Source organism: Fringilla coelebs (genome assembly GCF_963513975.1).
Source record: "Fringilla coelebs genome assembly, chromosome: Z".
Taxonomy (NCBI): domain Eukaryota; kingdom Metazoa; phylum Chordata; class Aves; order Passeriformes; family Fringillidae; genus Fringilla; species Fringilla coelebs.
Genome location: NC_140031.1, coordinates 66,941,364 through 67,067,043, shown reverse-complemented (window position 1 = coordinate 67,067,043; position 125,680 = coordinate 66,941,364). Strand labels below are relative to the sequence as shown.

Here is a 125,680-nt window from a genome sequence, read left to right as displayed (position 1 = left end):
CCCTGAACCCCTAAATAACATGTAGCACCAACTTTAGCCACTTTGGTAGTTGCCTAATCTCCTCTCTGAAAAAATTCTTCAATTCTAATTAAAAAGAGTAGAAAATATAGGTTTCTCATTTGTCTCAGAAGAATAACTATAGTCTGTAATTAATAATTTCCTTAGTTTGCTGAACTGTTACCACTGTTTTCTAGGAAAAAAATTACTGCATCTTTAAACCAGTACTTGGGCACAGTTCCCTACAAGAATACTGCCCATACATCATCTGTATATTTTCTAAAAGCTATACAGTGAAATCAGACAGAGCTTCATTCCCAGGATGTCATGCATCATATGCAACCCATTAATAAGAAATATGAGTGTGATGGAGATGAAGAAACAGTAAAATAAAGTGCCTTCATGACCTGTAGCATTTAGGAAAAATATAGTGCAGCTTCCAGATTGACTACCACACAGTATCTCTCCAAAAGATATGTCTAACAATGCCAGCTGAATATTCTTTTAGGTTTTTTAGCCACCATGTCCAGAAACAGCAAGAAGTTTGCAGGTTTTGCTTGGATAAGTAGTTATCACTATATATCTTAAACTCTCCTCTACACTGTCAGCTCCCCTCTTTTCTTCTGCCAGTGATGCTTAGCTATACAGACAAATCTAATTTTTTCCCCATTACTGGAGAAGAGCCTAAAGAGCAGTTACAGTGTAAATTTTACTAACAAGTTTTGATAATTCACATAAAAAGTAAAAATATTTTCACATTTAAGAATTAAAAAACCCCAAGAGGTAAAGGCAAATCAGGGTGCTAAAACTGTGGTTTACTAGCAACTGTTTTACATAGAAAATACAGTGGCTTAATTTCAGCTCTTATTTTTAATTTACTTGAATATTTGGTTCTGTTTTTGCATTATTTTACTGGACAATACAGGAATCCATACAAACTGTAAACTATATAATGACATAGTCTTTAAAATTTTAAAGGATGTCCTAATGTGCAATTAAGTAATTAAATAATAAAGTTGCTCTTGAATTGCTCAGCAGTGATGGTCCCCACAGCTTTTACTGCTAATACATACAAAGGCTTTCAAACAAGTTTTCACATGTGTATTTGAATGGCAACCTAAAAATCACCAAGCCCCTTCTCTGTAGCATGACACATGCTTAATCCTAATCCATTGCTGCGTGACAGCCATCACTGACTGAAAGACTCTGATAAAATTTAAATAAATCTAGTTTTGGCAAGGAAGAAGATTTTGCAATTCACCACAATGAGCTATAAATCCTCATTAACTCTACAGTGCACTGCTTGATTAGAAATCTACTTAATCAAGATGCTTCCCAAGGAATCAATTTATACCTAATGATACTTGGTGGCAAGGACAGCTGCTTAATTGGGATTGTCATTTCTGTTCATTGGGACACCTTGAGGTGACCTGGGTGGCAACCTGTGTGTTACAGGTCAGTGCATCCTCCTCCTGGCACCTTGCAGTTGCCCCAGTCTGCCCTCACTTACTGCAGGTTCACAAAAAGGTACCAAAAATTACCCGATGCCACTTGCCAGTGGACCACAACCACCCTCCCGTAACTCAGTAAGACTTCCCATGGGTCAGACTATTTAAAACAGGAAGGTGCTTAATACAGTACAGAAAGGTGCTTAGCTACTTGGTCAACCTAATTTTAATGAAAATATTCAGCCCCTACCATAGCCAAGATTCTTCTTTCTTAAAAAGGCTTAAGAAAAGATTAATCAACAACACATAGAAGGTAGTACCACATCTTTTAAATCTTAAAATGTGCAATTACATGCTGGTCATTAAACCATAGTCTTGTCTGGAGCAACTACTGAAAACTAATTTAAATGTACTCTCTAAAGTTTAGACTGAATAACATTTAACTTAGTTTAGAATTCAACATTTAATACAATAAATAATATTAGCCCACAGAACCTGTTAGGATGGAGGATGGTCTGCTGGCTTATTAAAATGAGAACTGATTCAGAAAGCTTGTCGCTTCCTATTTATGTTAATTTTTCTATTGCAGTACAGAATCTCTGGTACATTGTTTTCATAAGATGCAGCTTTAATAAGAGACTAAGAACATTCAGTGCCTTCAAGCAGGTTCAGACGTTCCAATTCTGCCATTGCACCTGTACAAAATTAGGAGCATGAAACCTGAGGTGCTGAAATTTGATTGGTGCTGGAAAGTTGTTGGTGGCCTGTCTGTACAGTTATTAAAAATGACAGAATGGCTTGGGTTGAAAGTGACCTTCAAGATCACCTAATCCAACCCCTCTGCCATGGGCATGGACACTTCCTGCTGGACCAGGTTGCTCAGAGCCCCATCCACTTGAACACTTCCAGGGATGAGGCATCTACAGCTTTTCTGGGCAAACTGTGCCAGCGCCTCACCATGCTCAGAATAAAGAATTTCTCTCCAATACCTAATCTAAATCTCCCTCTTTCAGTTTAAAACCATTGCCCCCTTGTCCTATCACTATAGTCCTTGGTAAAATGGTTCTGTCTTTCTTAAAAACCCACTTGAAACACTCAAAGGCCAAAACGAAATCTTTGGGGAGCCTTCTCTTGTCCAGACTGAAAAACTCCAAGAGAGGTACTCCAGCCCTCTGACTATGCTCGTGGCCCTCCCTGGACCCACTCCAAGAGGCCAACATTCTTCTGATTTTGGGGACCCCAGAGCTGGATGCAGCACTGCAGGTGGGGCCTCACCAGATCAGAGTAGAATCTCCTCCCTCATCCTGCATCTCTTTAGGCAGCCCAAGATTATTGTAGAGACCAATGTCTGAATTCCAGAGAGCTGAGATTATGACTAAAGCTCAATTAATCTATTTTAGCCTGTACTTGCAATTAAACTCTTTGGCGATTCCCTCTCAACAAAGCATTATCTAGAATTGGAGATACAGCTCAAACAAAGGAAAGGACAAAGAAGGAAGCTGCATATTACTTCCACTGAGCTCTGCTAATGGAAGCAGAGAACACCCAACATCACTTGGACATAAGGTAACCAAATGTTAGAAAAATATACCCTTAGTGACTGCTTTTGAGAAAATCCTGCGATCTTTTAGAACTGATAGCACATGTGCCACCTATGACAGCAGTGTCACCACAGCTTTCTTAACAGCTGTCACTGGAAACCTCCTGTAAACTAGTGACTGAGCATTTCTGTAGACAGCTTCAGAGGATTCTTCCCAGCTGATTTATTTTTATTCACAAGTACGAGGCCACTGCCAAAAATAACATTGCCTTGTTTTCAAAGGTGAGTAAGAAATACACTATTTTCCTTGTAACATTAGGAAAACAAAAATTTGCAGGAGAGGAAGCAACTTAAGAGTATGCACTAAATACATTTCATATGAAACTCTGCCTGTACTCCAGCATTTCAGATGGCTATCCTGGAGATTTTGCTGTATGTGAGAAAAGAAGCCAGCTTGTAATGCATTTTAAGTTGGGGTTTTGGTTTTTTGGTTCTTTTTCCAGAAGAAGGGGATTTATAAAATCTTGCTGGGAGAAGAAACCTTACATTTTTCTCCACTATCATTACCCTTAGTCCCCCATAGACCTTGCAAAACCACCACAAGGAGCTTAAAGCCTATTTTCCAATCTCAGTGCCAGCAGTAGCCTATTACAACACCTGCAATGATGATAATGAAAACTGTTTCATAAAATCCTGTGGCAATTACAGCTGTGTACACTCTGCTCATAATAGCGGTTTTAAAAGAACATTAATTATGCTCTGATCCTTAAACTGGACTGATTAGTCATAATGATGTTACACAATGATTCACACTCTAGATGACTCATACAGAGAGGGTAATTATCCAGCAGGACTTCCGTAAGTCTGCTGTTAAATGAGGGAGCTCATTACAGGACTGAGGGCTCCTGTTGAATGAATGAAAAAGAGTGTGGAGGAAAAAAGAAAATAAGTGCTTCTCATCAGGTAGTATTAGATGCCTACCCTGACTAATTTGCATATTTAATTTGAGACACAGGTTTCCTCTTAGCTGTGACCATGTGTTTTGTTAAGGAAATACCTTGCAGCTTTATTATGTAAGTAAAATCCCTCTTTAGATGTTTGACTTTGTATGTGAGATGAAGATTATTAGTCTTTAAAAACAAAAACAAACAACCCCATGACATAGCAAAATATTTTTCCAGCTTCCATATAAAATAGCATTTTCTTATCAGCTGGTAGAACACATTAAAATTTTTACTGCGTTAAGTGCCCCCTGTAACTCCAACAAAAGTCATATACAAAAAAAGTGCAAGCAAAAATTCCAAAGTACACTCTGACAGCCAATGCTCTGCGAATACTTTATTACACAAATTACATTCAGCTTCTGAAAATAGTGTTCTAACAGTGATACCATCTGAAAATAAAACATTCCAGAAACACATCAAGTTAGGAAGAAGAAAAAAATTAAATAGAGACTTTTTTCTTTCCTTCAATGCAATATCATGTTAGTGATTAAAAAAATAGAAGAAGACTTAGCAGCTTCATTTTCTTGTGGCACTGTATATTCTCTGTAATGCAACAGGTTAAGGACATTGAAGAGGAAAGGCACAAAACAGAAATTGGCAACTCAATAATTATGGAAAAAATATTTTGATGAAGCAGATAGTAAGACTTATTTACAAGATCCCCATATTTGATGATAAAATACTACTGCTTTAAATCAGTCCTGCAATTAGAAGACTTTGCTTTATTAAGATGTTCACATAAAAACCAACGGCACTGATATGGAATTTCCATACACTCCTTCACTTAAAAAACATAACCAAAACCAAACAAAAATTAAAGAAACCAGTGTACAGCCCCACACAGACTAGAACAGTTTACAATTAAATATATAAGATCTTAAACGTGCTTAAGGGAAAAGAAATCTGACATTCTGGGTTGAACCATATGATGGAGAACTCAAAGGTTAGTTTCAGGATGATGAAGGTGCTGGTGGCAGTGGAGATGCTGGACACTCTTCCTCGGAATCAGTGCCATCATCTTCATCTTTTTCTTGGTCGCTTCCTTCAGTGCTCAGCCGGTCAAACCCTTTTCGGCTGTAGCCTTTGTGACTTGCAAAGAAGTTCCCAAGGTTGATTCCACCACCACCCTTCCCTGTGGAAAGGAAAGGATTTTCATACAGATTGCTTTAACTGTATGGGGGGAATAAAAATCTATCTACTAATTAAACAGTATAGTGGTGATTCTTTTAAGCGTCCTTCCAGAAACTGTTTTTAAACATTCAGCATATGAGCCACAAAATCTAGGTGTATATTATAGGAAAGAAGAAGGAAATTAATCTTTGAAGTAGAAGTTTCAGACTATGCTTTTTTAGCATCCATTATTTCATTACTTCTACAAAGGTTATTGACATTCCTACCTATTTGTCCTTAGTTTCAAAGTGCTTCATTTCATTTACCACTTCTACAATAACTCATCATAGCTCCTGCTCTCACTGGTAGTGACTCATCCTCTTTAGTGGGCAGATAATGACAAATAAAAGTTGTTGTAAAATAAATTTTCAAAAACCCCTGATCTTTGCCCCCAATTCTTCCTTTGAGAAAGTTCCATCAAATCTCTTAGTCAACATGAATACAGAAAAAAAGCCTCCAGTTACTGCATTTGAAAATGTCTTCAGTGACTACTTACCTCTAAGTCTGCCTAAAATTCTGCCTGAACTAGAATCAAGCTTGCGTTCCCCGTCAGCTGAAAAATAAAGAAAATTTCAAAAATAAGCTAAACCCCAAGTGTTCTGTGATCAAATAAGTATCTGTATTTTCTGATTAAAATCACAGACATTCAACAAACTAATCAGCAGCTCTAAGAAGCCATTTATGGCAGTACTGCAATAGACTAGAGTGTTAGCATATTTGATATGCTATAGAGCACATTTGGTATGCTAACACGTTTGAATAAAAGAGTCAGGAAGCTGTATGCTGCAATCTTCAAATCTTCAAATACATCCAATTCAGCTGTGTAGCCATATCAGACTGCTGGATGGCCTACTCTGTCACAGTAGGTCCTGACCTGTGGCAGAACTGTGTTGTGTACTCCAAGTAGGAGTGGAGTATTTTGTGATACAAAATAACAATTTGGTGATACAAAATAACATTAGGCATTTCATCTAGTGATCAAATGTCTATCGCAGTCCGCCAATTTATGAAAAACACCCTCACCTCCCAGTGTTCAGTGATATTTGGAACTGGAATAATAAAAGCCTATTCTCTAGAACAGTTACTCACAGTTACCTCCATAGACAGTTGTCTTCCTCCACCGAATAAATACTAAAATTACCAGCAGGACAACAACAGGGATAATAAGAAGAGTTGTAATAAGAACAAAGGAAACTCCAGTGCTGCTGGCCTGTTGGAGCAAGTGTTGCTTATCCATATTCTTTAGAGGGTCTCTTGATTCTGGCTTGTTTTTCAATCTGGCTTCAACAATTGTTTCTGATTCTTTAAAAAGAAAACAATTTCCATATGTAATCCATATGCATCAAGCTGTTGCTTGGACAGCTGTTGCAGAACATGGTGTTACAGGAAACAACAAGCTAGGACACTGATGTTATCCCAAATAAAAAGAAGAGCAAGTCTAAACGATACCACTCACTAGCAAAGATTTCCTCCCCTTTTCTCAAATAAGGAAAGGAGATGTGTCGAACAGTTTTGTCCTAAAAAGTATCTACTATTTAAAATATAGGAAACTACCTCAATGAACCATTTTTGCCATGACCACATGGTGTAACATCAATCAAACATCTCATTTTGACAAAAACATTTCCACAAGAAATACAGAAAGCCAGTATACATCACATTATCATAAACACAAAGAAAAAGTTTAAGCATCTTTCTAATAAAACTGTGGCAAAGGGTTACATTTACAGAACTGTTACATTCCATGAAGGAATTTTGGTTCTACAAATCTGGAGAGCTTTTGAAAACTGCATTCAGTCTTGCTGACTAATTTGTTAACTCTATACCCACAAGGAGAAAAACTATTTCAGAAAAACCTTTATGATGCTGAAATGCTTTGTGATAATTTTTAGCAGGTAAAACTGTCTAGCTATGTATTTTGAATTCAGACTGAACAGCATGTCTTTACAATTAGCTGCATCAGAAACACATTCAATGAACACTGTTTTGATTCTGTATAAAAATTAAAATGATGCTCTACTCTGAAGGAGTAGCAAATGGTTCAGTTGATAAATGATAAATAATATGACATAACAATGATAAATAATATAATTGTTATCACAAGTACAAGGATAACAATGACACAATGAAAACATGTTGTCTCTTCAAGAAGTAGTTACCACTAAGGAAGATTCTCCTCCACTATCTTTCCCACCTCTGGGCAGTTGCAGTTCTCCATATATTTTCCCCCATGTCACAGTAGTACAAGCACTAGGAACAGTCACCAGGATGCTGTGAGAGGGGAGGCTACTCCTCTCCATTTATTAAGCATTATGACACAAAGTCCATTGGCTCTTTTCTCCCAATGGAGCTGAAAGATGTTCATTTCAGCCTACCTACTCTGAACAGTTTTAGACATTGCTACTTAAAACCTTTTTCTTACCCTGGTGTTACTTTTGCATTTTTTCCTCTATGATGTTAAAAGTGTCAGCTAAACAAAGCCAAAAGGCATTTACATATCCCTAGATATACAGGATACTGTTATATCAACACTTCCCTTTTGAGTGCTTCAGGCAGGCTGGTGTACCAATGGAGATAAAATAAAAGGATAACAGTGATGGCAGTAAGCATTTTATTGTTTCATTAGCATACCTACTTATTCTACTCTATTCTATATGCTTTCACTTGGGAGTTGGGATTTTTTTTTACTTTTCTCTGTCTGTGTGTATATGGCTGAAGCAAACTACATAAGCTCTGAATTTAAGCAAAGAAAACCAGTTAAGAACATTTGAACATTTTAAATGCCTTTATAAATGGTACCATAATGTGGTACTGTTTTTCTGAAAGGGAAATGAGCTACATAATAGAATACAAATGGTTAAAATTACTTTTTATGTACCTAATTGGTATTTTACTCCTTTGCATCTCCTCTGTATACTGTCTCCTTGTATTGTTCCTATATGCTTTCATTTTCTTTTTCCTTTTTTTTTCATTTTCATGCAGATTAAATAAACAAAAAGTCTAGTAAATCTACAGGAAGAAATGAAAATAGAAAAAAATAGTATTTCTTGCCATGCAGTGTGACTGACAAGGCTGTGTACTAAAGACTACACAGGAATATAAACTAATTGTTTGAAATAATCCTTTTTTTTGGTGGTGGAGGGTTGTAGAGTGGGGGGACAGTGCTGGGGATTTGTTACTGTTGCTGTTTAGAGCTATTTTTGCATCTGAGGGAGCTGCCACAGACACCAATCTGGAACATACCAGATGGTAGAATGCAATTAACCTACTAGTAAAATTTTTATTCTGTGACAGTGAAGCCCTTGTCATCGTTGGAAATGAAATGTTTAGGTTGGCTGTGAAATAGGTACAGCATTAAAAGCTTCCTTCTAGTGCGCCCTATAGGAACTCACAAAAACCAGATCAAGCTAGTCAGCATTCTGTTCCTTCAGCTGGTCTAGGTGAACATACTGTTCCCTTCATTTTCATGATGAATCAGACTAACCTTTTGTCTCCTGTACCTCAATACCAGCCTTTTTAACTGACCGATGCTCCATTTCTGTAAAACAAAATAATTCTTCAGGACAACTGATATTTCAGAAAGGCACTCAGTGACATCTTCCTACATCTTTCTCAAATGTACAGTACGATCCTACAGTAAACATTCCTATCAACACCTGGATTTCACCACGGAGAGTCAATATAAACTATTCAGTAGCTCACAAGGCCAGAGGGAAAAAAAAAAGGAAGAGCCCAGTTTTTGAAAGTTGCTTGCAATAATCACCTTTTATGAAACAGAAAGATTTTATGTCTATGCCTAAAGGTTCATAGATTCCCGCAAAAATAAAAGTCTTTATCATAATCAAAATCATAATGAATTAAAGGCTGGTTGAATCAGGGTTTCTTAGCTACTGCTCTTTTATACTTCAGCAAAAACTAAAAAGAAAATTTTATACAAGGACTTTCCTCATCTAACCTGTAAAAATTCCATTACTTTTTTATTCTCATATTTCTCTGAATAACAGCTGAGAATTGTTCATGTTCAGTTTACCAGATGCAGATAAAAACATATCCAATCAGAATCACAATTCATCTGGTCCAGTCTCCCGTTATTAAGAGCAGCTGATACCAAATGCCCCAAAGGAAAATCCATGAATTATAAGCAAGGCAAATAAGGAATAACTAGCTTAGTCATTTATAGCAGCGGACTCTTAATGGATGACTAACATCCTGCAGCCTAAGACTTTATGTCTGTCATATATTTTTTTATCCCATATAATGGAGCAGTGAATTATATTTTTATTCCTGTAAAACATGTAACCTCTCTCTGAATCCTACTAAATTGAAGTCTGACTAATCAGGTTCCTCTCCCTGAACTGAGAGTGCTTGCCTTGGGAGTTACTAGATTAAAACTGGCAAGTGTTTCCTCTGTATGAAAATAGGACTTCAAATTATACTAGATTATTTTCCAGTGATGAATGCTCCCAATGAAATAATATAAATTTTAAGTTGACCTTTGTTTCTGTTTTATACCTTGGGAGTTTTCTGCATGATAACCTCACAGGAAGCAGTTGAGTACTCAGCAAATGATACACTGAAATTACTAAAATACAAGAGTAACACTTATGTTTAAGCAAGAACTGACAATGGATGTGTAAGGCAAATGCATGTTGATTCCTTCTGTGACAAACAAACTCATGTGCCCAGGACCCACACAACAATGCTACAGAACAGTCTTTTAATGAAAACTGAGCAGTAACACACAACTGCTGCAGGTGAAGTTTGTAGTGCACTTAAATCACTCATAATGCCACTAGGCTCTTGGCCAGGAGTACCAGACAAGTGATACTGACCTGAAGGCACAAAATATGAAGTTAGGACATTAAGAACAAAAAGAACATACTTTCCACAGATGCAAACTTCCACACTGCTTTGGCATGAACATCTCCAACAAATACTGTTCTGTCTTCTGAAGCAACAATATCATGTGGCATCTCAAAGCTCTGTGAGGATAAGCAGTCACAGATTACCCCTAAGTGTCTCTGCTTTCACAAGGCCTCCTTAACACCTAACTTGAGACTGGTCATATTCAGTCCTGCTTTAGAATGGAAAATGCAGCAGGTGCTGATGTGAAAACCAAATGTGTGAAAGGAAAGGAATTCCATTTCCATTAAATGTTTCCCTTCTCCAGGGATAACGACATAGAAATTATTCCATATATTAATGATAAAAAATTATATTAATATTATTTCTATTCATATTATTACATTCAACTTTATCCACTGAAACATGTATTGTCAAAAATAATCTTGCTTTGAAGCCCACGCATTTAATTTTTGTTAAAGTTCATATGCAAAACAGCTATTTGCTATACTCAGAAAAAGATAACTCAATATAATTTAAAGTTGGACTGCAAATAAAGAGTGTATATGGTACCAAGAAGTGGGAATATTAACATTCACTCTTTAATCTAAGACAATATATAGAAACTGCTAGAAAAACCCTACAATTTTAATGTACAATTCTGCATGAAATACATTTAGCCTTAACTTACTCACTAGTATTCTGTAAAGAGGGATATAACCATACAGTTATTATACAGTATATTATTTCTGCATAGGAATAAGCTCTATTTTTTGCATAAATTACTAGCATCTAAATATATGAATCTTTCAATTCCTTCATTATTGTCTAAAATGAACTTATAAGAACTGTAATGGCAATAATAAAGTAGGCTTATCCTGCCTGAAGATATTATCTGTAGGAATCATCTAGAAGTTAGTATAATTTTTAAATGTATACCCAAAATTCTAGTGTTTTTATTTAGTAATATAAATGATTCCTTTTGAATGCCTTATAAACACCTTTGAATACCTATATAAATACCTTTGAATACCTTATAAAATGTCGTATTTTCAGCAATAAACAATTTTCCAACTTCTTATGGAAGTTGGAAAAGTAGAATGTTACCAATGTTCTCATATATATAATTACATGTAACAGGCAGTCTGTGTAGTACTCTACCTTTCTAAGTGGAATGAAAGTATCAATTATTTCTCCAGTAGAGAAGTTCATCACAAATCCTTGCACTGATTCTGCCTCTCCAGGATAGGGCTTTCCATTAACTGCAAAGAGGAGACCACCTGCAACAACATTAAATTTGCCTTAAGAACGCACACTTAGCAAACTGCAGTGAAGATGGAACTGTAATAGTTTAGATGAAAAAAGGCTGTCTGAGAGACAGAGAGGCAGCAAGATAACTAAACAAGAAGCTAAACTACAAGAGGAAAGGTGAGGTATAACTCACTCAAGTAATTTAAGAGATGTACACTTAGTTCAAATAAGAACCAGCAAGACAATATTTTACATATAGTTTAAATGTAAAAGGAATGTGAAGGTGTTAAAAAAATAACCTCAAGAATGCTGTGCTGTGGATGGTTGACCTGATGGCAGGAAGTTCTTTCAATGCATCAAAAGCAGAAAGTCAGCTGGGGAGTAAGTGGGACCACAAAAGGAAAAGATGTGAAGGGGGACTCAGGGATTAGAGGCCTATGGCAAAGAGATGGGTTTTGTCAGTTTTTTCTGTTTAATATGCTGTAAAGTTCCTAATACTCAATTTATTTTTCTTAGCAAAGAGTCTCAGAAGAGGCAGCTCAACGGGAAGCACAAGGTATAAGACAAGTCAGAGGTTATTAATTTATGAGGTTTAGATCGCATTCACTCAAATTCAGAAGGAAACCAAATGTGCAATCAGACTTCAGGCCAAATTAAGTAACCCAGCACTGCAGACAGCCACTTGTCCAGCAGGATGCCAAAGTAGTGCCCACCTACAAAAGGTGCCTGTGAACACTCTTTACCAATTCTGGCATCCATCTCCAGTAAGATGGTAGAAACCATAATGAAGTCTGAGACATGGGTAAGTGTGAACTGTCAGAACAAGTTGGTGTGGCTTCTCTAAGGTTTGTGCCTCAGCTCTGAACAGGGAGAAAAAGCCCACAGGTAAGCAGATTCTATAGACATATTTGTGCTTTCAGAAAACCCTTGACAAGGTAGCACATCAGAGGTTATTGAACGTGAGTTATCAAAGGGCTGAACAAAAGATCCATTAATGAACAGGAAGCAAAGAGCTAAGCTTATGGGCAGAGCTAAAAATTCTTCAGGAAAGAGAAGTTTAAATAGCGTGATGTTGAAGTGATCAGAGTCAGAAATTTTATTCAATAGTTTTCATGAATGACTGAAAAATGGGGCAAACAACACCTAGGAGTCTGAGGAAGGTAACTGAGTTGTGTGGAAAAGTCAAAAGCTTCATGATACTAAGGAAGTCCAGAAAGACTTTTTATACAAATAAGTTGTTAAACAGATGACAGATCAGTTTCTGCAAAGACAAAGGTAAAGTGAAGTTTCTTCAAAAAAATAATCTAGATCATGCTTATGTGATGTTTGAACTTGGATCTCAGGGGAGAGATCTCTAAGCCATCCCTAAAAGATTCTTGAAATCTCCATGTCTGACAAAATTTCAGTAGAATGTCTGGCATCATGAGGAGGAGAATTAGGAATGGAGAGGACAGTTCTACACTATGGAAAAACTTAGCATGCACACATATTGAGTACTGAGTGCTCTTTTACTTTCTGCATATCAAAAATATTCTAATGAAGCTAAAGATGTTGGAAGAGAAAGGCACATACAATACTCAAGGGGCTGATGCAATTAAATACTTATGAGGAGAGGCTAAGGTAGCTGGGGTTCTTTGGCTTGAAGAGGATAAGGCAAGGTGAAGGGGCACCAGATTGGGGGAGCGTGGAACTGTTATTCAGCCTCCAAAATTCTGAGATTACGTAGCACTCAATGAAACTTGGTCACTTTTTATATTAAAAAAAATAAATAAAGTGGATAATGAACTTCTGGAGCCTGCAATGGTAGAAGGCCAATGAACCAGACAATATGACTCCGTCTGAAATAGGATTAGAACTTACGGGCAATATGTCTGTAGAAAGATACTCTGAAGAACAGATCAGAGGTTACCTCCTAAAACTGCTAAATAAAGGGTTTGTGGATGCATAGTGAATAGGAATGACTACAAAATGCATCCAAGCTTACACACACTCTCAGAAAGCCTCTTTCCACTGTCAGAGACACATAGATATCAAGCCTCTCATCCAGTACAGCATTTTTTTACATTCTTGCAGATGCAAAAGAGAGAAACATGATATTAAATTTAGTATTAAGGAGTCAGGAGCCCAACATGCCAAAATTCCTCATCCAGTTCTTAACATTTACCTTACCTTCAGTATCAGTATTTAAAATCTAATTCCAAAACCTAATATAGTAATTGCTAACCAGACTGTGATATTAAAAGCCACAATGCTTTCTGTTTGTTTTCAATTCTCTAGTTTCGTGAAACCAAAAACCCTTCTTGTTCATTTGGTCTTAATTTTGCTCTCTTCAATGGAGTTCAAAATAAATACTTAGAAATGTTATTATTAATAATAATTCGTCATTTACTGGTTAACTGTGCAGTTACCAGGAAGCAGCAAGATCGCCTACTTGTTGATATCACATTTAGGGAGTTCATTTTTTAGAAACAAGAGATTAGATGCAAACTTTCCTCATCCACAAGCAGGAAAACAAGTTCTCAAATTTTCCATTGCAACAGGACTACTCTAGCAGATAATCAATATTCATCTCAAGATAACACAATAACACTTCCGACATCCTGGCACAAAGCAATTACTTGAAATATGAAGAACAAGAAAAAAGATTACCTGGAACGTATGAAACTGCAAATAGCTCTCTTCCAAATGCTTTGTGTTTGATCTCTCTTGTGAACTCCCCAGTCTCCAGCCTAAAGCACTGAATTCGACCATTTTCTCTGTCTGCAACGCACAGCTGACTTAAGTCAGGGATCAGGGCTAAGCTGTGAGGGATACTAAACTGCCCAGGCCTGGATCTGCCTAGAGAAGTCTCTGCAATTAAAAAAAACAACCCAAGTTTGTGTTAAAGTACACACTGAAACGATCAGTTTTACTTAGAAACAGCAGTATACCACATAATGCAATGTAACCCTAGGAAAAGACTAAGGTCAGCTTGCTTTCTTCTTAGCATTTAGGTAGATAACTCACAGTAACCTATTTTGTTTTCTTTATAAATCCCAAATTCAGAATTTGCAATTTCCTGAGGATATTCAGCACAGTTACAGCGATATATAAATCTGAGTCAGGCAGAAACAGAATTATCCATAAAACTTAAAATAGATTAAATCATAGCATAAATCTGGCAAAAATTATTCCTTTCTTACAAGTTTAAGAAAAAAAATTTGCTTTATGAAAGTCAGAATATTTTCTTGATAAAATAGGGCATGACAATATTTATTCTGAAAGCAAGGTGACAAACCCCCACTTTTTATTTTTAGTAAATATATAACCACTACAAGTAGCTGTAGAAAAAGCCAAAAGACAATTTGGATGCAAGGACAAGGCTGAAATTCATGTAGGTCCTGGAAGGCATTTTAGTCATAGCAATTAATTAAAACAATAAATTAATAGCAACATCAGCAATTTTGTGGTTCATGATGAGCTGATGGTAAGGGCAGTATGGGTGAAGTGCCAAGAGCCCTGACTGTACCTTCTCCCCACTGCATCACATACAGTCCATTCGGAGAAAACTGAATAATCCGACTGTTGCAGTAGCCATCCGAGACGTAAATGCTGCCAGTGATTGGGTCCACGGCCACATCAGTTGGTTGACAGAAATGATTTTTGTCACTGCCTGGTTGCAAAGGTACTCCCAAGGTCAGTAGTGGCTCTTTGTCATTGGCTCCTAATTTGAAAACCTTTTTTTCAGTCAAAAGGAAAAGAAAAGAGGTATTAGTTATGGAAGGTGAAACCAAAGACCGAGGTGGCCTAGGGAAAAACTCTTATCACCGTGTATAAAATAAATTTACATACCAAATATTGATTAATATATTGACCATAATATTTATTAGTAGTTTTTCAACAGTCCTGATTCTAGAAACTTCTGCTTAAAATACAAATTTCCTGTCATTACAAAGTAAACAATTTAGTTTCACTTTCTAGACTTAACTGCATGGATAAGCAAAAGACACAGCAGAATATTACAGAAGGATCTTGAAAGGCTGGAGAGAGGGTTCCATGAGAACCTTGTGAAATTCAACAAGGCCAAATGCAAGGTCTTGCACCTGGGTTGGGGCAATCCCGAGCACAAATACAGGCTGGGAGGAGAAGGGATTGAGAGCAGCCATGGAGAGGAGGGGTTGGTTAATGAGAAGCTCAACATGAGTTGGTAATGTGTGCTCACAGCCAGAGGTTAACCATGTCCTGGGCTGCACCCAAAGCTGTGAGCAGCATGGGAGGAAGGGGATTCTGCCCCTCTGCCCCGCTCTGCTGACACCCCACTTGCAGAGCTGCCCCCAGCCCTGGGCTCCCAGCACAGGAAAGACATGGAGCTGCTGGAGAGAGTCCAGAGGAGGGACACAAAGGTTATCAGAGGGATGGAGCGCCTCTGCTTTGAGGAAAGACTGAGAGAATTGGAACTGTTCAGCCTGGAGAAAAAAAGGCTTCTGGGTAACCTAACTGTGGCCTCCCAGTTCCTGAAGGGAGCCCACAAGGAAGTCAGAAATGAACTTTTTACAAATGCATGTAGTGATAAAATTCCCCATTCAAGTGGGAATGACTTCAAACAGGGAGTAGGTTTAGATTAGATATCAGGAGGAAGTTCTTTACCACAAGGTTGGTGATGCCACTGGCGAGGCTGCACAGAGAAGCTGTGGCTGTCACACCTCTGAAAGTGTTCCAGGCCATGTTGGATGGAGCTCTGAGCAACCTGGCCTAGTGGAAGGCATCCCAGCCCATGGCAGGGCGGCTGGAATGAGATAATCTTTAAGGTCCCTTACAACTCAGACAATGATTCTATGGTCTGAGTGTATGATTCTATTATTTCTACATGCTATGTCCTTGTAGCAAATTCTTCAACACAACTATATTCCATGAAGTGCACAGGGGTGAATTTCTGTAGGCACATTCTAAATGTTATTCTAAACAGGCCTAGATAAGCAATGTATATCAAATCTCTAGGAAAATAAAAATATTTTTAGCAAAATATGGTCCTGATACTAAAGCTTCAGAAACATACCTGATGAAGAGCTACATCAGTGACCCAGTAGTTACCATTTTTATCTACACTTAAACCATGTGGTAAATAAAATCTGCAAGCACAAATGTAGAAGAATTAAGTTAAAATCATTTTTTTGGGAAGAATTATATAGATGCAAAGATTTCATTTTTTATCTACAGATCAAAAACAAATGCTGTACGTACTAACTACGTGGAGCATTCAATGAAAAATACAGCTTTACAGCTTAGCATTTTCTTGACAATAGTGTCTCAGGTATGAAATTCAGTTGATCTCAGATATCTCATTTAGGCTACCTTAGCATTTATAAGGACAATATACAATATTCATTCAGTTACTCTGGCTGGTAAATGCAATTATACAAAATGTTAGAAAATAGATGATAGAGATGGCAAATTAATTTTATTATTTGTTGATTTTGTTTATTTATTTACTTGAAGATACTCAGGCTACAATTAAACAATTGTATATAAATGCACAAACTTAATACAAAACACGACTCTTTGGCATAAAATATATGGAAATATTAGTTCAATTAGTAAGAGAAAAAAACTTCAACTTACAGACTTTTGCCTGTGGAATGAAGCAGTTTTGCATTACTTGGATTCAAGACAATAATTGTGTTCTGTTCAATTGGTCCAAGTCCTCTTTGCTGATAGACAAATTTGTTGTCAAAAGAACTGTACAAAAAGAGTGGAATAGAAAGCCAGGATTAGAAAGTTCTACTGATGAACAATATACACACAACTTAAAGCCAAGTTTTGTAGTTCAGTTCCATTGTATTGTTAATAGCTTTTCTTTTTCTTTAAATATAAACCTTATTACATTACTGTATAGTTGTAAGAGTTAATAGTGTTGTATGTCTGCATTTTCTACTGAGGTTATGACTTCTAAACTAAAGGAGCACCAAATAAACACAACAACAATTAAAGATAGTTCTAAAGCAAGTAAGTAATAACCCCTTTTGAAATTATTTTGTTTAGTAACTTCATTGTCATGGCAACCCATAAATGAGAAATTCAACAATACCTAAGAAAAAAAATATAGGGAATCACCAGGGCATACCTGCCAGTAAGACCAGGTATACAATGTACCATCTAAGGCAGTCTTTGCATGTTTGTGTGTCTTCTGCTTTTTCTTTTCACATATGCAGTTCAGCATTTTGCCAGAGCTTACTACGACATGATTCAGTTCTTATGGCTTTTATTCTTTTCACAGTGTGCTTACACAAGACTACAGGATATCATGTGCATTCCTCCTCATCCCACAAAACTGCACTCAATTTTCAAGGTACATGGAATATATTAATAAAAAACATTTGTACATGTCACTATTTCATACATTAAGAATCAGGATAAACTTTCCAGAGGACCAGGCATGAAATTATCATATGCTTTCAAAAAATAAAAATATAGTAGTCTGTATCCTTACAGAGATGTTGGCTCTTACTCTGACCTGTTAAAATGTATCTTCAGCTTTCAGTGAAGGTAAACAGAGTGTAAAATATTTTGAACAACATTTCAGGCTAAATGTTAGAGCATGATGTTTGGTGTGAATGAAAAATGCATGAATACAAGGCCCATTCTCTGCTCCCACTTTGTATTTTTAAATCCATTTGTTAATCCCAAGAGAAATCCAGCCATGATTGATGCTACTTGGTAAACAAGAATATACTTTGTAGTCACAGAGAAGGCTTTGAATAAAGCCATTAAAACTGTAGAGCTGTATTGTACAGCTCTAACAGTCTCACATCTCCATAACATTAAATATTTATATGTCTAGAATTTTTAATGTGGAAAAGCAATATTGACTTTATACATAACCAGAAAAATCAATACAGAATGTGTTTAAGTTTCTGCATAGGCTATGATTAAAAAGTAGTATTTAAATACTGCTATTGCATACAGTAACTATCTGTAACTATTGAATTTCTGGTAGAAATAATGTCTTATGCCAAAATAATCCTTTTGACTATGAATGGTCAAACCAAACGTGAAAGCTACTAAAACTCTCCCTAGAGTTCTGCCATCATGTAGAGGAAGACAATGGATAAATGGTAATGACACACAAAGGCCTATGCTGGTGTTGTACCTTCTTGTTTGAACATGATTCTCCAGGTGCTATTATATTCTTTACCCTTCATGACAGTAATCTGCCATGACAAGTACTCTTTATTTTGAAGTTTTATTTTAGAAGGAGTCTAACACTCACAAAGGCTTGCTCTAGCTATGGATTACCAATCTGTAGCATCAACAATGGACAGATTGAACTAATATAATTGTTAATCTACATCGATAACTGCAAAAAATCTACAGAAATAATCAAAGAAAAGAATCTTAGTGATGGTAGATATTGAACAAAACAAGCCCCATTGAAAACATGATTGTATCTGCAGAACTGACTATCTAGAAAACTTAAAATAATTATTGGCTTTCCTTGTTATGATTTTGGTTCTTAGTAATGGTACTGTCTAAATGCCTAAGTATTTCCTGCTATTCCCAGCTCTTCTGGGAACTAAGTGATTTCAGTGTAAACAAGAGATTGTATGGTATGCAGAGAAATTCTAGTGAACTTGAGTTTATGGAGTGATCTTCCATTCATCTTCTCCCTGTCAAACTTCTTTTCTGGGAGAATGACTAGAATGCTACAAAATCACAGTCCCTCTTTTCTTCCCAGTGCTTGAGATTAATTTCCAAGCAATGTTCCTTTGTTTTAACTGATAAATAAAAACACAAACGATGCTGACTACTTCCAGCTTAAAAGCAGCAAGACCAAAGCCACAGAAAGAGAACAACTAAACACAGTAGTCATATTGCTTTAAAACATGGTTTCCTGATAGGTTCTGCACTTTGATACTGAAGGACCAGTAAAATCCCCTGCATATTTACTACTTTTAATTTCAAAATCCAATGTAATTCCACAGTTTTGTTTCTGCTTGTCATCTGGCCACTTCACACTAATGCAAAGGATTTCTTGCTAAATCTAGTATCGTTCTTGTGGGCTACATAGTAAATTTAGACAGACCACCTGATCTCATAACTTCTGAAAGCACAACCCTGAGGTCTATTTTTGATCAATATCCATCACCGTTGTGGTACTGTGCTCAGCCTGCCTACCTTTATAAGAATGCAGTAATAAGAATGTAACTGATATTCTCTAATAAGTTCTTTATAAATTGGATAAATAGCACACATTTTTCATCACAAAATGCAAAACAACTTCCAGCTGATTCACTGCTTAGCCAGCTAAATAGTTTTAATTTCTTTAATTCTACACAATACATGCTGCTTATAGCAAAGACTGCTCTGAAACTGAAGAGACCATGCTGTAGAACAACCTTAATTATTTAAGAGGATTATTTTTTTTAAATGATATGCTGAAGGAAGGCTACAGCCGCTGCAAAACTGCTACTGTATTACAGTGTTTGTCACTGCACAACCTTTGTGCTCTAAAGTAGATTGAAATTACCTTTTGCAACAGCATAGATAATTCAACCAGCTATATTAAGCTAATGAGAATCCAGATTTTGTGTCATATGTTAATAATGCATTGGAAATATTTGTGCATAGCCTAACAGCACAGATTGGTTCTGTTTTATCTGCTTCTATACTAAGCTGGTGAAGCATTGAAACAGAAAATAAATTCTGGGCTTTCAGGCCATTGATTTATCATGTTTACAATTTGGTAAGGAATATTCAATTAACCGTGTATTTGCAGCTAATGATGAAACTTAACTTAAAAGTCTGCTAACTTGTTATGCCTCCCCCATACAACTGTCATGATAAACCCTTTCCAAATACAATTTTTTTTCCTTGTAAAGTGAGAACACCCATTACTTCTTCCTTTTTCATCACAACACATGAAAGGAACCTCAAACTTAATGCCCATGTAAGTACCCAAATGTAAAAAGGGAAGGCTGACTGGGTGAGCACACTTCTGTCTGCCTCTTCTCCATGTGACAAGATGTGGAACAAGAGCTTAACAACAGGCATGTTTTCAAAATACATTTTAAAATCATCATACTCTATATAATATAAAAGGCCTACAGAGTTCTAGTTCAGCTGACTTAAGGGTCCTTGTCAACACTAGACTTCCTATACATTGATTAACTATGCTCCACAAAAAGAAGAAAAAAAAGTAAGACTTAGGAACAAAACCCCTCAAGAACTAGGATTTAATGATTAGTTATCCTTATGGAAGGCCCTGTATATTGTTACTGAGCACTGGTGGTAAATACATGGATTTCCAGACTACATATCACAACTCCAATCTTCTTCTGCAGCCACAGCATAATGAAGCTGAAGTTCTGTGAGTCTCTCAATGTGGTTGATTCATCATGCACACCTGTTGTTTAAGGGAATTTGTTGTTTTGTTTAAAACCTGTAGGCTTTCCCAATACTGCTGGATATCAAACTCAAGTTTTGTGCTCTGGACTGCTGGCATACTTCAATTGCCAGACACTCAAAAATATGTATTTTATAAGGACCAGCCTATTTTCAAATATTTTTACAATTTGTTATTCAACAACACAAAGAACAGCACTTATGTTTCTGAGTAGGAGGATAAAAACCAGCTCTTACACAACACTTGAAGTCTGAGTAATACATGTTGTACAATGCATCATTTAGTCTGTATTTATATACACTTGAGCTGGAGATATCTCTGACGCATGAGAATACTGGATGAGAAACAAATGATTGCCTTATCTGCTGCATTACGTTATTTACCTTAAAACCTAAATTACTTATTTTCGTTCATGAAACACTATTCTAAGCATCATTTGTTATCATAAGGTTCAGAATACTGTCCTATTTTTCAGACACAATGTTATCTTTAGATGAATTTGTCAGGATTTGAAAACAGACCTACCCCTTTGGTCTTATAGCTATATATATAGAGAGAACAGATGCTTAAAAAGAAGACAAAATAATAAGAAGAAACTGTTTTAAAAGGGTATATTTGAAAAGGATACCATATAACATGTTACAGGCTTGTAATACTTTCTCCCAGTATTTCTTGCAATTTCAAAAGTATCCACATAAACACATACACAATTTTAAAAATCAAATACATAAGAACACTGTAAAAAAAAATAGTACTCTTTATTGGAATGTTCTGTTCTTAAAATAATATGCCTCTGATTATATAATTCTACAAACACTAGAAGGACAACCATTCTAGAGTTCAGTTATTTTTTTGTTTGAGTGATGCTAAACGTAGCAAATTTCATCAAATGAGTAGAACAAAGTTTGTTTTGAGGGAGTACCTTGTAACAATCCCTTTTTTTTCCGTGTACATAAACACAACGAAGAATGGACATAGCTTTGCATGTCTTAAACCCAAGTACTAATTATAGTATACCATACTAAAACCTTATTTGCCCACGCTAATTATCCCTGCTAAGAGACATGGAGAGGTAGGGATAATTAATCTCAGTGAATATCATACTAACGTGGTCATACAGTTTAAGGAACTAATGTACTATGTTCTTTTCCCTTGGAGACACATTCTTACTGTCTAAAGACCTAATAACTGATGATCCTGAATTGTCAGTCACCATTTCTATTCTGAGTCTCTGAAAGGCACTGTCAGCCAAAGAACTGAATTTTTAAATGGAAAAAGAACTTCAAGCTGTCTTTTCTTGAGAAGGTATATAAACAGCACACAGGAATTCAGCCTTCTAACCCACCTTTCAGCAAGGGTCTCTACTTACTTTTCATCCCAAACACGATCACCTCTGTGGAAGACAACTAGGTTATTTTCAGGGTCGAGAGCCAACCCAGAAACTTGGCCTAGTTTGAGGTCTAACCCAGTCCACTCCACAGCCTCTTCTATGTGGAAATCTGACAAAATAAATAAATAAATAAAAATAAATATGAAAAAACAAAAATAGAATCATGCAGCATATTTATTAAAATATTCCAAATATGGTTAACTGGCATTTGGTACAGACTATTGGGAATTATATGGACATTTTCTTACATGCACTATTTCCATTCAATGCATTGCAATTCAATTCCAAGCATAGTTTTAACATACTAAAGCATGCACAAGCACTGGCAACCTGCTATATACAGATGACAGAAATGTCAAAACTGCTTTTGACTCTATCCTTTTCTCCAACTTATAAGGATACATTGATACATAAACTAGAAGTTTTAGAAGCTCTGTAAATACTTTCTACACTGAAAGATTACAAAAATAGACAATTGAAATCAGCAGGAAAATTTAAATATTAACTATCAGTGTTCGATTTAAAAATAGATAATAAATGCCATGAATGACTAAATGAAACATGTGGAAGGTGAATCATGGTTTGGTTTTTTTTTTTCTATTAAAGCTTTTAACACTAACAAAAGAAGACTTCTTGTACTTGTCTTAAAATGTAAAACTCAACTAAGGGAGAGAAATTTAGTTTTAGAGATTAACATTAAGAAGATAAAAGTATGGTCTCTTCAATATCTCTTATGTAAAAGCAGACTGACAAGGATAAGAGATGCAAACTGTTCAATATTTGAAAAGTGGCAGAGAGTTGACTGCAAGGATTAATTTCTCACAGATCACCTACTTAAATACTATTTGGAAGAGATTGCTCTTGTGTGGCTCTGGCAGTGTATTAAGAGACAAATGAACTAGATTATAAAAAATAAAAAATGTAATGGCAAAAGAGATCTCAATAATTCGATAAAATAGAAAGAAATGGAAAACAAAAAAATTCTAAAATTTGTTCTACATGTTAGGAAATCCACCACTGCTTCTTTTCAGAAATTGATTTGTTGAGAATAACTCAGGTATTTCTACAACACAAAATTAGTATGTAGGTGCATACAGCCAAACTGATGGCAAATAAGAAGCAATTTCTTTGAAGTTATGTGAAACTGGAGCCACTTCACTAATAGTCAGTGTGTTTGAAAGCAACCATGCTTTACTTTGCAACTTCCAGTTCACACAAAGTTTGTGAGTTCTGCTCTGATCCTAAACATCAGCCACGAGGGTACCATCTAGGCAGGTGAAAAAGATTTCAAAATTCACCAAGTGCAAGGGCATCCTGCTTTGAAAGAAGGCAGATAACAGACCTCAGAACACAGCACCCAAGGAGCCTGAGAGGGTTCACCTTCACCTGGAAGCGCTTTTCCAATGAAAGGCAAAATTAATGAGAAACCATGTTTAAAATCTTTAAGCCACCTATGCAACCCATCTGTCCTGACAATATCCTCCCCTTGCATTTCACTTGGAAGAGCTGTAGTCTGAGGAGCAACAATAGGAATGAAGTGGAGGGAAAATCATTCTCTACAACCCATCCAAGAGAAATATGAAACCAGTGCTGAAAACCTGCTGCAGACTGGATGTTTTACCTGTTTGGACTGCAATATCATAAGCTAGAGTAGGTGACCTAAAAGAAACCTACAAGCTATCAGCAACTGCAGTGTATCCAGGACAGCAATCAGAAACTTCTAAAACAAGAAATCCTGCCCTGTAGAAATTTTAGCTGAACAAAAGCTCCAAGCTAAAGGAAAAGCTGTTACAAAAAATTATACATATTCATACTTCTGTAGAGTTGAGTTGATCACAGCAGGTGCAGTGCCAGGTAAATTCACAGAAATTTGGATTTTGGAAGGAGTAAGAGAATGGAAATTGAGTGTCTGCTTCCTCAATTGCTTATCCAACATCACTTTATGGTAAACTCCAGAAAGCTTGTCTATGTTTCCTGTTACAGAGGCCTCTGAGCCTTTATTAAAAAAGCTAGAAAAAATAAAAGGCTAAACATAGGACCTCTATTTTGGCCTTTATTTAGTCTCTCAGAAGACATATACTGTAAAATAGAAAATGTTCATACTTAAAGCAATAAAAGATTTCTGATAGATCAAAACAATAAAATTAATGTAGAGTGAAATACCATCTAATCACAAGACCTCTAGCCTCAATACAATCTTTAGATTTTATCACATTTTTCCAAGATTTGTTAATTAGCATTGTATTTTCCTTTTCCTTTCAGTCCACTCTGAAAGTCCTTTATACAGGTTTATCTCAAGGCAACTGGCTTTTTACAAAAACTCACTAAATTTAGATTTCCTTCATCTAAGACTTATTACTTATTTCCCTACAAGAATTAGTGGCATATGGAACAGTTTCATATGAGGCTAATAAAAATTACTTTCCCCATTGAAACAATTTATAATTACTTAGATAAAACAAGATCATCAGTTTTCTTGTGAATGAGATCTCTAAACTAGGTACCAGACCTTCAAGTTTTTAATTTGGAGAAGTAACTTTGATTTTAAAAATAAAAAACAAGGAGGAATTACCTAAATTTAAAACATGCAGTTAAGTCTCTAAAGAAGTGAAAGATGAAAGTCTTATTTACTGACAGAATTGTAATTTAACATCCAGAATTTCCTGGAAGATCATTCTAGCTTTTAACTTGGCAAACTTTAAGTCATGTTGCACTCCCTGCCATCAGAGCACTTATTTAAGTCTTGACAAATTTAATTAAGCAATGCACAAAGGAGTTTTGAAAATTGGAGAATTACACTATCTGACATATTTAGAGGGTATAATTGTACTAGTTGCAGTGATAGGAAATAGCCTGACAGATTATTGACCAGTCTAGGTTAACAAGATAGCCATAGTACAGGAAGAGCAGTAGTATCAAGTTTGAACATTTATAACAACTTTACTTACTGTATTAGCCACTTGGTATTTCAGTACCAAATACTTTAGGCCAATTACATGCTAAAAATTTTAATACTTGCAAGACTAAAAATATTAAACTATTTTAATCCTGGTGATTTTTAAACAGTTAAATGAAATTAATTTAATACCAGAGTCTTGCCCTAAGAAAATTGAGAAATTTTTCAGTTCAATACAGTAAATGTTTTACAAAGGGGATAAATTTTTCATTAAATCAAGACAACTTTACGTCTTCCCCTGAGGAGGAAAATTCTCTTACAGAAGATTTTGTTTTAAATATGTAAATACTTCTCTAAAAAGAAATGAAATATATGCTTAAATATTTTATTGCTACAAAAGTTCTTTTATCAAAAGATGGTATTGACAGCTTCTGCAGGTCAAGAATTCTGTAATTAAAGGTACTACAAACATAAAAAAAAATCCCAAAAATGCTTATTAGGAAAATTTCAGTTTCCTTTTTTCTTATAGCTAAAAATTGCATAATTTGAAAGTTCATTTCAACACCAATAAATTACCCGCAAATATGGGGGCTACTGACGTATGCAAGAAAATACTTTCTGTAGTTAGAATTCATGCTATAAGGTATGTCAAACTGAGCCATATATTCAGCTCACTGACATTCCCTCTTCTGGATCAGTGAAAATAGAAAGGAATTTTCTTCTTTCTTTGTATGGATTAGTCTAAACTGAACAAGCTATCCACATTAAAGAAATGCAATCCACATTACTTTCCTGAACATTTAATTCCAGTCAGGTTTATGGAATTATTTGTGATTTACACATATGTTAGGCATACAGTAATATTCCACCTGTTTTTTTTTTGTCCCTCTGCCAGTAATTTGATAGGCTCTTATTTAACTGGATTGTACAATGTAACATTGGCAAGTCCTCATCTTTGGTTTTCTTTTAAATACAAACCCAGGAAGAGACAATACATGTTAACATTATGAACTGAAATAAAAATCAAATGTTTGATGGATGATACATATATGTCTACAAAAGTACTTGGAAACATCAATCTGGGTGGTTACAACACAAAAGCTGGCAAGTGTGGCTACAGCTTATGGATACAGATGGCTTTCATGCACACATATCAGCTTATTTTATGAGATACTCATCACATGCTGCATTATCTGGCTTTCCACATTAGCAAGTAAGGCTAAGGACAGTCAATATCACAGAGACCAAAACGCAAGTAAAACAAACACAGTAATTCCATGGTTTCTGCTGTCATAGAAACCTGAAGGGAATAAATTATATTTCTAGCACAATAAAACTGCCAGTACAAGAATATTTGGAGAGTCAAGCCCAATTTGAAATCAATATGCAGAAAATGTTACTTCTGAAGAATTTTTTAGGATAACCTACCACTCTTTCTGAATGAGAGAAAAATATCTGATAGAATTACAGCAATAAATTTTATAAAATTGTGTATCTGACAGATCAAGGTAGTCAGCAAACTCATAAAATGTATTGATTATTCCAGTGCCCATTTTATCGTAGTTACTTGTATTAAATTCTTCACTTCCTATGACTACTATATCCTATGTGTACCTTGTTTTAGCACACCCAATATAAAATCATTAAGTAAAAGTTATAAGAGTAGAAACTAATACTGTACTGAAGTACTACTGTTGTGCCATCAGCACACATTCTTTCTTCATACACGGAGGGGGAAAGGACCCCAGTGAAATACCTCTAAATTAGAGGAAGAACATTTCAATAATTAGGAAGAATATTATGTAAAATACTTCCAAGCCTCCACTGAAATTCCCTTCAGATTTTGCTAATGTGGATCACAGCTCTTGCACTGCATTTCAATGTATAAAATTAACCCCAACCCACCTCCTTTATGTTCTGTTTCCCAGCCTCCCTCGCCATGTTTAGACTGTTGTAAAAACAAAGATGGCCTCAAGGTAGACTCTAGTCTGTGGAATTTCTGAGTTCTGTCTCTCCCAAGAATAGTATTGTCCCTTTCATCATGATTTGTGATCTCTCTGGCAAGATCCTTCTTTTGGACTACATTAGCAATCTCTGCTACAAGATCTGATTCTGCTTTTTCTGTAGGGTTATGCTTATGCACATGTACAACATCTTTCCTTCCTCCTAGCAGCTTAGAAAGGAGTGAATAGAAATCACCTGTACAGAAGAGAGAAAAGATAAGAGTGAAAGAGAAAATAAACCAATTATAACAGATCGAGTAGTTTTAGAATGCTTCAGCAAGGTATAATATAACAAAGTTATTCAAACAGTTATTGACAAAAGTAGCAAAGAGGAACCGTTTCAGCCTCATGAATGAGCCAGGTTTCTAGTAAGAAAAGATACAGTCAAATCCTTACTGACTTTAAATTACATATAGATGCTCATTTTTACCTGACACCAGCATCAAAAAATCATTACCTCTACAGATATGTTCTTGGGAACAAGGAACAAGAGAAAAAGACGAAGGGGAAATTAAAGCAAAAGGGAAAGGAAAAAGTGTGCATATCTCAGTAAAAGAGGATTTATGATGGAATTATCTGGATTTGCCAGGCTACTGCAGAGTTATAAATCAACAAGGGAAAAATTCTATAGTTTTATCAAATTTTTCACTTACAAAGACAGTAATAGACAATCATGATACTTTTTAAAACATATTTTTTGAAGTCTGTCATTGTATAAGAAGCTTAAGCTGTAAGAATACTGAATTTCCCATTTACAAGCAGATTCCATAGCATCCACTGTAAAAAAAAAAGACATGAACCAATAAATTTGCTTTTATTTATTCAGTCTGGGTTATACTCCTTCTTTTTCTCCAAACAGTTGTGATATCATCTGGCAGTGGAGGTAAAACTATCTTCTCAATGCGCTTGCTAGCAGTAAAGTCATGACTGTAACTTTCTTAGGCATTCAACAAACATTTCAGCACATTCCAGAACAATAGCTCACACTAAAAAACCATGAAAACAGAACTTATTAACCAAGTATCTTGGCTGCCTGAAAATATTATAGGTTCTATTAAATACCACTACATCATTTGAATGGAAAGAGACATTGAATGTACTTTAAGAGTTATTGCAATTAGGTATCATTTTATTTCAAACACAAACCACTTGTAAGTGACAGGCTATATAGGACATTTTTAAGAAAAGTGAAACTATAAATAATGAAGCTTTCATACAAACCAAAGAAATAAACAAGGAAACAAACACCACCCCACCCCCGCAACAAACAGAAAATCAAAACCCAAAAAAACCCATTCAGAACCAGAAATCCTCATTTGCAGCCAGGGACAGAGGAAATTAAGTCTTTTGAAAATGATCCTCAGAGGATCTGTCATATTGTTAAACAGTCCCTGTTCAATGATTTGAGTAGAATTGCGTTCCTTGCCCTTGGAAATGAAATATCCCAGATGACACAGTCTGTCAGAAAATAATTACTGAAGTAACAGGGCCAATTTCAATTATATTAACAAAGCAAGTTAGAGAAGAGACAAAATCATTAAGCTATACAACTAATAGGAATTATTTTTTTCCAATGCAATTCTTAAAGCTAGAGCACTCCATTATCTTAACACTGCCATTTAACAAGTCCAAGTATTGATTCAAAACAAATCCAAACATTTCAAAAGTATATCACAGGAGTTTTGGATACAAACCATATCTATACTGAGAAAGATTTTTAATAACCAAAACAACCATCAACTGGTGCTGAAGCAGAAACACTGAAATTTCCTTTACTAAGGAAACATTTAGTATTAAAATACTCTACACTGGCCTTTTTCTTCCCCAACATTCTAAAATTAAATGAATGTCATACAAAACAAATGTTTTGGTTTTCTCTGTGGCTGGAGACCTATAGATGACCTAGAAGAAATAATTTCTGATGAGAGGTCTGAGTGGTAAAAGCAGTGCTCCTTCCTAATGTAACTATTGTCTCCTTAAACAAACAAGCCTGATGCTATTTTGAACTGCTGACCTTTTTAAAGCAAGTTTAATGATCCTTGCACAGCTTACCCTCTCCTAGTTCTGTATCAAGTGCCTTGTAATTATTGGCTGCAAAAGGACATCAACATACTACAGTTGTTACAAAGGTTTCAGAACTATAACAGTTTATATGCTCATTCTACTTGAGTGAAGAAGTTTGACAGCTTCATGCTCCAGCCAAAAGTGCTGCGTTTTATCTCTGGCGTTGTCAAGTGTTGTCACAGATTAATTAACCTGGTCTCTAAAATAGATACTGCTTGTTGATTGAAAAAATAAAAAGAAGACAAAAAAGTTCTTTTGTTTACATGTCTGATATTAGCAGCTTCAAAAGAAACTGTTAAAATATAGGGCTCAATAGGGGACAAGAAGAAAAGAGAGCAGGAGAATTCAACTTAAAAAACATGAAATGCCCAGGGAATTATTTTTAGGACAGAATGCTTTCATGAAAAGTGGTCTTTATGGAAGCTATGAATCATTTTCTCCTAGAGCTGAGCTAATGAGCATAAGATATATGACAAACTTTTGAACACTGGTGTATAGAGTAGGGCAGTTTGAGTACTATAGCCACTATCCATGAGCATACATGAAATATTTTTCAAGATGAGCTTGTCCTGTAAGAGCTTTCATTAAGCAGGGGTTTTGTAAGCACAGCAGTTAAAATATTTAGGAACTATCTGAATGTATGGAAAAGGGTGTGCATCAGAGAACAGAAGTGGTCAGAAGTGCAGGTGCCCTGAAACTGTGATCCTTTCCTTAAATGAATGCATTTGAGAAAATGAATATGGAATCTGAACACACACAAAGATCAAAAAACATCCAGGAAGTCTACATGTGTGACCAGTACCTCCAAACTAATGGCAGAAACACTAGGCTGAAGTGTCCTATCAATATCCTGGCTATTTGACAGAGCTCAGAGTATTTAGAAGGCACAAAAGACATTAAAGCCAAAAATTTAATTTTGCTGATTACCCAGTGTCTGCAACCCTACCCTAAATTCCACACTCTGAATGTGCATCTAACTTTTTTTCACCTTTGCTTGTGATGTCCAGGCAGACTCCAGTAATTTGTAAGCAGTGTAATTTTAAGAAATAGTTCAAAACTTACTAGACATAGCTAGCAAAGAGCAGACTCATGTTGATTCTGAGTAAAAGCAGCTCTGTGTAAAACCATATCCAGCAAACATCAAAGCACAATCTTGTGTTACTACTTGGCAGTGGTCTTGTACCAGCTGGAACAGTTGGAGGTGGTGTTTGCCTGAAGATACTCAGTAGGAAAGGAACACTGGTCAATGCTTGGTCTTGTCTGTGATGAGATAGCCTGGCCTTTAGAATGCCTGAGTATAACTAGACAAAGACATGGGTGAATCAACAACTTGATCTTACTGAAGAAACTGAAATCTAGCAGTGCAGTCTCTGGGAAGCTGCTTGATTAGGTCACTTTCAGAGAAGATACTTGTATTTCTTGCGTGCAAGCTATCAGCAGTTTCTTTGATAAAAAAGATAATTGGCTACAAACACCTGTAGCTTATTCTTTCTGGAAGAAGTGATGGCTGTCAAGACCAACATCTCAAGAGTGAAACAATCCACAAGCATATTCCAGTAAATTTAAACCTTCTCTGGTGGCTCTACACTATCAAAACTCTTTTATAGAATGATGTTTTGGTTTACAGTCATACAAACAAAATCATAACATTGGCAGAGAACATAAATCAAGAGTCAGACAGTGAAGACAAAACATTCCATTTAAAATGGCTTCTTTCCATGCTTCTTGTACACTTTTCCTGCTTATATATGCAATTTATACCAACTGCCTTTTTTTTTTTCTTTTTGCTTAGATCTGATGGTCCTTTTTTACTATTGTATTGTGCTGAAGATGCTTTTGTAAAGATTATGAATAACCTTATCCTAACCAAAATCTAAGCCTCATCCTTTATTTACAACTTAGAGCAGGATTGTTCAGTGTTGAGAGAGCAAGCAAATCCTCTGCTATTCTGAATCTCCTTAATTATAATTTCCTAGCAGCATATATCACTCCTAGTATCTTTTTGTAGTATTTTCTTCCAAGGTTTAATTCAGTCACTTTTATCTCACTTTTGTACTCTCTTTAAGAGATCTCATACAATCTGAGCCCTCAACATGTTGTCAAAGACTGAAAACATCTGAAGATTTTCTTGTTTGTCTGGCCTTAATCTAAAAATGTCTCAAGCACTTCATCCTACACATCCCACATCTGAAACACAAATTTGCCTTTTGTTTCAAGCTTCTCCTAAAGATTTTTAATCACCTACCAAATCAAACGCCTCCCTTTTCTCACAGTCATATACAAACTAGCAAAAGTAGATTATACAAAACATTTTAGAAAGAAATGTAGCCTATGCTGGCATAAAAACTGGAAGCTGGTTGAAGTTGCTTCCATGGCTTTGCCATGTAACATTATCACAAAAACACACTATTGAAAAATTGAAGACCTGCCTGCACACTGTTTCTCCTTTCCTCTTCCTTTCAACACCTGCCCCACAAGATATTGCAAGCCTCCCTTCACATCTCCCCCTCTTTTTTTTTTTTTTTTCCCCTTAAGGAAACAAAAGAGAGATGCACAGAGAGCTGTATCTCCTTCTTTCACTTAAACCAATCAGAGATTTCTAACCCAGATGCAAAAAGGTCTCATTCAATGTATTTTTACTGTAACCAGCATTTCTAAGAAATGCAGAACTTTACAGAAAATATGCTACTCAACACAGACATTTCAGTTTCCCAACTCACAGATTCAGCTACAACCTAGCAAAATATTCCCAGCTGTCCAACAATACCTTGTGCAAAATACTTCTCTCTGTGTGTGTACATATGTGTGCAGCCATATGCAAGTATACCATACTACTGAAAATAATTAAAAGATGGGATAGCCATCCATAAATAGGAAATTTATGTGTAACCTTTATTCAGACCCCATTTTGTACAGATTATGATGTTAAACTTTGACCTTTCTCCTTCAGTTTATGATTATACCTAACACACACACAAAATGATATATCAAATCATGAGCCAGCCAAAACTGGATTAAATACTGGACATTTGATTAACCATTGCCTGTGTTACATTTTCCTTTTTTTAAAGAAGCTATTCTCCTATTGTTTATATGCACAAGTTTCTAAAGCTTTCAGGTATACCACCAGCAAACTTTCTCAGTAGTAAGGGCTGCTTCACTGCTTGCATACCAAAACAAACCTGAACTACACTACTATGCCACAGGAAAGTGATCAACAAGCTGAACAAAACACATTTAGATATTTTTTCAACAGGTAAAGACATATGACAGAGATAATGAATGCTAACAAATAAATTATTTTGCTCGTCTGTATCTATTGAGTACAATTTAATCAACCTTCTATTGAATAAAAAATTAACATACATATTATTTGTTTTACTAGGGACTTGACGTATCAACAGGAACAGGAAACTTTCCAATACACCAAACATCTAAATCAACTGCATTACCTACAATCATTCACTTCCTATGAAAAGTTAATCTTCACTGCTGTTTCAGAAAGTATATAATGAGATCAGTTTCATTAAGATAAGTTTAGTTAAATTTTAACACATCAGAGATTTGGCTTTGCCTTCATGCAGAGTGCTAGCTCACTTTGTGATGGTTACTTCTTATTTCCATATATTTGCATTATTTATTAATGTGCCTCTGATGAGTGAAGATGATCCAACTGAAAATTTAATGTAAAAGCAATGATAACACCTGGATGCACCAATATATAAATATCCTGTGTGTGACTAGGAGGTACCTCTATGCCCAGACAAATATGATATACACATTATTTGCAGGCAGATACTTTCATATGGCAGAATTCTGTGTTTTCCCCTTTTGAGGCAAATCCTTAGATTTAATAGTTCTGACAATAAATGTTGTCTCTTTGGCCATATCTCTTACCTTCAGGTTAGTGAGTACCTCAGACATCTTTTCTCTGGTTCTAGGATTATGAGCCAAACACAGTTAAGGGATAAAAGGGTTATCTTGGTATTTAATAAGGATGCTTAGGTGCAAAAATTTGTTAAGGTGGAATATGTCGAAATGCACACAACACATGGTATATTGCTCATATAATTTTACAGACTTTGTAGATCAGTATATTTGACAAAGGTTCCTTAAGGAGAAGTTTAAATGAATGGCATGACATTTCTTTATTTTAAAGCATTCTTCCCTACATGGGGCTTGAATCCAGTTTACAAAGTAGGTTCTAGAGAAGGCTTTGGTTTCTCAAGATAATGTGAGGCTTTTTGGCCCCCAGCTGTGAGGCCTTTAGGATGTTTGGGTTTTTTGCCTTGCAGAATATCAGGACTCTGCCAAGATATCAGGCTTAAAGAATTACAAGTATGTATGCTAAGAATACTGTGAATTTATAAAAGGTATATAAAAAGAAAGGGCAAAAATCACCATGGCATCACCTCCATGGGAGCGCAATAATTTAATAACTATTTCAGAGTTTATTGAAGTAACAGTGAAGTAAGAGTGTTCATTTCAGTTGCCTGAAACTAAGAAGGGCAAAATAAGCTGCTAAAACATAATAAATCACAGAGAAAGAAACCCATGCAAGATCAAACACAGAATTATTGGAAAATTGTTGATGTGCTTTCTTTTGAGCAAATCAAAAGCTGAATTTACTGAGCAACAGCTCAGCAGCAACAGAACCAATCAAAGACTCAGTTCTGGTGTCTCTGTGCTTCATAGATAAGGTTATCATACAGAATATGTCATGCCAGACCATTAAGGGAAAGCCTTATGTCCTTTACCTCTGTGAAAAGATGGACTTGTATAATGACCTCAGCCCCAGTGGATATATGCATGTGCTTCCATGAAGGATCCACTGCCTCCTCCCTCCAAACTGTAGAATTTTCCTGTCATTAAGGTTTTCTTCAAATTTGGTTCCTACTGGCTAACTCACTGAAGTTACTTGAGGAGATGGATGAATTGGCAACACCATTGCTTAAAACTGATTTGCTCCACAAAACTGGACTCCAATTTCTGTGTAATTTTTACAGGCACATTTTGCAGACCATTTTCAGCTCCTGGTTTCCCCAGTCTATCTGGGGAGCACTTGCAGAACCAAAACCTACTTTCTAAACCAGCCACTCAACTTTCCCTGTTTGGAGACATAAATAAAACCAAACCTGAACTGGTTTTTATCTTATTTATCTTAATCTAACAATTAAGAACAGGAAATTAAATTCACAGCAACTACTGTGTTTTGGTATTTCACATCATGAACCCAAGTAATTTCAAATGAACAAAAAATTGTGTGTTTCCATGGAAACAGCTTAGATGAGGACATATATTAACTAGTGCTCTCAGCAAACCAGACTGCATTGTGGAAATGTCTTCAAAATACATTTCAAAGACAAATCAAAAAGATTTTAGCAGCAGGACCTTCTTCAACACTTTTTTTTTTCCAACACTAGTGAATTCAATAAAACATATATATAACAAGAACCTTGATCAAATGCTAATGCATTTATTGGTAATGTAAGGGTAAACCAGATTGTCAGCATAAATTTTGACGTGAATTTGTAAGCAGATAACTCATTCTGCTCTGAAACTGGATTAAAAAAATTAAATTGCTTTTCTTTCTTAAAAAATACATCTTGAATTGGCTAAGATAAATATCAGATATGACACTGCAAATACTGTTTCTAGTAGTTCAAAGTTTTTTCATTCAAGACAGTTTCACACTCCAGAAGCTGGTTTTATGTAACCAAAACTTAATTATTTGAGTTAACTCTAAGAAACAGCAGAGTACATGAAAAATTCAATCCCTTTTGGAGACGTCAAAAATCCCAAGCACTGTCCAATCTTTGTTCTTCTGAAAGGCAAAAGTAAGTGTGCTCTAATTTAGTCCTTGAACCTCAACATTGTTCAATGGAAATTGTATGAATCTGTGGCTGATGAGGTCTTCCCCTTAATCTAAAGAAAAGTCCTGATATTGAGGCGATTTTTATCTAACAGTATATGACTCACAAGAACTTAAAAGTAGAGTCTAAAATATTTCTGAAACATAAATAATATTCTGAGTATTTCTAAATCCTTATAGAAGTCATAGATCTTTTTTCTCCAGCTAAGTACTATACATATTTTTGTGTGAATTATAATGCATACATATACACAGATATAGCAAAAATAGAGTATTGAACAGCTGCACTCAACTTCAACTCACTATTTGCAAATACTAAAGCATAAGAACATTATTCCCTAATACACACATGGTAATACAAACTGAGAAATCAATGAAGACTTAATAGCAAATAGTTACATACAGAATACATAATACATGCACATACGAGTAAATCACAACCTTTGTCAGCAAATTAAACAAAGAACAGGAAAACTATGAGATTAAAATGCACTAATAAATTTTACCTACAAGGCTAGAGATCAGTGGTAAACTAATTCTTTTTATTATTTCTTATATAGCATACAACCCTATTAGCTTTACAGAACATTTCAAATTGCATCAATTAAAGATAAACAGATTAAAAACTTCATAAATAATTAAATTATTTATATTTTTTACATTAATGAGTCTTTTACTTGACATAGAAATAAACAAGTACTTACCCTGATCCAAAATCTCTGCCTCTTCTTTTTTGGCCTGCTGCAGCAAATAACTTGTATCACTATCCTTGGTTTCTAAAAAATGGATTTAGGATACGATGTTAGCCTTTGCATGTGAATGAAATTCAGTATCCCCCTTCTATGGAAAAACGCCCTTCGGAAATGAACATTTGGCATTTTTATATATAAACAGTAGCTATATTGAACAACACAGCACTAAAACAATCAGAAAAAAAAATTAAGATTTATATTAGAAAATAGAAGTAGAAATAAATATAGAAATAAGCAAGTGCATACCTTGATCCAAAATGTCTTCTTTTTTGTCCTGCTGCAGCAAAGAACTTGTATCACTATCCTTGGTTTCTGAAAAATGGGTTTAGAGTATGATGTTAAGTTCTGCATATGAAGGGAATTACCATCCTACTGAGGAAAAAATACCCTTCTGAAACAAATACATGGTATTTTTATCATAGTAGTCATACCACACAATACAACAGTAAAAAAGTGAAATAAAAAACCTACAACTTGTACTTGCTACATAGACACATCAGTCAGATTACCTCTAGATAATACTGTTGCTGCAATTTATATTCCTACAACTGTTCAATGTAAAAATTTGATTCCTCCCATAACACAGCAGTGGGATCTAGAAAACTAGGGCAGTGCTATGATTCAATTTTGTAGGAAACAGACAAAAGATAAGACAAACATTAAGAAACTGTTAATATAAAGTTTGGCATAGAAAAAGAAGCCAGTCTTTAGGGCACACAGGTCACATAACAGGAAAAATATGTTAGAAATTGGAAGAACATGAGCAAGAAACAGACAAAAGACTATAGTAGACATTTCCACTAAAACCAACAGCAGAATCTCATGATACTTTATTAATTAGCATTTTGAATTTTATTTGAATTTTATCCAGAACTGCATTACCTCTTTATGAAAATTTTGCATGCCAACACAACACAGAGAAATACATCAGCGAGCATAAGATGAATGTATGAATAAAAAGGATTACAAGGGTTTTTCACCTTCATGATGTCCATGCATCATCTTCATCACATCAGACTTGACTGGAATAGGAATATTTGCCTCCTGCGGAATATTTCTGAACATTTCAGGGTTTGTGTTCTGTGTGCAGGTCATATATGAGACAGCATGCTTGGCTTCCATGTAGTACATAATGTAAAAGTTGCACATTTCATCATTGGCAGTACCCCTAGACAGTACAGAAAAGATGTGGCACTTAGAAAATAATGAGCTGAATAGCTATTATTTAATTCATCCAACTTCTTTAACAGGATACTAAAATATTGCAATCAAATGTTTAGATGTCCCAAGCTAAAGCATGCAATACCTGCATTGTAGTGAATATTGGAAATTTCTTTTGGTTTATACTGGGGAAAAGCAGTGTGAGCAAGTGCAGCAGGATAAGCGCAACCACATCTGCTTCAGACAAAATCCCCACATATCTCAGAACTTCCTAGAAATTTCCTTTTGATTTCACAGAAAATTGCATTGCCTATTAAACTGTTCTTCCTTTCAATTTGTCCAGCATACTCCACACAGTTCCCATTGTGTTACCAACTGGGCACGTGTTCTGATTAAATATGACAGAGCTGTATCATTCATTATACTACCAATGACTTACTTTTCTATAAATCTTGGATGAATATAATTTGAAATTGTTGCAAATAACATACATGTTTCATTGCAGCAGCTATTTGACAAATCTTCCCCCTTTCCTCATCAAGTGAATTCATTACTGTCCAATCACACTGGTTCTAACACGGCAAAATTTATTTTTGTAACATATTAAGCTACTGTAAGTATTTCTTAAAGAGAACAGAGCACTGTCACCTTGAGAATAACTTGTTTGTAAGCTTCTGTAACAAAAACATGAGTGCAAGGGGAAAGATAAAACACTAGCAAAATTCAGCCCTTTGATAAATGTTGTGCATGTACTTGAAATAGAAGTGGCCCTTCTCTACTGCTACATAATCCTGTCTTCAATAGAAAAAACAGCTGGCACAAGTAAGATTTTTTTTCTGAAAAATATTACTTTGTGAAGCAGAGTATATATGGCCTCTTTATAACTGTGGTCTGATTCTTCCTCTGCCATGTACGTTCATATGTTTTGTTTAGAGCTACAATCCTGAAAATTAGTAAGCTAGGACCTCTTAATGTAAGTTCATATAATAAAGGGGTTTACATCAAGATTTTTAATTAGATTTCACAATTAAACAGTGAGCCTACACTCATTAAAAAAATACAGAGGTGTTCTATTAGCTGTTTGCAATAGACATCAGTGCTGACTTTTCCAGGAGCATTCTGCAGCATTCATTTATTCACCATAGCAACAATAATAACACAAGCCAGAGGGGAGAAAGGGAAACATGGGAGAAGAGACTGTTTCAAAAGGGGAATTGGTTATTTTTCCATGCACTGGAAGTTTGGCATCCCTTGGAGACTATAAAACTGGGCAAGCTCTGCTTAAGCTTTTAGACAGCATTAACTTCACTGTTGGACCTCCAATATCCATCACTGTGATTGCTGCCTCTTTAAAACTCCAGTAGAAAATTGGATGTGGAAACTACACAAACTGTGGTTCACCTGACATGCTGTGCCTAAGCATTTGTAGTGGTTTAATTTCAGGTGGCAGTTAAGTACTGCTGCTCACTGCCTGCACTCCTGCCCCCCCCAGAGATGGGACAAAGCAAAACTTGTGGTAAAATATAATATGACTAAATATTAATTATTATTAAACAAATAATTGCAATAATAAAAATAATAATGATAATACGAATAAACAATACTCATACCATATATATTATAGTGCAAACAAATAATGATAAATATAGTAAAATAATAATTATAATAATAACAATTACTGTAATGAAAAGGACAGAGAGAGTGTTTCTCCACTGAAAGCATATTAGTACATTGAAAGAAAATACCATAATTTTCCTAAGACTGTTTCTTAAACTGTAAGGATTATTCAACAAATAAGAACTACTCTGAGGAAAGTTACAGAAACATAATAGAAACATTTTGAACTTATGAAAAAAGGTCGGCAGTTAAATTAAGGTTTTATGGTTTTTTGTGTCTTAATATCTGTAAAAACCTCTTCTCAACTTTTTTTCCAACTGCTACACATCACTATCTTAACTGCCCACCGAAAGGTGATAAATCCATGTTTAATCCTTAACCCTCCATTGAGATGCAATCTTAGGGTGCTCAAGGCATAAATGTCTCTTTCCTTGGAATGCTGCAGCACACACTCCCAGAATGGAGAGATTTCCACAGGTTATTTTTGTTTCTCTACATATGCATTAAATTACAGTTAAAAGAACCACAGCCAGCTAAGAGAGTATTAATACTATATGTATTTTTACAGCTGTATTTGTCCACTTGATCTTACAGGGCTTTGTCTGTCACCTGCAGCTGAGTCACATCAGTGACTAACACAGTACAGATTTTCCTATTTTTTTTTATTAGTAATTTCTGGTTTGAGTGTTTTTCATAAAGGCCTGTACATTTTTATACTGAAAAAAAGTAATTTCAGTATTGGTCCAGATTTTTTAAGGCTAGATTTTGAAATAGGGCAAGATATCAGAATTTTATAAGCTTCTATACACTTTCATTTTGAAATAGTGTAGAGAATTGTGAAGTTTTATTATTATTTCACCATAAACAGTTAATACGGTCACCTGATTAAAAAATATATTTTCTAGAATTGATATTCTGAATCCCTCTCTAAGAACAGATCAGCCCAACATCTGACTAAGTTGTCTGGCAGTACAGCTTCACTTCAGAAGTGTTCTGAACACTTCAGCAAAGGAAATATTCACATAAGTAAAGTCAATGAATATTATGTGGAATTAAATCTTAAGTAGATCAGACAGCATAACAAAACATTCTGGCAGAAACTATTTCATAGAATTACCTTGGAAGAAGACATGAAAGAATAACATTTCTACATATAACCAACCCCCTGGTAAAACAGGTTCTGAAATGGAGCAAACAGATAAAATTTACCCTATATGTGTCTCTGTAGTTCTGCCTTCCCCACTGAACACACATCTGGCTGCTAGGATATCATCATAGCTAATGTCTACCGGATATTTCACAGGGTAGAATGCCTGAAAAAGAGGATGATTCATCACAATCAGTAAAAGTGCTTCATATTCTCTCTGTTAATAGACACTGATGAGAAGGACGGTGCTACATATCTGAAATTACTTTTGCATCATAATCCAATTGTGATAATACTTGGCAAAATTCACTTCCAGGAGCACAACAGCCATAACCACTGGAAACACCATGATGCAAATCCGTGGACATGAGATTTCCAATTCAGTTTCTCAGTTTGAAACAAAGATAATTAAAATTTACATTCAGAACTAAAAAGAACCCAACCAACCTGCGGTAGTTGTGGACTCTGCCTCCCAATCAACGTCCATTGACCATTTCTCACTCTGTATCCACTCACTACTTTACCTATAAGATATCAATATCCATGAGAAGTGAGATATACTTAAAAAAATATGTAGCAGGGTCAACATTTTTCTGTTAGGCATTTGATACCCCTATGTTACTCTTACCTAGTCTGTGTGTGTGAACTCTGTAAGCAAAAAGGTGCATCGGAGACCTTTTGTAATGGCAGGCAATGTCTGCATCAACCACTGTGAAAATATGACAGCAATAAACAATGACAATAAACAGATCATTTATCAAAGAGAGAAAAGTTGAATTACTGTACTTCATTCAGCTTGGCTTACAAAAAGCATACGGACAATGGACAGCAGATAATTTCAAAAGATAATAGATAGTATCTTATATTTCTGCAGCATCCATCTCAAGATATCTGCAAAGAAAAACTAATAAAATATAGTCCAGGTTACTTGAAAATAACTTAATCTGCTGGCATATATATAAAATCTTTCTGGCTGAAAGCCAAAAGAACTTTTTGGTGTACACTACTACTATTTAATAAAATAAAGTTATACATTTACTTACAGACTATGTTGAGGGTTGCTTAAAATAAACATAGCTATGCTTATTTATTATTTATAGTAAATAATCTAATCAAGGGAAAATTAAAACAAACTGATATAATTCAAAACTGATACAATTTACAATGAAATCTTGATTTAAAAGGCCCAGACCTAATTTAGACTTAGACAAGAGTCTTTGTCACAGAAGTGGTGTACAATATTTACAGGGTAGTACTTGTTTTAGGTGCAGTAACAGTAACTAAGGAAGAGCCTACAGAAAATTCCTGGTGCCTTTGTGAGAGATATCACCACACTTCTCTCACACCTCAGTTGAAAAATTAAATTCCTACACTGACCAAATATTCTTGGGGATAGTGGAGGATTAATTTGGTGGTTTTTCATATTGGAGAGCAAAATATTTTTAATTTCAGTTCAAATTTAAAAATGTTTCAAGTTGTTGAATTCACTGAACAGTTGGAGTCAGCTGAGCATTTGACCACTTCATCGTATTTAGGCAGCTGTTAATGGAACAAATGGTACTCTTGTTTATCTTCTTAAAAATTTGGTATAGCAGAGTGCAGTCAGTGTCCAACTTCCTTAAAACAGTACATCCCATGCTAGGCAAAGAAAGGATTTGGGGGGCTTCCAAGCTGAGGTTTGATAAAATTCAGGATTCTCAAGAGAAACAGTTTGAAAACTTTTTATTACAGTTTGGGTTTTTCAGCATTTTAACCAACTAGGACCTTTACTCCCAATATGGGAACAAAATTCTTAAATAGCAGCTTCTTAGTGTTAGAAATTAATTTTTTAAAACTGAAATCCCAGTAGAATCACAAAAGTCATTAATAACATATGAAGAAGAGGCCTAAATAGTTTATGGCTTTTTAGAGGGGAGAGGAGGAATTGGAAAAGAGGTAGGGTATTTTTTATAAAATATAAGATGAAAATAAATTAAAGAAATACTCCTTATTATTTATGCACATTTTGTTCATACAGCATTGATTGCCTTTACTGATGTAGTCACAGGGAAACAGAACACAATCTTAAACATAACTATTTTTTTCCGCATTTGTTCAATCAGTCAAATAAATAATTTGTCCATCTACATACCAGCAAGTCTCTGTCGAATTTTCTTCCACAATAAGCAACAATAATAGATCAGATGCTGAAACCATATAATCACTTTGCAAAATGGTAACTCACCTTTCTTGCCTGGTGGTATGACCGTGTTCACAGACATCATAAGATACATTCCTGCAATCAAGGGCTGCCTGCAATGGAAAATCCAAGCTCTGGTAAACAAATCCTCTGTAAAACATAACTGCAAGTGACTTGATATCCAATACCATTTGATACCACCAATTTCTAAACATTGGATTACATCTGAAACAGGTCGCCTAAAAACGAAGCTGTTTCAAAGCAGTTTCCCTCTCCCTCTCTTTTTTGCTACCATTTCTAAAGCATTTTCTGCAAAGTAAGTGAAATAGGACAAAGCTATCATCTGCATAATTGCTCTTCTCATCCCAGATTTCTAAATATGAAGCTCTTAAACTGTATTAACCCAGTACTCATAGCACAGCTGTGTCAAGTTTCTCAGCAGAAATGAAATTTTTTGCCAACAGATGACACGACTTCGTAATTCTTAATATTGTGAAGGATGTTTTATTTTTATTTCAAATGTTTTCAATGGAATCCACAATTTCTATTCCAATAAAAAGTAGGTAAGAATTTTTAAAAATACTCACTTTTGGTGTGTCAGATGTAAAGTTACACCAGAGCAATCCTTGTGTTTATCTGTACAAATTGTGAAAGTTTCATCATTAGCAACTGAATCCCTGCAAATTACTACATATTAACAAGATTTTTCTGCTGTGTAAAAAATAACAGAAAACAATACAAGTTTTAATCTTACTGTGTGCAGGAAAATTGCTATACTGTGGAAATACTACTGAAATTTGCACAAACCTGATCATCTCAGTACTGCACTTGTAGAAATCCTAATACAAAGAAAAACTTTGGTGGATGAAAACTACTGTGCTAGAAAATTTAGATCTTTATGAACTAGCATCTGGGAAATGAAACAGTATCATGTTTACACTAGTAGAAAAAAAAGTTTTGTTTCAAATAAATTTATATTTTGATCAAAGTTAGAAAAATTAAAGGTATGTGAAAAGCAATACTTTAAGAAATTAATAATGTAGCTGCCAGAATTCGTTGTAATGAAAGTCAGCAGGTGAACCTGATACACCAACAGGAATATATACAGACAGGAATTCTACTTAAAAATTGGATATCCTAGAAGGTGAGTAAAATAGCTAATTCATTTGTTAGTGCACTATATAATCATTAGCTAATACATTTGACGTTTTAATTTAAAGACCCAGTCATCTTGACAGTTACTAAATTATAGTTGGCCATCTGGGAGTTCAATCTTTGCTCCTTTTTAAGCAAGTTTCTTTTTCTATTGTTTATACAATAATAGCTGTAGTTTGAAGATGGATCTAACTTTAAAGTAAATAAATAGAACATTCTGAAAATATATTATCCAACAGTATATGTTTCAGATAAGAAAGAGATCAGAGTATCTACAGTAGCAAGCAGTAATTTCTGAGAGTTTTTCCTCTCATAAATAGCCAGATTCCAAACTGAAAAAGTAGTACGTTTGAACAGAAAAAAGGATAATGGACAAAATAGGACAACACATGGAAACTTGACAGAAAACTTGACTCAAAAATTGTCAGTTCAGTGTTAGCTATTTCAGTCACCCCACGTCAATAATAAAGGCTAATACTCAGTTTGCTTTTCACCATCACTGATAGTAGAATTTTCAAGAATTTGTTTTCACTATGTTCACAAAGTAGATCTGTAAATTAACCTATGTATTATTCAATTGAAATAGCTCCTAACACAATTTCACTGCGCTCACATAATGCTCATTATCATGGCTTCTACAAATTCTTACTTACTCCAGGTCTGTGCATCCCAATAAACACTTCTGGATTTAAAAATCTGAATCACTATACCACAGTTGCACCTTTACAAATAGCAACAAAAATCTAAGTCTTCATTGTACGCAGAAAAGAAAAGTAAGAACAGTAGCTCTTTCATCAAGATTACTTACAAGAATCAAGACTACCAAATCAAGAATCCAAAAGTGTCAAAAAGACAAAGTTTTTAGGACAAAAGAAGGGGAATGGTAAGAAAACATTCTAGAGAAAGAGAAATGAAACTCCTTCTCAATGATTTTAGGAAAAGTTCAATATATGTATATACTGTTCATCCTCTTCCCTGCAGGCAATCCCAGTACCTTAGTGTTTGCTACAAAGGTCTTTGTAAAGTCTCTTTTGCCCCACTCTCCTCATTTTAAACTATTTTTTTCTCATTTATGTAGCACAGGTGACACTCCAGAACTCAGTTTTTACAAGTTCAATATCGTTACAACTCTGCACTGCATGAATATTAATGGAAATTGGAAAATCCTTGCTTCCTCTCCAAATATTATTACTTCAAGTAATAAAATTTAAAATTTTAAAATGCAATCAGTCATTTTGTGTCTCTCAGTTTTGGAATTTCAGTTGAAAACAGCACCATTCTATCCTTTGAAAACAGCTGCAAAATTATTCCCAAGCCATCAAACTAATTTAATATTTGAAAAATTTAGCCCTTACTAGGTCATAGTCATAAAAATAGCACATAGGAGGAGGGGGAAAAAAACATCGAATATTATTTCTGTTAGGCAATACTAAAGTATTTTGACACAATTTGAATTTTCAGAACATGGAAAAAATGCTGACTGCATTTTCATCTAAAGAGAGCAATTTCAAAATGAACTGAAGATAGTTGGAAAGTTGCTACTGATTATTAGAATTGTTATATATAAGGCAATCATCTAAATCAGTATCAGGAGAAGCACAAAGGAACTTCAAGTTCATTTGTGAAGTATCTGATCTGCAGTGCTGCGTTAAGAATAAAATAATGGAGGGATACATTAGTTTAAACCTTTCAGGAATTCCTACAGTGCTTTATAATTCTGTTTGTAGTTATATTTAGCCATAACTGAATGAAATGTTTTTCTAACAACTACAGAGGGATGCTGAAACTGATGTTTCCCTGCTTCTTCTTCCTTCAGTTCACCTCTTTGAAACACTCAAAGCTTTGAACACTTCACCAAATAATGCTGACAAGTTGTGTTCTGCCTTTTGTGTTCTGTGCAAGTATAACACAGTCATATTAAATATTTCCTGCCTTTATTTACCCATATCAAACAAAGCCAATGGTGCGTGTTACACTGGCTTCAGATCTTAAGGACATAATTTTTAAAAATTGTGCATGACAACATTGCAACAATAATTTGAAGTTTAACTGCTAATAAATGTTTAAATCTTTTCTAGGAGAAATATCTCAAATACTAGAAATACTCAACAGTTTTTCAAATTGAATACTCACACTTGATGTGAAGGCAAATTATGCTAAAGAAAAACATTCTTCTTCTGTAAGCTGATATTGCTAAGACTTTTGAAGCAAGCCTGACAGGCTTTCTGCTAATCTGTCTACCCAGATCTACAGTCCTGAACTCTCCAATTACATGCATGATAATCTGCCACAGACATTAAGACTTTTAGGACTTCTAGATACTTAAAATTTTATGGGTTTTTTACTCATAAAAACAAACACTCTTCAAAACCCGCCTTCTTTGCATTCTGAGTATGAGGTTTATAAATTACTGAGCACTCTGATCAAACTATTTATTCAGCTTCTTCACTGCTCTGTTTCTAGTATTTCATAGGAACAGTATAGCACTCATTCATGGTGACTAGAATACTTACAAGCTCTCCCTGCAATGGAGTGGCACTTTTTATGAAGCTCCAAACCCCTTGTTATTTCAAAGTCAGCCCTTGATTTGTACCAGAATCTCCACATACTGTCTCAGAATTGGCTTGGCTTCATTAAAGGTAAGCAGTAGCCTCAGAGGTGAGCTCAGTCCCTGAGCAAGGCAATTCAAAAGCTAATGCCCGTGGGGAAGTAACTCTGTACAAGTTATATTTATTAAGTAAAGACATGCAGCACAAGAAATGAACTTGAGGTACTAATAAAGAATGAGACAAAGAATACTGCATTTAATATTGGTATCTAATACTGGATACATAAAAGTACCTTAATTTGTTTTTTTAATGTAAGTCAAGGTGCTTGTACTTGCTGATCTGTTCATTCATCCAGTATCAATTCAGTAAAATTTATTTTTAAAAGTCTAGTATGAAATCTGGAATGAAACTGTACCTTTATTCAATTTGTGAAAAACAAAATGCAAACACAGACTCCCCAGTGACATTTTCACAACTTGCTTTCCAGACAGAAAGGAGACAATTGTTGATCCTGGTTCAATATAAATTTTTTAACAGATGAAGACCACATAAAGGTCACAGATGACTAATTTGCTAAAAGGATATAAAAATATGTCATAGCCATGAATTGCTGTGAGTATGAAAAGCTAATTTTATTCAAGACACTGGCATATTCAAGAGAATGTCAAAGAGAAGCGCACCAAATCTAATGCTCAGAGTAATGTTTAAATGACAATATACAACTCACATTCTTATGAGGAAACAGATCTTTTTAAGACATCTACTAGCTTGGTGGCCAAAACTAATTACTTTCTCCAAACCAAAAAAACCAAACCCTAAGACAACACTAAGAACCCTATGCCCCACTGAGAAATAATGTTATTATATGCAATGTGGGTAACATAATTCTTGCAGAGCGTGATAGCAGGGAGAAATAAATCTACTCTCAGTGAAAAGCTGGGGGTTAAAAGAAGCTGAGAATGCAAGAATTGTTCATTGTGCAAAAAAAGAGAGAGAACAAGAAAGGGAATGAAAAAAAAGCCAAAGCTGAACAAAGATGAAAGACTCCCTCATAAATTTACTCCAAACATATTGACAAAAAATTATAAATTGCTTTAAACAATGCAACAGATACACACATGCAAAATGACAGAATGTGAAAACCTTCTATTTCAGAATAGCTAAAAGACCTTATAATTGATAACTTCCAAACACTTAGATTCTTGGTGATAACAATTATATTCTTACATGTGCTGGAAAGGACTAAGATAATAATACTGCAGCTTAGAAACAACATAAGTCATTGTTATACAAAGGGAAGGGATAAAAACCCCAACATTCTAGGCATTAGAAAAATATAACATTTTTTAAAATTCAGATTCAAAGGTGCTTACATAGAAATATAAGAAAAATAAGACCAGGATTACAACTGCACTGCATATCCCTACAGCCCAAGTTCAAAGCTGACTGGGTCCCTTTACAGACCTAAAGATGGCTAGATTTACTCCAATTTGAATCAGAACTTGAAACACTTATGACTATATAACAAGGCAGACAAATTTATGACAATTTTTTACTTGTTTACTTTTTTCCACTATCAGGCATAACTCCACAATATTTTTTGCTTTTACAATATAAAAAGCAAAGAAAATGAAATAGAGAAATCAATATATTTCTAAGATGGCTCTTCACACATTTTTTTTGTAGAATGTATTTATGGGTCTCCAGACTAAATTTTAATCTGTTTACTTTAGACAAGGTACAATAAGTTTTATTTTGTTATCTAAGAGTAAAGTGCATATCTAAATATGAATTCTTAGCTCAGGATTATAGGCAAGAAGGGATGGAAAGCAGAATTATTCTAATCTAATAAAATGTCCTAAACCTTCATAGTAGTATTCAAAGATATTCAATGCATAATTTTCAACTAGTTTCACAAGTGTTTTTAAATTTCAGGAATAACCTAAAGGGTTTTCCTTATAATTAGATGTCTGTTGATAACAACAGGCAGAAGAATAGAGTCAAAGCATAAGAATACAGTCACTGAAGATTGTATGTAAGCCCATGCTGTTGCAATTCAGAACAGAGGATAAATGATGAAACATAGTCAGTTAACTTGTTACGTTTTCAGGAGTACATCAAGGATTCGAAAGCACTGTTCAGAGTTTACTATTCTGACTTGCAAGCAATTATGAATATATAATATTTGACTTTGTGTAGTAGTTATTTATGTCTTAGCACCCAATTTTACCTCCTATCAGTTTTGGAAGGAAAAGTTGCGGTAGATAAAATCATCAAGTCTCATGTTCAACTCTTCTAAAAAAAATATACTTCATTTCATTAACCAGGCATTAAATTAATTCTGTCCAGCAAAGGGCCACAAAAATTAAGAAGGAATTGGAGCATCTCTCCTGTGAGGAAAGGCTGAGAGAGCCTGTTCAGAGAGAGATGGATCTGAAGGGAGGATGCCAGACTCTGCAGCGCTTGGTGACAAGACTAGAGGTGATGGGCACACACTGAAACACAGGGGGCATTGGCTGAACATAAGGAAACTTTTTCCCTGTATGCATGACTAAGCACTGGCTTGCCCTGAGGTGTTTCTACCCCTGAATGAACCTGACACAGGCCTGGACAGCAGGCTGCAGGTGGCCTGCTTGAGCAGGGAGGGCGTGGGTCAGATGACTGCCAAAGGTTCGTTTCAATCTCAACCATTATGTGATTCTGTGAAACACTCAATAACAAGGATAACCATATTGCTGTGCTTGAAATGAGCATTTCATCTTAAAAAAATGAGAATTAAAAAACCCAAGCCAAAACAAGTTACATTTTTTCCAAACAGAAATACTGTGACTGATTGGCTAGTGAATATTATCTACTAGCAATCTACTCAAGTAAGATGACAGGTTAAGTGTGTTCACACCCGTTTCTTTCAACTTCATTAAACAAAACACTGAATTATACATGGAAACCCCAAGTTTCTCCCTAAACGAAAAATTATTAATCTGCTTCTAGATTACTTTAAGTCATTTGCTCCACAGTTTTTGAAGAAAAAAGTGGTGTTCACCTTTCAAATATTTATAGAGATAAATTAAGTTTATGAAGTCAAGTTAATACAGAAACTGTACTCCAAATACGTCCACTGATCTTTGCAAATGGCACTAAAAGAAAAATTATTTTCTACAGGTAAATATTTTTGATGATGTAGATGATACAACTTACAGAGCAAATTTCCAAAATGCATACCTCTAAATGCACTAACATCTCCATAGTGTACCTGGAGAACAAAGTATCTGCTACCCGTTTCTCCTCCAACTCTGAATCCAACACCTAAGAGAAGGAAAATGTAAAGTTTTCAGAAAAAATAAAATGTAAGATGATTCACCATCACTGACACTATAAAAAAAAATACAAATCACTTTACTCACTAAGAGTGAAGAGGTAGAAAATTTCAAACATCACTGAAGAAAACCTTGTCCTGAAACCCAGGAAAACCACCAGCACATGATCCCAAACAGACTAAGAAGCTAAGACCATAATTTAATTAAGAATAAGTATCTGCTTTATGCATAGAACTCTCTCAATCAAAGAGCATTAATACAGATTTTTTAAAAATCCAAAATAAAAATGAAGTCTTACTCTTCATGTAGGATTTGGTGAACCTGTTATTTCTCATACAATCTTTGCATGATATAAACTAATTAAAACTTACTTACTAAGAAGACATTGAGAATGGGAAGAAAAAAAGCTCTGCAGTAAAATATTTTTAGATTTAAATTAATATTATATGCAGAAAAAAATCTTGAGGAAATTATGCATGTATGTTACTTGATGAGAGAAGCAAGTACAGGCACAAAACACAATAGAGGAGCTTGAAATAATCTGAAATAAGGAAATTGCAAATTATCACCATCACAAAAAGGGATTTCTCTAAACCAATTCTACAATGAACATTTTTCAAAAGAAGCAGAAAAAAAATTTCTTTGTATTTGGTCACAGTAAAATGCAAAGCCACCTTACAAATGGGACTGCAGCCTCTTTGTGCATGAATGAGGTATCTTTATGAATACTCCCTACAAACCTTGTATTTTTGCACATCTTTCCAACAAGAAAAGTATCAATAGCTGGGGTTTAACAGCAAAATTTTACATCAACTTTAAAGTATAAAACATCTACAGAATCCTTCATGCAACAACTTTTTTTAAACTTGACATTCTCATAATCAAATCAAATAACATTCATGTTGGTAAGTGTGTAAATGGATTATTTAAAAAAGCATTTTCATGGTACTGCCCCTGGCTATGAAAACGGGCAGTAAATGATGAAAGAAAAAATACTTAGAATTCAAGATAATTTCAGATCAAGGCTATACAGATGGTAGATATTTCTAAGACTCTTAGTGGTTATTACAAAGAAGCACTTCACCCTATTTTCCAGACATACCACTCTCCAAGTAGCTTAAATTGTTTTGATTTAATTCAGTAGGGTTGTCTATTATACAAGAAAATGGGTACACAAGCATGCTGCTCAACTGCATCAAAGCACTAAAAATGAAAAACACATTAAATTGTCAACATATACTTTAAACAGTAAAAATCCAATGTTTCAACTGAATTTGTTTGTGCTTTCCCAAACAAACAAAAATATTTTAATGTAGTTTGTGTGCTACTGAAAGATACGTAAATGGTAACCTTCTAGTAATATATAGTAGGAAATGCAAGACTAATACTATATAAAAATAATCAGTATATTATGATAATTATCTCCGTCTTTTTTGCCCCTATAAATCCCCTATAGAAACCCATAATGGTGTAGCAAACAGAACAAACAAAAACCCACAAGTATATTAGCTAGCATAATACATTTCATAGTTAATTAGGTTGATATTTATACAGTTTCTATCAATTTGACATAACAAAAATATTACAGGATGTTCTCAGATATGCCAGGTTCTTACTTCCATGTCCTCCTTTTTCCCCTGCCCCTGTACACAAGGACTCCACATTAAAGGGCCAATACCTTTGGGCAGCCTGGTGGGTGGAGCATTTCTTGCCCAAGCATACAAAATGTTAGATTTATCTTTGCATGTTCCTTCATCGCAGTCCCTAAAAATAAGAGGAAAGAAAAGGGAATAGAATTTTTAAAATTCTGAAGTCAGAAAACAGCAGGTGAGTTATATGCACAATCACTAATTTTAAGATCTATGAAGATTTTTTTTTTAATGAATGCTAATTAAACACAGTTATTTTAATGCAGATTGCTTTCACAGATATTGGTATATGTTCCACTTTCTTTCATTTCCCTCCCTGTGCATTAAGGCAGTGTTAGACAGTTCTGATGGGCCCTGTCAGCCTATTAATCAGTGATGGAAAAAATGAAGGAACATTTAATGGTAATGAACTGTATAAAAATTTCTATCATTATTAATTCAAGTGATACAAAATGACAGTGGCTTCCACATTTACACAGAGGAATAGGACTCATGCACAAAGCAGAAAAAAACCCCCACAAAACATAAAATTGGTTATTTAAAATTAATTTTAAAATCACTGTCAGAAAAAGTGACAGAAAAATGTATATGAATCCAAAGATTGAAGGTACTCATGTCCTGTCCTCAATGCAAGCTCATTGCTTTAAGTTAATTCTTATTCCACTGCACAATTTCTTGGTTTTCAAAATAGAAAAATCACACATATACGCACACACACACACACACAGAGAAGAAACAATCACCAAAAAACTCCCAAACAAACAAGCACCAAAAAAATGCCAACCAAAAACCCAAGGGAAAATAAAAAGAAAAAATAAGGGTTTGCCACGTTAACAGGCCAGAAACAGGTCACAAATATTTACAGTAACAGAGAGCTTGAGTTGTCCCTAGCCTCTGCAGCTAGCACCTTGCAGGTGACACTAAGGGTCAAGAATGAAAGACTCTCAAAGACTGGTAAATTCTAGATATCTTAAATCTGCAAGAACTGGTAAGCCTGAGGCAGAGACACCACCAAGTCTCAACAGCCAGACAGAGCCGTACAGACAGCGCAGTATACCTGGACCACACCCAAGAAGGCATTAACTGCTGTATGTGGGTGTAAGCTACATGATGATATACATGGATAATCAAACAAGGGACCTTAAGGAGCTTTCTGAACACCCACCCAGAATACACTTCTCCCTCTTTATCCTGAATTAGGGAAGAGGTTTATTTACAGGCTGCATTTGTACCTTCTTCCAACGGCAAAGCCTCCATGGCCCTGAGCGCAGAATGTAGGAGGTGTGCAGCATACACAGGTATGACTTTCAGAAAGCTTCACCCTGAAACTATTCAGACTACACCAACAGACTCAAGCCAGATGCAATGAAGGTTGGTGTCTATGCCACTGTTTCATTCTAAACCAAAATGGTACAGGCTCTGCTCTGTTTATCACTATCTGTAAAATACCTGGGAAAACATTTGCATATGTAAGACATGGTTTCAGTCACCTGAAATTGTGGGGAAAATAAGAGTGCCACACAGTGTGAGGAAGAGTATAAACACAAAAAAGACCAGGACATCTAGCAGATGCAGCTCAATCATGTTTCTGCTGAGAACAGCTAAGCCATATGTGCAAATGATGATGATGCTTTCCAGGTATCTCTAAGAGATAACCAGCTCTTCTGGCATGCGTATCAAACCACATCAGCAGGATTTCATCCATTTCTTTCATCCCAGTGAGCTTTATTGCAGCCTAGCTACTGTATGTAATTCTGACTGAAAGCTCCGACATAATCACGCGAGTCTCAAGAGAAAGGGGAACACACCACTTCTTTTTTAGCAGTTATATTCACAACACATATTTCTAGACCTTCATAACTAACAGTTTGGTCACCTTCCATTTCAAACATGCCCACATCCTAAAGAACAATCAAAACTTAATTCAAGATAGGTGAAATGTTTTGATGGATTCAGCTGCAACTGAAAATTATGCAGCTTCCCACTGCTACTATACAAAAAACCCAAAAGACTTCATGGATCTAACCTAATATTGAGCTGCACAACTTGGGAATGTGTTGAAGAGATTGTTTAGGAGGAATGCCAGAAGGAACTACAAGCACAGTCACAGCTTTACCACCACACTTTGGGCACAACTGTCTTTAATTTATACCACAATATTTCTAAGAACACATTAATTAGGAAAAAGCCCTGTGCAGGCTGCCTCAAACTTTCTTCCAAAAGGCTACCAGAATGGAAGGGGAAGACTGCAGGGGACAAAGATAAACTACAGATGGTGGTCTTTCATTTCATTTAAAAAATAGTTAACCATCTCATTTTGCCATCAATGATAATCTTGAAACATTAAGTTTTCAGAAAAAACAAACCTAGAGGAGATTGCAAAGAAGAGGTAATAAGACAAACAGTTTGAAAAGCAGGGAGCTAGTAAAAAGTATAAATTTATCTAACAAAAAAATTGCTGAAATTCATAGCAGCTTTGCATACAAAAAATGAGACTCAAAACCAAATGAGTGACATAGAATACTTTAAAAATGGTCTAGAGCTGCATAATATACAGTACTGTCCTAAAAACTGATTTTGACTTAAAATTTGGAATTGAGTGGGGTAGGAGAGAGCTTACTGACTGCTTCTTGGATCTTCGTGTTTTTTTGCAAACTCTCCTGGGCTTCCCAAAGGCATTATCCCCAGTCTTGGGTAAGCTCAAGCGCTGTTTTTTTTTAATAGCACTGGGGTTTTGACTGATTACTTAGACTGAAAGTAAAATATTTCACTATGTCAACAAGACCAGTATTTGGCTATCCCTTTAGCACATTTGCATTGGTTTTGGTAACAAATAACTTCTTTTATTTCTTTCTCTATTACACTGCACTTCTGAATACCCTTTAAAAAAGGGTAATTGAGGTGATTGAGTAAGACAAATAATAATTTTTAGCTCTTGAATGCTGCAGAACATTCTGAGGCAGTGGCAATGGTAAGAAACTAGACCTAAAACCACAATTCCTTCTACTGTCCCCACTCTCCCTCATACAGTGAAATAAAAGTCCTCCACTGAACTAGTCATGACATCTTTTGCAACCTGCAGTGAACTAGTCATGACATCTTTTGCAACCTGCAGTTCTACTGAACTACTGATGTCAAAGACATTTCAATCCATTCTTTCTTGCCAACAGAAACAACTGTCTGATAGAGGAATCGCCAGGTGGCCATCTATGACCTGCACTTATACATTTGTTTACATAAGTATTTAAAGTTGCCCTGCCTGATCTCAAAATAATGGCTTTATCTATGAATCAGCTCATTCACAAGAGATTATTTCAGTGTTAGGTTTGATGCAGCGCAAGACTTGTCTTGCCAGGAGACTCACAAGTTCTGAATAATTCAACATTTTCTTTTAAAGCACTCAAGTGCATTCCTGATTATCTACAGAGAATCTGAACTTTTATCAATCAGTTCAGGCATGTTACATCAATTTCAACACAGTTTGTCAGCTCAGGCAAAACTTGTCACTGTGGCTGAACTGTTTTTAGATCAATTATGATCAAGAAATAGGAGCAGCTATGCCATTTTTTTTAATGTACTGAGCAACACCTGAGGCAATGAGCCCTGGGAAAAGATTTTTTTTTTCCTGTGGAAAGGCCTGTGTATTTCAAGAAGGGAGAGCAACCTTTTGCATTTGTTTGGATAAAGATTCTACCACACTGCAGTGAATGTTGAAACCAGCACAGGTTCCATAAAGCTTGAAAGCTTTTTGGAAGGCCAGGGACATTTGCAAGAATAGTGTCAAATCACCAGCAGCAGATTTTGACTTAGTACTGCTATGGTCAAAGGTAGCTAATCCCAACAGAGTCATCTGGATGCTTCTCATTCCTCCCCACTCAAAACTGGCCTGAAACTTCACTTCTCAGGAAAACTAATTTTGACCTTCCATTCTGAGTGTTCCTAACAGCCTATTTTTCCATAATACAACTAATCCACATCCTTATGGCGAAGAAAAATTTGACTTGAAAAAGAAACTAGAGGAAAAGAATCTTTGTGGCATGCCTAATTGAATCAAAGCTGGCTCAGTAAAAATGTTGAGCGTGTAAAAGTAGGGAGAGGAATCCTGCTAAGCAAGTCCTACTGCGGTCTGCTCAAACAACTGTTCCTTCCCTACCAGAGGGAAGAGCAAGAGAAGTCACCATTTGCTAGCCCTCAGGTAACTAAAGGAACAGCAAATGACCACACAAAATAAACAATAATGAAGACTACTAACACACAGTCACCAGAATTACTTGAACAAAATTAGGTTAGAAGTTTCTAGCACTCTTTGGTCTATTTTATGTAGAAAACACATGATCATCTTTCTAGCCTTGCAATAACTGCAGGCAGAGCAAGATAAAAAGCTGCAAAAACAGGGGCGTGAAATGATGAGAGTGAATGAAGAGCTTTCATTTTGAAAATGCAAAGCAAACACAAAACCTCAGAAAATACACCTAAAAAAATAGAAAGACCTAATCAATACCTGCATATGAAAAATTGAAAACAGCAGATTTAAACACAACACTGAAATATTTGGTCTGGCTAAGATGGAGTTAATTTTCCCCACAGCAACCCTCATGGTGCTGGGATTCGAATGAGTAGCTAGAAAAGTGCTGATAACGCATCAGTGTTTGGGAAAGATCTTAGGAGACGTCACAGCCAGGCTGGGTGACCCAAACTGACCAAAGAAATGTTCCATACCATATTATATCCACTCAACAATCAAAGGTAATAGAAGGGAACAAAAGAAGGGTGGGGACACACACACACACACACACACACACACAGACATGTTTGTTATTTATGATATTTGCCTTTCAGAGGAACTATTACTCGTGCTTGGAGGTGGCTTGGTGATGAAAAGAAAAGAATAAAATATTTTGTTTTCCTCCGCTTCTGCACAACATTTGCTTTTGCTTTATTAAGCTACCTTTGCTTTGACTCATGACTTTTTTTCCATCCTGAGGATTGGAGGGATAGAGCAGCTTGGTGGGAATCTGATGTCCAGCAAAGCTCAGTCCATCCTAACTAAATAAGTATCTTGTCATTTGACAGGTAAGTCAATCAAGAACAAAAACAACATTAGCTGCCACACTGCAAAGGCTGTCGTAGGTGAGTCTTCTGCAAGGAGAGTGAAAGTACAACCAGGGACCTCAAACTACCTGAACTCTAAACTTAAAACAGGGATTTCAGTCTGATTCAGTTTTGAAAAACTTTGGTTTTTGGCTTTGGATCCACCACTTCCACAACCTCGGAACATCAGTTAGTTGTGAATTAGGCATTGTCTCATAACTTCATCTCAACACAAGCTCCTGATCAATCTGTAACAATTCTATAATGCACAAATTATTCCAAGGCTCTATTAAAACTACTTCCAGAAATATGAAAACAGCACTAGGTCCAAGTACAATCTACACAGTTTTAAATAGGACACTTACCTGTTTTTAAAAGGTCAGAATGGAAAAGTTTTATGTTAGCATATTGTTCACATTAAAGTATTCAAGTATATTCTATAATTTGAGATACAATAAAAAAGAGCACAGAAAAGCTATGGGGAAAAGAAATTTCAAGAATTTTCTGCAAGGAAAAGAAATTCATAGAAATTCTATGCTTTCAGTTTTACTTTGGTCTGAACTTCTTAAGCATCTGGTTTTCTTGCACAACTGTGTAAGACTCTATTTTCAATATTAGAACTATTGGTTCCTAAGTAAATGGAGATAAGACTTTTGAGGAAAATTGTGTTGTGTATGTTTAAAATACTAATCAAATCATCTCCCCAAAACAGGCATTTAGAATGTTTTGGGGTATTTTTCCTGAAATTATAATATACTATACTGTTAGTTCTAAATTCCAGGTCTAGTTACCTTTTTGGTAACTACTTAGAAGATATATTATGATTACACAACTCTAGGAGAACACCCATATTAAAATTGTTCTACAGTTCAGAATAATTCATATAACCTTTGCAGCATCAAAAATCAGCAAAAATCCTCATCTGCTCTCTCATGAAAACCTACAAAACTTTGCAAAATTACTGGACAGATGATTAGTTTCCACCCACCTTCATGTTCTCTTCACATTGCCTCCACACACCTATTTACTGGCATTGGGTGTTTCTCTCTGCTCTCACTGCTTAGGCATTTTGAAGTGCAAATCAACTACCCAAACACCTGATAATCTTCTTCGTTTATCCTTCGCTCAGTTTCATTCTGAACAATCTGCTACATGACTTCACACAGAGAAAAGCAGCCAACTATAGTTTGAAGATTAGATTTCTTGGTATTCAATGACACTCTCTTTACTATAGCCTCTGCCTCCTCCTTGAAGACAGTCAATTAGTCATGAAGACTAGGAAGGAGTTAGTTAAAAAAAACATCACTTTAATTGTGGAAAGACTGGATTGTTATTCATTTCTTATACATTTCAAATTTTCCTGCTTTTCCAAGAGAATCTGACCCTGGAAGAGGTTTAAGCAATTAACGCTGAAAAACAATTGGTTAACAACAAAAGCAAGATGCAGCTCTTACCAGTAATTTTCAGTAGAGGAAGGTTCATTACATCCAAAGAGTAACATGTGATGGACAGTGTCCATGCTGGCATGAGGCTTAAAGTCAACTGAAAAAAAAATGGAAAAACAAGTAAGCTGTCTAATCTCACCATAAGTTACATAACCAAGATGATCTTGTGCCATTTCCCCCTGTAATACTACAAATAAGGCAAGTACATCCCCACCCATTTACTTGCCTTCTGCATTCCACTTACACACGTTCCTTAAATTTTCATTCAACAGCCTTCCTTCTAAGCTAAAACACTGTATGTACCTCATTTATTTAAGAAAAAGAAACTAAGTTCCTAATGAAAACCACTGTATTTCCCAAAGAAGTTAAATATGATTCTAAGTTAAAATATCACTGTATCCCAAACCATAAAGTTTTACTGTCACCAGTCTAATTGCAATCTACCTTTGAAATCTGCACTTGTGACTTAGTAATACTCTTCCAATCCTTTCGTATTTCATAAAAATACAAACAAGCAGTAAATTACAGTACGAACAACTAAATCTTATACATTAGTAATATCTTTTTTCAGTATTCTACCTGGCTTACATTTTTCCTGCATCTTTCTTGGGACAACAGTTTCAAGAAGGGATTGAGTCTCACTAATCCATCATATCCTTTGGAATGAAAACCAAGATTTGTTTAAAGTCAGCATAATCTCACTGCCCAAATATTTCTCATTATTAGAAACTTAGATGAGAAAGTTCACCTCTTAAATGTCTGTTCTTTAAACTATGCCACAGATAAAACACTGGTTTCGTTTCTCAAGTACTTGTGATCCTGTTTAGCAAAGTAAAAATTTTATCCCCATCATGGGAGTCATACTGACCATGAATGTATAGTGATGGCATTTCTAAAAGCATTCTACATTCTTTTATTACTACAGAAAAAATATGCTGTTGCAGGGAATGCAATGGTTTTTAACCTTGGAGTACAGCAGAAATTCTGAAGACAAGTTACTCCAGCCCCTACATGTACACAGACAGTGAGAAGTCTCCAATTAACTGTCTTTTAGCTATTAACAGGGAAGGTGGTGCAGCTACAAACCAGTGAAATGATATTCTGTTCCTGAGGTTTATGGCACTACCTGCACTAAGAAATCAGTATTTTAACACAGAGCTGTGGCAGAGTTCCTGAAATGAATGATGATGTGGGTTATCATCCCAATCTCACAGGGGGAAAAAATATCAATAGCTTCTAACCCAATTTCTGAAGGTGAGCTCTGTCCGGGAAAGTAAGGAAAACCAGTCAACAGTTAAAGCATGTAAGTTTTAGCTTTAAGATAGGTGGTCACACTGCAAAGAAATGAGCATGGCACAGCTGTATATATATAATATATATACATAAATTAAGAACTACTAAAGTTGCCAGCATAAAGAAAGTCTAGAGACAACCCAACATCTTTATTTTTCTAAAAGCAAATTCTACTTGTTTCATAGATAAAAACCTAATCTCTGATATGGAGACAATTCTTGTTTTGATGTTTTTATCAGTAACGATTAGCAGTGAAATTTTGGTTTATGCTTGCACGGCAGAGGCAATGCGTCATTCTGTGGAATTCCTACCTTACTTTTCAGATGTTTTGGGTGGTTTAAGCTGCTGTTATCAGTCGAGATATTAAATTTCTGAAGGGGTTTATAAGCAGTTCACACATGTAAAATTTTGTTAATTTTATTGTCAAAATTAATACCTGTAAAAAATGTGCTGTAAGTACCACTTATAAAGGCAGCCTTCAATAAAGGTAAAATTGAAGGTTAGGCCTTCTAGCTGCTAAAGCCACCACCTCTCCTGCTGCTTAATATTGTCTCTGTTTCTTTTTATTTTTCTGCCACTCTCCTATTGCAAGTATTTATTCTAATGAGTGTTTCAGGAAGTCTTTTATTCGCTCCACATAGTGCCTATTACAACGATGTCTTAGAGCATGGACAGGACCTTCAAGCACTTTTAGAAAACTTACTACAAATATCTGACTAAATGCTATTCTTACTAAGAGGAAACAATGCACCAGATCTAACAAAGCAAAATCATATTTCTGGCTTACACTATTTTAGCTGATATACCTCATCATTGCTTAAAGGAAGCATTGAAAAACCTCACAGTAATTCTATGAGCTTAAGACAGCTTTGTATAGGTGGTTATAGTATGGTTCCTGTACAGCTATTTTCTTAGCAGCACACCCAGGAATATAATTTTCCAAAGAGAAGGTTAAAAGAAACAAACAAAAAAATCCAACTAAAAAATCCTGTGTTGCAAAAGACATACAGATTAATGCGGGATTCAAGCCAAATGCAGTACCTGTCACAGAATGAGGAAGTGGCCAGGACTTGAAGGGACCTTAAAGATCATCTTGTTTCAACCACCCTGCCAGGTGACAGGCACACCTCCCACTGTGCCAGGTTTCCAAGACCTCCAGCCAACACGGCCTCCATCCCATCCCCCAGTGATGGGGCAACCAAAGCTTCCTTGGGCAACCTGTGCCTGGGTCTCACCACCCTCACAGAAAACAATTTTCTTCTAGCAGCTAATTGGAACCTACTGTCTTTCCTTTCCTCTTTGTCTTGTCACTCCATGCTCTTTTAAAAAGTCTCTCCCCATCTTTCTTGTGGGCTGAAGGCCATAATTAGGTCACCCAGAAATCTCTTCCCTTGAACAACCTCAGTTGTCTCAGCCTTTCCCCGTGGCAGAGGTGCTCCATCTTTCTGAGCATCTTTGTGTCCCTGCTCTGGACTCGCTGCAACATTCCAGCACTCCCTGTGCTGGGAACTGTCACTACCAAAGGCTTAAGAAATATCAAACAGCAGGCCTATTTTCCTAGTTGACAGCCTCCACATTGTACAGTAATGAACAGAATATTACCCAATAATAATTCTTTTTAATGCATGGAGAAGTGATACAAATGATTACTAAAATAACAGCCGCAGCTATTGTATACATAATAAATTGAAGTCTGACCTAATTTCTTGATCAAGTACTACTTGGAACTACAAACTCAAAGAGAAGCAGGTATGAACAGAACATGATATCAGTTTAATCTTAACAGTGTGCACTTAAGCTACGTATTTAAAAAACTAACTTCTAATAAGTTAATTTTTACAAACAACAATTCCATTAAATAAAGTTGACAGATTTTTTTTTTAATATTAATGTCTTCTCTATCACAGAATTAACTTTAAAAAAATTTATCAAGAATTCAGTGTCCAGAGTTTGGCAAATGAGAGAGACATCAGAGGCCTCCAATACAGTGACGACATCATTGCTTGGCAATAGAAAAGTTTATACATCCCATAACAGAGTAATAAACCTACAGCTTCTCAGAGTCCTTTATGGATGAAAAGTAATAAACCATCTAATTACTTCAGTGTGTGTTGCTGAATGTAGAAGGCTCAATTTAATTTCTACAGCACAATCTGACAGGGACCAATCATAAGTCAGTAAGAAAAAGACATTTATTTACTGGTCACCTATGTAAATGAACATAAGCAGGTGAAGGTGACAGTCAAGTATTTTGGCTGAGAGGTCAGACTAAATTTTTGTGAGTGTCTGTAGAGTGTCTGTAGAGCATTTAGCTCTCTCTGCAGTTTAGTTATGAAAAACTGATTTTTACCAATGCCTGAGCCATTAAAGATTCACCTGAGTTTCTGGTTTAGCTATTCATTAATAAACATTAATCAAACAGGATGCAGAAGAAGAAAACCACAATGATATGTTTTAGAAACATACTCCAGTAATACTTTCTTGGAAAATCACATATTAATCTCACTCACTAATAACAGCATATTTATCTCACAGCCATTTCACTTCCCAGGAGCAAAGGGTATGTTCCTAACATAAACCTAAATGTACACCAACCCACCTCACAAAAATATTCTCCTTAATCAAGTTTGTCAGTATTTACAGTCATTTGGGACAGAGATACAACTGGTTCAAACAGAAATATCAGCCTTGACAGTCTGATCCTCCACTAAAGAACCTAATACAGAAAACAGCATCAGCAAAATTATACAGATGCATGCCTGAAAAAGATCCATAGGGCAAAACCTGCTCTAATTCTCCTTCCAGCTGGCAACACTTCATTAAGTAAGTGTGATCGATTCCTTCCTCTGATAATGTCTGAGAACTGACTGGGAACAAGTTCGTGAATTCTGGAGCATCCCTCCACTTCTAAAGTACCAAGTTATACCCACTGTCCCTGTGCAAGCATGAATGTTTACTGGTTTCCTTTATGGAAATAGCAAAGTTGAAATCTGAATTCAAAGTCCTTATACACAAATTTAATAAAAATACTGAAAAAAATGTTACAAAAAATTTTTCTACTTAATAACAAATGTAGTACTGCCCACATACAATACTAAAAAATCTCTCTCTGCCAAGGCTCTTATATGTCACCAATATGCAACAAAAATATCTTGCTGCAGGTTGCATTATTGATTCCAAAATATCTTGGAGGAAGGGAGAAACAAGAGTAAAAATAGGAAAGCAAAGTTAAAAAAAGAAATTAATTAGTAAGTCTTGATGAAACTGTAAAGACAATTGGTCATAAAAATGTCTCTTTAAACCATAAAAGGAAACAAAGCACAAGGTATTTTCTTAGCAAATAAATTGAACTGAAGGCAGAATATGGAGCTTTACCATCAAAATGTCTCAGGAATCCAGTTTATTGTTTCAGTTATGTGTATTCATACATCCTTATGCTGAAGCCCTACAGAACACACAGTCTTCTCAACATCACTGAACAGCAACCCAGTGAGTGACAGGTCATATGCTAGTTTTCCATTGTTTTTGTCACAAAGCAAAACAGTATGTTTTAAGGAAAGTTAATTACTCCATTTATTGGCAATGCAATTAAGGTAGATCCAACTCAAACCATAAAAAATATAGACTATATCCTTTCAAAAAGATTAAAAATTCTCTGTGTGCCAATCTTCTCTGCTTATGTAAGTAACACAAAACATATATATGCAAGTTAATAGTTTTCTACTTAGATATTTTATAAGGTAGGTCATTCTATATTCTTTCTACTCTCTACAGCTTGATATGATTGAGTCTAGTCTTTCTAATCATCATGCAACTTCCACGGATTATGAAGATGCCAATCTAAGCCTCTTCCATGAGGAACAACTTCCAGTGAAGCAAAATGGAATGATCACATATTTCAGACTAACCATATGTCTATTGATTTCCACCATACAAGTGACAAAAGAGGGAAAAACCAAAAATTTTCTTCTAATTTTAAAGCATATAAAAAAAATATATATATATATATATGTGTGTGTGTGTGTGTGTGTGTGTGTGTATATATATATATTCCAATATATATTTGTTTGTAAGGAATGCTATCATGGGAATACTTTAAGTTCACACAACAAGCTGGGTTTTTTACAGATTGCTCATCAAGTTCCTCTTGCTCTTCAAAGCTCTACAAGACAACCAGAATGGTTTCCCTGTCCAGAGACCTTATTCTGCTTTGTAATGAAGGGTACTCAGGAACAGTGATCACTGGAAAGATGACCAAATCCTGTAAAAATCAGGTGAAGAATATATAAAATTTTAGGTCTGCAGAAAAAAATAAAATGGGTTGCACTGCGTAATTTGCACTGAAACTTTGCATAACTTTTAAGCAAATTCTTTCAGTAGGTCCTTTTAAGTATCAAAAGAAGTTTATGTTTCTTTAACACAAGCAACAGAATTAGATGTGCAGCAACCTAACAATTAATTAAACTATGGATTTTTTCAACTCAGTGACACACTAAGTAAGAGCAGCTTAAGGAGGAAGTTAGTAGTATTGCCTTTCTATGAACCAACAAAAGCAGAAGAGTCTATTGCACTCAGCAAGCATTATTTATTCAAGAGTGAACACTCACTCCCTTCTATGCTCATTTTTCCTTCTGGGGTCATACTCACAACCAAAATCTCACCTCTTTAGAAAACAGATATATAGAGAAAGCACTGAAAAAAATTTAATCATTTTTCTTAGTTACTGTAATACAACATGAAAATCAAACCACAATATTCTATCTTCTGAGGGATTTCCACATGAAAATCCACATGGAACAACAATCTCATAATACTCTACATCAAAAACTACCACCATGCTTTTATTAAGCACAGGTATCCTAAAATGCAACAAAAGTGTAAAGAAAGAAAAATATTGTATCCTTTTGAACAGTTTATAGCATTCTGAAAGCAAAACTAACTTCAGCCAAACAATAAACCTTCTCTCTGTCTGAACGACTGCATGTTCATGGCAAAGCACAATAAAATTTTAACTACTGCAAAGATTTTCTGAACAGATGGTGTTCTTCTGCTGATTTATATGATGACAGCATTTGTAACACCATACAATATTTCCTTCTACTTGTTAGCCATCTTATTCATGCCATGTCATTAAAAAAAAAAAAAAGAAGGAGAGGGTTTGGTTTCTCCTCCAAGTAAAATCTTTCCACAGCGAACACTGACTGTAAGTACATAGGATTTACAGCCTGTACCAGGAGGTAAATAAACAGTCTGCTCAGCAGTGCAGAATTAAGTATCTGCCAGAGACAGAAAGCCAATACTTTGCAAATGGACTGTTTGGTCCTGACTGCCAGAGGCATCTGCATGCAGCTCCTTAACTGCTATTACTCATGAATCCCCTCAGATACAGTTTTATCTTGACTCTAAGTAACTCCCTCTAGTTTGTTTCCACATTGGACATGACAAATGCATTTTGGAAACTCTGACATTCAAAGATTAGGTTAATATGAGTCAAGGAAAAAAGGAAATGTTGAAGTTCTTCAAAATGGCTTACTTAAGTTCTTTCAGTTAACCCATACTCACCTACATAGGCTTCATCATCCACTGGCAGGGGTACTGACATGCAGAGGTAGGTATCAGACTGTTAAAAGAAAAGAGAACAGAAATTACCTTTAAATTGGGAAAATTTAGAATTTAAAGAATAGAAACAAAGCATCAAAATTCCCTACACTTTCTGAAAATGAATGTGGGAATAATGAACAAATGAATATTACCAACAGGACCATCTAGAAAAAAAATATCATGTACTTTACTGAGATACTTGGGCAAATATGAGTATGTTATCTGGCTTACTGTTCTGAAAAATAAATTCACTGCCACAATTTACATGAACAGAGATCAGTCTATAATGTTATCAAAGTAACTATTAGGTTGGTAGGTACACTAGTAACTATTTTAAACCTCTTTTTTCTTAAATGCTTTTTTTTCCAACTTCTAAGGCTGTTTAGGAAAGGAAATGTATCATCTGCTAGAATTTCACTACACCCATGAACTCAAAATCTGACAGGCCTTCACTTTCATAAGGACATCTAAAGAGAAAAAATGCCTGCTATGAATAACTTCAAACTAAATTTAAAAGAAGACTCTGTGGGTAGGTGTAAACAATTAAATGCAACAGAGAAGGAAGGTACAATGATGATAACAATATGTGATTACACAGAGCAGTTGTTTGCACAGATAAGAAACCATTTTTGGCGTTTTTGCTAGAAAATGGGAAGGATGAACAGAGGTTAACCAATAAGACTGATGTGAATGCCTTTGTGTACTGTGATTACATGCATTTACACAGTTAAAATACTAAAGCCTTCTAGAAACAGAAAAGAAAATATTCTGTGCTTTTTATTTAACCTGGGTTCAGAAGATATTTTTTTTTTAAAAAAACACCTAATTTAGGACCTTATATTCAAACCTTGAAAGCAAACGACAGCAATGCCTGACAGTGCACTAGAAATTAAGCAGTTTTCAACTAATGTCCATGTGCAGTACCTGTGCCAAAAGAATGCACAACTCAGGTATACATAGAACACTCCTAAGTCATGTAAGGGCTTGGTTGACATTCATGCACCCACAGAATAACTGCAGTTAAGAACTCTAAGACAAATCCTGACCCTCCCACCACTTCAACATGCCCAGTAACTCATTTAAAAAATGTAGGGTTTTAGGCAACATTTACCCAGCCTTGACATTATAACACACAAAAAGAAGGGTTTTTTTAATTAGGAATCTGAACTGACTGATCTCTTTGTATGTGTTTCCTAGCCGTTCAACTGATGGCCCCTTAGGCAAAATCAATAACTCATAATTATAAATGCACACCTGGATGAACTGAGAGTACTTTTCACTCTTTCTGATGGAGAAGTTTAATATTTTGCTGCAAAGAAGATCTAGTAGAAACCATATTTCTGTTTTGTACTTGCTGAAGTAACACCTCATGCTTTAAATTACATGTTCCAGAGGGGTTTTCCCCAATAACTTGAAAACCTCATTTTCTCTTCGCTCCTTTAAAAACAGCTATCTGCAACAATGAGTCATCAACTACTGCACCACAACATACTGCTCTTTTCAAGCATCTGCAAGCCTTTAAAAGAGATGCAGACCTCTTAATTATATATATATATATATATATATATAAAAAATATATATATATATATATATAATTCTCTGCAACGGCTTACTGCAAAAAGAAAAACATTCTTTAATGATTCTTGCTTAATGAAATTAGATGTTAACATGACAGTGGAATCTCAATATGTTATGTGAATCTTAATATTAAGTTTAAAAATCTTAACTGTCTTCACTTTACTCACTTGGTTCAGTAGACTATAATACACTTCATACGTTAAAGAGTATAAAATCATAACTTGTTTGCAATAGCTTTCATGGAGTATTTGAGCATTAAAATACTGGGTCAGAAGTATTACCCCTTTTAAAATGCTTTTTGGTTGTTTTCTCTCAGCTTGCTGAAACTGCACCAATGTACAGTTTAATGTAGTTAGAGTCCCTGATGCATATTCTGAGATTTGGTGTAAACTGCAACTTCATGTCTTACTAGCACAGCTAGAAATATTTCACATTATAAAACTTCAACAATTCAGTTTTATGAAATGAACACTTCACAATTAAAATTAATTCTATGAAGAGATTTTTCTCTCATTTGAGGCTACTTTTTTGTTGCCTACTTTTCTCTGAGAAGTACATATAGATATGCATTTATACGTTACCCTGATATGTATTTATAAAAGTTATGTATTTATAAAAGTTACCCTAATTTTTTTGTTCATTTTAATAAGTGATGTTATAGGGAAGGCATTGTTTTCCTAGCTTATTCAAAGAATAGAAAGAGGCAAAACCTGCAAGTCTCTCACCTGCTTAGGTGTCACTGCAGGCATCCGAATGTCCAGTGCAAAATCTGACAGACCTAAGGAAATCACCAGCTGGTCACTTCCAAGGCATTCATTGGGAAGAGATGTGCTAGTATCTTTATATCTGAAAAAGAAGGAAGAAAGATTTTTTTTTCAAAATTGATTTTTGTTATGTCTTTCTTAAAAGAAGGGTCTTTACAGAACTAGTAAAGATGTTAGACAATGCTGAATAGTTCCAGGAGTGAGGAAAGCATCTTAGCTATGCAGTACTTACTGAAGTAGTTCCTGATCTGAGCAATAAGATAATTAGTTTGGAAAATGTTAGCTGAAACTGTAATCTATTACCTCATCCTAAAATTGTCGGAGGCACATGGATGTAGAGACAGAGAATTAGTTCACTACACTATGCTGAGTACCATTAATAATTCAGAACAGTTTTGGGGGGTGTTTTTGAGACTATGATTTATAATTCTATACAGATTAAACTTAAATTACATGCAAAGGGGCAATTTTTAATTCGAACACTATGGCATTTATAGCAATTTCTATGCTACTCCAAGTAGCAAAGTAAAACAGTAAACTTGGCAACATCAAGCAAACATCAAATTCTGTATTGAATGCAACGTATAAATTAATTGTAAAAATAATGTAGATCACTGTAAAGAACTGAATGGTAAGACATGAGAAACATTGATGCAACACTGATACAAGTTTTGGCTATGTACATACATGTATACAGAAGTGACATGGTACCCAACCCCAATAACAGTAAAATCCTTTTTTCAGGAGCTGAGAGGCTACTTCTCTTGTCTGCACTACATTTAAGTTTACATATGCAACTTTGAATTCAAACAGCCCCTAAATTTCTCAGGACTGTTCAGCTTAGTTGATCTTTTCTTGTTAAAACACAATCTTACCCTGCAAGCTAACTCCAGCATCTGTGTAGCCTCAAATAGCTGTAGTGTTACTAAAAAAGGTTGTATTAATTGCCACTTTATCCATCTATCTAATGATGGATATAAACCCTATGGATAAAACATGAATTTCTGTTTTCAGTATGACAACAGTGCCATTTCAAATTGCAGAGAGAAAATTCTGTGCAATGATCAACACTGAACAAATACCATGACACATTTTTATCTAAGACATGCTTTTTCACACTTTCGTAATATTTTGACTGCATGCATTTAATACATAGTATTCCCTTGCATAACCCACCTCTTGAAGACTGAAAGTGGGCTTCTGAAACCCAAACAGATGTTTTGAAACAGAAGATGCAGTATTAGCAGGTTGCTGACGAAGCCAGCCATGTCCACCCTGCTATTTCTGGCCTGATTAGGCAAGCAGGAAAAGGGCAGTGCAGTTCTATCAGCTGTGATCTCGACAATCAGGTAGCAGCAGCAGTATCATTTCACTACTTCATTATTATGTGCTCTGCAGGCATCCTCCAGCTTCTGACAGACCATCTGTCTTGGAAGGCAATGCACTGTAAATCAGGAAGGTGGATGCTACTGTGTTGTCTGTTTTATTAGCTATAAAATGCTGTTGAAGAATCTTCCCTTGCAGAGAGATGACACTGTACTTCTATCCACTTAAGGAGCTGAAAAGGACTAGCACTCCCGTTGCTTTCTGCCCAGGTTGTGCAGTTAAATCTGCATGTTACTTATCAATCCACAGCACTGGAGACTTCAAGTGGCATCACAGAAACCAGCATCAGTCATCCTTTAGAACCTGTAAAAAATAGAAGGAGCTTAAGGGTGACTAACACATTAGAGCATTAGCTCTCAGCAAATCACTGCTGAGGTATTTTAATACATTAACAGGTTTTTTCATGAGCTTTAGCCCAACCCAGTAAGGATTGCATTCGTTCTGTTGAGTCCTTCTTTTCCTACCCTTCCCTGCATAAAGGATCAGAAAGAGACACATTTCATTTTGATATACAAAATGTACTCTCAAACATATTTTACATGATGGGAAGAAATATAAAACCTCTTCAATATATAAAATGCAAAGTACGGAGTATTTCACATATGCAAACACTAGTATTATGTGTTCTACCAGCAGGGAAAAAAAAGCACCAACTTGACATAGCAAGAATCAAGGTTCGTAAATCTTATTAACTATCACCAAATGTTTCTGCACATATTGCAGACTGGGAGAATATTTTACTTTTAATTCAAGCTGTAAGAAATCATTATGTCATTAATAAGTATCTGTTTCTTATGTACTTTAGCTGCTTTTATACCCACTTCAGGAAAAAGATACTTAAAAATTATTTTTGGAAATACAGTAACCAGAACTGTTGACATCAGACTGCTTTATATTAGTTGAGTAGTTTTCTATCCTTTCACACACTGAGGGTATGTCAGCATAAACCATTAGTCTCCTCACTGTTTAATTTCAACTGTTCTTACTTCCTCTTTTTAATACACATGGTATTTAATTTCAAAATTTTAGTACTCTTTAATAATTATGCTAGAAAATTTACACCATGTTTTACTGAAGACATATATATTAGTATTCTTCTATTTTTTGAGAATTCCAGTTTTGGCAGAAGGAAAATTTCCAGTCATAGTCATACACAACTGTACTGTGCAATAATTCTTATAAATTAGTATAAATAGAATATACTAAATAGTGTATTCTAGATTAGTATAAATACTAATAAGAAAAAAACCACCCCAATTAAAATATCTTCCATCCCCTAGAAGGCAGTCAAAATACTTTCATAAGGATGAAATAGAAAATAAGGATTCTGACATGAAACCAATGAAAATCCATGTATTTAAAAAAAATAAAAAATCACTCCCATTTCAGGGCACATGTACCAAAAAGGCTTCTTATAAATAAGTGTTTAAGCATAAATTTAAGAAGCTATACTGGCTTAACAGTCACTGCCTGTTGGTAAACAGCTACACTAGATTTGCATTGGGCTATTAGCAAGATTTAAAAATCTGCTTATGGTAATCAACATTAAACTTGCAACTCTGAAGGATGGCAAAAAAGATTTAGTCACAAACAACTGAAAAAAACCACATATTAAGTTTTCAGCTGGCTGAAAATATACCAAGACTGTCCAAAACCACTCATGCAAGTAATGATACAATCTTAATTCCTTTTTTCATGTAAATTTTCATGTCTCCGCTTCTTTATTTGAAGAAGGAATCTAAATAGTTTTCATTGGTGAACTATACAAATCTGCAACACATACAAAGGACTGTGCTGTGATGAAGACCAAAAACCATTTGAAAACAAACAAAAAAGACAAGTGTGACATGCTGATATGCTTCACATAAGTCAACTACAATAAAATAAGGCTTCACTACTTTCACTCTTAAAGGAATAACTACATAACAGTAACTATTCAGTGCCTTTGTAAACTACCTGACCAGAAGTTTTACTACCTTTCTTTAGCTGTATTACCCAAGAAATTCTAGTGGGTTTTTTTTTTTCCTATACCATTATGGAAATGCACCTGACAAGCAAGAAATCTGAAGAACAGGGACAGGAAGAATACAATGAGTTGTAGCATACACAAAATTACACTTATTTTTTTTTTAAATATAAAAATATATTTTCCAATAACTAGAAATAAGAAAAAATGTTTAGCTTATACTGGCTTCACTAAGTCTGAGATCTATTAGATCAAGTCTGTTACAAACATCTATCTACATGGTATACAATTTAATAAATGACATTTATTTAATTTAAAAGATATAAAATAAAGGAACTAAGAAACCAGGCCAATAGTCCCTCCCCATCTGGAATACAAGGGCTTCTCTATAGCAGCTTTCAATTCTCACTACAAGTTAACCATAGCAAAATATGGTAATAGCAAAAATCACCAGAACACATGTTAATGCTAACAGAATATGTGACAATTTGTGGCTGACCACAGGAGGTGGGGGTAAACCAATAATTTGGAATAGTCTCAAAAAAACAAAGAAATTAGGCTGTACTGAGTTAAATACACATCTGTATATTCTCCTTAAAAACAGTCCAATTTCATCTCCAAGTGCTTTTTAAGGTTTATCAGCTGGATAAATATGAAATATGAGGTTTAATGTATGCATATGAAATATGAGGTTTAATGTAGCTAATACTTCAGATTATATCCCTGCCCAATGAAATTTTACATTTGGAAGGAAAGGAGAGGAAAAAATTTAAGAAGGCTATCCTGAAGCTATTCCAATGTAATTTTAGGTATGATGCAATACATAAAAATATTAGATGAGGGAAAAGAGCAAGGATGAGAGATTCAGTAATAAGATTAAACAATTAAGGTTCATTATGTGGACATCTAGATACCACTGTTATGCTTTCAATTTGGGGTAAGAGATCCCAAGGGAACAGAAGTAATAAAGTAAAAGGCATAATTAATGACAAAGACTACAGTGAAAGCAGAAAAAGGGAGATGAAAATTAGATTGGGCAATGTAAACATGCTATTCTATCCCACATGCTTCACCCAAACAAAGAAAAAAACAAGGGAGTAAAATAGAAAAAAACCAGCCTAAAGCAACTACCATAAAGACTGGATGGGGGCGGGGGGAGGAGAGGCAGGGGAGGAGAGGCAGGCAAGAAGCTGGAATTCAAAATAGTATGCAAATCAGAGTAACAATATATCAATGTGACATTATACAAATTAGAGTCTTCCTTTTAAAAGAATAGCAATTCATTTCCAAAAATCATCTGCATAAAAAAGTTCTATATTAACCACAAGTTTATAAAGCATATTATAGTATTGTCTTATTTTCTGTTTAGTCACTGGAACATTTTATATACAGTAGCAAGAGAACAAGCCAGAAGCAGAAACCACATCCTCCACCACCACCACCTTCAAAGAAAAGAGAAATTAGACGATTATCATAATTCATGGGGATTAATATCCAAGTCTTTCGCAGATGGTAATTTCTCATACATGAATCTCTGGTTTTGTTTCTTATGCACTGAAGCAAGGGAAATGAGCAAGGATTCCTTGTGTTCTGCCTTCAGCTAGACTCAAGTTCACATTTTGTCTTAGGCAAAATTTTAAGCGCAGACCACAGCTGGATATACAAAAAATAGCCAGTTCAACAAATGAACTGCAGCTAGGCCTCCAGGTTGGAACACTTTGCTTCTAATTACACAGGATAATCAATATGTTGTGGAATCATCTTAGGAATTAAGTAATGTACTAAATGCAGCCACCTAGGACACAGATTCATAGGAAAACACATTTCAAAAGAAGCCATCAAATCAGACAACCTTTGATACCCAACATTAATAAAAAATATCTCACAAAACATATCTAGGGGTTAGGAGATGTATAATGCAGATAACACTGGACTGGGACAAGTGACTGGTACATCAGAGCTTTGGGCTGCTATGCAGAAGGACCTTGACAGGCAGAAGAAATGTCTTTATCTTGACCCATGAGCCTCTTATTATATCTTCTCTCCCCTCTCCAGCTCAGCAGTTTGGGATGGGCACCTGATGCTTAGCCAAGGCTAACCCACCAGAAGGACTATTGATGCCTTTGACTGCATGAGCCGAAGCATGGCCAGGACATCACAGAGGGCATCCTTCCCCTTAGTGCTGGTGAAGCCATACATGCAGTGCTGTGTCCTGTGCTGGGCTCCCTGGTGTGAGAAAGACATGGACATACTGGGGAGAGTCCAAGCAAGTACCATGAAGATGCTGAATACACTGGAGTATCAATCCTACCAGGACAGGCTGAGAGAGCGGGGACTGTTCAACCCCAAAAAAGAAGACTCAAGGAGATCTTGTCAAGGTATAGAAATATATGAAGGAAAGGTAGAAAGAGGATGAAGCCAGGTGCAAACTCACTCAACAACTTTAACGGTTATCTGGGCCAGGGGATCAAGTGCCACCTAAGACAGTTCACAGATGACACTAAACTGGGTGGGAGTGTTAATCTAGAGAGCAGGAAGGTTCTGGACAGGCTTAATCAATGGGCTGAAGCCAGATGGATGAGGTTCAACAAGGCCAAGTGTTGGGTCCTGCCCTTGGGTCACAACAACCCTCTGTAGTACAAGACTGCCCCATGGAAAAGCACCTCCAATCACCCCTTGTAATTGTTGGCTGTCTTGTATTTTTCTCTTCTTGCTCTGTGTTTATTCAGGAAGATGATGCCATCCCCCCTGCCCACTCCAGCAGTGTATTAACTTTCTATCAGATCAATTGGTCAGTGTGCCAGCAGGCAACTGCTGGCCTTCTGTCTCAACAAAAAGGTGTGAGCATACAGCTGGGACTGCCCCCTGCTTGGGGAGCAACCCTTACTGGATTTGGTGCAGTATTAAACATATTTTAAAAAAATAAATATGGTAGCTTTTCAAATATGGCTTGCCTTTAGTGTTAATTTATATTGCGCAAATGCGATTCTTCTGCTACCAACAAAAACTTCAGATATTAATACCAAAGGGATAATAAAAAAAGAGAAACACGATTGCTCTTAATGCTGCTTAAATTAACCTTCTCCAAAATTTGTTCTGCTGAGAATAAGTATGATGCCTATTTTTAAAAGAAATATTATACAGAAACCTATTACCTCATCCATCATAGGAAGAACAATATTAATACATTAAATAAAGGACTGGGATTTTAATTTTCTTGTATGCATTACAGCAGTGAAACTGGATTCATTCTAACAGGATTTGCTCTTTGAATGCTTTCCAAATAGGTTGAAATTAAGACAATATGTATGTTTCCTGTTTAACTGGAAGAACATAATGGTAATTCCTATTAGGCTCTCCTTAAAAAGATTGTTTATAAGGGCAACACAACATATGAAAAAAGTTCAATATGTGTATCTAAGCTTATTTTGAGATATTCTGATGATCCATTAAGCATTTTTATGGGTTTCCTACTGGGAAAGTAAGGTCTACTTACTATCTTAAGATAGACTACCTGTACCAAGAAAAACAAAGAATTAAGTAAAATCCTTCAAATGCCCAGTCAATTCATTAAGTATGGTAAGTTTTATCCACTAGACTGATTTTTTGTTGTTGTTTTTAAAATTAATTGAAGTTTTATAGAGCAAAGAAATGGAAGATGAAGAACTCTTGACACTCTTTCCTTCTGGAGACCAACATGTTCACAAAAGAACTTGCAGCTTCCTAACTGCTGTAATGAGAGAAAATCATAAACCCTATGGCCCCAAACCATAAGCGAACCCTATTAATAAAGAAACCATTCAGTTGTATTTAGTAGGCAACTCATACAGCAATAGTAGTTATGGAAATCACAAACAGAAGGATGCAAAGGAACAGATTATTTTATATGTATATATTTATGCAAAGAAAAAGCAAGGATATTATTCCAAGGGTCGGCAAAAATTTATAGAATACATAGAAACTAAAATGAGCCTCAAATTTTTTTGCTGAGCATCAGGATATGCATGAGAAAACACAGAAAAACCAAGGGAGGCAAACAAACCACAACTGAAGGTGTCAGAATTGCTGTCACCAACCCCTGCACCCAGCTGTCATTCTCAGCATCTCCCAGATTTGGGACAGAAGAGACAAACTTAAAAGATTAAGCAGATTTGATTATGTCAGATAAACATCTAGAATTGTTAATTTTTTAATACTGTGTGATGACTCTGTGGAAACAGAAAAAAATGTGAAAGAAAAAAAAGATGCAGAAAAGATTTAACTACTACTTTATAATGTGATCCTATTGAACAGCCTCTTCTTAGGACTTGGTTATTTCCCAACAAGTAAAGCTGTCCTAGGACTACCTTCCTAGTCACATTTTCCTCCCATTCCTAAGGTAAATACAACAGATGCTACTCCTCAACACAATGAACAATCAGGTGTGAGACAAAGAAATACCTGAAAAAGAATTTTAATATTGTACAATCTAGAGACACTTACCAGTGTGTTTCAAACCAAAATAAAATTATTGTTCCTGGAAATTCTGGAAACTTATATCAATTTCTGAATCCTAAGCTAAGATTTTTCAAAACATGCTAGAGAGTTCAAAGTAAGATTTTTTACTCATTCTCTCCATCACCATACTGTAAACTATTTGGAATAAACTTGTTTAACAACAAGGAATTGTACTTTGGTTGACAGAACAGAAATATATAAGCAAACCAGCAAAAGAAATTCCTTCCTGTTTATATAATACAGTTGTGCTCTCATTAGTAAAACAGGAGACTTCACTTTTACAGCCTGAAACCGCTTCAAACACTCCCAATCTTTTCTTGGGAGTCACAGATATGCTTCAGAAGTTTTAAGACAAGATAGCATGTGTTGGTTCTCCCACTATGCATTTTAATAACATTTGAAAAGCATTTTATTCACAATAAAACATCTTCTAATGCTTCCGCTTTGACCAGGTATCAAAACAGGCAAAATTCTCTTGTCAAGAAAGATCAACACTTTTTAAAGAAAGACAACATTTTAGCAAACTGCTAATTTCAGATAATGAAGAAGCGAACAAGCTGGATGATACTAATTACTTGCTTAAAAGGGAAAATACATAAGATGCCTCTGCTTTCATTTAATATCCAGATCACTATCAGTAGCACAGTGTAAGATTAAAAGTTCACTGAAATGCCCTTTGTTTTCCCTTTGTTATGCAAAAATAGAAAATATTAAAGGAAGAATGTTTTATAGAGCTAGGATTAGCCTCCAAGGATAAAGCAGATGAGAGATCATTTCAAGCACTTAAGTTCAATTATGCATTACATATGAACTATGAATTAAATTCACTGCCCGTTCCTTCACTAAGAAGGACATTGAATTAGGTTGGGTTTAGTTGCAGGGGTCTTTGAGACACACCAGAAGCTGCCCCCATGTCAGAGCCAGTCCCAGTCAGCTCCAAGATGGACCTGCTGCTGCCCAAAGCTGAGCCTCTTGGCCATGCTGAGATGCCTCTGCTATAAGGCATTTAGGAAAGGGTAAAGAGCACTGCACAACAGCTGAGAGGGGTGACAATAACTGAGAGAAACGACTCAGCTGTTTCTGGGCAGACCCTAAAGTCATTGAGGAAGGAGGAGAAGGAGGTGCTCCAGGCCCCTGCAGCCCATAGAGCCCATGCCAGAAAAGGTGGATATACCCTGACGGAAGCTGCAGTTCCTAAAAAGTCCATGCTGGAGAAGGCTTCTGGCAGGAGCTGCAGCCCATGGGGGATCTACACTAGAGCAGTCTGTTCTCAAAGAACTGAACCTATGAAGAGAACCCATGCTGGAAAAGTTCAAGGAGGACTGTCTTGCACAGGAGAGACCCCACTCTGGAGCAGGAAGAAAGCATTATAAACTGACTGCAACTCCCATTCCCTACTCCCCTGCACAGCCCAGAAAATGAGAGGAATCAAGAGTGAAGTTGAGGCTGAGCGAAACTGGTTGTAAAAGTGTTTTTATTTCACAGTATCCCACTCCATTTAACTGATAATAAATCAAAATATAGAATATCCTGAGCTGGAAAGGGGCCCACAAGGATCACCAAGTCCAACTCCTAGCCCTGCACAGGACAAGAGGCTAGAGTCACACAATGGGCCTGAGAACATTGTCCCAAGGTTTCTTGAACTTCCCACTGTAGGGACAGGGTAGGTTCCTTTGTTAGATAACTGAGTTGGAGCAGTTGTCGAAGGTACTAGATGAAACTAAGAACTGGAAAAGAAAAAAAGAAACAGCACTGTGTAGCTAGGAGTCAGGACAGCAGCAGTGACAGGAATACTGCTAATGCTAGCAAGCTTTAGCTCTCCTTGGACATGCCATTGAACTGCACCTTTATGCCTGTTGTTCTGCAAATGGTGATTCCTAGCTCAGTACAACATTCTTAGAAGAATGTTGGAGTGATTGCTTCCACAGTTTCTATTTGCTCAGAAGGATGCTGGAATGACCTGTCAATCCAAATACTATTCATGACAACACCCTGCAACTCCAGACACAGTCCCTGCAAAAACATGCCTCAATAAACCTTCTTTAGATAACAAATATATGGCCACTAGAAATAAATTTAAATAAAAAAAAGGAAGAAAAACTAAGAACTTTTTCCTAACCCCTCTAATTGTATGCCTCTTTTAAGTAATTCTAGGTAAAAATACGGAACATATTCCTATATACCCAGTCTAGGTCAGGTAGTTAAACTGAAGTATTGTAGCTTCATAGAAGTTACAAGCAAGTTCAATTAATGAAAATAAGTCAACAGAAGTTTCTTAGAGTTCATTACAAAAGTAATGTTGTTGTCTTTCCTTGCTTCACATGGCACAGATAACAACACCTCTCAATTAAGGAAAAAGATAATGAGGAGAATGGAAGATGAAAATCAAGTCAATTAATCCAATTAATATTCACTAACATTGAGCAACATAAGATCCTTGCTAAAAGCAGATAAATGAATCCTCAACTATTACAGGCCTTTTTATGACACAGTTTTTACTAGTTAAATGCACTGCTTTCAAAACTAGTATCCATAAGAGTAAAAGAAAGAATTCTGTAAACATCAAAATAATGCTAGAAATCTAGCACCTCTAGAGATACAGATTTTGCACAAGGTTTTTCTATGCAGTGCCTAAATAAAGGTACAGTAATAGCATATACTAGGACATAAATGGATAATCAAGGGGTCCAAGTTCCTTTGCTAGAAGGCACCATTTCACATGGGAAGACAAGAGTTCACGAGAAACTGGAAGAAAAACGAAGCACATCAGAAAGGAATAATACAGGAAAGCAACCAGAAATGAAAATCAGTGCAAGAAAGAAATGCTGAGAACATACTATGCTCCATTGCTATGTACAAAACGTCCAACACCATGGCAGAAATCAGGAAAAGGGACTCCACACTGGAGCAGGTGAATGTGCTTTAAAGTAAGCTTCGCCCTAGGGAAACTCCACACCCGAGCCAGCTCCTGGCAGGTGCTGTGGGCTGTAGACAGGTACCCATTGTGACAGATGCATGTGTCCCCTTAGCCAAACAGTATGGGTTTGAAGGAAGATAAAGATCCGAGCCATTAATGGGCCGAGAACTCCAGTTTTATCTGTTCTCTGAAAACCCACAAAGGAGCAGAGTGACCCAGTGAGCATCCATGCTCAGGAACTTGGAACACTGATCATGTGATTAAAAAATGAATAGCAAGTGGCTTTCCCAAGGATGATTTGTCACAGAACAAAGGAAGTTATGGGCACAAGGAGTCTCATGCATGCTTGTCCCATTGTACACAATTTGACTACGAGCAAACTGCATTGTTCCATAAATATGACAGCCTAAGTGAGCCTTCTTTGAGTTCTGCTTGCCAGACAGCATGGGAGTGATCTCCCCTGAAGCTGGGTGGCCTCTCAAGGTTGCTTCTTGAAGTAAAGAGGCCGTTTTCCCAAAGGTAGGCCTTTTTAAAGTGATTGATATTGCATATAGCCTTGGTAGAATGGCAACTTTGATTTGTGCCTGGTAATTTTGAATCACTGTTCAAATGATTGGGCCACACAGTAATAGAGTGAACTCTGGCACCAAACTGTACTTCACAGTTTTACAACATCCTATTAATAATGCTTTTGCTAAAACCCTTTGACAGTGGTTCATTAAACGATCTAAATCACCAATTCATGACACCCATTAGGGAGCAGTGACCCCGCAGGGGGCTCACACTAGAGAAGTCTCATCTGGAAATACTGTAGCTAAGGAGAGGACTCACATTTTACCAATTCCTGAAGAATTATATCCCATACCCCACAGGCAGGACTTCACACGGGAGCAGGGGCAAGGGGAGGATGTTAGATCCTACGACCTGGCCCAAAGGGACAAGGGTTGGAGACTTAAGGGTTGGAAACACCTTTAAATTGTTGCAATGCATGATTTTCATTTTATGCTACAGGAATTCCTATAAAAGGACCTACCTCAACCAGCAGCGGACGAGACTCACACAAGGCAGCACAAGTGCAGCTGTGACCTGACCTGATTTTTGTGCCCAGTAACTCCCCACAAGACAGCACCTCTCTGTCCTGAGCAATCACCAGAACAGATGAAGCTCCAAGTCATGGACTGAATGAACTCAGTGAACATTTGTGGGCATTTTACAAGGGTGTCCATACATAAAGGATCTGTGTATACATCAAAAGACAGGAAGTGGTGTGTAGGTGGTGAGGATAATAAGGACGTAATGGATAACATGGGACCTCGAGCATGATATGAACAGTATGGAATTGGGGATGGAGTGTGGGTTTGTGGGCATAATTTGTACTGCTTTTGGCTTGGAAATTTTCTTTCAAGTAGCTTATACGGACTTATGCTTTGGATTTGTAAGCAAAGCAGCACTGAAAACAGAGGGATGTTTTAGCTGTTGCTGAGCAGTGCTCACACAGAGGCAAAGCCCTTCCTGCTTGTAATACCACCTTATCATTGAGAAGGTCGGGAGGGGACACAGTCAAGACAGCTGCTGCTAAATGGCCAGAGAGATACTCCAAACCACATAAAGTAGGACTGCGGGAACATTTGGAGTGATGGCATTTGTCATCCTAAGAAACCACTACAGGTGAAGGAGCCCTACTTCTTGCAGGTGATGAAAACCTGTTAATGGCAAGGAGGATATAAATTCCTTACTATCCTTTGCTTGTGCATGCAGCTTTTGCTGTCTTCATCTCAACCTTATGAGCTTTCTCATTTTCTTGTGACTGTTTTGTCCAGCTCACGGGGGGCCAGGCAGAGAGGGTCTATGTGGTGCTGACATGCCCACCAGCCTTAAATCATAACTAGTTTTGTTTATTTGCTATCTCCATAACACAAAACAAGCCAAAAGAGAAATAACCATGAAGGAGAAAAAAAATAACCAGCAGGAGTATCTAAACTACTGTGAATATGTTCCCCGCTCTCTACAACCTACACCCCAACCTCTTGATAAAATTTCCTTGCAGAAATGTATTTTATTCTGGTTCTTGGAGCATGAAGGAGGATTCTCAAGCTTGTTCATTTCCAGAGTAAAGTCAATCAAGTGTTCTTCCCTGGAAAATGCTATTCAGCTATACACCACTAGGACTGAAAAGATGATACATAAAAAATAGTAGGATACCCATCCCAACATCTAAATTTTAGACTCAATCCCCGAATAAATTGTTTTCATGCAACAAATACAATACTTGTAGAAGAAAGGTATTTGAAATTGAAACTAGGCAAAGTTGGGCAAGACAGCTTATTCCTTCTGGACACCTGAATTAAAAAAAAAATTAAATTGTATTTTTACAGAAATACTTGTTTTCAAAACACAGGTGATTCAAATTATGTTTAATCCCCTATTCAATAAATGACAGGGGCAGAAAAATCTTTAAATCTAAGTAATTCTACTGGCTATTTTGTCTGATGCAACATCAGGGTTTGACTTATGAGGAAGAACATCTTCGCATTTATTTTACTTCCTTTAATTATTCAAAAGTATGTATGAGAGACAGGAAAATGTATGTAAAATCTACAGTACCTTCTCCCTCAGCATAACAAAAACTATTAAAACAATAAAACTATTTATGCAATTAGTTTTCACATGTGAGAGCAATGGCAAGTGCAAAGCTTACTGACATTCTGGTTACTCCCATTTCTCAGTAACACTGGACTTATCTCATTCTGAAAATCTTGCCTGATATTTAAAAAAAAAATTGTCAACAGCCATGAGTCATACATATTTTCTCTCTCCCAGGGTGTGTTCAGTAATTTCAGAAATTTCAAGTTATTTTAATTTCAAATTGCCTTAGCTAAAGGAAATACATTACTGCCAGCGTTACTCACAGCACAGTTTAAAAGCAGACCTATCCTTGAATGAAAAGAAGAAAAATCAGATACCTTTGAACACAAAAGGAAGAAAGGACACTACTGAAGGAAGTCTTTCATGCTACAAGAGGAGGTCCCCAGAAGTGCCAAAAAATTAGACATACTTTTCCTTTTAAAGATTTGACACCTATTAGACAGAAAAACTGTAGATGATTTCTGCAAGAAAGTACTCCAAACATTAAAATAGTACTAGTTTCCTTATTGCAAAAATAAAGAAAAAACTTTTATGACAAATCAGTTGATAGACACCCACTCATTCACTTGAATTATGAACCACAAAAATTATTAATTATTTCAAAGCAATGCAAAAATGTTAAGAAACAAGATCTTTTTCTGTGACAGACAGCTGCAAACAGACAGCTGCACACCTTTGAGAATGAAGAACTGCAGCAAATGGGAAGAACAAAACCACATCACACATGCAGAGGAATGCAATTCTCATTCAACAATGTTAAAAACTAACTAGATTCCACATACTTACAATTCAGTTTATATATATATATATATATATACACACACACAAATTCAGTCCACCAATAACAGCAATGAAACAGGAAGTTTCAAGTTTTGAAAAGTCTTGCTGTAGACAAAAGTTCCTCAGAACTGGGTAGAGCCAGAGAGCCAGATTTCATGTCTGCATGGTTTGGTTTTGATGTTTATAGTATAATTTAAAGCTACATAAAAATCATGCATCTTGTATGAGGCTGCCAGCTTAGATCAGAAAGATTTGCAAGATCATCTGATCATTCTTAATAGACCAGTACTCTTCACCCATTTTTTCCAACTATTTGTGTCCAGTAAGGCTCCTTTTAGTTTATTAATAGAATCTTACACAGAATGGGTTAAAATCATAATACAGGAAGCAATGTCTTTGCTTGATACTGATTTATTACTGTTTTCCACAAAGCTCTGATAGATGTGGGTATAAGATTAATCATCATACTGCCCTTCCTATACCATTCTACAAAATCCTCACGCTTTATGTTTTCTGATTCCTGCATAATGACAATGATTTCAGGTTAAAGAAGAATCTTAAGAGTTGGCTTGTACTTAGCTAATTTGTTGAAATGAATTCAGATGAAAAGCGTTTCTGCAATAAACAGTTTGAACAGAACCTAAGAAGTCTGGTTTAATGATTTCTCACCCTGTACATCAGAAAGCAAAAAATTTAAGCTCTGCATTTTACTACAGAGATTGTCTTGCTGATATTGGCAGATACCTGTCAAGAGAAACTGGAACATGCTAGAACCCAATGTGGATTTTTTAGCTTTCACTGTATAACTACTGCTCACTGAAAATTAAAATTAAATTAAAGATGCATCAGAAACCTCCAATAGCAAACAGAAAAAAAAAGTTTATTTTTCCTAACCTGAGCACCTGTGAATCCTACTCATGGCTGGACTCTTGAATTCCACTGTAGGGAAAGAAATGGAAGATAATTCAAGAGCTACAATGAAATCTCTTCATACTGTTGTGGTTTAATCCCAGCTGGCAAAGGACTCAGTTCTTTGACTCAGTATTTGTCTTATTGCTTATGACCACTATTACAAACTCTGTATTGGTGTTGCAAGTGAGTTACCCCCTGCACACAACAATGGTAAATATGTAGGTAGATACATTAAGTTTATTTCTTTGTGGGTTTTTTTTGGTTTTTTTTTTTAATATTTGGAAAATAAAAGAAATTAAGGTAATTCTTTTATGTATTTTGCCTTTTGGTTCAGAATGCAATCTCTTTCCTCTGTTATTCCATCTGTCAAGTGATTATTCTGATTAGCTGAAAAGGCACCAACTAAAAACGCTGCTTTCCTTGGTGATTTGTCTGTCATTGAGCACCTCGTGCATGCCAGCATGGCAGTATTCTTCTCTAGGAAGTGTTTGTTAAGTAACACCTCCTATAAAAGAGCGAGCCAGGAAGTATTCGGAAATACAGAATTCATTTGGCATCGATCCACTATTGGAGGAGGGGATGGGGCAGTTTCACAGACAACAGCAAAAAACTGAAGATCACAGGAAGAAACCTTTCAAAGGTAATTTTAACCCCAGGCCAGCTCAAAACCCCTACCACTTTACTCCTATTACTATTTATTCTATTTAGAGATTACATGTTATGGAACAGAGCTAAAACCAACCTAAACAAAGCAGCTTAGAAGATGCAGTGAATTTTTGTGATGGACCCTCATTTGTCTATTCCACCTTCCTCCAGAACAGTCCACTATTCTAACTGGACATAAATGACTGTCCTTTATCACTAAGGGAATACAGAATACAAGTAGCAAAAAGAGAAACCTACACTTACAGGACCTTCTACCAATTTTTCTGCTAGCTTCCTTAACAATATTCAACTAGTTATTTAACACTAACAATACAAACCAAAAACCAACATCCCACAGAGAAAGAGAAAAAGGTGTTTCTTCAAAGATTGGCCTTTGCTGGAATGGGACAAAGGGAAGCCCTCAGAAGGCTTGGCACAATACTCACCCAGCTGGGTGGGGCAGGCAGGGGGCCTGGGGAAGTGCAGGACTGTCTGCAGGGGATTAAAGCAGTCCTGGAAAGCAACCACAAGGACCCGGGCTGGCAAACAGGGACCCGGCTTGTTCAGCCTTGAGAAAAAAATGCTTCCAGGAATTCTCAACACTGGGGCCTATAAAGAAGAAGACTCCCACTTCACAAGGAAAAGACAAGCAGCAGTGGGTATAAACTACTCCTGGGAAGATTCCGTTGGACAGCAAAGGAACACTTGTCACAATGAGAACATTCAGCCCTTGAAACAATCACCCCTCAGATGTGGTGGATTTCCCAATGTTGGGCTCTTTTAAGATCCCTCTGGAGAAGGTGCTGGTGATCTTGACTGGACCATGGTTTTGCCAGGAAGGCTGGATCAGATGATCCTTAAGGTCCCCTTCCAACCTGATATTCCGTGACTCTTGCAAGAACAGCAACGATGAAAACTAAAACACAAAATACCCACCTAGAGTCCCAGATTTTAAAAATCATTTATTGTGCCCCGTGTCACAGTATTTTGCTACTCCAACAAATTCTGTAAGTAGTAACAAAAAGCTTGTTAGTACTCAGCCAGTACATGAATTCCTAGCCAAAAGAGGGAACAAAACAAACACTTCTTCTACAGAAGAAGGAATGAGATCCACCGTGTTTCTGTGTTTGTCAAAAGACAACAGGAACAAATCTTAGTAAGATTAAGGACAATGGCATGATTCATGGTTTTAAAACAACAAAAGTAAAATCATTATCACAAACTATGAAAAGATATCATAGTTACTGCATGCCCATGGACAAATCCCTTTGACATACCAAAAAAAAAATACATACCAAAAATGCATGACACAAATATTTCTTATTTGTAGAGAAAATGAAGTTTTGGAGCAAGATTTTCATCTATCTGAGAAAGGAAGTGTGTAAAATCAACAGTCAGCTACTCAAACTAAATAGTATGTGGAAGGAAATCCAAGCCCCCTGCAAAATATCAGCAGGCCATGCTTCAGAAACAGTTACAATTCTTTTTTGTCAGATTCACCAAAGCAACCATCACCCTGAATAATGAATAATCTTAAAAATAGAGCCTATCAGAAGAGATGTGATTTGTTCACATGAGTGCAAGTTTAATCTTGTGAACTCAGCTGCAACATTCATGAAAAGACTCATCCATGAATACATGAATTGGAAACCTGGTTATGAGCCAAATTACATAACCACCAACTCATAAGCAGACAGGTATGTTTGCAAGAAAATGTGGCAATAACTTCTATTTGTAGCATAACATACACTTTTTTTGCTTGTTTTTATTTTAACAAGCAAGTTCCCATACAGAACAACTATTTTGACATTAGTTCAATTACAAGCTAAGAAAACTACTTTACTATCAAAAATTTGTACAAAATTGTCATTCTTAATTATTATTAAGAATACATTTTAATATTGTTCCTTAATGCAGCAGCATGAAACTTCTACAACTAGAGATGAGACTGTCCTTCCAAAATCAGATTTGTGAAGAAGGTCATTATACACGTTCATATTTTGTCTAGTTCAATTACAAACGTGTCACATTAGGGAACTTTATAAACCAGCAGAAAAATTAAGCTTTATACTAGTAAAAGGAACATTTTTAAATTAACATACTAATGCTTATTAAGGGTATACCAACAATTTTTTTGATAATGTAAGAACAGTTGATTTAAAGATTTCTTATGCATTACAGTGCTTACTAGAATTTTTTCCAAATACAACACCCACTCACCTACTTGCATGCAATAACTTGTCAAAGTAGCGTTTTAGCTCCTCCGAGATCACATCATTGGTTTCTTTAGCAAGAAGGCCCAAATCCCCCATTCCTAGTTCCCCACTCAACAGGACTGATTTTTCTGACATAAGGTGAAAGCTATCAAGGAGGTGAGGGGTATGGGTTGAGGAGTGAAAATACAAAAGTCACACTATATAGAAATAGCAGACAATATTTTGAATAGGACTTTTGGATGCAATAATTTGGACACAATTTTTTAATATGTCCATTACTCTGTAAATTATAAATACACTATTTTGTTTTCCTAAATTTTCTTCTTTCTGGATCAAAATGATGCATTTTTGCAAGAAAAGAAAAAAGATCAGTATAAAATTTTCCAAAATGCTCAATTTGAAGTGCTATATAAAACATTACATAGACTTAGCTTACATTACTTTTTGTTTCAGACACATTTTTACTTATAAGTAAATTACTCAACCTGAGGCCCAAACACTGAATCTTAACGAATTCCAGAGATGCAGTAGTTAAAGTATTCAGGAAGACATCTGAGACTAAAGTAAAAAAAACTCCAAAGATAAATATTTTTTCAGGTCAGCACTAAAAATTGTTCACAAAAATGTTTCATTGTCACATTTTAAGTTCTCCTTAGCCATTGATAAAATACAGAAAGAAAGCAGACTTTTAAATGCGTTTTGGTGTAAAATACAACAAGAAATTTGTACAACAAAATTTACCCAGTTTATGATAATGAAGAAGCTGGTCAACTATCAGCAGACTAAACACACTATTACAAAGTCAGTATCTACTTCTGTTGTTGAGAACAGTTGGAAGTTTTTAACTCTATTATGAACTCAAGTGGGGAAACACTTGCTTTTCCAATGGATTACATTGACAGTTTAGCATAAGACAGGTTATTTCACTAGCTAACAATACAAATCAATGTAAAATAAAAATAAGGTAGTACTACAATAAAGGGGATCTAAAAAATCCAACCATGATGGAAAGGGGAGAAAGACTTTAGTGTTACACATCAGTTCCAATTCTGATACTCTTAAGTGTGTACGAAAGCACAGGGTATGATATGATCCCTTGGCAGGAAACATAATACATACTCCAAACTCACCTTGGAGCTTACCCGCCTTAACTCTCAAATTAAGTGTGTAAGTTCCACAAACACACCATAAATCCTTCGTTTTCAACCAAGCTGCCTTTCAGAAATTCAGGCATGAAATCAAGCTACTAAAGAACATGGCATAGGGAGGTGATGATCAAGGCTATAGTCAAAGATGGAAGCCAGGTGACCAGATGATAAAGAATGACAGTAGTTCTGCATGAAATGGTATAATCATCACAGCACTTTTCAGCTACAATCAAGACATTTTAAGTGTTAGGGTAAGTAGTTGGTATTACTTACATAACAGAACCTCCACACCAGCAAGAAGAGATTTGTCTTTTTCGTGGGTCCAAATCACATCCCATGCTTGCCTTCCCTTTTTCTATTCAAGGGGTACCCTCAAACCCTTCCACAAGATAGGACCACAGGTCTAGTGATATTCAACTCTTATCCAAACATGCCTGTTTGCTCTTACCAAAAGTGGCAGCCTCATTGACTCAAACTTGGATTTCTGTCTACTTTTATACTCCAGAAGTAGGCATCCAACTTTTGAATCAGACTTTAGCAGCAGGAGGGGATAATATCAATATGTCTGTTACTCAAGGACACTTTTGGTGGGGTTTGGGTAGCCTCTGTAAAGCTCTTACATTTTATAACTTGCATCAAAGCAGAATAATTTCTGCTAGTTTTTAAGTAAAACCCATAAAAACTTACTGTCACAAAAATCCAGATGAGAAACCTGGCTTTTACATTTCCTTTCAAATTATCTGAATTATCTGCTCAGCAGAATTTTTTGTACTGACATCTATCTTTGTATCAAAACACAATCTGGTATGGCAATCCATACACATGCCAGTGCTTGCTGGCAACGTGCCTGCAGGAGAGAGTGGCAGGCACAGTAATACAGAGATTGAGGGTCAGCATTCTTGTCTTCTGAATAAAGGGCTCACTAATGCCACAGCAAACTTAAATTTGGACATTTTAAGGTAAGAAAAAGAAAGCCGGAATTGCTGTGTGATGATGAAATACAAATGTGTGCCACAGATACTCAAGGGGTTACTAGAGAGGAAGTTGGAAACTGGGATATGGCGGGGAAAACTTCACCACTGAAACTCCATGGTATAAACTCTGCTTGTATCCAATGATTAGGACATTGCAAAGTGTTAGCCAACAGTTCGCTAACATGCTCTAAAATAAGAGTATAGATTTTAGGTATATCTGTTCTTCTGAAAATAAGCCTTGAAAACTCAATTTTCTCTCCTCAAAGCTGGATTACTCTAACAGCTACTCATATCAGCCTCGCAAGCACTTCTTTTGATAACACATTTTTACAATCACCTTTGTATGACTGTGTAATGATTTACTTTAAGTCACAGTGTTTGTGAGGAAAACAAAGACCAGGAATACAGTTAATAAATGCCATTTCTAGCTAAAGCCTTCAAGGAAGAAATGGTGTTGTGTATCATGGGTAAAGATTCCACATCTACTGTGTGATATAGAAATTACCACACTCTTCATTAGATTATTTCCTCTTGTCCTATCACTTGTTACTTGGGAGAAAAGTCTGACGGGCACTTGACCATAACCTGCTTTCAGGCAGTCACGGAGAGCCATCAGAGCACACCTACAAGTTTAACTCCCAGCTTAGGGCTCTATGCACTGCTTGCCTCCGCTACATAAGCAACCTGAAGCAACAGGATTGAATTTTTTTTTGTGTCACTGCACAGCAGCAGGCACACAAATTCCCCAAGCACCACAAGACAAGCTGTGCCAGGTTGCCAGGAGCCTGAGCTGCACGCTTGCACTGTAGTTGCATGGGATTTCAATCATAAAGGCTCTGTCTATTAGCACTGTAACTGTACAAAATACATCAACAAAATCTCACTATGTGTCACATAGCTTTTGTTTCCTACAGGGAACCTGGTGAAGGATAGCAAACTATATGGAACAAGTAGAAAGAAGCAATTTTGAAGCAGCAGGCATCAGTGTCACTACTACGAGATGGCTCAGAAACACCACAGACTCCTTTACTCCTCATTCTGACTCTATGATCCTTTTAAAGGCACTCAGATAAGGAGACAGCTCCATACACAGGTCAAGTTTACAGAAGTGAAAGAGAATGCCTGTGCAAGGAAACACAAAAGTAGTACAGAAAAAACCCCTAACCCTGTTTAATTGCATGAACGCTCCACGTGCTTTTAAATTATAGATGGAAAATGATCTTCATTTCCTTGTCACATGCTCACCACACAAGAACTTTACCCAAAACCTCATGGCTAGTTACTGAGCCATCTCAAATTTGTTGTCAAACAATTTTAACAGATTTTAATACTTAATATGAAATTACCATTAAGGTTTCTAAAGGGCAAGACAGGAACAGAGGATGCAACAAGCATTTTCTAGTAAATTTAGAATTTATTCTACAATCTGTTGCTTTCCCCATATGTGCAAATTCCTATCCATCCCTTTCTCAAAACAGGCAATTCTATACAATCTCTCATTACTTACCCTGTACTTTCACAAGTGTTTTGTATCAGACGACAAAACTCTTCTATCATTTATCAGTCTTGGCACTGTACTTTAGCTAACGAGAATTAAGTCTGATTTGGCATTAAACTGCAAAGAAAAACACTTTCACTTTCTTTAAGTTATTTAGAAATCAGAGAGGGCTGATTGAATTTGATGATAATTGTGCTGCTTTTGGAGAATGACAAAAATTGACGAACACCACCAAAAAAATAGAGCTGTGTTAGAATAAGCTATATTTAGCACTACATGAACAAAAATCAGTACTTCTCTCCATCATGACACTGACAAGTACGAACCAGAATGCCTGACAGCTTTCCAGGGGGCTTTAGCAGCTACTGCTGATGCACTGCAGAAAACAGATTGACACCAAAGCCTATTTGCACTATGTGCTTTCCTACCATCCAGTTAAAGACATTTAAGCAAAAAGACATCAGTTACAACTACTCTTTCAAGATGATGCTTGAAAATAGATGCAGCATGTATCTGAAGTTTGCTTTCCTGCTAAGCACTCATTGGTTTTAAACAACAAAGTCATCCTAAAGATCCATTAGCAAATACAGTGGGAAACCAGGTATTCAGTGGCAGCCCTAGCTTCAATTTTGTCAGTCATAACGTTGTACAAAGTAATAATTAGAACATAAATACTAGTGCTCATAAAAGAAATCAGCAAATTAAAATCGGACAACTTGCTTTTGAAAAAAAATAGTTTTATAATGCAAATCTGCCAGCAAAACACAAGCGTTTATCTATTTATATACGAGATGCAAAACCAACTTTTAAATACAATCAAAAAAGGTTAAATTGTTTTCTTGTTCAAAACAATCTTACTAGAATATTCCCAAAAATACATTTCATTGATAGCTATAACTAATCGTATTAAAAGTGAGAAATCACATTTTTTTTCCCACCCCCTCTTGTACATCCCATACAACAAATGCAATGCTTGTCTGTGTATGGTACCTCCAAGACAACAGACATATCTTCATCTTTCTAGCAGCTAGCTGACTTCACTGAAGAGTTTTTTTAGTTGGCTGCTTGGTTGTTAGCTCATGCTCAGCACTGAGTAATACTGACTAGCACTCACACATACTTCACCATACAAGCTCCACTTCTGTTTTAATAACTATAGCAAAAACATCCACTACAGTTCCAGTGGCTCCACAATTATGCAACAAGATAAAAACTCCTTTAACTAAAGGAGGTTTTCCATGGTAGTCATAGGGTACTGCTTACAGAGGAAATGGTTAAAATATTGAAATATTGATAAAGTTTAACAGCTTCCTGAAAATAATAGTTTTCTCTAAAAGTGGATGTTGAAAATGCCTTCTTAAACTCTCATTCACTCATAAAATAAAAATGCAAGCTTATAGTTTACACTCAAGTACAAAAAAAAAAATATTATACTTGGGTATTTACCTTCCTTTTTGAAGCACTCTTCTCTAAACTTCACCAATAGAGTTTTTAAGGCTACATTAAAAATGAAGAACATTAACATTTAAGACTACATTAACAATGAACTCTTTATATACTTCTCTATGAATGTGGGTGTCATGTGTACCCTATATATAATTTAGGTATATCTTAAGAGGCTAATTCACCAGTGCTTCCATGGAATTCTATTCCTTGTGCTTCCATGATACAAGGCAGTAGCTAATTCACTAGCTACTGAAGATTGGGAACTACAGGGCACATTCATGCAAGGCCTCTTGTAACCATGTCAAGAACTAAAATCAAGCCCACCCATACCAGAGCACTACCTGTAACAAATCATCACATCAGTTCTTGCAAAGTCACAGTGCCCTCAATAAAGCCCACCAGAGAAAGTACACACAATTAAACTGGACACTTCAAAAATCTTACCCGGGAGTTGACTGTCAGGTGCAGTTTTACCCAGTTACAATATCTCATTTTAGTTACACACAGAAATACAATACTTACCATTTGTAGTTTTACAAGGTAACTTCTATTAATGGGTGAGCTACTGTAACCAACAAGTAAAATAAAATACACACTTTCAAACTTCTAATTGAAAAGAATGCATTTATAAAGCCTCACTAGCCCTCAAGAACAGAACTGCTTTGTGATTTTTCTCTTTTTTTGGTTTTTTTAGCTTGAGTTGAAAAACAAATTTGCATTAAAATAAACTCAAGTTTTTCCTAAACAAAAAAAATCACCACGTATCACATTCTTAGAATGAAAGAAACAGGTTACAATTCTTTTACTGCTCCAAACAAGATGGCCTTACATGGCGTTCTTATGTCCCAAGATGCATAATTTGCTATTTGACACAATTATACATGAAACCAGACAGTCATCTTTCCAAGACTTCCTGAAATCACAAATTTTGGACCAAGTGTCTTTCTCCCTTTGTGTCTTTAATAAAATGGATGTGCTTAGCTGTTTGGGTTCCTCTGTTTTTCTTTGATGGTGCCAGATAACCCTCACACAAAATCAGCCTTTTATTTCCCTGCAAAGCCACTGCTCCTTAAGATTCTGGTCAGTGTAGAAGAGGAAACAGCTACTATTTTTAGCAGTTTTGCAAAACTGCACTGATTCATACTCAGACAAACTGATTAATTGTCTCAGGATTCCTTTGTGAATTCAACTATGTGGCCCAGGATGGGGGATAAGCCTAAGAAAAAGCACTCCACACTAGTCTGGTCATTCACTGAACAGTTACCATATCCAAAAAGTCTACAGCAGTGAATACCTGAGCTGGCAGTCAGGCTAAAATCAAAGAGTTGTCAGCCAGGGAACTCCTGAGGCATTCCCATTTGCAGGTAGGTTTCTTCAAAAAGGAAAGGGAGGGATGGCATACCACTAAACGGAGTACTACACAGTGGTTCAGATTTAATCTAGGTTTTCTAGGAAAACCTCAAGGAAATTTGTCCTGTGACATTCCTTCTGATAGACTGTATAGACTTCTTTAAACACTAGAATGCGGCAACACTGCAGTACTTTTCTTAAGAACTTGCTTCTTTTTTCCCCTTTAAATACACATACCATTTCTGCAGAGATTTCTCTGAGAAAGCACTATGGAATAAACTACAACCTTCAAATTGTGTTAATTTTTTAGTTAAAGAAAAAACAAGCAAGCAAACAAACAAAAAAACACCCTAGAAATAGTACAGTGGTTGTAACAGTTCTGTTTTCTTGTAGCAGTCTGACCTTCACAAGTGATGGATCCACTGTGCTTCTCACACACTAAAGCTTCTTTCAGGTGTATTGTAAGAAGAAAAGTTGGTAAAAGACTCCTTACACCAAGTAAGAAGATTCACCAGCCTACTTCTACCACTTGTCTCTAAATCAAAACAAACACTTCTAGACTGTCTCAGCAAGGAATGGAAGTCATACATACATTGAAACCTTGCAGGAAGGCCCAAGACTTTCAATCCTGTAGAAAACCAGACAGACTGGCTTAGTTCTCGACTTAAAGCTCCCCTCTGACTCTCACCCTTTCCCACCACAAAGACCTACATCCAGAAAAGTGAAAATAAGATTCAGACCCAGTGTAATGTGCAACTTTCACTGCTGCACTGTTGTTTTCAGCCAAGATTCCAGCAGCACCTCCAACTGAAGTAATTTACTTCAATACTAATTCTAGTGCATAGAAAATAATATAAAAATAGCACTGTTAAAAAAACCTAAAACAACCAGACAAACCCTCACCTACAGCCTGAGGTAACACATAATGTAACTTAGGAACAGCACTGTGAAAAGTACATATTACATAACTGGCTCTTCACAAATACTATATGTGTTATGTTGTATTAATTAGTAGTACTGTATTTTTTAAGTAGTGTGATAAATATAGTTTTAGGTTATAACATAATGTTAAAATAGAAACTATGCAATGTAAGATACTTTTTTAACTAGCTCAAGAAAGGGATGAGATAATCAAGAAATTCTTCACACAGAGAGAACAGCAACAACACACCTAAATCCCCAAGAGAAGAATTATTGCCTCCTTCTCAGAAGAGACCACCTCCTTCCCGCCTTTGAGGAGACAACAAGATTAAGGGGGAGAGGTTGACAATAACCAGAGAACACCCTTTGTTTGAAAAGAATTTATGCATCATGTATGAGATATATGAATATGCAACAGGCTACTGCTTTTAAGGGTTAATCCTTTGTTAGCATGTGTGCTTTTCGGGGCATAATTGCCCTAGGAAAGCATCCAGATGTCCATATTCCTTTGCTTTTTATTGTCCTCTATTGTCTTAACTCTGATTGTCCAAATTCTTATTGCTCTAATTTTTATTACGATTTTTATAACCATTATATTATTATTAAACTTTAAAAATTTTATTATTATTAAACTTAATAATAATATAAAAATTATATTATTATTAAACTTTAAAAACAAGCTATTGGCATTTTTCACAAACACTATTTTATTAAATCATAAATTAGTGCCTCTTCTAGATGCCCACCACTGCTCCTATTCTTGAGTTAAATACTCAAAAGATTGAAAATAAGAAGGTGAAACAATCACGCAGCTTCAAAATTTTGACATTTAATCAGGGAAAAACCCCAATATACTGTAAAAAAAATCCTAAAACTTGGAGGGTATGGAATAGGGGGATTGAAAGACACAACAGAACCTATACATATTTGCATGTACAAATGAAAATGCTCAAAGTGAAATTCTAAGGAAAAAAGTATCAGGGAAGTCCTATTTCCCCCACATGTAGAGTACACTGAATATTGTCAAGGGATTCTCATGGTTTTTAAAAAATTCTCCAGAATTAGATGTGGTACACAGACAGAGACAGACCAGCTAATTCAGACTAACAAGCTCTAGAGAATTCTAAAATGTTTTTCTTAGCACACTATCATTTTTGTGGTATATTTAGCTTTATAGTATTTTCCTCTTAAAGATCATCGAAGCCACCTGTCACTACAAAATTATCATATTCACAGGATATGACAATATTCCCAACACCAGAAGGCAATATTTTCAGAACAGGAGAATACATTTTTGGAAATCAATATGTTAGTCACCAGTCAATATGGAATGGAAGTATTTATAAAAGCCTTGAACTTTGCAAATCCATTCAGGAGAATGTCAGTTCTTCCTATCTAACAGTTCCACCTGATTTATTACTAATATTATTATTATTATTATTACACAGGTTTAAACAAACACGCGCATATGGTTCCAGACAAAAGAAAAGCACTTAGAAAAAAACAGATGCAAAAAATTATGGAAATTGTTCTTCATTTTCATACAGCTACAGAGGGGAATCCCCGCATCTCTGGGGCACAGCTGAAGCATGATTTTTGGAAAAATGTGGGGGGGAAAGACAAAAAAGACACAGCTGTTGCACAGTTACTTATGGATTTTTCTACATTTTTAACACTCCTGATTCAATTATCCAATCTTACAGAAATACATGAATGCTTATCTAGCAGCAATTACATTTTGTCAGAACAAAAACATTAGGTACTTTTCTGTAAGTAAATTCTAGCAAGATTAGGGCACATTTTTTCTCCTATTGACTGAAACACAAGGCACAACACAGAGCCTTCATCACGCCATTCCACATGCGTGTGTACAAATAATGTCAGAAGAGACAGGATGCAACTGAGTAAACTTTATTGATTCTGAAAGACTACGCATTTCCTCCATTATTATTAACTTCTGTGCAAAGAAAGCTGCATGCTTTAAATATATAACTATATAGTGAACTATATAGCAAAAATGCCTAAAGCTTTGTACTAGAAGAAAATCTGGCCAGATCATGCCGACCAAGAAAGGCAAGGTGGTCTCAGCTCCCACATCCAACCATGGTAGGGTTAAGCATATATCCCCACCATGCACAGAAAACACATGTATAATTGTACACATGACTAGCCATGGGGCAAGGAGGGAGGTAGAGGGAGAGGACATCCTAATTGAAACCGGCACATTCCTAGTGTCAGGTCTTGAACTCAATTTCCTTGTTCAAACAAGGTCAGAAATTCGTCTAGGATGTCTATCTGAATAGTAACTTCCCTAAATATCAGGGGAAATATTCAGAAGCTGACCACAAAATCTCATATGCCAACCAACTATTTTTTCTCACAATTGTATTCGAACAGGGAGATTTCAAACTCCATAAAAACTCACCACTGTTTTAGGGTACAGATGTACTTATGGTTAAGCTGATACAGCAGAATATACTCAGAGCTAAAGCTCTGCAGGGCAGTCCTGTCTACTGTGACAGACCTTGTGAGTCCAAAGATTCCACTGAAATGGGCTCACCTTGCCAGCTGGTGGCAAATCTCTTTGCTTTGCTACAGACTAGGTCTATGTTGCATCAACCGACTAAACAAATGCATCCCATGACCACTGTAGAGAGAAAAGAGCACAAGGAGAACAAGACTACTCTTTTCAGCATTGAATTAACTTAGCATCCTCAAAAACTGTTAGCAGTACCTTAAATAATGTTCTAATCTGTTCTCTTGTTAGATAATATAAACTGAAATAATTCCCAATTTACCCTGTTCAAGACTTTTTTTTTCCTTCAAGAACTTCTCCTTCAGCCGATGTTTAAGGTACCTGTCCTCATCTTCATCTTTTTGATACTCACCCTAATTCTGTGATGTCCTCATAGGTCAGTAGCACAGTATTATTTGAAAAAAAAACGTTTCTTTATTTAAAGTAGTTCTTATCCTTTCCCCTCAGTCCTCCTTGTAATCCTGCTTGTTTTCTTCTCAGAACAGAGAAAACAGCAATGATTAATGACACCACTATAATGGAAGATCTCCAGAGTGCACCCAAACATGCACCCCTATAAATGACCTAACAGGATTATAGTGAAAAAACAAAACCCTGTTTCTGTAATGAACTGTTTGAATGTGAAACCCGAACATGGAGTCAAAAGACTTGGTGGGAGGAAGATCAAATCAAACCCATTAATAAACATGAAAAGAAGCTCTCAACTCCAAACTACTACTATGTCATTAGACAGACATTCTTTAAAGAAATATATGTATTATATACTGCCTGATTGTGTCTAACATGGCAAACTGAAAACCAAACAAAAAAACAGTGAACAAAAAACCAATCAAACAACAAAGAATGAACAAAACACCCCAAGTCTAATCTCCTAAACTAAAACAGAAAAGCACAATTCTGAAAGCCATAAAGGAAGACACTGTGAACAATCAAAAATTGCATTAAATACATAAAAAGACTTCATTTTTTTAAGTGTCATATGTCAAAGTTAATAGGCATCAGAATAGGAGTTATCAGTTTATCTAAAATATTATTATTTTAATATTATTATCCAAACTAATGGCTAGGCAGTCAAGCGAGATTAAAAAAGAGCACAAATATCTTTATACTAGAAAGCAAAAAAAATCCTCAGTCTGCAAGGAATTAAAGATGCTCAAAAGGCACATTATTGTCACCAGACTGTCTTTCCTATTCTTCTAATGCATCACATCTATTGCAATTAATAACATTAAAAACTGTCAAATGAGTCAGCGCATATTAAGCATTTTGTTTAAGAAACATCAACAGAGGCCCTGTTTTCCCAAAACAGACCTAAGTGTCTAAATAAGCCAAGGAATCTTATAGAAAACAGGTACAGGTTAAGAAAAGTTACTTGCATACTGTATATGCATGGGAGAAAGAGAGGTACGTTGATGGACTTGTACAATACATACCACCTTAATGTAGAATTTCCTGCAACATCAAAGCCCCTTTTTTAATATGAGATGGGTATTAATTGCTGAGTTATTGTTTTAATAATAATTTTTTTAAAGTAAACATTTTTCTCTTAGGCAATACTCCCCATTACACATTTTCAATCATCTTTTTATGATTGAAAATAAATCTCTGCAAATTTTAATTTGTAAAAACTGCCTAACTATATAACAACTCAATTTGTTTTCAATTCAGGGATTTTTACTTTACCTTTTTTTTTTTGTCTTTATGAAAATTACCTAGACTTTGTCATTGCATTTAAATTACACTAAGCTATGCAATTGGTACATCTAAAACATACTTCATGCATTATGGAGAGAACAATGCAATGGAATAATAAAAAAAAAAAGGCAACACTGAAACTTCAGTGTAAGGATACATAAATACTATTCAATATAGAGGAACAGTCACTTACCTTCCAGTCTCATTAATTACTAAAATAACACTGGACAACAGAATGTAAGGAGAGATGCTTATGATCTTTAGCGAGGGCAGAATAATCTTCACGCAGATGCTGTGAACAGCCCCCTGTATGCATACTGACATCATCAGTAAAGGCTTTGAGGCAAAGGATACTATGGTAACCATGCAATGTGCTGAGAGAGAAGCCTTTAATTGCTTTAACAACTTCCTGAGGCTTGTGCTACTAGGTTTCCATTTGCTCAGAAGGAAATTAAGGGTGTCACAGAGGCAGTGAGTGTGCTACTGTGCAGAAAAAACCCTGCGCTGAATCCTGATTCTATTAATTGTGATGCAACTTGTTAAATTACAAGTGTCATCGCTTGAATTCGTTATTAAAATCTAACATCTGCAAGATCTGTCAGGAGTCAGAGGTCAAGAAGCAATACTGTCAGGCAGTAATTTTATAAGCGTTTCTGTTTTCTCTATTTGTATGCATTGACACCATCACATTGGGATATTGCCTTCTTCAGATCATGGAAGAGTTTTAAGTGTAGAATGTTCCTTCGCACTAGGGGGTAAAACACTGTTTACAATGAAACCTAAAGTCCAGCGAACACTAAAGCTCATGTGTAATATAAACTGACATGCTGTGAAACAAGGTGTTTATCCTGGTATCATGTCTCTTTCAACTTCAATGACTATTAGTCAGTAGATTAGCTAGGAAGGACAAAACTCCGGAAAATATTAGTAGCAGTGACATGATATGGCCCAAAGACAGCTGAAAAAGATTATTTTGACTGTTTTCCAGAAAACTGAACTACCATCTCCTTATTTTGCATGCAAATAGCTCAGCAGATATTTGTTTTCTCAAAACTGAAGAATAACCATGTGACTAACAAACCAATCAGAATTACAGAGTTAGTTGGGATTCCCTCAGTTTAGAGTATCTAGAAGGGTCACTATAAACAGATTTTTGAATCTATGTCATTGTTTCAATTCTAACATTAATCAAGCCCTTGTGAAGAAGTTACGCTTTTCACACTTAGGTTTAAAGTTCTGATCATCAGATGCGTAGGTTAAGAACACTACTGGGCCAACCACCTTCACAACTAGACATCATTTGGTCTTGCCAACCAAATATTGCACTCTTATTTTTAAAAAGCACATTTGATGTCTCCCTTTTCAAGCACAATTGCAAATTTCCTCAGATGCTTCACACACCTGCTTTTCATAGGAAATTTTCTACACACACATTGTTTCAAAACCATTGATCTACGGAGCAATACTGCATTGCCCTCCACCCCAGCATCTTTTTGTACATAATGCTACACACACTTCAGAGAAAAAGCAGAGGGAGAACGGAAGTAAAAAACAGCTGGAGACTTGCCTTTATCACAAAGACAACTCACTTCAGTTTCCGCTATCTGCAGCAATGCAGAAAGCCATAACAATGTTGATCCTCTGTTGAGACCAGTATTATGTCTCCAATGGACACTAACAGCACACACCCACGCATAAACACAGAGAAAAAGAGCAGCTGAAAACCATAGTTCAACAAAAGCAGAAGGGTACCCTCCAACTCCACCTTTAGAGACTGATGTTACAAACAAGGTAGCTCCTGTTAAGAAACCCAAGTCAAAAGAGCCAGAGCAGTATGAACAGTTGAAACTCCTTCTAAAACCAAGATATATAAGATGTAAAGGTGCTTACAATCTCAAATTAATTTCCAAGTTAACAGCTTAAAAAAAAGGAAAACGAAGAAAAAAACCACATCAGCCTGAAGCCAAATATAAAACCTTCCTTTAAAATTGAAGCAATAAAGCTTCTGATATTGAGTGGAAAATATAATTATAAAAAAATTAAAAACACACGATTTTAAATTGCTAGATGACACACTCAGCCTTTAAAGTGACATTTTTCCAAAATACAATTCCCACAATCTCTGTCCTGTTTTGGGAAGGGGAGGATCAGACAGTAGCTGCAGATCTAGTAAATTACATCCAACCTCTCACAGGATGTAATAATAAATAAATCAAATAAATCCAACACCTCAGTTGTTTGGATTTAGCAGCTAAGTGACTGTTTCAGTTTTTTCCAACTAGAACCTCAGGCAGAAGTGTATCTCTGGGTCAATTCCACAACTTCCTGTCCATCTCTAGTCAACTCACCTGACTGCTTTAAAACTAAATAAAAGGAAAAGCTTCATTGTCCAGTTCTTGAAGAGTAACTTAATTTAGTATGGAATGCTAATACTGTCAGGGTCTGTATATACATGACATCCCTCCTGCAATTGCTACAACAATTCCAGAAAAACAACCAATTTAGATTAGATATTGTCACAGTTTGAGCCTGGCGCAATGTCAGTGCCCCCATGAAAATACCTTCTCCCTGGTGTCTGCTGTGAGATGTGACCAGAAATAGAGCAAAGCAGGCTCCAGCTTAGGAATAAAAGGGGAAAAACTTTATTAACTTACAACTATATATAAAGAGAAACACACAGAACTCGTAAATGAAAAACTCACATGTCACATTCCTCCTCTCCCCACCAACCAAATTTCCAATCCATCCACCCTTCAGATCATCAACTCTCAGTCCATCACCATCTTTTAGATAATCAATTCTCAGTTCATCAAGGAGAGAGAGTCCCTCTTGCACCATGGGCTTCCCCTGGAAACACAGTGGCAGCACCCAGAGATGATCTGCCATCATGACATTTTCCTTCCATGCCCAGTGCTCTCACCACTGCGCATGGACCAGAGCTGCCTCTAGGCTTTTTCCTTTTCAAGGGTGCCTTGCCCAGTTCCAAAAAAGCACAGCCTCTCACCTTTGGGACACCTGTCCCTGCCCCAGATTTCACCCCCTGGGGCCGAGGGGTCCTGAGAACAGAGATCTTCCTCTTCTTCCCTGAAGATGGAGGGCACCACCACCACCCTCCTCACCCGTTGTCTCTGCTCATGCACTCCTTCACATCACATCACTGCTCTCCCTTGGCTCCGGTCCCTGAATGAGCTCAAACCTCCCCTGTCCGGCTCCGAGCTGGGCAGGGGAGGGGACATCACAAGGCCTGGTTGAGGTAGGCTGGGGGCCTGGACAGAGAAGGGAGGAGAAGGCCCTGAAAGATGGAAGGATGGAGGAACCCTGAGAGACATTGGGCAGCCTTCCCCCTTGGACGAGTGAGAGAGAGAGCTGGTGTCAGTGCTTGTGCTACCTTGAAATTTGATAGCACGGCCAGCCAGAAGGAGAAGGGGGTGTGGGGAGAAGGTGCCCACAGGGTGCCGTGGGAGTTCTGGACAGGCAAAGCCTGAGACTTATAACCCTTTTTTGGATGATGGGAATGTTACAAATGCTGATTCCTCCTGGAGTTAAATGAGAAGAGAGATAGAGATGAGATAACAGGAAATGGGCAAGTGTGATGAAATTCCATGCAAGTGAAAGACGTCAGAAGAGTTGAGAAGAATCCTAGGTGGGAGGAGATGATGGAGTGGCCTTTGGCCAGACTTTTCTTGTATAGCCATGGACAGAACCACTTTTCCTGTAACACAGAGACTGCGTTTAGGGGGGAGGCAATGGCTTGGAGCCAAGAGAGTGCAGCGATGTGATGTGAAGGAGTGCATGAACAGCGACAACGGGTGAGGAGGGTCGTGGTGGTGCCCTCCGTGTTCAGGGAAGAAGAGGAAGATCTCTGTTCTCGAGACCCCTCGGCCCCAGGGGGTGAAATCTGGGCGGGGACAGGTGTCCCAAAGGTGAGAGACTGTGCTTTTTTGGAACTGGGCAAAGCACCCTTGAAAAGAAAAACCCTAGAGGCAGCTCTGGTCCATGCGCAGTGGTGAGAGCACTGGGCATGGAAGGAAGATGTCACAACAGCAGATGATCTCCGGGCACTGCCACTGTGTTTCCAGGGGAAGCCCATGGTGCAAGAGAGACTCTCTCTCCTTGATGAACTGAGAATTGATTATCTAAAAGATGGTGATGGACTGAGAGTTGATGATTTGAAGGGTGGATGGATTGGAAATTTGGTTGGGGGAAGAGGAGGAATGTGACATGTAAGGTTTTCATTTCTGAGTTCTGTGTGTTTCTCTTTATATATAGTTGTAAGTTAATAAAGTTTTTCCCCTTTTATTCGTAAGCTGGAGCCTGCTTTGCTCTATTTCTGATCACATCTCACAGCAGACACCAGGGAGAAGGTATTTTCATGGGGGCACTGACATTGCGCCAGGCTCAAACCATGACAGGTATCAAGTAGGGAGACAGGTATTAGAGGCAGATTAAACATACCAGATGACATTTTTTCATTCTTCCTAGTATTTCTTTGAGCTGAATAAAGTCTGGTTTTAAGAGGGCAAAAAAAAAAAAAAGGAACCACAATAAGCAGTAATTTTATTTTTGTATGTCTGTGAACAGGCACAAGCTTAGAATGTCAGCACAGAATAAGGCTGCAAATAACGATGCAATGGCATGTAGAAGAACCATCTTGACATAAAATTTGAGGCCACATGTAATGGTTTCCTCTTATACCTAAACTTCGAGGGCTATTATGCTAACACTTCACAATCGTTCAAGATTCTCATTTCTACAGCAATAGAAAGAATCACAGAGTAGCTCAAGCAATCACAACAGCATATTATGAAGTCCTGCTTTTAGTAAGAGAGATTTCAATCTATTTCCTGGCACTCTTCCACAGATCTCTTCCTCCACCCAAGAAGGTAATCTGAGGGCTGGAGCATCTGTCCTCTGAGGCCAGGCAGAGAGTTTAGTTTAAGCTGTTCAGTCTGGAGCAGGGAAGGCTACAGGGAGACCTGACAGCATCCTCCTGTACCTAAAAGGGGTTTACAAAAAAAGTGGAAAGAGACTTTTTTAGAAGGACATGTACTATTAGTACAATGGGAAATTGTTTTGAACTGAAACAGAATATATTTAGATATCATATAATGATGTTTAGATAAGATATGAGGGTGGTGAGGCACTGGCACAGCTTGTCCAGAGACAGCATGGATGCCCAATCCCTGGAAGTGTTTCAGGCCAGGTTGGATGAGGCTCTCAGCAACCTGACCTAATAGCATGTGTCCCTGTCCATTGCATAGGAGTTCAAACAAGATGATCCTTAAGGTCTTTCCAACCCAAACAATCCTATATGAGTTTCTATAAAACCTCCCCTCCACACTGAAATTTGGGCATATGCCTTTTAAGGCAGTAACTGTCTACCTGCTAAACAAGCCAGCTTACACAGTAATGAACCTTTACCACATGGTTAAAATACTGCTGAAAATAATAATAATAATAATAAAATAATTAGATTATTATTTGTCAAAACAGGAAATGCTAAATTGGTGTTACACATAAAAACCTATACTATTAGCATTATGGAATGTAAGGGACAACAAATACCAAGTTAAATTAGAAAATATTTTGAATTATGCCATTTATTGTGTTTTATTTCATATATGTACAGCTGCAACTAAACAAGGGAGATTTCTCTAATTTTCTATGGCGACATGTGGCCAAAACAGAGCTACAGTTCTTATCACAATCAACATCAGTGGCAAAAAGGAGGGAAAGAACTCTCCAGCAGCAACTCCTTACCCTGTAGCATTGGTTCCTGAACTTGGACATATCATGGAGAAAACACACATAAATAATACAGAATTGTTTATCATAAATATACAGAAATACACAATAATCTACAGAAATTGTATACAGAAAAGTATTTTAATTACTTCATATGCTTCTACTATCAATTCTCAGCAAATCGCTTACTTAGCCCCAGTTCCACTTCAAACATTTGGACAGGGCAGTCTTAGAAGGCTTTCACAGAAACAGCATCAATAGTAGAATGCTACCACAACTTCCTTTTTACAGACGTTGTTTATTCCTGCATATATCTTCACAATAAACATGTTTTCTGATATTGCAATGCTGGAGGAGGGGACCACTGTGCACAAACTTCTGGAACATCCACCACCATCATCAATATCTTCAAGGAAAGGCAGGTGGGGGGAGCAAAGCAGCAGCACAATTATGTTCTCAACAGGCCACCTGGTTTGTCTCAGCCACACAAATCTCCCCTTAAAGGCCTGTAATATATCCTATTTCTCTAAGTCTATGCATCCCTTTAATTAGCCATCTTAAAAGAACATCTCCTGCCTGGGCAAATTTGCTTTATGTAAAACAGAGGGATAAGCTACAAAAATAAACAACAGAAGAGATAGGACTTTACTTCTAAAATAGATACAATGTAAAGTATTAACAATTTGTACCTGGGCACTTTTATTTATATGTCCACATTTGGAAAAATCTAATTGCTCACTAGGTCTTCTTTCCACTTCAAGTACAGCTCTGAAAACTGAGATCTACAGATAACACTGAACCCCAATACACACGTGCAGTAAGTCCTTGTAACCTGGATTCCTGAAACACATGAACAGTTTTTTTTGTAGAAAACAAGACTTCTTACAGCTCTGATACATTTCTTTAAAAGGACTCTCAGTGTACACAAGAGGCATTTTTAAGTGCAAATATACGATGTCCTCTTAGATTTGCAGGGGTGGAACAGTACACATCACCATTTTTTGAGAGCAAAAAATGAGGCACTTGCCAAGACTGCTGTCTTTGCTGTTCAAACCTCATTTCATTTTATATTTCTATATTTCAAGCAAAAATTTCAAAGTAAATCCCAACTCTGCATCATCTAAAATTTTATTCATGCTCTGTCCAACTGTTCCTCACAGAGACACTGAGAAATAATCAGATATTAACCTTCTTCCACCACCTTAACTTTGTGCATGCTCAATGACCAAATGCCTTCTGCAGCTCTGCCAATAGAATGATAACAGAGCTTTTTATAAAAATCTGACAGGAAAATTTCCTTATTTGCTCTAAAATAGGGCAGTCATTAAATGCCACCATTTCTTGACTGCTTTGCTGGCTTGAAGGTTCACTAAAAGTGCACCAAAGGTCAGCTAAATGCTTCAGAGAACCAAATAGCCATGCTTCAAAATTCCTCAATCCACTCCATGGTCCTGCAGTAACTTCAACACTTTCATTCCAAGGGCCATACTCAATTTACACTACCTCCAAATCTCAAAGAACTTTCAGTAACATGTCCATACCAAACTAATTCTGAAATCAGAAACTTATCTGAAGAAGGGCTTTTTCACAATCAGATGTCTGTAGCTTTTTTTTAATAGCAAAATGAGTGATGAAAATACTTCAGCCTGCTTGCGGCACAAGAACAAATTACTTCCCATTAATGTTCCCAACCTCAAATTCTACCACTGCAAACTGAAGTTTGGGAGAGTGGACTTTTGCAAGTTACCTTTCCAGACAAGCAACCCCTAAATGAAAAGAAAATGAGAGAATTTGACATGTAGCTACAATCTCTCTCCTGTAACCACAAAATGTCTGACAGAGGGGTAGGTTAAAAGGATTAGTATATTGGACCTAGTTTTCATTCTGAAGTGATTCACAGTTTCACAACTAGCACATCTCCATGCTAGGTGTTTTACAGATGAAGGGTGTTAATTCTGTCTTCCAGCAGCTCCTCTCTAGCCGCTACACAGAAATATAAAAGGTCATTTTTAATCAAGGAACCCTTAATATTTAATTAGGACATGTGAATGCCTTTCAGAACAACAGGTAGGCAAACTGAGCAAGGCAAGATACATTTACTAATTTAGCTCAGCTGAGACAGACTTCACAGCAAAATGAGCAACTTACTCTCCTGGCTTTTTTTTTTTTTTATTCTGGTCCTATAGGTGAGCAAATACAGTTTATGGTGGAAGATTTATTTATGTTTGAGGATGACTCATAATGGCCAAATTTATTCCAAGACAACTGACATGCTTGATTTAGTCAGTTAAAACAAAGGATTTGTACCATGGATTGTGAAATCAAAGTTCTGGTAATGATCTCTACAACCAAGAGCAAAACATAAAGCTGCAGTATTTTCTCATATAACGTTTCACATATAAACAAGAAAGCATAGACATAAAAAACAGAACCAATGCCACTGCATCATGTCTTTGTTAATGATTTCTTTGCCCTATGCATAATAAACCTATGTAGGTCTAAAGAATGAAAATAAATATATCCTTGATGGAGTAAAAAAACATATAGAAAAATGCTTTTGATAGGGATTTATTATTTAAATGGAGCTTGCTTTGTCAGTGAGCAGAAAAAAAAAGTAAACAGAAAGAGAAGATATTTTCTTTATAGTATATTGGAAAGAAAGAGCTAGATGCTAAGAGAAGCAGAACTTTAACTGATTCAAACAAATCACCTTTGTGCTTATCTGCATGTAAATCTATCAAAGATCCCTCTAGTATATTAGCTGTCTTTTAAATACAGCAATACAACCTACATACAGTTATAATCCTTGGCTGAAATACCACAATTTCATTAAAAACATATTCTTTGCTTATATATAAACACTAAACTGACACAGGAAACAGTGCTTCAAGGCAGATAGATGACTGCAGCTGCTCTCTCACATATTAGACAAAAGCTAACCCAGAGCAGGACGTGAAACTGCCAACAGCAGCAACCACCACCACTGAAATAAACCAACTCTATGGAATTACTGCATAAAATACTTTATATGCATGTAAAGGCACATAAGGAACCTTATTTGAACCAATCTCTTGGTCTCCTTATATGCTAGAAAGTTAGAGGAAATGTCATACTAAACATCATGACATTATCAAATCCCAGGGGAAGTCTACAGCAAGGAAGACATACCCTTGATCTTAAACCAGCTGAACATATGTAAGCCATGGGTCCTGATGGGATGCACCCATGACTGCTACTCTTCATAATCTTTGATCAATCATGGCAATTGGGAAAGGTGCACAAGGACTGAGGGAATCATCTGTGAGGGTGAGTAGGAGCCCAGTGAGGTTGTGGAGAGTGTAACTTTGGAGATTTTCAAAATCCATCTGGACATGGTCCTGGACAACCTGCTTTAGGTGGTCCTGCTTGAGCAAGGCATGTAGAAGGTGGGTGTCCACAGTGAGCTCCAGAGGTCCCTAACAACCTTGACTGTTCTGTGATTCTGCAAAGACAACTAATAGTTATTTTATCTGTCACTAGGTATTTTGAACTGGAAGAGATGTATCTGCAAACACAATGAGAAAACGTTAACTAGTTCTATGTAATTTGTCCTGTAGGACTATACATACATAAGAAGAGTCCCCAGAATTATTCATATTATCTTAAACATCAAGTTTTGATTTCTCATTGATAGTTTTACTTGGTTTACATGCCCAAATACTAGCAGTACTAGCCTGACGAGGGGCTTCTGTGAGAGAATGTGCCAAAATCATGTGGTACCACATGACCAGAGCAGGGGACCGAGCCCTTCAGCCAGGAGGGTGGTACCTCTGGGGAAGTACACTTACAAAAATGTTGCACAGCAGAGTGTGAAAACCACAAGTGAGGGACAACCCTGCAGACACCAGGGACAGTGAAGAGAGGCGGAGGTGCTCCAAGCCGCAGGGCCTGCAGCCCCTGAAAAGCCTCACACTGAAGCAGATACCAACCTTGCAACCCATGAAAGACCCCACTGCTGGAGATGCCCTGAAAGAAGCTGCAGCCCACTGGGAGTCCGTTCTGTATTTTCAATTGGCAATAAATCAAATTAATTTCCCTCAAGTCAATCTCTTTGCTCATGATGGTAACTGATGAGTGATCTCCCAGTCTTTTTACCTTGGGCTGTTCCACTTGTACTTTCTAAGCTCATCCTGTTGAGGAGGAAGAGTGAAAGAGCAGCTGAGGCCAGCCAAGGCCAACCCATACCATATCCCAAGAAGATTTTAAAATAAACAGGCCATACTCAGTAAGTGATTGACACAACTGCTCAGACTCTGATTTCACCAAAGTAGTAACACAGCCATGAAACAAGGCATGTAATTTTTATATGTGACTATGCCAATCTAGCATCAACTGAAATTTCAAACTGAAGTGCAGAACAGAGTCTGCAAGTGATAATTACAACCCTTGACAACTACTATCCATTCATTAAAAAACAAGCACAAAAAGAACCCCAAAAAATCCACAACTTCAAATAGAAGTAATCACCAGATACAGCACTTGAAAAAGGTCTTAGCTCAAAAAGTGCCTGGTCTAAGCACCAGTCCCCTACTAGTAAGTGAATATACGCTATTATACATTAAAAAGAGATTTTATATTCAAATAGTGTGTGCACACATACAATAACTCGGAAACTCTTCCTAAGCAAACGCCTGCAGGTTGTATGTAGGTCAAGTTGTCTTGACGGGATGAATAGACAAAATAAGACACAAATGTTGATCTAGGTGATTTGAACGTCAAGCAAAGAAAAGATTTAATGCTTGATGATAACCACAATAACTACAAGAAGACCGAGCCCTGTTGCGAATGTACAGGTACATTGACCAACAGAATGACTCTCACATACTATTAGAAAATACATCCCACTCTTTGGAAACATTTGCTCCTGGAAAAATCTAGTAATACAAATACAAAAGTTCAGGTGCAGTTTTCAACAGGGGCCTTCTGAACTCAATGTAACAATAACTCCATATTGATTTCCCCAATTCATTTCTCAAGAAAAAAATACCATATGACAGAAGTAAATAAAATTTAGAGGAAGCAACAAAACTAATGAACTGTTAAAAAATAGAAATACAAAAAAAACACAATCTACAGAAAACCTGACCAATTCAGAAAAGCCAAAAACAGGTAGAAAAATATTTTTAACACATATTTTGAAGACATAACTAAGGAAGCTGAGAGCTACTTTTAAAATCACCAAAAAATGAAACATAGAAATAAAAACATAAAAAGGAGGAAAACCAAAACGCTCTCAAAATGTGGAAAACACATAAAATTACCCTTCAGTAATATTATTTTTTAATAAGCAACTATTATAAATATGACTGAGAGAAAAAAATAAAAGTAATCAAGAAGACCATAAGCACCAAAAGTAACAGTGCTAACATTCTGATACTTGTGAGGAGTATTGTCAAAATACCACTCCTCCTCACGGACATAGAAGGTTTTAACAAGACAAGGTCAGGTGATAGATCCAGTTATCTGAAATAAAAGCAATAAAGAATTAAGCTTTCTTTCCTTTAGTGTCTTCCCTTTCCCAGCTTCTTTGCTATTCTAGAGAAGAAATGCACAAATTTCAAGTTGGAGACTACCTGTCTAGAGCAAGGGAGAGAGAAATTGAGAACAACTTTGAAAAAAATTCTGCACTGAAAGTCTTTTTGGTTTTAAAAAATTGGTTAAGAAATAAAAAAAATTGATACTGATTTAACAGAGAAATAGTACAATAATAATAGAATAAAAGCCCAAGTAAAAACCAACAGAGAGGATGGGGGCCTTGACTCCACCTTACTGGTGGAGTAAATAACAGTGACAAAGGTGGCTTTAATCCAAGGCTACTCCTTTTTCTGGCTCATTATTTGTCAAGATTACCAACAAACCTTAGCAAGCTACAGATGGTATCTTATACTTGAAACTGCCAACATACACCCTGAAAGACTTTCTTATCATATTTCAGTGAACACAAATTCTTCAAAAAGCACTCACATCTAACAAGATTATAATTTACAGCCTATTTTTTAAATGTATTGTGTACAAATATCCTCTAAATGGATAGACAGAAGAGAATCTCAGGAGAAGAAATTATAGAGAATGGGGTAACTAATATTGAGAACATTATTTGTAGCAGCAAAACACCCAAATTACCCAAAGACGACAGGAAACTGTACTTATGCAAACAAATACTGGGTTTGACATTGATTAAATCATTAATCCTTTCTGTTTGCAAGTCAAGACCCCAGGTGCTATGTCTTCCAAAACCAGTCAAATCAAGGGAACATGCTTGGCCAAGGTCAGCTGCTCTTGATTCACTGTTAGGCTCTAACAGTCGATGCTACAGAACACTGGAAGTCACATTGAGGTACCATCCTAATGCAATCACTCCTTTCTCTGAGGGTGTGATGTGGCAACTGGAAAACCCCTCAGTACAGATTTTCAAAGTCATCTAAGCAACAATATTGGCTTGAGAGCACTTTGTTACTATTGCTACACTACACTCCACTCAGGTTTCATTTTACTTCATCTAAGAGCTCTGAGACCAGTGCTACTCAAACTGGTAATGTATTTTTTCCAAGTTTCATGTTATGCAATTTAAGTATCAGAGATGGCAATAAAGGAAGTACCTCAATGAAAATTTACTTCCCTAAATGGAGAGAGATACTATTCCATGCATGTTAGATCCATTTTCTACCTAGCCAGAGTTCTGGATCTACAGCAAGACCATTTGAAAAACAAATTAAGTATGAGTGAGACAGGAAAACATGTGACAAAGACAACAGCAAAACTAGCTAGTGAGGCAACAATTCTGAAATATGAAAAAAGCAGCAGAGAAAAACCTAAATCTTTGAGTAGCATATGAAGGTTTGACTACTGTAGTAAAATACGTTTTAAACAGAATGAGTGACACAGTTCTCACGAGAGATCATTTAAAGTGCTCATACTCATTTAAATCCTATGTCAACTTACAGAAAGTTCACACAATCTCAATGACATACTTGTTCATTACATGCCACCAGGTCTCCAACTACAGTGCACTCTAACTCTACAATTATAGGCTCATTCTGAAGTGCTGTACAGCTCACAAGTTCTATATTGACAGCAGTGCAAAGAAATGGTCCTTTCAAGTACGAGGTCAAAACCAAAGATTGGTTATTAAGATTAGTTGCAATTTACTTATATTGAGAGGGAAGTATTTATATTAAGAAGTAACCAAAAAAAAAAAGTAAATGTTTTAATCATCTTCTTGAAGGGTAAGGTTGCAAAACAGAATAAAACATTCACATAATAAATCCACTGAGAATACTAGCAAGTTTTCTACTATTTCATTGCGCGAAAAGTGAAAGAACTGGTGCTGGAAGCTAATTATTTACTCCTAGAGCAGCAAGAACAGGATAGGGACAAACCTTAGTAAAAGCCACTTGGGGAAGACCCAAGAAGCAAACATTTCCATAGATCAAAAATCCTCTTCCATAATCTAGCAATGATATGAGTCTAAGCACAGACACTTGAGAGAAATTATGCCAGATCAAATCAAGTTTTCCAAAACAAACTGCTTCATGCTTGCAATTAATTTATGATCCAGCAGCTACTGCAAGAAATAGTCACAAGTAAGCAACTGAACAGACAATTTCTTGCTACATTTGCCAACTATGAAATACATTTTTCAGCAGGCAAAAAGATGGTAAAGAAATACAACAGTATCAAAACAAATAATTACTAGAGTGCACACACAAGACCCACATGGCTATCCCAACAGTAGGAGTATACCCAACAAGTTGGTAAGACTTTTGTAGATGGCCAAAAAAACATTACCAATTCTCTAACACATTGTTAGCTTTGATGCCTATCAAAAAATAAAATAAAGATACTAAGTATGTAATTTTTTTTTCCAGTCTGATTAGATTCAAAAGCCAGGTAAGGCTAGTGGAAGTACTGAATTGATCACCAATTCACTACACATGCCCATAATTTCCACTGATATGTATCATGATAGAAACTAAAGTACACAAATAGATCTAGTAATACAGATAATGTAGGATTCAATTATCTATCTGCATCATCCTCACACATCCTTAGGAATAAAAGGTCAAGTATCAGACACAGAATACTGTTAGAAGATCAACCTCCAAATCAGAAATGTCTTTTGAAAACCAGATAAAAACAGTGATGAATGTCAAAAGCAGGTAGGAAGGTTCTTCCTTTGCCACAAGGCAAAGCAGAAGATTTGATAGCTATTTACTTTATTCAACTCAATTTCTTTTAAAGATGAGACAGATCACACCATATAAAAGCAGTTAAAAGAAGCACTGCACCCCAGAGGAAAAAAGTAGGTACCAAACTTCTTTGTCACTCCTGCAAAAGTATCTGCCAATGTGTTCCATGCCGCCCTGTGCAGCATGCATCGGGCTATCATGAAAGATACATCCCTACTTTCTTGTCAGAGGAAGATATATTGTGAACACTCTTGTAGATGTATCCTCTGCAACAGAAAACAGTTACACAAAAGGAAATGGTGTAAATTTTACTCCAGTCCAGAATCCCAAAATACAAAATTGACAGAAAACCATGAAAGGATGGTTTATGAGGACTTATGAAAAAATATATAAACAAGGAAAAGATAAAAATAGACTACAAAACCAAATCAGGGCAGTGGATACACTAAGTACACCTACTGCTTTCCTAATCAGGAAAAGAGCACTTCTGGTATACCAAAACCATTCCCTATCCCAATCTGGTAGCTCACATACAAACCTTATATCAATTAACTGGATCTGCATCTTCCCCACTGGATCTGGGTCTTGAAGGTGAAATGGGTGGCTGAGATCTCACAGAAAGTTAACAAACCTTATATTGTGTCGGCAGTACACTGGAGCATTCATATCTGCCAGTGGTGATGGTTATGATGGTTATATGCCTGAGGTGATTGTACTTCACAGGGTCCAATCCCTACACCTAATAAATAAACTAATTACAATTAATCACTTGGAGAGACAGGGAAGGGGAGAACATAGAAACTTGTTTTACTTCTTTGGTATTACAGCTGGGTTCCTACTTGTCTTTTCCAGCAAAAGTGCAGGAAGCTTAAGTACAGGAATATATTACCCAGTGTGACTTGATGGCAGGAAAAGCTTTCAAGATAACAGGGAGGCAAATATTCTTTGGGGGTTCCTGCTATCACTGTGAGAAAAGTTGTTACAGATTCTGCTGATTTGGAAACTTCTTGAAAACTGAGTGCATTAAAATGTACAGGCTAGCCTGGGAAATGAACCCCAAGAAAATTCAGAAAACTGAGTCAGGAGTAAAATTTGGAAGAATAAATTGGCAGGCACTTCACAGACTATTGCTCAAATCAGCTGAACAAATCATACTTTATATAGCAGAAGTGCAAAGTAGAAACACGGAAAATTCACAGAAAATTATGGCTTCAGAGGCAATTTATATCATATTTGGCCCAGATATGAATATCATTGTATAATATAATAAGAAAAAAAAAGGTCAAGTGGAAACGGTGCATTTCTAAGCTTACATCTCCTAGCTGCAACAAAGTAAGTGCCTTAGGGGAAAAAACAGGACAAATTGTCCAGGGTAACAACAGTGTGCCTCTACTTTGGGCATAGCAGTTCCCACTGTACAAGCAATTAACCCAAGAGAATAATGTTTCACTGACTGGACATCAAGAAATGTAAAATAAAAACTGCAGTGGAAAGCAACAACCTTTGAAACAGCTGAGCAAACCTTCCTAACCTATCAAAGAAAGGGAGGAGCAAGGGAGCAAGCAATACATTGAATTAATGGCTGTATCTATGGTTCTGCAAGAGCAATCTGCTTCAGAAGTCTTTGTTCAGGTTTCACACTAGGAAATGAGAAGCAGATGATACATGGTAAACCTCGCTGGGGTTTGGTGTATAAAAGCGTTGCTTACTTAGCCATGAGAGACATGTAGATGGCTATACTGCAGATCATGGTGAGCTATGTATTTCTGCAATAACCACTAGTGACAATGTGTTAGTCGAGTGGACTCTCCTAAGAAATCAAGCCATTTAGGGATATTTGCCATCTACAAATGGAGACAAAATAAGGGGCAATCCTTGCTCCAGAGAGACCATTCTAAATGTCTTTAGGAATACTTGCAAATAACAGAAGCAAGAAAAACTGCCACAACAGCCTTAGGGAAAGATAGAGCACTCGGTGGTCCCAGGTCACAGCTGACAGATATTACACAGGGCCACTTCCAAAAGGTCAGGGCTTGTGATAAATACTGGTGCTGGCAGATACATCTATAAGCACCTGACTGTATTGCCTACCCTGCCAACTAGAAGGTCATTATGAAAGGCCTTCACTTTTTAAATCAATGGTTAGGTATTCCCTCTTGCATTAAATCAAATAAGGGTTGTCATTTCCAGGAAAAATGGTCCAGTTGTAGGATGGTGAACACCAGGTAACATGAGTTTATCACATATCCCTATCAATCTTGTGGAGCCAGTTTAATACAGAGTACTAAAAGACTTACCAAAAAGCAGTTGTGAATTCTTCCACCTACCTGCCCTTTGGTGTGTTTGGCCAACAGTGCTGACAAGAGCATTATAATAATTCTGAATAGGAGGGTGTGAGTCCAAGATTACAACACTTAAAAACTATTGTCAGGTTATCACCACACAGAAACAGACACGAAGTTCCTGTCTGAGACAGAGGAGGAGGGTGCACCTTGGTACTGGAAGGACAATCTTGTTTACAGTGATCCCTGCCAAGATACTGGCCCAGGTGCCAGAAACTACATCCTTAATTTCAGAATACTTTGCCAATACTCCTTAATACATTCTACAACATGTATTTTGCAAAAAAATTATGCTTCCCATTCCTTCAACAGAGAATGTGGGCATTCTCCCTGGGAATTCTCACAGTTACATTAAACATGCAGCAACATCTGTTGGGAACCTGGGAGTGACAGTGATGCTCAGTCACACCTGCCCAGCATAGTTTTGGGCACAAAGAACACTCTAGTGGGAGCTAAAAGGCCAAAAGAGCTGATCAACATCCAAGGATGACTGCAAAGGGAGCCTGGGAAAGGATGTGTGGGGGAAGATCTCCATGCTCCGATGATCCTTGAAGAGATTGCTTTACATTGCCCTTGCTATGTAGTACTGATCTCTTACAGAGCAAATAATTTTCATCAATGAGAGTTTTCAACTTCCTTTCATACAAACTAAAATGCTGAAACATCTTTGGTATGCTAGAGTTAATAGAATAAGTCCATTCCATGTAAGAAAGACCATCATAACTCACTGCCGCTATGTGAAGAGCCGATTTAATTTCAATTCTCTCTCAACACTGGTTGTCAGAAGCATGTGGGGGAGGGGTGCAGGAGTCAACTAGGAGAAGATGGGAGAAAGCCTTGTCTCTGGGGATACTTTGCCCAGCAACCATTTCATGTCTCTCAAGAGACAAGCAGGCACCAGGCCACCGGAGACACTGCACCCTCCAGTGGTGTTCTCCAATAAATAGGAAAGGTCTCCACCAATGAACTGCAGTGGAACATTGGAACACTGTGCCAGTCATCTCCTGTCAGCAGGTAGATCATGGGAGGAGACAGGGGGCATAAAATAACTAAGTCACAAGCTCTGGGGCTTTTTTGAGTCAGGCTTTTTGACCCAGGGCTTTCTATGTTGGGGCATTTGGTCTTGTCTTTTTGCCCAGGCTTGAGGTCTGCTTCTTGCCCTGGCCCTAGCCTGTTTTTTGTCCTTTTTGCCCTGGCTCCAGCCTGACTTTTGTCTCTTTCGCCCTTGCTGGCCCTTACTCTCCCGCAAGTACTCGCCCTCCCTCTCGCTGGGCATTAGGCCGGACACTGGCTGCCCTCCGAGCCTCGTGTGCAGCCCGTGTCCTGCCCTGCCCCTCGCCCGTCCCAGCCCCGCTTGTCCCGCCTCCCCGTGTTCCCGACCGGCGCCCTGCCGCCTTCATTCCTGCGTTCCTGCCTGCCTCTAACCCTGCTTCGCCGGCCCAGCCCGCCACCACGATCCCGGCGCAATGCTGTCCAGCATTCCGGACCTCCGTCCCTCCGTCCCCCGGTGTCCGGCTGCCCGCGGCCGCGGGAGCTGCGCCGCTGGAGCCGCGCCTCTCCGAGCGCTGCGCGGGCTCCCCGGCAGGCAGCGAGCGCGCACTCTGCGGCACCTGGGCACCGACGGCACTCCCTGACTGCGGGGGGTAACGCCCGCTTCTTCTGTCTGTCTTCCCTCTATCCCCCCATTATTTTTCATCTTCCTTCCTCCTTCTTCTGTCTTCTCTAGTCCTCTTTAGTAGAACAATTCCCTCTTTTTTTGTTACCGATAAAGGGTTCTCAGATACAATACAGTCTCATTTGACTTATTTCCATCCTAGACCATCTGTTTTCAAAGAACTCCACACAGTTCCCCACAGTGGAACATGACACACTACCAAGATGTGAAACTTGGGTCTTAAGAAAGCTAGGAAAGATAATTGTTCTTCCTGAGAAAATTATATAGGAAATTCCTTATGGGAATTATAAGGTAATTTCACATAAATTACTACATTTTACTTCAGCTTATTAACTAACAATTTAAGCCTACTTTAGATTTTGAGATCACATCCTAAAGAAGCTCATTTACAGGTGTGCAAAGACGTCAGTAAAAACAGCCTCAAGCCATTTCCAGAGGTGGACCTTTACCATGTAGCAGCAGGTGGACACAGCACACAGGTGGAGTCCAACCTAGAGACATGGACATACAGTATAAGACCAAACACAGGATGCAAAGATGATGGAGGGACTACAGCATCTGTCATATGAGGAGAGGTGGGACTGTTTACAGCCTGAGGAGGAGGCCTGCTTAAGATGGGGTAAAACCTAATCAATACATGTAAACAAAGACTGATCAACATGGTATGAAAGCATGTGTAGACTTTCCACAGCAGTGTACACTGACTAGAAAAGAGTCAACAGGGATAAATTGAATCAGAAGAAATTCTACATGTAAAACCAAATACACTTGTTCATTATAAGAGTGGTCAAACATGGGAAAAGGCTGCTAAGAGGAGTCTCCATCCATAGAACTACTCAAAACCTGAGTGAACACAGTCATATGAAACCTGATATAGCTGGTCCTATTTAACTGAGGGTGGAGTTACACTACATCATCTCCAAAAGCTGCCTGCCACTTCAACCACTCTGTAATCCTGTATTAATCTCAAACACAGAAAGCTGGGTGAGACAGTCAAAGAAAAGACAAAAACCCCTTTTTTGGGTTGAAGAGAACAAAACTGGAAATCACTGTTTAATTAATATTCTAGTAACTGTCATGTGTAATAAAAACTATGTTATATACTAACAGCTTTTATAAGAACAGCTAGGTTCTCCAAACTAGATATCAGAGCAAACTAACTTCTGAAAGGACTACAGTAAATTAACATGCATAAAATGGTGATTAAAATACATTGACATTGTCTCAATACAAACAACAGTAAACAAGCAGAAAGCAGTAAGTATTTCAAGTCAGGATAAAAAGGATGCTTTCAAATCCAGCATAAATCCTTAATCTCTTCTATAATGAGATTGGGATGCTTATTGCCATAAAATCCATCTCCTTAACGTGAGGTCAGGGTACAACATGCTCACAAAAGGAATTAAAACCAACTGAATTTAACCAATCTGAATATAAATAATTAATGGAAAACTAAAGAATATAGCATAGAAGTCTGCAACAGAGCTAAGAATTAAAACAAACACTAGCTTTCCCATCTCCCTTTAAGTGGACTGCTCCAAGCAGGCAAGGCCGATCTATATTCAAATTCCTTTCCTTCACTCCTGCTTAAGGGCACATGAGTGAGGTTCAGGGAGAACTCTATTAAAACAAGCTGACTTGTAAAGCAAAATAATCTCTGACACCCTGGAACAGTCACAAAGCAATAAGCATTGTTGTTATTCTTGGTAAAACACTCAACTTCAACCACCTTCAGTACCTGTAAAGATGTAAAGGTGCAGTTTCACAAAGTGTTAACTCAACTGGGAAGGGGTAGAGGGAGGAACCACAAATGACAGATGGGTATGTGCTTCTAAAAGAAAAAGCTATGGCTTCCTGAAAAGATGAGGATGAAGAAGGTAAGCATAACTGCATACCAGTTATGCTGATTAACAAATGCACGGTAATGAATCTCACAGAATAAAGCATTTGACTCTTCTCAGTAATTACTAATGTAATCCTTTAAATATCTGTTAAAGACACGAGAAGTAATAAATTTACTGTGACACAGGTTAGTTGTATGATCCATTCCAGTCTTTGCTTTTTTCTTCCACCTCACTTCACATCAGCCTGATTTTCAACCTTAGAGTCTTTCACTTCAGCTTTTTTTCTGTCACTAGCTCATATAAGCTGATCTTCTATTCCAGTTTTCTTCCCTTGATTCAGATCCTTGTCAGCCCAGCCCCAGAGTTCACAGAGTTTCTCCCTCTCCTACCACTTCATGGTCCCAATGGTATCTACAGACACCACGTTTCTTTGCACAGACTGAGCCACATTTGCTCCCACAGACTGAACTTCACTGCAACTCTTCCCCTCCTCCCCAGTTCACCTACTTCTCTTTACATTCTCTTCTAGTCTCTGTTTGCACTCCTCTTATTGTCTTCACAGCAAAAAAACACCTCAACTTTGAACTAGAAGTCTTCACCACCAATATTCAGTAACTTGTCAGTGTTACAGTCTGTAGACCACAGAAAGAAGTAAGATGTCAAGGCTGACCAAAGAATCTCATAGTTTAGAAATGTGCCATGGACCTACTGCTACTTAAAAGTACATTAATTCACCTAAGTTTCAATAAAGGTGCTTTATTTAAACTGAATCAAAGAGAAAAGGAAATTGAATAGATTCTGACGTAAAAAATACTTTGAAACAAAGAAATTAGAAACAGAGTGGCAGAAAAATATATACATACATTATCTTAGCAAATTATAACATCTTTCTTCAATGAAACAAAAGATCATTCCCCAAGACAAAAGAAGATGCAGTGGAGCTGGTCAGGGGTGGGAAGAGGAACTATTTTTTCATCCATACTACAACATGGCGGATTATTAAATGTGACAAAAGTAGATTAGAAGATGTAAAAAAAAAATTCAAAATGAATGGTTAAACAAAGACAATTGAAACAGGTTTCAAGAGGTAATTTCATTAACTGTTTCATAAATATAGCCTTATATTTGTATATCTGAACTTCCTCTGATTCAGCTTCATTCCTCTTCCTTGTGTCCTATCACTGTTCCCCAGAGAGAGCAGATCTCTATCATCTGCTTCACCTCCTCCTTTGAGGAAGCTGCAGTCTGCTGTGAGGTTACATTCAGTCTTCTCTTTTCCAAGCTGAACCCTATAAGATCTTCGTTTTCCCAGTATGCAATGAAACAAAGACAATCTGGACTTTTCAGCCCAAGAACATGAAGTCTTGAAGTCTAAAAGTAAACATGACTGTTCTCTATACAGAAGTATATACAGAGAACAAGGTATGAATTAAGCTACTGAATGATACTAAACAAGAACAATGACTATATATCAAGATTGTGAATAATTTAGATTGAAAATTAGATTGACATTTTTGAAACAAGCCAGAAAGGGTATGATGTAGGCCCTAATTTTTAAGATGAGTAATTGTTTTATCATATGGGTCAAAGAACATTACTTAGAGGTCTGCAACAGAAAGCAAAGGCAGAGATCAATATAAACATTTCGTCATAATCCCTTTTTGTTCCCAAGTATGAAAGACTAATAATACCTTCTTTGTTGAAGTATGAAAACCTGAGGCACATACAACAGAGAAGACTGAAAGCAAGTCACTTGCAACATATGATCATCAGAAGAAAACTTTTTTTTTTGCTTATTTAAGGCTTGATTAACCCTACACACTAGGTACTCCAAAACAGAGATAGACAATTTTACAAAGACAAACTTTTCAGATAACATTATTTGTGGGGATTTCTACAGTAAAGTAATTGTATTAGTACACTAGGACCACAAATATGCAGCAGCACAGACTAAAATACTAGAACAGTACTGAGACAACCAAGTGGAACCATAAGATCCAAAAAAGAATATTGATAACTATGGAGTGGAACTGGGAGGCAGTGATGGAGCATGAGACCATACAACATTCATGGATCAGCAAATAGGATATGGTTCAACATCACCTTCAGCACTCTTTGTCCAAAGGAAGATAAATGCAGCAAAGATCATGCAACATCATTACCAGGCAAAAATAAACCAAAACACACAGCAAGGATTTGGTAAACAGCATCCCTTTCTGCCTTGTCACTGCAAGTAATCATACTAACAAGATAGCCATCTGTCCTGGTCCTCATAAATGTAGGACTGCAAAAGCAAGAGTATGAAAGAGTATGACAAAAATCTATGAGGTTTCAAATACAAGTTTATGAAAATTAATTTGTTCAAAAGTAGAAGACATGTTTCCACCTATCCAGTGATCCATTGTGAGCTGCTGCAATTTAAACTCTCATCTCATATGATGACACACTGTTTGGCTATTGCAGAACCTTGGTATCTTAAACCAGAGCACTTGCCAAGTTACATCTGTTGCCTAATATGCAGGAACTTCATCACTGCAGCATGAACAGCCAAAGTTATTATTTATTGCTTTTTATTGCAAAACACACTTTGTTCTTTGCATAAAATAGTGGGTTCTGCTGAGTATTTTCATTGTCAATAAAACATTGATGGGTGGTGGGAAAGCAAGAAATCCCCTTCCTCTACAATGCATAGAGAGTGCTCACAGGGCGAGTACTGCTGCAACAGAGCTTTTCCAACTAATGACTGCTAAGTGTCTGCCTTAGAAGCACACTGCCTGACCTTCACCTATCAAACAAATTGGAAAAGCTTGCTTTCTTCTGGCATCTCTTCACATACAATCTACATGTATCCTTTCAGAGGCTAGTACTCAATTTCATTCACATTCTCACATAGATTCGAAAGAGAATCTCTACCCAAATTATGTTTCTCAACACTAGTAATAATAAACCCCAACATTTTAGATGTATACCTGAAAAACAGTGCTTCAAAAAACCACACTAACCATAAATTTTGCTTCCCATATATACTACACGATTTTTGTGAGTACTTGTTCTTTGCTCACATGGTCCCAAGTTATATCTCAAAATCCTACTTCATTTTACTTTATGCTTCCAGAATGTTGCCATAGCAAAAGCATTCCACACTTGCATTGCCACATACCTTTAATATAAATTCACCTTGAAATATTTGTTTCACAGAAGTTATAAAGTAACCCATAAAATTTGAGATCTATTGAATGAAGTTTTTCAGATAAGTTTCATATCTTTCTGCAGGAAAATGCTTTTAGTTGATTCAACATGCCTGAACAATTTATAAATGACCCATTAGAAGACACTGAATTTGAGTACAGGCAAGACAGAGAAAATGAAAGAGTCCTTCACTTATCACAGAAAAATTAAGGGGGTTATTCAATAAGGACTATGTTGTAAATTCTCACTGTCTTTCTACTGCCCTATGCATTTCAATTTTTCATGTCCTGACTGCCTTAGAAAGAAGATAAAAAACAAAAAGGAGGAGAAAAAGAAGGGGGAAAAGTGTAAAAGGGGGAGAAAAGGTGAAAAGTGGTGAGGAAAAACAAAACAAAGGGGGAAAGCTGAAAAGGGGGGGAAGCCGAGAAGAGAGGGAAGGCAATGAAACAGGTATTGGGGAAAGAAAGAGTAAAAGAGGGGGGAAAAGAAAAAAGAATAAGGGTAAAAAGGAGAGAGGAACAAGAGGACAAAAAAAAAAGGTGGAGGAGAAAAGAGTGGAGTGGGACAGGAAAAACAGAGAAAAAAGGGAGGAAGAAGAGAGAAAAAAGGAGGAAAACAGTCGTACCTTGAAAAACACCTTACATTCACTGGATTGGCTCAAGCTCTGAAGCATGAAGAAAAGGTTTCTCACTAGTTAGAGAATGTTCAGTGTTTCTTTCTGCCACTTTAACATTAGATTGAACTTGGATGCCTTAAGTAGAGACATTTTTTAAACTATTCAGAATATTTTGACTATACAGACTGTCATGCCAGACCAGGCTGGTAAACCAGTCTAGCAACAATTTGCTCAGATCAGCCAGCACTATATCTTGTTCTCAAGATGCAAGACAATTAACATGGTATAGCCTATTTGTACTGAACAGAATATGGTAGATATGGTATACCCTACTCCTTTAAGTATTTAATCCTAATTGTTAGCAATTGCTTTAAAAGTATACCCTAAAAATACTTTTTATAGCTTGTTTGCCTTCATTTGTGATACATTTCAAAACTCTGTTTGCAGTAGTTGTAACTTTGCATAGTACTACTATAAACATCCCAGGAGATTTATTAATCTTGAATATCACAAGCAATGGTCAGATCCAATTAAGTGGAAACCTAGCAAGTTATGAAATTCCTTAAACTAAGTCTTAATTGCATTGTGCATTTCATCATTTTTGAGTGTGCAACATGAATACTTCTGTCAAGCAATAAAATGAGAACTTCAGAACAAATCCCAACCTTTTGGCACCTTTTGAGCCATTACTACATGTAAAACAGAAGCAATGTGAAAAAAATTGTCTTCAATAAGTATGCATTTACAATAGAGTTCCTCTGGATTCACCTCTAAGGAATCAAGAAAAAACATCCTCTTTGACCATTTTATGGTATCAGCCACATGCAGGGAAATAACCTCCACAACAAGCAGATGCAATCCTACCTTGTATTATTTGACACTTGGGAGCCCTGAGGCTCTCTCACTTGACAAGACAGCAGATAAAGCATCAAAATGGTGGGTTTGTATTTTGGATTGGATCTTTGAGATTATTTTAAGCTTGCCTGCCCATACACTTATGAAGACCCCTGCCTCCATATGTCAAAGGAAGCATCTTCTTTTGGCTACTTGCTAGCCCTTACCACCTAGATCTCTCATTTTCACCTGTCCCAACAGTGAGATCACCACATCAAAGAAACAAACTGAGTACCTAAGTTCTAAATTCAACCCACTTTCCATTTTTTCTGCATGCACTAGTCAGCAAACTAGTCAACTTGAGTCTTCCAGCAAAATTATTTCTGAAAATTAGCTCCTGAATTCAGATTTACAGTACACAACAGACTCATAATTTCAGATCTACAGCACAGGACAGAAATATGAATAGGAATCCAACACATCAGTACTTTAAAAAATTAAGTTCAGTTAAAATTTTGGTATTAAACTGCTATTTTCTGAAAGCTATATATTCTTACCAATGTTTTTAAAATGAGAATCCCTGCAAAGAATGAAAAAGAGTGCCCCAAATCAAAAAGGAAACAAAACACCTAATTCTTATTAAGTGGCAGATCACAGAGATTTGTGATATTAAAAATGCCTGTTGTCTTGTAAGAAGACTTCCAATTCCATGGTAAACATTTTTTCTTTAATTAGTAGCTTAAAAAATCTAATTAATGCCAGTGATATTTTCCTTTTTACTCCAATCTATAAGAACACTCATCTGCAAGCATACAGCAGGCAATGTGACAACAGCCTACAGTAAAACCTACCAATCTGTCAATGGCAGCACCTCTGTGTTTGCCATCCATATGTCAAACGCAAATGGCTTTACCATTGCTGAAGAGCTTTGGGACCCACCCATAGCAGTTCTCACAGCACAACCACACTCTGGTAAGTTGATAGTTATACGGCACATTCAAAAATATGAATCGATTTGTAAGAGATTGATACACAAAACATATAAATTTTTATAGTAATGCCTGAAATTAACACATGAGCTTTAAAGGAACAGAATGAGGAGTGAAGGTTTAACCAAAAAAAAAAAAAAAAAAAGAACAAAAATACAAACAAAAAAAAGCCACTCCCAAGGACCATTGGGAGCCACACGCTACTCTAAACAGCTGGAAGTCGAAACTAACAAAATAACAGTACTTGAATGCATCCCATGGTTGAAGACCCAGAGGTGAAGAAATGACAGCGCCAGCGGGCCAATGCCAAAGTCCGGAGGGGCTCTGCCTCTCCGCATTCAGCCATGTTCCTACCACCGGCATGCCGCCCGGCCCTTCAAGCCGGACCTGATGCCGGGCGGGAGGCACCGGCCCCGGGACGGCCCCGTCCGCTGCCCGCAGGGGCTCGCGCTGGTGGCGCCGGGCGGGAAACTTTGGCGGCGGGGAGCGCGCCGTGCCCTGGCCGTCTGGGGGAAGCTCGACCCTCCCGTCGGCTTTGCACAGGACACGAAGTCCCAGCGGGAAGAGCGGAGGCTCCGCCACATCAACCCCCTCAGGCGGCGGCGGCGGCAGCGCTCAGCCGGGGACAGGGAGGGCGGGATGGGGCTACTCCCGCCTCCCAACGCCGCAGCCGCCGCAGTCTGCAGCCAGCAGGGGAAGAGCTGCTCCCGGCACCCGCACGGCCGCGGCTCCCGGCGGTGCGAAGCGGGCCCCCGGACGTCCGGGAACCCGCCCCGAGGCATCCACGGGAGGCGCCGCGGCTCGGGCAGCGCGCACGGGAGCGGCTCCGCCGCCGCATGTGTGCCCAGGGAGAAGCAGCACCGGGCACGGCCAGGCGGGTGTCCGGCCAAGGCGCGGCACCGGCACCGCCGCGGGGCTCAGGAGAATCCCCGCAACTCAAAAGTACCCCCTGCTTCTCCCCTCCCCGCAGCCCCCGTGCCCGGGCGAACGCGGCGCGGGTGGAACTCACGGGAGGAAGGCGCGCCGCACCGCTGACTCCCGGCCGACCTGCCCAAGCTCTGCCAGCAGCGCCACCGACACCGGGGTCTGCCGCCGCGACCCCCTCTTCCTGCCCCGCCCCGGGACCGCCCCCCCTCGCGCCCCGCCCCACCCCGCCCCGGCGCGGGGGACGCGGCGGCGCTCACGTCGGCTCGCTCGGGCCGGGCTGCGCCGCTGGGAGGCGCTGTCCGAGCCCGCTCTGCTCCGATCCGCACCGGGCCGGGCCGGGAGCGGGGCCCGGTGGGTCTGCGGTCACAGGCGAGAGGCTGGGGCTCGCAGGGGAAGGCGTATAGTCCCCAGGGAACGGTTCGGTGTTCTCAGTGAAGGGGCTGGGGTCCACGGGGGGGGTCTGGAGTCCGCACGAAACGGGCTCGGTGTCCGCTTGGGGGATGGTCCGAGCCTTGCGAGCCCGCAGGGAGGGAACGAAGAGCCCCGTGTCCTTTTGACTGCCCGCGGGCAGGAACCGGCTGGCGGGCGATCAGTCCCGGGGGATGAAGGCTCTTCGTGCCGGGAGAGGAAAGGCTGTGGTTGGGGAGTCGCAAGCGGTGGTCGGCTAATTGAGGGGAAGGCTCTGCAGACTGCTCTGGGGGATGTAGGGGCGGGTGGTGACACCAGCTCAGGGCAGCGGCAGCCACGGCATGGCATCCTCCGAGGGATGGGCGCTGGGCATGGCACAAGATCCTGGTATCGAAGGATCCAAAGCGAGGGTGCCGATTGTGGTTGTAAGCTTGTCGAGAGCTTCAGTGTACTTTAATGAGATTGTGTTTTCAGTGAAATTCGTAACATGACATGGGCATGTGTTAGAATGAGCTGTATCTCAACCGCACATACCCACGGCATGGGAGCCCTGTTCAACATCCCTTGCTGAACATGTTTGTGCAGGAGACCTTCGAGAGGTTTATCTGCCTAGGTAAAATGGAAGGATTTGGGCCCAAATCTGTATTGTTTTCCAGGGGCATTGTAGTGAAGTATTCGTTTATCAAACAAGACTGTCCTAATGCTCCTTAAAAATATTAAAAAATATATATGGTAAAACATAATTTTGCCACCCTCAGATTAAAATAATAGGGTTTTTTTCTGGTAGATCTACCAGCTTTGTTATGACAGCAAGTCTGGGTATTTGGGTTTGTGACGGATCTCTCAGTATTTCTAAAAAGGCTGGGTGTGTTATTAAGATGGAGCATTTGTCTCATTCATTTAAAATGGAAAATGCAAGACAAATTAATTATTTGAAAGCTTATTAATATTTTTTTAAGTTAAAGTGCATCAGTAGAGTTCTGGGTTGATCTTAATGCCTGGTCCTTTTTCTTCAGAAGGTGAAAATTTGCTTTTGTGGGTCTATAGGACATAGCAAGGAATTACTGATTAATGTGTCCTAAAGATGCTTTCAGTCTTTGATGACAAGAAATATTAAGCTCTTTGAACAGAAATGGTGACTTACTGGCTTCAGCTGATTTGCCAAGTCACACCAGCATTTTTTGGTAGAGCTCTTTGTCACACCAAGCCATCATCAAAGTTTGTGCCAGACTTCCTTTATGTTATTGATCTGGCTCATGAAAATGAACACTGTAGGTGCAAAGGCCTGGTCTAAGGATTCCAGGACTTGCCCTGTGCAAAGCATATGGTGCTTTTGTGAAATAACAAATCAATAAACACCTGTTGCTGAGGCAGGAGCGGCCCTAAGGCTTGCCCCCACCTTAAGCTCTGTGTGGCATTACTGACGGGTGCAGCTTTGCAGTCTCTCACAGGGGTCCACATTCTGTTCTAGAAGTGTTTCCTATGCTAGCTGCTCTTATGTAAATTCTTTAATTGGTGTCGATTAATATATTCTCAAAGCAATCTTTGCAAAGGAAAGCATGGACAAGAATTTGGAGGACCTCAGAATAGTCTTTGTCGTGGGAATGTTTCATGAATTAGAGGGTCTTATCTTATGACATTGTTGGGGCCTACAAATTCAGACCTTTTTCTAAGTGTGGAATATTTGGTTTACAGGTAGTAATAAAAGGAATCGAAGTATTTGGGAAAAAAAAAAGAAAAAGAGGAAAGCATTGAAAAGATGTATTATCAACTCTTTGAAAAGAAACTGTGAAAGAGACTGACCTAGGGGCCTGCTAAGAGGCTTTAAAGTTTTCTTTCTGAATTTTAAAAGCTTTTTCTTCATAATTAGAGAAAATTAATTTAAATTTCAGCTTTTTATGACTACCTTTGTATCAAAGTCATTGACTTGAATAGAACCTGTCAAATCTGCTAGTTTTACTTATGGTTAACATAAGACAGTCTACCTTACTTAGACTTCATGTTTAATGGCTCTCTATATCATTCTACTGAATTTTCCTTCATCTGCTCATACTGCTTTCATTAGTTCGAGAGCTGTTTTCATATTGCTTCACAAAGGCAATAAAAATGAATACAATAAAATGTGATGCTTAGTTTTTGTCTCTTTATGAAATCTGAGACTTGGCTTACAATGTCCTGTCCTTTGAATTTGAAAATTTCTAACGTAGAAAAACAAAATAACTCTTAAACTTTGTTCTGTGACTTATGCTGTTACCTCCTAGTGTGAAGCACTGAAAAATAAGCAAAACATCCTGTAAAGTACTAGATTTCCTGTAAGACTGACTTCACTGAGTTGAAAAACTATTTCTTATCTTGCATGACTGAATATCTACTTTTATAATAGCTTTGCGTGGGAAATAAAACTGTGGGTTTTTTTTTTTAGCTTGCCAATCTTTTCATCTTCATTTGGTCCAAATTCAGCAAGGACTTGAATTTTAAGGTCAGGTACATGCTAAAGCAATTAATTTTAGATGTAACAGTTACATAAAAAGATAAGATTGTTTTGGGGTTGTAATCTCAGGATAAAGTACTTGGGCTTTCTTGTATACAGGAATAGGCTTAATATCCTTAAGCTTTTGCATTGTGGCAAACTTATCTTGAAATTTTTCATTTTCCATGCCTGAACCATGCTACTGAGCCATCACTACCTGCCATTTATAGATCTGTGAGAAAATGTTCTTTCCATTTGTGCAAAATCCTTTTGAGTCATAAAGTTGTCTTGCTTATACTTCCATAACACAATGATATTGTTACTGGCAAGCAACGATAGTAAATATTAAATCATAAAGATCAGTATCATATATCTTGATGAAGTATTTTAGATAGGTAAATTGATTCCAGGCTCTGAGCTCTTTGCTTTGAGCACAATTTAGTCTATTTTTGCCACAGATACTTAATTTCCTTTTACCATGGCTTTTTGGATTTTTTTGTTTGTTTAGTTTGGTTTTGGTTTTTTTTAGGAAAAAGAAGATACAAACTTTCTCTTTATTCTCTTGCATATTTGAAAGTACAGACTGCATCATACACTAGAGAGCTGCCTGGAGATTTTACTTTGCAAATGGAGCAGCATGCTGGCAGCAAAAAGGATGAAAGCCTTTGAACAGCTCCTTTGGTGATAGAAATCAGCCCATGATCTCCTTCAGGCTGCAATTTTATT

The 125,680-nt window shown here is 36.9% G+C and overlaps 1 protein-coding gene across 5 annotated transcripts; it reads right to left on the bottom strand.

Moving 5' to 3' along the window:
* Positions 1–4,315: 4,315 nt before the first annotated feature.
* PAM (peptidylglycine alpha-amidating monooxygenase) lies at positions 4,316–122,270 on the bottom strand. Of its 5 annotated transcripts, none has more exons than XM_084225754.1 (27): positions 122,159–122,270; positions 67,331–67,843; positions 66,116–66,236; positions 63,774–63,831; positions 56,928–57,015; positions 50,412–50,497; positions 48,639–48,722; positions 42,300–42,348; positions 41,758–41,825; positions 40,162–40,242; positions 39,981–40,057; positions 39,596–39,699; positions 36,589–36,776; positions 35,855–35,920; positions 35,561–35,632; positions 26,823–27,116; positions 22,001–22,130; positions 16,851–16,967; positions 16,288–16,360; positions 14,761–14,968; positions 13,902–14,102; positions 11,163–11,281; positions 10,042–10,141; positions 8,644–8,697; positions 6,249–6,461; positions 5,656–5,712; positions 4,316–5,121 (listed from the first exon to the last, which is right to left on the bottom strand). In XM_084225754.1, the coding sequence occupies exons 2-27, from the start codon at positions 67,420–67,422 to the stop codon at positions 4,940–4,942; spliced, it is 2,982 nt and encodes a 993-aa protein (XP_084081880.1). In that variant the 5' UTR covers positions 67,423–67,843; positions 122,159–122,270; the 3' UTR covers positions 4,316–4,939. The 5 variants fall into 5 exon arrangements, with proteins under 5 accessions (XP_084081880.1, XP_084081881.1, XP_084081882.1 ...); XM_084225755.1 differs by having other exon boundaries at positions 6,255–6,461; XM_084225756.1 differs by lacking the exon at positions 8,644–8,697.
* Positions 122,271–125,680: the final 3,410 nt, after the last annotated feature.

Coding starts and splice junctions, on each gene's coding strand:
- PAM (XM_084225754.1), bottom strand. CDS start 67,422: ATGGCTGGCTTCGTCAGCAACCTGCTAATACTGCATCTTCTGTTTCAA. Junction 36,777..39,595: donor ACTACAGAGACACATATAGG/GTAAATTTTATC, acceptor TGTACTGTCTAG/GGGTACTGCCAATGATGAAA. Junction 5,713..6,248: donor AACTGTCTATGGAGGTAACT/GTGAGTAACTGT, acceptor TTTATTTTTCAG/CTGACGGGGAACGCAAGCTT.